General features: G+C 40.9%; 1 protein-coding gene and 1 pseudogene across 2 annotated transcripts; both read right to left on the bottom strand.

The window, feature by feature from the left end:
* Positions 1-21702: 21702 nt before the first annotated feature.
* rnf43.S (ring finger protein 43 S homeolog) lies at positions 21703-92057 on the bottom strand. 2 transcript variants are annotated; one of them, XM_018249060.2, is made up of 10 exons: positions 91102-92056; positions 50657-50779; positions 42007-42081; positions 35346-35477; positions 35138-35239; positions 32014-32184; positions 30506-30608; positions 27779-28810; positions 25599-25835; positions 21703-22315 (listed from the first exon to the last, which is right to left on the bottom strand). In XM_018249060.2, the coding sequence occupies exons 1-9, from the start codon at positions 91312-91314 to the stop codon at positions 25792-25794; spliced, it is 1995 nt and encodes a 664-aa protein (XP_018104549.1). In that variant the 5' UTR covers positions 91315-92056; the 3' UTR covers positions 21703-22315; positions 25599-25791. The 2 variants fall into 2 exon arrangements, with proteins under 2 accessions (XP_018104549.1, XP_018104550.1); XM_018249061.2 differs by lacking the exon at positions 35346-35477 and having other exon boundaries at positions 91102-92057.
* A 25449-nt stretch (positions 92058-117506) lies between these two features.
* Positions 117507-136989, bottom strand: part of LOC108708884 — a 23600-nt pseudogene continuing 4117 nt past the window's right edge.

Here is a 136989-nt window from a genome sequence, read left to right as displayed (position 1 = left end):
TTGCTGGGTCATGACCAGGTTTGGGTTGAACTCTTCTTTGTACTCACCCCTCCTGCGGAAAGGCTACTGCGCTGTCAGCCTCTATTTATACATGTGTTCTTGCCCACCCCTGTTCATAGCGTCAGAGATGGGCAGGTCGAACGCAGAACTATAAATAAAGCGGCCTTACCTGTTGGGTTGGATTTTGGGTTACTAATATATATGTTACTAATATATATTTATTAGGTATGTATTAGCCCCCCCCGACCAGTAGCAGCAGGGGGGGCTGCTACTGGTTGGGAGCAGCAGGGGGCCCTGATACTGGGGGGGGCATCGGGTCCCTGATGTGTCAGCCCCGGTGGGCCCTGACCCCCCCCCCCCAGTCTGACCCTGGGGGCATGCATGTGGACAAAAATGGGCTTCCCTTAAAGGGGATTGTCACCTTTGAGTTAACTTCTAGTATGATGTAGAGAGTGATATTCTGAGACAATTTGCAATAGGTTTTCGTTTTTTATTATTTGTGGTTTTTGAGTTATTTCGCTTTTTATTCCGTAGCTCTTCAGTTTGCAATTTTTAGCCATCTGGTTGCTAGCTTCCAAATTACCCTAGCAACCATGCATTGATTTGAATAAGAGACTGGGATATGAATAGGAGAGGACTGAATAGAAAGATGTGTAATAAAAAGTAGCAGTAACAATAACGTTCATGCCTTACAGAGCATTTGTTTTGTTTTTTTAGATGAGGTCAGTGACCCTTATTTGAAAATTGGAAAGAGTCAGAAAAAGAAGGCAAACAATTCAAAAACTATTAAAAAGAAAAAATGAAGACCAATGGAAAAGTTGCTTAGAATTAGCAATTCTACAACATAATAAAAGTTAACTTGGAGGTGAACCACCCCTTTAATTGGTGGGCATAACTTGCCACTGCTTGCTGTGGATTCACTACTAGCCATAAATAAATGCATCTGACAGTAACAGGTGCAATTATGCTGGAATGATAGGAAAAAAAAGTGCATTGCAAGAAACCAATAGTAGACTGCAATGATTTTGGCGCAAAAGATAATGTCAACCTCTAACTCTTGCCCTCGGTGACTAGAGATATTGTTGACCACAAAGATGGTAAAAAGGAACTTGTTTCAGCCTACTGACAGGAGTTTATCTTATGGAAATCTGTTATTTTTTCCAATTAGAGAATATGAGGTTATTCTTTTAACCAGGAACCAGACTAGAGGCAGAGGCAGTGTTTACTTGGGATGCAGGGGATCCACCAGAACCTTAGACCACAGACTCACTCTCTGAACTGTTTTGTTCTCCCCTCACTCAGCCTCTTTATTCTCATAGTTTCTTTTCTATAATCTAATAATATATATATATATATATATATATATATATATATATATATATATATATATATATATATATATATATATATATATATCTATTATATATTACATAATATAATCTTTCCGTGTGTTTATTCTCATACAAAGGTAGGTAACGACCATGATGGCCAAATGGTTAGGAGCAGGAGGTCCCAGTGGCACCTGAGGAATTCGACTCTGATTAGAGGTAATTTAAAGATCGCACATAACTCTAGGCAGATGATTTAGAATAGAATTAGTGGTTCAGACACAAGTTCAGACACTGTGATGAGAAGCATTGGCTCATTTACTATTCTCTGGCTGGAGTGCTGCCATTCCCTGGAATGCCATCAAAACCACACATTACTGCCTAAGGATCATTGTCCTGCACCACAGAAACAAGCTGCCGCCCAGACATTCCCTAAACATATCTATGTACTTCTACACTATTATAAAGTACTTTTTGTTATGCTGATATGGCAGCTGCAAAAAAACAGTTGTAGCAGAATGAAAACTACCTTGGTGGGAGTCTGCCTGCTAAGATGGAACCTCAAACTCTTATTTTGAGGAGGCTGGAAGTATCCCGGCCTCTCATCCACAGAGGTTTACTGTACACTTCAGTCAGTGTCCAACAAGTGTGCAATGATTTGTGCTAAATCGGCTTGGCTGATCAACATCTGGAGATTGTACTGAAGATAATCGGCTTAAACGAAAAACTACCCAACTGGTGATCTAGATCTGCTTTTGCATCCCTGTACTTCTGAGTAATGGATTCATGTGTATGGGCAACTTGCACTAATGCAGGGGTCCCCAAACTTTTTTACTCGTGAGCCAAATTTAAATGTAAAACAGAGTTGGAGAGCAACACAAGCATGTAAAAGTCCATGGGGATGTCAAATAAGGGCTGTGATTGGCTGTTTGGTAACCCTTATATGGACTGGCAGCCTACAAGAGGCTCTGTTTGGCAGTGCACCTGTTTTTTATGCAACCAAAACTTACCTCCAAGCCTGGAATTCAAAAATAAGCACCTGTTTTGAGGCCACTGGGAGCAACATACAAGGGGTTGGTGAGCAACATGTTGCTTGTGAGTTACTGGTTGGGGATCACTGCACTAATGTATCAACTTAGACATCAGGAAATTTAACCTTTACTTGATTTAAAAGTAGAGATTAGTCCAGGGTGGATTGGTTGATTGGGGCAGCAAACACAGCCTTGATAACCCATTTTCACTGCCTGACTTTAGTTGACTTCAATGTAGTTCAACCATCTTTCCACAGTACAACTGATCCATTTCTGCAAAGATTTGATCACTTTCTAGTGTTGTGTAAAGGTCAGCCCACAGAACAAAATAAATTATGCTTTTTTATAGGTCCCTGGTGAGGCCTCATCTGGAGTATGCAGTGCAGTTTTGGACTCCAGTATTTAAGAGGGATATAAATGAGCTGGAGAGAGTGCAGAGACTAAGTGCAACTAAATTGGTTAGAGGGACGGAAGACTTAAATTATGAGACCGTCAAGGTTGGGGTTGTTTTCTCTGGAAAAAAGGCACTTGCGAGGGGACATGATTACACTTTACAAGTACATTAGAGGACATTATAGACAAATAGCAGGGGACCTTTTTACCCATAAAGTGGATCACCGTACCAGAGGCCTCCCCTTCAGACTAGAAGAAAAGAACTTTCATTTGAAGCAACGTAGGGGGTTCTTCACAATCAGGACAGTGAGGTTGTGGAATGCACTGCCGGGTGATGTTGTGATGCTGATTCAGTTAATGCCTTTAAGAATGGCTTGGATGATTTTTTGGACAGACATAATATCAAAGGCTATTGTGATACTAAGCTCTATAGTTAGTATAGGTATGGGTATATAGAATTTAATTAAAAGTAGGGAGGGGTGTGTGTGTGGATGCTGGGTTTTCATTTGGAGGGGTTGGACTTGATGGACTTTGTCTTTTTTCAACCCAATTTAACTATGTAACTATGTAAATAGTCCTGCTATCGTTAAAGGAATGCTGCTATCACATAATCACCCCTTCTTATGATACCAATACATTTGGTAAAGAGCTCTAGGACCTATCACATAGCATAGACTTAGACATAATATATTTATTTTGCCTCCTTATCTCTTTTACTCTCATATCTTTGGGTCACATGACATTTTGACCGCCATGGTCCTGTAGTGATCAAAATGCTACTTCTTACCATAGTAAAGCATGGGATATGATGTACCTATGGCAGACACTGATGTTGACAGTTAGGTCTAGAATGCTAGCTACAAAGCCAGCGAGGAAACAGAAATAGTCAAGATTAGCAGAAAATGAATTCCTCCATGCACGCATAAAAAAAAAGGAACACTTGGTGCTCAGAAAAGGCAATCTCAGTTTAAAGGAACAATAACACCAAAAGGTGAAAGTGTTTTAAAGGAATGAAAATATAATGTACTGTTACCCTGCACTGATAAAACTGTTGTGTATGCTTCAGAAACACATCTATAGTTTATATAAAAACCTGCTGTGAAGCCATGGGGCCAGCCATTCAAATCTGAAAAAGGAGAAAAGGCACAGGATACACAGCAGATAACAGATTAGCTCTATAGTATATAATGGGATTCTTCAGCACTTATCTGTTATCTACTGTGTATCCTGTGCTTAAATGGATGTCTTAGGTCTGACATGTACCCTTACCTCTTGGTGCACGTTACCCTGTCTTCTCAGCTGAAATGTAAAGACCCCTTTTGCTACTAATCCTTGCCTAAACTGTCTCTATGTTTACTGTGCAAGCATTGTTACTGTATTGTATCTGTGGTTTTTGACCCTTTGGTCTATTTGTTGACCTGCCTCAACTTCTTGACTGACTCTGTGTCTCTGTTTAACTCTTCAGTAATATGTGTTCCTACCGCACACACTGCGTTGGTGGTGCTGGTTCTCCTGATGAAGGGAGGTTTATCCCCCCGAAACGTTGATCACGAGGTGATATAATAAAGAGGGGTGTCCCCCCAACTGCTGATCATAGCGTGTGTGCGGATCCGTTTCTTGTTTTCTGTTTAACTCTTGCCTGTACCTCCCTATTGGTTATGCTCTTTAGTGTCCAAGTTTTACCTATCTGCTGCAGAAAGTTTTGTGGTTCCAAAATGGGGTTGGTGAAAACTGGTTCTGGCAGGGTTCCCCTGTTCACTAAAATAGTATAATCTCCTTAGAAGTCTCAGGGTTCCTACTGTACATCACAGTTGTCATATGATTCCAGTAATGGCTCTATCTGCAAGGAGTTGCATAGTCCTGTAATGGGCCATATACCTGTAGAATGCCTGCAACATGGTCAGAATCTGGGTAGTCTGTGGGTTCTCATTGGAGATAGTTGGTAGACTGTGGATGGCTTTAAAATGTCAAAAAAGTACCCGAGCTCTCTAGTGATCTTGCATATTAGTGATGTCAGTTCTGGTTCCAGTTCTCTGGCAGGGGCTGTTCCGGTATGGAAAGGAACTATTTCTGACAGGTTAGGATAGGGAAAGCCATTAGGAGCAATGCAGGTGAGCGGGTCAGGGTCGGATCATGGGTGTGCCGGTTGGCGTGGTTCAGCTAAAATAGACTCGGGCAGGACTCTATTCCACACCCCAAAAACATAACGGCAGGTTAATTGGTTACTGATAAAACTGATTATTACATAATTGGCCATAATGTGACAGGGACCTTAACTCCACTGGGGCAGGAACCAATGTTCAATCTCTTTATAGTGCTGCAGAATGTTTTCATGGTATATATATTGGAAGCACCCTTCCTGAATGTTGGAATTAGCTAATGAAAGCCAAACACACTACATGTATGCTGTAGTTTCTAGTTTCTATGTCACAGTTTGTGCATGTGGGAATGCCTTTACTGTCACATGTGAGAAAGTTGCAAAGAACGCCCTTCTATGAGCAGCCTGTATCTTGACTCGCTTCCTTTTAAAGATAATCTCTGGTTGAAAGTCCCAAGTTATAGCGCAATAAACAGAGATAGGAAAACAGCAAATCATAGGCATTTATCTGCTATGATAAGAGAAGGAATAGCAGTAAAAATATTCTTCAAGTTCAGGCACAGTTTTATTGGCAGTTATTACAATTTAATAATGTTCTGTGCCATGCCATTACAACACTGTTTTCAACTGTAAAGAACGGTAACACAGGATTCAAAGTTATTTTGTATGAGTGATCCATTAGTTGAAATTGCACATTTGAATATTGTTTGCAAACACTTGGATTAAAGCTAATGGTAGACAGGGTGTCCTGGCTATCTGACTTTCACCACTTCCCATAGAGAACTAGTTAAAGCACATGCAGTGGTAGGTGTACACTGGGGCTCAGTATAGGCCCTGGCATTTCAAGTACACAGAGGCTAGGGTTGCCATCTGGCTGGTATTTTACCAGCCTGGCCAGTAAAAATTATGCCAATGTTATTAATAAGAAAAAAAGGCAAGAATATAGGAAGGCCGGTATTTTTCCCCCAGAAAAGGTGGCTTGAGAATTGAGTGGAGGCTTACCTGACAGAGCTGGAACTAGTGGTAGGCTGAAGAAGCATTTGTCTTGGACACAATGGGGGGGGGGAAATACAAAAGGGGGGTTGTGGGAGCACCCGCATTGCTAAGTAAAAATATATAGAAGTATAAGGGAAGTGCTACTGGCATATCCAAATGGGTCAGTGCACATTCCCTGGGCCCCTGTCTAAGTAATTCAGTAGATATGCAAATGCATGTGTTAACAAAGACAGGGGTTTTTAGTTGCAAAGTTATGATCATAAAGTTGAAAAGCCACCATACCATGTCAAGGTAAACCCCATATGGCAGTCCCTAACTTGTTTACCTACCAGTCATAGTATTGAGGATCCTGTGTCTCTCTGCATAATAGCATTAGTATAGTAAAAAGTAAAAGTCTGCTGAACCTTGGTTTCTGTCTGAGGGCTAAATCCTCCCCCGCTGCTGAATTGCAGCTTTTAAGAGAGAGTGATTGCCCAAACCAGCCACAAGAAGCTTAGCCAAAGCTCCAGGCTGTAAGAGCAAATACAATGGTGGGGGGCACAAGGAACCTAAGACATTTTCTCTCCCACCTCCTCTAACTCCGTTATGACCATGCACAGAAAAGAGAAAGAGGAGTTCCTAAGCAGAAAAAGTGTTTTTGGGGAAGGGTGGCAGATTATGGCAGTGACTTGCTGTAAGAGTACCTGGTGGTCTAGTGGGACGGTGGGAACACACGTTGCGATCACTGCGGGGACGCCCGCCGCCTGGTCTGTGTCCGTGCTGCTCCTGACAGTGCTACTTATGGGTTGGCATGGGCTCAGGTATTTTCAGCCTTATTCAGCTAGCCGCAAGACATCATCGCGGCTGGCGCGCAAATTCCATTCTCATTGCCCAACATAAAGGTATATTCCTATAGTTCCTGGGTGCTCTTTCTAGTCTGATTCGTGTTCCTGGCACTTGCCTGTTCCTGACCTTGCCATTCTTTCGCCTGTACTGACCTAAGCCTGTATTTGACATTTCCTTGGATTCTGATTTTTTACCTTGCTCAGTTTGATTTAACCCTGGCCAGTGACCCTGACCTTGCTCCTGTTATCTGATTTGGTACTGTGTTGCCCGTATGGTATTGCCTGTTCATTCTTAGCTGACTGCTCCCACGTCCTATCCACTTACGTTGGGTTCCCGTGTTTGTCCAGAACTCTCTCCCTGGTTCTCCCACAATAAGACTTGGTGTCATCTGAGTAACGGAGGGCTCCACCCAAAGCCAAAGGTGGCTTCTATAGGCAGCAGAGTGGGCCAAGACTGGAACCTTGGAGTTAGCTCTGGGTTTGGGATAGCTTACGTTACACTTGCCTTTGATGCTTGTCACTACTGTGAGTACTTTTGGTACTATGGTTTGCACTCATTACTATTGTACTCACTGAAAGGCACTGTGGTGTAGTGTCCAAGGGTGACATGATATATAAGGTACACTGCGCAATTTGAGCACAATTACTCTATCTCACACTAATAAAGCTGAATTTCCGGTTAAAAAAACTGAAGTTCAGGTTTTAAATGTACCAGGAGCGGCAGTTTGCTACCCTATTTGGCACTGCCGCCTGAGACGAGTTTTTCAACTCGCCTCATTGGTGGAGCACCCCCTGAAGGTACAACATTTGCTACAGCCAGGGTCGGACTGGGGGGACCGGGGCCCACCGGGACTGTTGCCGAGGGCCCCCCTCCGGCCACCCGTCCTCCCACTGTGACGCGCCGGGGACGAGCAAGGAAGCCGCTCGGTGCGCATGCGCAACAGCGCCGCTTGGCGCGCATGCGCAGGCGGCGCTGCTCAGCGCCGATAATTTTTTTTTTTTTTTTTAAATATAAATATTTAGAGAGGGGTTCTGGCCCGGCGGGGGCCCATGAGGGTCGGGGCCCACCGGGTATTTTCCCGGTGTCCCGCCGGGCCAGTCCGACACTGGCTACAGCTCTTATCATCTATAGCAATAATGAGCAGCTACAATTTATTGGCCAACTGTTTCTGTACCTGGGCAAACCTTTTAATAATGTGAGATGTTTTGAGTGCCTTAGGACTATGCCAGATGGGGTGCTTTGCATTTAAAAAAAAAATACTCAATATTGCCAAAAGTATGCAGATACCCCTAAAAAAATTAGTGAAATTCGAGAAACTGTGAATAATTTGGCCAAATGCATTAAAGTCAATGGGCGTCCGAATAATTTTGACGTGTGACAATGTTTATGTGCGTGACTATTCTGACGGGCACCTGAAGCAAATCCGGGTTCCAACAAGTAGTGGAAAGCCTTCCTAGGAGAGAAATATTTTTCTTTATTTATATAGAACCAACATATTCCACAGCACTTTTCAGATGCTATACAGTAGTACTAACCTTTGCACCACCATGCTGCACATAGAGGGTGTTTTAGCACCAAACAGTGGGCCAACATTATATAAATACACATGAGCTGTACAAGGAGGAGCCCACGAACTTGTGCCCATTTTTTATTCTTCTATTTTACTTCTGTTTTGTGTTGGTCAGTTTCCTGTAGCCATATTCATTCTAATTTCTTAACATTACTTATTTTTAAACTGTTGTTGAGTTCTCTTTGCCTTAATGGCTGCATTCACTTTCCTAATTAATCCCTGTCAGTGACTGAAAACCTTGACTGAGGCAACAATGGCACACAAATTTGTAGCATGAGCACTCTGGCTCCTGGGCCCCTTGTGACTGCTCCCTTATAAAGAGATACTCGAATCAGCAGAACAAAACTTCTTTTTTTCGAGAGAGGAAGAAGAAGAAGAAGATAACTGATGGGTGGTAGGCAAGCAACTATGACTTTTATAGCTTTTAAATGCATACATTTTTTTCAAAAGAACTGTACTTTTTAAAACCTTACATAAAAGTAAATTGTATTCTTGCACAACACAATTGCTAAAATATTTTTGTTTCCATTGTTGTAGTTCCAGTGGTTCGTAGCAGTGATCCCCAACCAGTAGCTCATGAGCAACATGTTCCTCTCCAACCCCTTGGATGTTGCTCTCAGGGTCCTTGAAGCAGGTGCTTATTTTTGAATTCCAGGCTTGAAAGCATAAAAACTAAGTATAGTGCCAAGTAGAGCCTCTTGTAGGCTGCCAGTCCACATAGGGGCTACCAAATAACCAATCACAACCATTATTTGGCACCCAAAGGCACTTTTTCATGCTTGTGTTGCTCCCCAACATTTGAATGTGGCTCACAGATAAAAAAGGTTGGGGACCCCTGGGTTCATAGTGTGCACAAAACATGAAGTCAGAGCTTAAGTATTGGGAAAGTTGGTATAGTTAGAAAGTTGGCAAGAAGCAGGCAAATACAAACCAGAAAATAGGTTAACACAATACTGGAATCACAGGACTTTCTGAAGAGACCTTAGTGATCATGTGATACATTCCATGCAGGGTGACCTGTGGTGCTTCCCATTCAATAGTAAGGCATCCATGGTAACTAGTGGGTGTTTTGACAGCTGCAAATTAGCAGAGATCAAAATGGTCAATGCAAAAGGGGATTATAGAACAATAGGAGGTTCATGGGACACAATAAAGCAGATTATGGCACATGGATCTGAGTTTCAGAATTAGGCTCTGAGCTGGGCCAGGAATACCTTTATAAAAACTAGGAGAAAAACACCAAGACAAAAGGAAGATTCCTTTGTACATTTCAAGGTAAAATAAAATAAAAAAGTATTGTCCTTTCAAGGTAGGCGGCAAATTTTAATCAAAATGATTAATGATTATGAATATATAACTGAGCAACAGACTATCCACAAATCTTCTCTATGTTTTATATTATGTTGGTATCAGAAAGAGAGAGAGACATTAAGGAACATCATGTCTGGAGAACTGGTTGAGGATTAGCAGCCATTACACCGTTAGAGTATCTGTGTCTGGGTATTAAATCTAAAATAGTCCATTGTATTTTCTTTGCAGTAATGACTTCATTTGTAGCCATCGATGCCAACTATAAGACATAACTAGTCGGTTACCTTTTTATGTGTGTGTTATCCTCTCATTTTTTTGAAAATGTTTGAGAGGCCTGAAGAAGCCGGCCACAATCTCTAACTCCTTAAATCTTGAGATTTAAGATCCTCTGCTCCTTGGCCAGAGCACAGAAACAAGTCTAGCACAGCTGAACAGCTCACAAAAATAACTTTGTCTACATTAAATATAATGGCCTATATGGATTAAAATATTGCCGTGTCCTAAACACTAGCAGCTGATATGGCAGGATTAAGAATTATTTTAATGTGCACTCAGTAAAGCAGATATGTTTATGCTGCAACTGTTTTAAAAATGACATATAAATTATTTCACAATCCTGTTCAGTTTCTGAATTTAGGGGCAGATTTATCAAGGGTGGAAGTGAATTAGAGGGAATTTTCGAAGTAATTTTTTCGATACTTGACCATTGAATAGGATACTATGACTTCAAATTTACTTAGAATTCGATTCAAAGTAAAAATCGTTCGACTGTTCGACCATTTGATAATCGAAATACTGTCTCTTTAAAAAAACGTCAACTTCAATACTTCGCCAACTTAAACCTGCCGAATTGCTGTTTAGCCTATGGGGGACCTCTGGTGTGTTTTGCTAAGTTTTTTTAAGTCGAAGGATTTTTTGGGAAAATCACACGATCGTACGATAAAATCGTTAGAATCGTTCAATTCGAAGTACGATCATAGTACGATTCTACGATCGTACTACAATCACAATACGATCGTACGATGTATAAAATCCTCAGACTTCGAATCTTCGAGGTTTCTATTCGATGGTTGAATTTCGAATTTTTTCTACTTCGAAACTTCGATTTTCGAATGGTTTTTTTTTGGCTACTTTGACCATGGAATTGGCTACTTCAACCTTCGACTAAAACCTTCAACTTCGAATCGAATGTTTCAAACTAAAAATCGTCCATTCGATAATTGAAGTACTGTCTCTTTAAAAAAAACTTTGACCCCCTAGTTCGCCACCTAAAACCTACCAAGGCCAATGTTAGCCTATGGGGAAGGTCCCCATAGGCTTTGCAAGGTTTTTCTGATCGAAGGATAATCGTTTGATCGATGGATTAAAATCCTTCGAATCGTTTGATTCGAAGGATTTAATTGTTCGGTTGAACGATTATTCCTTTGATCGCTCGATCGAACGAATTGCGCTAAATCCTTCGACTTCGATATTCGAAGTCGAAGGATTTCAATTCGGCAGTCGAATATCGAGGGTTAATTAACCCTCGATATTCGACCCTAGGTAAATGTGCCCCAGGGAGTAGTCTGTGCCCAGTAACATCAAAAAATGAAAGTGTTTTAAAGTAATAAAAATATAATGCAGTGTTGCCCTGCACTGGTAGAACTGCAGTGTTTGCTTCAGAAACACTACTATTGTTTATATAAATAAACTGCTGTGTAGCCATGGGGAGAAAGGAGAAAAGGCTCAGATTACACAGCAGATAAGCTCTGTAGAACATAATGGTGTTATCCACTATTTAACATGTGCCATATAGCATTACTTCCGCCATTGCTACACAAGTAAACTTTGGGTGACTTCAGAAAACAAAGCAATCCGAGTACCATCCCAGGGGGAGAGTTAGTGGAGATTAGTCACCCCGAAAAAGAGGAGATTTGTCGCCCGGGCGACTAATCTCCCCGAATCTGAGCGTGTCCCCTGACCCTAAGTGGGAGCTGTTTGGGCCTCTGTGCCAATTAAAATGTTGCACAGACTTGCCCGTTCTATAACACTAACTAAAAGTTATAGGTGAGCTACATTCACTTCTATACATTACCAGTTTCGAGTACAGGTAGGGGATCCGTTCTCTGGAAACCCGTTATCCAGAAATTACTGAAAGGCCATCTCCCATAGACTCCATTTTATTCAAACAATCCACATTTTAAAAAATGATTTCCTTTTTCTCTGTAATAATAAAACAGTACCTTGCACTTGATCCCAACTAAGATATAATTAATCCTTATTGGAAGCAAAACCAGCCTATTGGGTTTATTTAATATTTAGAGGATTTTATATATAACATAGGGTATAACATAGGGTATGGAGATCCAAATTATGGGATGATCCCTTATCTGGAAAACTGCAGGTCTCGAGAATTCTGGATAACAGGTTTCATACCTGTATTGCAATAACCATATTTTTATGGGAAAAAACAACTTATTCCCTTTTTCTGCTTATTTTTCAACAGTCCAAGAACCTGATTTGTGAGCTTTTACCTTTTGAGAACATTCAATTAGAGTGCATGCTCTTGTAGCCTATTCTCTCAAGTGATGCCTCAATCCTTCTCAATGAAGAAGCCCGAGCACCGGAATACTCTGATGTTTTCCTTTGCATATTTATCTTTCTATCCATGTGTATTCTTCCATCTACTCTGTCAATAGGATTAGCAAAAACAAATCTAAATATTGACTGACTCCTCATAGTCAGTACGGTTGGTCTGGCAAGAATTTCTTTTTATTTATAAAACCATCTTGATATTACTGCAGTTTTAAATGTATTCCAATATTTAAGTGTTTTACTGTGATTTTTTTACTCATCACGGCACGTTTAGGGGCATATTTATCAAGGGTCGAAATTCGAATTCAGAAACAACAACCGAAATTAAGTTTATTTATTTTTTTTGGTCAAATAGGTCCGTTTTCGATTGAATAGGCCCGTATTCGGGCAAATTCGAATCTTAAGAATCCACGGAATAGCGCATTCGAAAAAACTTCGAAATTCAAATTCAAAAAGACCAACCGAAATTAAGTCAAAGTTTTGTTTGGGTCGAATAGGTCAGTTTTCGATAAAATAGGTTCGTATTCGGCCAAATTCGAATCGATTGAATCAAAGGAATAGTGCATTTGATCGAATTCGATTCAAAGTTTTTCCCCCAGTACCAATTGACTCCAAATGGGTTCTAGGAGGTCCCCCCATAGGCTAAAACAGCAATTCGGCAGGTTTTAGATGGCGAATTTATTAGTCGAATTTTTAATGGAAGAAAAAAGTATAGTAAGTAGATATAAAAGACTAGGAGAATAAAGAGGTTAAGTGAGGAGAGGAGGAATAATAGTTTGCAAAGTGAGCCCACCGTCTAAGGTCTTTCTGGTGGGCCCCTGGCATCCCAGTCTGACACTGCTTTGAGAGAAAAGACAAGGAATTTGGGCACAATTTTAGTAAATGTCGCACCAGAGAAGTGAGTCATGCATGGCAGCCAACAAAGCCCATTCTGCTCACATTCTTACACTCAGCATAGCCGCCCACATATTGACTTTGAAGGTGGAAAATGTAAGTGCGCTCTGTATACTTTTATCCTTTGCATTTCTAAAAGAGCATGAGTGCAGAATAAACCACTTGTTTCCAAAGTTATTAAAGGCACACGGGAGCAGGATTTACACAGGTGCAACAAGACAATGCACACGAATGGTCTCATAGGCGTCCTCAAGGTTTCATTCATAAGCCATATATATGTGTGTGTGTGTCTTTGTTGTCTTTGCGTTTTTTTGGTTTATACCTGAAAAAGAATCAGATACTGGTTCAGGAGGCAGAATCTAAAGGAAAAAAGAAAACAGGATTAAAGAATCAAAATCGAATTCATTAGGGGAAGTGTCACCAGTCCTATATGGATGGGGTTTTCAGGAAATTGCCGAGGGAGCTGCCAAGGAAGATATCCTGAGCCCAGACTTGCAATCTGTAGATTTTGGCAAATGCCAGAGGTACTGCTTTAAGAAGACGCCACAGGTGTGGTTTGCATACTTGACATGCGTGCTTAAAGGGGTTGTTCACCTTTAAATGAACTTTTAGGGGCATATTTATCAAGGGTCGAGTTTCTAATTGAAAAAACTTCGAAATTCAAATTCAAAAAGACCAACCGAAATGAAATCTAAGGTTTTTTTGGTCGAATAGGTAAGTTTTCGATCGAATAGGACCATATTCGGCAGAATTCAGATTGTACGAATCGACGGAATAGCGCATTCGACCGAATTCGATTTTTCAAAGTCCACCAATTGACTCTAAATGGGTTCTAGTAGGTCCCCCATAGAGATAACATTAACCCCCCGGCAGGGCCGCCATTAGAAATCACAGGACCCCGTACAACAACATTTTCGGGGCCCCCAGGGCCCCACCCACCCTGGGACCCAAGCCCCGCCCCAGACCCCGCCCACTCCACATCACAGTTAAAAGACCACACAGACATCAGCACTAAAAAGTAACCCCCCCCCACACACAAGTTATAAAAAGCTATTGATGGTTAAAAAAAACATTGGTGGCAGGGGCCTATAGAATATTAAAATAATACATTGGTGGCCTCGGGATTAAAAAACAAAACCACACATTGGTGTTCAGTAGAATTGAGCTCATGACTTCAGGACTTCAACTTCGCCTCCTTTCGTGACTTCGGGTCTTTTCGCCGCTTCGGGACTTCGGCTGTTCAGCACTTCCGCATTTTCGGCTGTTCGGCTGGCCGCAAATCTTCGGCGCTGGCAAGGGGGAATGGGCCATACACGTTGTACCAGGGGGCAGGGCCGCCATCAGGGGGGGGAAGTGCCCCGAGCATGAAGGGGGGCCCGGCAATGCTGCAGTTTAGAAAGAGCCGGCCCCCCTTCATGCCAGGGACACTTGTCCCCCCTGCCCCCCAGTACAACGTGTATGGCCCATTCTCTGAGAAACCAGCATATTAAAACAGAATGAAAGTAAAGAGCTTACCTCTAGGGTCTCAATAACTATGATTTTTTAGGGGCAGCTGACAACTTGAGAAAGGACCACCTAGGTCCAAAACGTTTCTGTGTTATGTGAAATAAAGGTGGTTTTACTACGTAATTGGAGTGCTGTAAATAATCCTTCTGAATCTGAAGTGGGTCTAGAGCAGCTTGAATTGAAAAGACTTTTGATTTTTAAATGTTGGGAGATATGTATTTTTATCTGCCCTTTTTGAAGATTCTGTAAATTTTATACACCAAGGGGCAGATTTATCAAGGGTCGAATTTCGAGGCGATGGGAGTTTTTTTAAACTCCCATCACCTGGAAATGTGAATAAAAAAAAGACTCACCTAAATCTATTAAAAATTTTTAACTTTGGGTGAATAGGCTGTATTCGATCGTTCAATTTGAATTCGGATGGTATTCGATCAAAGTATTTTTCAACAAAAAACTAAAGAAGCAATTCGGCAGGTTTTAGAAGGCAAATCGAATTGACAGTACATGATAAATTTCGATATTTGAATTTTTTTCAAATTCGATTCGAATTTGGACTATTACCTAGTCGAAGTACACTTGGGGGCATATTTATCAATGGTCGAATTTCGAATTGAAAAAACTTCGAAATTCAAATTCAAAAAGACCAACCGAAATTAATTTGAAGTTTATTTTGGCCGAATAGGTCCGCATTCGATCGAATTTCGAACGATTTTTCAAAGTCCACCAATTGACTCCAAATAGATTCTAGGAGGTCCCCCATAGGCTAAAACTAGGGATGCACCGAATCCAGGATTCGGTTCGGGATTCGGCCAGGATTCGGCCTTTTTCAGCAGGATTCGGATTCGGCCGAATCCTTCTGCCCGGCCGAACCGAATCCTAATTTGCATATGCAAATTAGGGGCAGGGAGGGGAATTGCGTGACTTTTTGTCAGAAAACAAGGAAGTAAAAAATGTTTTTCCCTTCCCACCCCTAATTTGCATATGCAAATTAGGGGGTTCGGCCGAATCCTTCGTGAAGGATTCAGGGGTTCGGCCGAATCCAAAAAAGTGGATTCGGTGCATCCCTTGCTAAAACAGCAATACAGCGGTTTTTAGATGGTTTTAGAATGGTCGAAGTTGAATTTTTAAAGAGACAGTACATGATTAATTTCGATATTTACATTTTTTTCAAATTCGAATCGAATTTGGACCTAGTCGAAGTACACCAAAAATAGCTCGAAATTCGATTTTTTTTATTCGAAAATTCACCTCGACCTTTCAATAAATCTGCTCCTAAAATTACCTCGAAATTCGAATTTAAAAATTCGAATTTTAAACCCTTGATAAATCTGCCCCTTATTGTATCAAGCCTTGCATCAAGCCCCCTGTCACTGCACTAATCCTCTAACTAACTATATGTAAACCTTAGTGCAGTTACCCTTTAAAATTCCCCACAGGTGGCTATTGGATGGGTACTTACGAACGTTTAAATTTAAGAAGTGCACATCACGATTGTTGGAGAATAAAAAGTTGCAAGGTATTTCTTCTAGGCTGGAAGAGGTTAAAAATGCGCAAAAATAGTGTAAAACCCTTTTTATTAAATATCTAAAAAACCAATTGGTTACACTCACATTTTAGTAGTTAAAACCAGGCATATAGTCACTTATCCGTGCAAATCCGTACTGCTGCAAGTCTTTTCCAGCAATTGCTGTTGGGGTCCCGACCAGCGTTTCCTCCACGATCAGCTTGCTGCTTGGTTGCTTTCTGGACACTTGGATGTGACGTCTGCCAGCGCATTTTTAACCTCTTCCAGCCTAGAAGAAATACCTTGCAACTTTTTATTCTCCAACAATCGTGATGTGCACTTGTTAAATTTAAACGTTCGTAAGTACCCATCCAATAGCCACCTGTGGTGAATTTTAAAGGGTAACTGCACCAAATAGTCTTTTTTGGTTGTGGAACTAAAACTCCCAGTAAAATACTACACTATAAAAAATTCATCGTTTTTTTCCCATCATACTCTTTCCCTTGAGCTTTTAATTAGCCCTCACCTTTAAAGAAAATTTTGGACTGTTGTTTTGCACTCGAGGAGAAATGAGGATCGTTGGGTCGGACAACCAAGGGGAAGACTCAGAGACTTTGGTCATTTAACTTTTTTATAAGTTTATATTTTCTTTATATGTAAACCTTGGATGGGGCCCACATTCCTGTGCGTGTGGCCAGATGTATATAGAAATATAATAAACAGTGAAATCTAAAGCCATCTTGTAAATAGGGTGTGAAGGACAATGGCCCAATCCTGGGTGCTTTGCCAGTCACCCGATTTCCAGAATTGCCCGTCGTTTATTTCAGTGACGACTTCTGGGCCTGCGGGTGCACTCACTACAATGAACTTGAAAATAGATTTCACTTTTCATATTCTTTTACAGCAGATTTACTAAAGGGTAAAGTGACTAACGATGGCGATGATTCGCCAGCGTTACCGTTTTCAGGGACTACGCTGATTTACGCAGGCGTAACTTCACTAGCGAAAGAGACTAGCGCTCATTCGCACTCTATTGCTTTGGCGAATGGACGTTACTCCGCAAATTCACAAAGATGCGGATTTTACTGAACGTTACCTCTTTCGCCAGACTTGCCTTCGCCACCTCAGACCAGGGAAGTGCATTGAAGTGCATAGATCTTCCTCAATCTTCTGTTACTTACATCATATTTTTTAGTGGAAAAAGTTTCTAAGTCCAAAAAACGCTGTCGTCTTTTCCTTTTTTCAGAGTTATAGGCTGCAAAAGTTCATAAATTTTTTTTTGGGTAACCGGGTTCCCCCCCTACATTTCTTAACATATGGCACATAAACTATACACTGGGCTCATGTGTAGGGCAATATAACAACTCTATTTTCTTTATTAAGGTTCCCTGGGCTTGTGTAGTGTAATGTATTTGCTGCAACATATACGTCCATTCAACTTTAACTTCCCGTCGTATGCAAATTAGCCTGAGCGAAGACCTCTAATGAAGTCGCACTAGGCAGAATTGAACGCTAGCGTATCTTCGCTTTGATTGCCGAAGTAACGCTAGAGGAAAAATCGCCAGCGTTTGGCGTCCTTGACGCAACTTCGTATTTTAGTACATTAGCACTGTCCGAGCGAATTTTCAGTGTAGCGATGGGTGTGAAGCCGTCGCTGGCGAATTTTCGCAGGTTAGTAAATTTCCCCCCTAGTCCTCTAATGAATCTCAAGATCCATTAGAAATAGGAGGCTAAGCCAATTGTTTACCACCAGGCCCTTGATCTTTGGCTTGAATCCTGTAATGCTTTGAATATTTCAGATATTTCAGTTTGAGTATGGAAAGCTGCCTGCGCAATGAGCCTGTGTAAGAAGAATTATTTCACTACAGTGTTTGGAATTTGCAACCCCCCCAATATAAGCAGCTCTGCTTAAAGGAACAGTAACACCAAAAAATTAAAAGTGTTTTAATAATATTGCCCTGCACTGGTAAAACTGATCTGTTTGTTTCAGAAACACTACTATAGTTCATATAAACAAGCTGCTGTGTAGCAATGGTGGAAAGTCTATATGGCACAGGTTAAATAATGGATAACAGATAACATTATGTTCTACAGAGCTTATCTGTTATCTGCTTTGTAACCTGAGCCTTTTCTCCTTTGAATGGCTGCCCCCATTGCTATACAGCAATTTATTTATATAAATTATAGTAGAGTTTCTGAAGCAAACAAACCACTTTTACCGGTGCAGGGCAACACTACATTGTATTTTCATTACTTTAAAACAGTTTTATTTTTTGATGCAACTGGTCCTTTAATATGCTGGAGTTCTGTACATAATGCGAAATCTGTACAACTACATGGCCAGGCTGCTAGCGGGGAGTATGAGACGGGATCACATATAATAATTAGGCAGAAATGGTTAGATATCTTGAGGCCTCGTCTCATGTATTATTTCCGGTTACTGTGAAAGGCTTCGGCGACTGTCCTAATCCAGGAGAAATGCAATTAGATCATTTCTGGAAAAGATCTTTCCAAGAGGAATCGTTTATTTCAACACACACATGTAGAGCTGAATGGTCAGATATACAGCACTAACGATTCAGCAGTAACGATTCAGCACTAACGATTCACCACTAACAGATGCCGATGCTCAAAATTTTCCGGCCAGCCCAATCGATGAGCCAACCAATATCCAAGTCTTTTGTCCATATAGGTTGGTTTGTCTTCAGCCATATACGCACCAAATATTGTATGAAAATTTGTTTTGTACGATATTATCGGTGCGTCTATGGCCACCTTAATTCTGCCTTCTAACCAGATTGCTCCATTCTATAGTATTGCACAACTACTTAGCTGGACACTGTGGCTCATTTTTAATCAGATAACACAACTCCAGAGCACTACTCAACATCACACTGTCGCAAATGATGATGTACCTAGAGCACTGATCCCCAACCAGTAGCTCGCGAGCAACATGTTCCTCTCCAACCCCTTGGATGTTGCTCCCAGTGGCCTCAAAGCAGGTGCTTATTTTGGAATTCCAGGCTTGGAGGCAAGTTTTGGTTGTATAAAAACCAGGTGCCCTGCCAAACAGAGTCTCAATGTAGGTTGACAATCCACAAACGGGCTACCAAATGGCCAATCACAATTACTTATTTGGCACCCCAAGAACATTTTTAATGCTTGTCTTGCTTCCCAACTCCTTTTTCTGCTGAATGTTGCTCACGGGTTCAAAAGGTTGAGTCTGCCATGTACCCAGCTGCATAACTATAGAGACAGCAGACCCCACGGTGGCCCAGAGGACAGGGGGCCCAGACTGGTCTTCTGCACAGTAACCCCCCAGCGACCCTCTAATCGGTAATGTTCTTGTCTACCACATCGTGTAGGCACCAGCAGACAGTGAGGAAGGAATAAGACAAAATGGTGAGTGATGAGCACCATGCGCAGGGCCCCTCTCATGATTTTTTTTGCAGGGTGGCCCAGCAACGGCTAGTTACGCCACTGCATTTACCCCAATATAACATGCCTGTAATATCACATTTCCTGGGCAATGTCGGGCACAGCAGCTATTTAAATATATCTCCAAAAATTCTGTGTAATGTATCATTCTTTACTGAAACGCATCAGGCCTTGATTCTTCATTATGGAAAATTAAATGTAAGTTTTTAACCTTTTACAATCTGACTTCGGCTCTACTACTTTGTGGGTCCAGGCTTGTGCCGGCCTCTTCTGATGTCTCCTGGTGTTTGCAACCTCATTTTTTTTCTTGATAATTAGTGACGAGCCCTAAGCTTAGCTTCTCAACAGCTGCTCAGAGCCCACTGAGCATGTGAGTGTCACAGACACTTTCCAAGATGGTGACCCCCTGTGACAAGTTTGAAGTCCTGGATCATTGCTGCTATTGACAAGCTGAAACTTTAGGCTGGTGCAATAAGTTCAGTATATAAAATATGGCATTTGTAGCCATTTTTAGGGTTTAGTTCTCCTCTCTAGGGACGAGCACATGCTAGATGTGGTGGTGCAGCCAATGTTTCCGTTATTAACTTGAATGACCACAAAACACAGTTCCATAGGAAAACTGACTTCATTGGTTCTTCATAGAACTTTGTTATGCATAAATATAATACCTTTACAAATATACAAAAATATATATTTTATACAAATTTCTACAAGGAAGAACAGAGGCACAAATAGTTTAAAATCGTAAGCTGGTATGTGAGGCACAGGAAAGGTCATTTGTAAAAAACAAAAAGCGATTCACGGCCTTCGTCTCCCTGGCTGGTGATGGACTACAAAACCCAGCCTGTTAGAAACACTTAATTTTTGGTGGAGGATGCTGGGAAAAGTAGTCCACCAACAGCTTTAGAAACAAAGGCTGGCAAACACTGTAAAGGCTTCACAGTTTTGTAGGCGTAGCACCTATAAATAAAGGCACCTGGAATAGGTTTTTTTTTAGTGAACTTGAGCTTAAACATTTGATTCAGGCATATCAAGGCTGTACCAGGTTAGTCAGTAAGGGAGGGGTGCCCAAATGTGCTGCCTTTCAGCTGAGCAGAACCCCAACTCCCAGCAGCCCTCTAAATGCGGTAACTTTCCTATTATAAACTGTCACCCCTGTACTGATACTGATTCTAGTCATTTTCAGGCAGTAACGTCTCGTTATCATTGGAATAACCTTTGGGGTGCAAAGTCGAAGGGCCAGTAACAACCACAACTGTCTTAATGCAAAGTCAAATGACTTATGTTATCAGTAGGAAACAGCAGCCATCTTCCAGGTCTTCTTATCTTCTTTCTGCAATTTCCGTCTATTTCGGCACATGTGCAGTTGTCGTGAACCGGGAAATTGCTCTAACTGCGCATGCGCCAATTTGCCGGTCTCAGATTACTGAAGACTCGGAAGATGGCTGCAGTGAACTGCAATCCCGGAATCTGCGTGGAGGGGTAAGTAAAAAGTTAGGGGCATCTCCCTGGGGTAGCAGCTGGGGGGGGGGGGGAGGGGGTCTACATAGGGTAGGGTTTTTTTTAGTTAAGGGTTGATTTTTAATAAATAACCCCCTATGACAGAGCACATGCCATTTTGGACTGAGTATTTGGAAACTTGTAGCCATGTAGTGTATAAGGACTTTTCAACCAAACAATATCTCATTCACATACCTATTTAAAGGGCATGTAAAGGCAAAAAAAATAAAATCCCATTTTTACTTTCTTTAATGAAAAAGAAACCTATCTCCAATATACTTTAATTAAAAAATATGTACCCTTTTTATAAGAAACCTGACTGTATGCATGAAATTCTCCCTTCATTTACTGCTGTGGATAGGAATTGTCAGATGGTCCCTAACTGCTGAGCAGGGAAACAATCATACTTATGAACAGCAGGGGGAGCCCCCGCTTACTTCCCAGCCATGCAGAATTCAAGCAGCTTTGTTTATGACGATCCCTAAGCAGCCCAGACCACACTGAGCATGTGCACAGTCTTAGTCTTGCAAAGATGTTTAACAAAATTACAAGATGGTGACCCCCTGTAGCCAACTTTGAAAGCATAAATCATTTGTTTGATTAGGCTTGTGGTGCAGTAAGATCATGTTTATATTTAGTATACAAAATACAGCATTTCTAGCCTTATTCTATTTTAGACTTTACATGCCCTTTAAAGGGATTTATTTTTGATGTTACTGGCCCTTTAACGCATCTTCTAACTAGGATCTAACTGTGCTCCATAGGGAAGCCATGCTCTTGTTCTTTACACTACACATACCAGACCATTCTGGACAGAGGCAGCATCATAAGTTAAGATCACAACGGCATTCAACGTGACTTTCCTAAAAGGACGGTGTCCAAAAGTGAATTATTAAGAAGTGCAAATTACAGGTAGAAAAAAAACAGCAATGTACAAAGTGTTGTGTGGAATTGTAAAGAACAAGGACCATCAGACTGGCAATTTAGCTGAACAAAATAAACCCAATGAGAACTGTAACAAGTGAACAACCAATTGGGTGACTCCCTTGCTTGAAGCATCGCTTTGTCTTGTTGTTTGCTGGTGATGCCTATGGTGGGGGAGTCTATCCTGGATTCATTGTTTGAGCGAAGACATTCGTGTAAGGTTTAGGAATAGATTCCAGCTGTCGTTTCTCAGTCGTATGCTTAAAGCTCTATGCTCTGCTGGTGTAGAAAGAACTGCTTGCAGAGGTCCTACAGATCGTGGACAGCAATGCTCTTGAGATGCTCCACAGAGATTCTACAGCCACTTTTCTGGGGCCAGGAAAAGTGCTGTGAAGGATGAGGTCCCATTACAGGTAAGGCTCCCTGAAGAGATAAAGAGAAAACCGTCTCAGATTTGACAATGTGACGCAAACATTGACATTCCTTAAATATTCTACGGCTTGTGGTCACAGGAAACCATGCCTGTAATAAAATCTCTATGATGGGAACGTGCCATGGCATAACATGCATTTTTCTTCTTTTCTTTAAAATGAAAGACTGTATGCGCACAATGGATCCCAGTCACTTAGTAGTTTTAAAGGAGAAGTAAAGTATGATAAAGGGGAAGTAAAGTATGATTGTTTCCCTGCTCAGCAGTTAGGGACCATCTGACAATTCCCATCCACAGCAGTAAATTAAGGGAGAATTTTACTGCATACAGTCAGGTTTCTTATAAAAACGGTACATATTTTTTCATTAAAGTAAATTGGAGATAGGTTTCTTTTTCCTTTAAAGAAAGTAAAAATGGGATTTTATTTTGCCTTTACATGCCCTTTAATTATGGTGCACAATACTGCTCTAGCTGCCCAAGTCATTCAACAGTATTTCTCATTTATAATGGTTTACCGGCCTTGGTGCACTAACCTGGGTACAAACCGGCACCAGTGCAGTAACCCATAGCAACCAAACAGATACTTCCTTTCATTTTTCTAATTGTACCAGAAAATAATAGCTACTTGCTAATGTGATGCCACTTTGGCACAAAATGCACCTATTTAAATAAATATGGATAACAGTATATTAAAATGAACAAATACTATACTAATACTATACTAGCATATAAACCATTCAGCAGCCAGTAAATTCACTACTATACAGCAGACCCTGGGGGAGACAGGGGGCTAAGACCATGAGGTCTGATGTATAGTAATTACCCTCCTCAGGTCCTTCTGCTGCTTCAACTTGGCCTTGAACTGTGTGGCCTTCCTCAAGCTTTTGTTTGGGGGAGTGCAGTTTAAAGGAAAACTATACCCCCCAAACAATGTAGGTCTCTATAAAAATATATTGCCTAAAACAGCTCATATGTAAAACCCTGCTTCATGTAAATAAACCATTTTCCTAATAATATACTTTTTTAGTAGTATGCATCATTGGGTAACCATAAATAGAAAATTGCCATTTTAAAAAATAAGAGGCCGCCCCTGGGATCCTAGGATTCACGGTGCACACAAACAAACCAAACATGTTAGGTCACATGAGCCAATTAAAAGTCAGAGTTGTGTCTTTTGCTTCCACACTTCTTCCTGTTACAGTTAGAGTTGTAGTATTTCTGGTCAGGTGATCTCTGAGGCAGCACACAGACCATCACAAAATGGGGGTTCAAAAGCAAGCCAATATTCACTAAAATATATATTCCAGTTTGGTAAGATGATTTAATATGCCACTTAATATGATGTAAACTATCTGTTGCTTAAATATTCATTTTGGGGGTATAGTTTTCCTTTAAGTTATGCCATTTGACAGCAGCCAAAATAAAGACCCCATAGCCTTACAAACTAAGCATTAGCAAACTTGAGGCCAACATTCAGTAGAGTTGCATGAATAATGGCAGATGTTAAATCTTGCCTATCAGCGAGTGAATACTATGTTATAAGCAGCTGCTATTAAAAAATCCCATTAGGAATATGCAATGCCTGTTTAGACCAGAAGTATTCTTCCAAAATGCTTTTCACTCTGTCAAGTCTGACAACGAGCAGCACCCAGGCTGTTTTGGAAGGGTTAATCTGATCTGCTGCTGGCTTCAAAGGTGCACAGAATGCTCTGTATCCACTGAGCTACTTTGCACAATAAAGTGGGTTCTGATGGTTTCCTCGTAAGGCAATTTAGGAAAACAAAGTGATCTGAGTGCTATCCAGCCGGCAATTTACATTCTAGCTGGCGGGAGGCAGTTTGGGAGATTAGTCGTCCTGAAGAAGAGGCGATTTGTCGCCGGGGCGACTAATCTCCCCGAATCTGAGCGTGTGCCCTGACCCTAAATAGAAAAATGTATTAGCCTTTAGGAGACTTCCTTCTGCCAATTAAGGGCAGAAACACATGCTGCTATTTTGGGAAATTAGTCGCCCAGCGGCAAATCGCTTCTTCTTTGGGACAACTAATCTCCCCAAACTGCCTCCCGCCAGCTAGAATGTAAATCGCCAGCGAGATAGCACACAGAGCGCTTCGTTTTCTGAAGTTGCCTCACGAGGAAACCATCAGAACCCACTTTATTGTGCAAAGTAGCTCAGTGGATACAAATGAGGAAACTTCAGGCCACTCGGAAAGCCGAAGCGATCCGAGTGCCATCGTGCCGGCGATTTACATTCTAGGAAGGCAGTTCAGGGAGATAAGTCGCCCCTATAGTGGCCATACACGGGCAGATAAAGCGCCGATATCAGTCGTTAGGACCGATTTGACCGCTTATCTGCCCGTGTATGGGGGCTTCCGACGGGTCTTCCCGACGATATCGATCGGGAAGGTTGGATTTTTAACCGACCGACACGTCGGAGCCCCTTGGCGCATCGTAATTCGATCGTTCGGCCATACGGCCGAACGTTCCAATTACCCCCGATATAGCCATGCTGTTTAGTGGCATATCAGGGAAAGATCCGCTCGTTTGGCGATGTCGCCAAACGAGTGGATCTTTGAGTCTATGGCCACCTAAAGAAGAATCGATTAGTCGCTGGTCGACTAATCTCCCGAAATAGCATCGTGTGTCTCTGCCCTAGGAGTGCCATTAATTAGGAATGTCAAACATAGAACTAGAGAGCGACTCTGCCTATAATTCTTAGCCAGTAAGAGGGGCATGGCTCTAACACAAAGCAGAAGGACAGAGGGACACAAACAAAACGAAAGAGAACCAGGGAAGAAATAAAGAGAAAGATGGGGGAATCACAGAACAGCAGACAGATTTAGTCATAGGAAAGGGTTCAAAAAGAGTTGAGAGTGGTACAAAGAATGAGAAAAAACAGCTGGTGACAGAGGTACAGTATAGAACAGACAAGATTCCAGTTGAGACAGTGAGAAAGACAGACGCAAAGACATTGACTCAGCAGGGAATAAAGTGAGACAGCTGTGGGGTCAGATCCAGAGAGGGGCAGGCATGGAAACTGACAGCTGGGGGAAGGGGAGTGAAACAAAATGATGGGGAATATGCTAAACAAGGATATACAGTAGTGAGGCAGTGCCAGCACCCACTACCCACGAAACTGGCAGCCGTGTAACAGAATGTAATGGGATTACTGTTCATTAGTATGGGCATATAGCAGAGGGGAAAACATGCATGAAAAAGATACTAGATATCAACATTCTAGTAGATGGGGAGGTATTAATGGAACAACCCCAAACTTACATGCCAAAGCTTCGATTAGATGTTTGGGGACCTTTTAACAGGTGCATATTCTGCCAGGAACCAAGTCTGATCTAATCTGGGAGGTCATGGTGGGGCCTGGAAATTTGGGGAAGGAGACAAAACACTGAGAGCTCTGTGGCCCATGCTCCTGCATCCAGTACTGTTGGGTCACGGCACACAGACTTGTATGTAGTTACACTGCATGCTCACACACAGCTTCCATCTCCTCCCTGGCACCTACAATAAAAGAAATATTAGTCACTTGGGAGCCAGAACATTAGACAGCAACAAGCACTGAAGAATTGCTCCCAATATGGAGAGCTGCAGTTTCTAATGTAATCATTATGTATGTCCTAGCTCAGTAAATTTGCCCAAATGTATTACAGGTCACTAACAAAGTAAGAATAAGGCTTAACGCACGAAGATGTTGTTTGTTATCTACTATACTATACTATGATTATGCTACGCAAAGTTCTCTTGGGGAGCCTGACAATATCTTATCCATTGATACTATCCCAACCAGCCAAATAAGCTTTGAATTGGGAAACTCTGACCTAAAATTTAACCTAGGGCTGGATGTGGCCAAGCAAGTGATAATTATGAACTAATGGGCTCCACTGACATCTTAGTATGGCATACGGTTGTCTAATCCGGCCATCATATATACTGAATAACAGTCTCCCCAATATGCCCTACTACAAGGATGGCCATTTCCAGGCCTTTGTTAGGATCTCAGTTACTTCCCTTGCCCTACAAGACGATTAGAAATAATGATATGATACTAAGTACCGGTATGTGTTTATGGAACTATGGAATGCACATATTTTGGCCACATATATAGACTCACTTTTTGTTCCTATTAATGATCACCTTTAAATGCACAAAATATTACGGGGCCACTTACAATTGCAAGTGTATTTGCAGGCCTGCATATTTCAGTTGCGCAAAAAACCCTATTCATAAAGGAGAAGGAAAGCTACCAAAGCAGTTTATTGCCAATAGATTAGCCAAAATAGTGCAAGATATAACACTATATTTACTCTGTAGAACCACACCTGAGTAAACAGCTCTACAAGCTCTCTGTTTGTTTAGGATAGCAACTGCCATATTAGCTTGGTGTGACATCACTTCCTGCCTGAGTCTCTCCCTGCTCACTCATAGCTCTGGGCTCAGATTACAACAGGAGGGGAGGAGGGAAAAGGGAGGGGGGAAGAGGAAGAAACTGAGCATGCTCAAGCCCTAGCACTGGAGGATTAAGTTGAAGGCAGGAAGTCTGATACAGAAGCCCATGTGTACACAATAAAAGGAAAGAAATGCTGTGTTTCTTTTGATAGAGGACTCAGAGCAGCATTACTTTGAGGGTTTACTGGTGTATTTATATAGACCTTTCTGATAAAGCTTACTTAATTTTAGCCTTTCCTTCTCCTTTAATGGTACTGTACTTGCATCAGTATGCGCTCCTTGCACTTCTGTTTATTGTGCCCAGAGCTAGGGATGGGATACGGAAATGACGCCCATAGACTTGTATGGATTTGTGCGTAATAAAAAAATTACGTGCGTCAAAAAAATTTCACCACGCGTCAAAATAATTTTGAGGCCCATATACTTTAATAGCCTTTGCGACATTTCACCGGCGGCAAATGTTTGGCACAACGAAACGGGTCAAATTTGCCCAAGCCTACTCAGCGCCATTCCCTGCCTCCTGTTTTGAATCAAATTCTTCTACTGAGGCATGGGAACCCTTGCACTACCACCATCTCTAAACTAAGTGGTCGCTCCTGGTTCTCCCTGCATCAGTAGGAGCAGCGCAGAAGTGTCACAATAATTAGGTTCATACATCAATCTCAACTCTAGAAATGATGCCAACAGTCTAATTGTGACTGCTTTGTGGCATCTGCGTCAGTTTTGAAGCCACAACTGCATCAGGTGCAACATTTCAACGCAAACTGCAATATTGGCAGAGTTGCTACGGAAAAATTGCTAGCTTGTAAAAAATGTGGCAATGGTGTGTGTAAGGGCACTTTGCATATGTTGTCTGCAGTATGTAAATGACCCTATTGTGTGAAAAACACACAATTCATGACTCATGACTGGCCAATGTCTCTGCACACACAGCTTTTTTAGATGTGTACATGAAAGGTAATAATTGTGTGGTTTACATGCAAACACTTATTGCTTACCTTGGTTGTGATGTGGTGGATGATATAGGTGCATCATTGCTGTATTTTCTCGATGGGAGTTCACCCTGGAATGTAGAAGTCTAACTTCTTCTGCCCATCGCGGTTGGGCGCTTTCACACACCTGGACACTGTTAGCTGGGTGGAAGTGTCGGGGGCTGTGCAACAATGGAAGGTGTGAAGGGGCAGAGGATTTTTTCTTTCTATAAGTCCTACTTGGTGGGTCGGTTCTTGAGGGCCTAAGGGAGGTGTCTACATCAGGTTCACTTGAGCCCTGCACTACTGAAGCGGCCTGTGGCATGGACTGATGGTGCCTGATGTGCTCCCTATTAGTTCTAGGGTCAAAACAAGTTCTTGAACATGAAGGTCTGGGCTCTCTGCGAATCATAAGTGATCTTGACTCGCCATTAGTTCCAGTTATATGTCTTTGTTCCCTGTAATAACCAGGATCTGCCCTAGAAACCTTGGTCCTCCTCTTGGATCTGTGAGAGTTTCGCCGATAGTGATGATGACGATGCTGATGAAAATGAACATGGTTGGCATAGGAAGCCTGGGGAGACAGAAGAGGGTTCAGTGCTGGGAGTTCACTCTGAGGTAGTAGATACGAGGCAAGTGCTGGTGGGGAAGAATCCTCCTGGTTGCTCTGAGAGCTGTGAACAGAGGAAGAAGAGGTGCCATGCAAACAATGCAGGCTTATATCTGTACAGTTCTCACTGGAAGAGCCATGGCACGGTCCTGAGCTACTATCACTGCCCGGGTCGTCAGGCAAATAGCCCGACTCTCTTGGACATTCTGCTCCTCGACGATGAGTCCGGATTTGCATTGGCATTTGCTCTGGTGTTTGCCAGTGATGGGTTTGGTCCAGGTAATATGGAGCTCTTGACAAGAATATACTGTTATCTGGGGTAGGGAAAACCATTGGTAAGCCATTGGGGGGCAGGTGAGACATGAGACGAGCAGAGCCTGGGTACCTTCCCCACAGCGGTGTCTGTGAAGCTGTTCTGTGAGCCGGAGGCTGTGCTGAGGTCCCACTGTCTGGAAAAAGGACCAAAATGTTATTAGAATCGATGAACTGCAAAGGATCTGCTGCAGAGTTGGCTAACCTCCCTAATATTAGAGACCCACTAGTGTCTTTCTAAATCAACGGAAAGCATAACGAAGATTATACTATTCTAAACCATTAACAAAAAAGTGGCACCGGTTATGCGAGAATATGAAAAGCATCACAGAGGTCACCTTGAGGATCCATTACAAAGGCAGCAGTACAACGAAAAAGGTACAGGGCCCCACAACCGTGGAGTCAAAATCAGAAGCAATTGTGGGTATCTGGAGTCGGAGTTGCCAAAAATGTGTTGACTCCCACTCCTAATAACTTTAAACACAAGAAAATAATCAAATCGAATTTAAGTGCTTCTATGAAGGAGGGTCTGGCAGAAGCAATTCTGTTTCTAAGAACAATACTTCGTTTTGGATTGTATTTAAAGGGGTATTTTTTCAGTTCAGTTGGTTTCAGATAGATCATCCGACATAAATTACTTTCTGTGTTCTATTTGTGGCTGTTCTGCTAATATTGAAGTGAAAACTTTTTAACCTTCTAAGGGCAGAGACACACGCTCAGATTCGGGGAGATAAGTCGCCCATCGTCAAATCTCCTCTTCTTCGGGGCGACTAATCTCCCGAACCGCCTTCCTCCGGCTAGAATGTAAATTGCCTGTGGGATGGCAATCGGTGCCATTTGTTTCCCAAAGTCGCCTGAAGTTGCCTCACAAGTAGGGTTGGGTGAATTTGATCCATTTTGTTTCGGTAATAATTTGCTGCCGGCGAAATGATGCAGACGGCCATTAAAGTTTATGGGCGTCCAAATTTTTTTTTCCCGTGGCTAAACTTATTTGACGCAAGTCATTTTTTTTTTGACGCGCAAAGCCATACAAGTATATGGGCGTCATTTCTGCGGCGAAACAATTCGCCCATCCCTACTCACGAAGAAACAAGGATCTTCGGAAAACGAATTGCTCCAGGTGCCATCCTGCCGGCGATTTACATTCTAGCTGGCGGGAGGCAGTTTGTGGAGATTAGTCGCCCCAAAGAAGAGGCGATTTATCGCCGGGCGACTATATCTCCCCGAATCTACCTCTGTCTCTGTTAAGCGGGTCTGGGAGGTCGCCGACTCTTTAACTGTTTTAAATTGATACATTTGTTATCTTTGTACATGTATGTGTACATAAATCCTTTGTGCGCCCCTGCCCTTAGGGCTTTATGTTGGACATTCCTGAAGATGTTCACAATAACAGGTTTCATGGTAAGAAGTACAAAAAACATGGTAGACATTTTTCCATAACTTATTTTAAGTAGTTTTTTGGTTTTACAGATAAGTAAAAGCAGAAGATAGGATGGTCTATTTTTTCTGTATGCCACATTTGGGTTTTAAAGTACAGTCCAAGGCCTGACTTCTGTCCAATCACCATGAGGATTAGATAGCCAAAATCAGTCATGTTTTAAGAGCCCATATCACTCACATGGTGTAGTAGGAGGGATTGACTTCTAATTGGCTGTTATGGGTTTCTGCATAGGACAAACTTAGTCCATAGTACAACATAACATCCTTGTTTCAGACATTTTCTATCAGTTTCAGCAAGTTCCAATTCAGAAGAATAAACATCATACATATCGCCCTGCAGTAATTCCCAGGCACATTGATTAGTGAGCAGTGCACACGCAACAGTCACTTACCTAGTATATCATACATGCAGAGGGGACACGTGTGATTCTGTCTCAGCCAAGGATCCACACAAATCAGATGGTACTCATGGCAGCACGGCAATATGCGCAACTCCTACAAAATACAAAGATCAAGAATGCTACAGTGCTGAAAAGCTTTGCATTACCTGGATAAAAGGTGTTAAAACACATCAATTAATAGTGCTGCTCCAGCAGAATTCTGCACTGAAATCTGACATATTGCCAGTTTCCCAGCTGGTCCCAGTCATGTGACTTGTGCTCTGATAAACTTCAGTCACTCTTTACTGCTGTACTGCAAGTTGGAGTGATATCACCCCCCTCCCCCCAGCAGCCTAACAACAGAACAACGGGAAGGTAACCAGATAGCAGCTCCCTAACACAACACTCAATAGTAAAATCCAGGTCCCACTGAGGTACATTCAGTGACAATGAGTAGGAGAAACAACAGCCAGAAGGCAGTTGGTTCTTTCTGAAAGCACATGACCAGGCAAAAGGACCAGAGATGTTGCCTACACACCAATATTACAACAAAAAAAAATACACTTGCTGGTTCAGGAATGACATTTTATATTGTAGAGTGAATTATTTGTAGTAGGGATGCACCGAATCCACTATTTTGGATTCGGCCGAATCCCCGAACCCATCTTGGAAGATTCGGCCGAATACCAAACCAAATCCTAATTTGCATATGCAAATATGCAAATTAGGGCTAGGAAAGGAAAAAGTGGGGAAAAATTGGGTTACTTCCTTGTTTTGTAACAAAAAGTCACCTGAAATCCCGCCCTCCCCACAATTTGCATATGCAAATTAGGATTCGGGTCGGCCAGGCACAAGGATTCAGCTGAATCCGAACCCTGCTGAAAAAGGCCGAATCCCGAACCGAATCCTGGATTCGGTGCATCCCTAATTTGTAGGGATGCACAGAATCCACTATTTTGGATTCGGACAAACCCCCTATTTTGGATTCGGCCGAACTCCCGAATCCTTTGCGAAAGATTCGGCCGAATATGAACCGAATCCTAATTTTCATATGCAAATTAGGGGTGGGAAAACATTTTTACTTCCTTGTTTTGTGACAAAAAGTCACGCTATTTCCCTCCCGCCTCTAATTTGCATATGCAAATTAGGATTTGGTTCGGCCCGGCAGAAGGATTCGGCCAGGCCGAACCCCAAACCAAATCCTGGATTCGGTGCATCCCTAATAGTTGGCAGTGTAATTTAGAAATAAAAAATACATCATAAAAATCAGGACAGTTAATAATCTTATATGTCATTCTGGAAAAACAGAAAATGAAAAACAAGCAATGCCCACTGCTCTCCAAAACATTTCTCAGCCACAGGCTTGGCAAGCTGGGAGATAAAGGCCAGATGGGAGAGGTTGTGCTTGTCTTTATGAATTCGTTTCTCACACACAAGCAAAAGGAAACGTGATACTTGAGCAGCGGCTGGGGCTCACTTTCCCACACTTTCTCTGATATAAAATGGTTATTAGCAGTTACCTGCCCATCTGTGAACTCTTCCAGGCAGATGGCACAAACTGGCACAGAACTGCTAGTGCTGGCTGTATCTACCCGACCACCGCTTGCACGCTGTTCTTTTAACACCCGCTGTTGGTACCTTCTAGTAGCCAGACAGCTAATAGCCACAAGAGTCTGTTGCTGTATGGAGTCCTGCAGAGAAAAGTACAGGCAACATCCAAAGTCAGTTTTAAAGGCTTTACAGCTTGTTGTCAGAGATGCAGATTTTATTATTTAAAAAAAAAAAAAAAAAAGTTCAATTATACAGATATGGGACCCATTATCCAAACTGCTCGGGACCTGGGGTTTTTACGGATAATCTTTCTGTAATTTGGATTTTCCCACCTTAAAACTCCTATTGGGTGGGGTCTTTTATTACCGAAAAGAGAAGGGAACATTTATACTGCCATCCTAAACTAGGAACTTTGTACAGGTATGGGACCTGTTATCCAGAAAACTCGGGACCTGGGGTTGTCTGGATAACGGATGTTTCCATAATTTGGATCTTCATACCTTAAGTCTACAAGAAAATCATCACCCAACAGGCTGGTTTTGCTTCCAATAAGGATTAATTATATCTTAGTTGGGATCAAGTACAAGCTACTGTTTTATTATTACAGAGAAAAAAGGGAAATCATTTTTCAAAATTTGGATTATTTGATTATAATGGAGTCTATGGGAGACGGCCACTCTATTATTCTTAGCTTCCTGGATAATGGGTTTCCGGACAATGGATCCCACACCTGTACTGCTTTTTATTACAGTTTGGTCAGTAGAGTTCATGTACAGGTGGGTTTCATATATCTCTGCACCAATTCCTATACAACTGCCTCCTGGTACAGGTATGGGACCTGTTATCCAGAATGCTGAGGACCTGGGGTTTTCCGGATAATTTGAATTTCGAATTGAAAAAACTTCGAAATTCGAATTCAAAAAGATCAACCGAAATGAAGTTGAAGTTTTTTTTTTTTGGGTCGATTAGGTCCATATTTGGCTGAATTTCGAATCGTACCAATCCAAGTAATAGAGCATTCGATCAAGTCCACCAATTGACTCCAAATAGGTTCTAGGAGGTCCCCCATAGGCTAAAACAGCAATTCGGCAGGTTTTAGATGGCGAATGGTCGAAGTTGATTTTTTAAAGAGAGACAGTACATGATACATTTCGATATTCAATTTTTTTTCAAATTCGAATCAAATTTGGACTATTCCCTAGCCGAAGTACACAAAAAATAGCTTGAAATTCGATTTTTTTTCATTGGAAATTTTACCTCGACCTTTGATAAATCTGCCCCTTAAAGTTGCATATAATGGGAGCTCATAGACATATCCCTAGATTAAACTATACATGATGTGAACTCATCTAAGCCTGTCTGCTGTACAGAACTCTAGTGGGAAGACTTCTGCACCAGGACACAGGAGTCACAGGAGGCTGTTGTCCTGAAAAAGCACAAAACTAACCACGCAATAAAGTATAGAAACAAATCACACTTGACAAGGGCCAAGGCCGAGTTATGTAAAGTGACTATGCAGGGGGAAAAAAAAGCTTTGGGCTGCGCATGTTTTAAAAAGGTATCCTTGGAACTGAGAATGTCTGCAGGCAATTTATTTATAATGCACAGCAGACTGGCAAGTGCCAGGCAGAGGATCCTTAGCCACGGAATACCCCTCAAGCTGGCACTTCATTGGTGAAAAAGCACCCAAACCCAGCTGGATAATAACCCATACAGAATGGATTTGCTGAGATGGGAACTCCTTCATTATTATTACAGATGTTGTACTCCCAGCCAGTGGCCTTGTGCTTTATATGGTCAGGGAACTTCTTGGTAGTGGTGGGCGAATTTGGGGCGTTCTGCTTTACCGAAAAATTTGCAAATTTCCCGCGAAATACGTCCGTTTTTGGCGAAATTGCGCCAGCGTCCAAAAAAACGGACGACAGCGTCCATCTTTTTGACGCCGGCGAATTTTCGCAGCGGATTCACGAATTTATGCTCCGGCGGCGAATCGCGGGAATAAATTTGCCCATCATTACTTCTTGGTGACTTTTAATATCAGTATATTTTTCAATATGGGGCGCATCAGTCTCTGTATAAAACAAGATACAGGTATGGGAACTGTTATCCGGAATGTTTGGGACTCCGGATAATGGATCTTTCTGTAATTTGGATCTTCATACTTTAAGGGGCCCATTTACTTAGCTCGAGTGAAGGAATAGAGTAAAATATTTTTTGGCTACTTCGAACCTTCAAATGGGCTACTTCGACCATAGAATGGGCTACTTCGACCTTCGAATCGAACAATTCGAACTAAAAATCATTCGACTATTCAACCATTCAATAGTCGAAGTACTGTCTCTTTAAGAAAAAACTTTGACCCCCTAGTTCGCCACCTAAAAGCTACCGAAGTCAATGTTAGCCTATGGGGAAGAAAAATCGTTTGATCGATGGATTAAAATCCTTCGAAACGAACGATTCGAAGGATTTAATCGTTCGATCGAACGAATATCGCTAAATCTTTCGACTTCTATATTCAAAGTCGAAGGATTTAACTTTGACAGTCGAATATTGAGGGTTAATTAACCCTCGATATTCGACCTTAAGTAAATTTGCCCCTAAGTCTACTAGAAAATCATGTAAACATTAAATAAACCCAATAGACTAGTTTTGCTTCCAATAAGGATTAATTCTATTTTAGTTGGGATCAAGTACAAGGCACTGTTTTATTATTACAGAGAAAAGGAAATCATTCTTAAAAATTTGCATTATTTGGATAAATTGGGATACGGCCTTTCCGTAATTCAGAGCTTTCTGTATAACGTGTTTCCGTAGAACGGATCCCATATCCTTCTCGCTCTATATAGGGACGCTACTTCATTTATCTGGCAGTAACGTGTTATCAGGTGGAGCGGTTATGATGTAAGAAATGAATTGAGGCAATGAGTATGTGCTGAGCAATATGGCACCCTACTTACTTGTCATTATTTTATCCTCATCTCTGGGCTCTAGTAATACATCCTGTTATGTACATCCCTTATTACTCCAATAGATGTTTTATTATAGCATCTATTGGAGCTTTATTATAGCTTTCTTAAGGAATGTAACTGTTACCTGTGGTGGGGGCTGCCTGCAGCGAAGCCGGGCAACTGCGCACAAGATAATGAACAAGACGGTGGCAGACAAAGTGAGCAGGATCCAGACGTCATGATGAAGCTGCGAGTGAGAAGCAGATTAACGTCACCACTTTGCAAACACAGAGATACAGTTATGTCCCACAGTTCCCCTCTCCCTCCAAGTACAGCTTGAAACCCTGCCTCACCCACTTGGGCTGCTCCTGCACCTCGATCTTCACCAGAGCCTCTTTGTTTTTGTTCACAACCTCCATCAGCTTCTCAGCATCAGGGCCCCAGATCAGGACCACGGGCTGGTTAATGCCAGCTGGCTGCTGCAGCTGATGTGGGAGAGGAGGAGGCAAGCGATATACAAGTCAGTATACTGCAGGTTCAAAACATGCATCCGCTGCATACAGTATTATAGTGTGTGTTCACAACGACTGCTTAGTTATCGTTAAAGGAGAACTAAAGCTTAAATAAAGAAGTAGCTAGAAATGTTGTACGCTATGTTTTGGGCTTCTGTACTAGCCCAAGGCACCCACATCCCTTTAGCAGTAAAGATCTGTGTCTCCAAAGATGCCCCAGTAGCTTCCCATCTTCTGCACATGCTCTGTGCTGCTGTCATTTACTGAGCTTAGGGACCCACTCACAATATACAGTACACATAGAATAGAAATGTCACAATATAAGGCTGATTAGTAATTAATACAGATAATTACTACATGGCAGCACAGAAACCAGTGCAATTAGCATCAGAATTTAATAATTAGCCCTGTAGCATCAGCTTATATTACAGACCAACCTCATTTTCTGCTTAATAATTTGGGACAACCCTAAAAGGACAAGTAACATCAAAAATGTTTTTTAAAATAATTTGTTTATATGAAAAAAAACAACTAGACATATTTAACTTTAAAATCGCAAAGTCTTTATTAATAAATAACTTACCGTTACTCCGCTTGCGCTCTTCTCCAGAAAAGGCAACAGGGCGAAGATCCATCGTGCGTCGCTCGATTTCTCCTCCCTGCCTTTTATAGGAGATAGCCAGGGAGGAGAAATTGAGCGTTGCGCTATGGATCGTCGCCCTGTCACCGTTTATGAGATGGAGCACAAGCGGAGTTTAGGTAAGTTATTTCTAAATAAAGACTGCGATTTTAAAGTAAAATATGTCTTGGTGGTTTTTTTCGTTATATACACATTTTTTAAAAAAACATTTTTGATGCTACTTGTCCTTTTAACTTTGCTTTTTAACAGCTGCTCAGAGCCCACTGAGCATGTGAGTGTCACAGACACTTTCCAAGATGGTGACCCCCTGTGACAAGTTTGAAGTCCTGGATCATTGCTGCTATTGACAAGCTGAAACTTTAGCCTGTGCAATAAGTTCACTATATAAAATATGACATTTGTAGCCAAATTCAATATTAGAGTTTAGTTCTCCTTTAAGCCTTAAAGTGAAATAACAATATCCTGTATTATAAGAGCACATATTGATTCATTTCACATTTAACAGCTTATCCTATAATGGCTTTCAGTTCTAAAATTCATATAAATATATTAAATGTAGTGTAAGTGAGTGGACAAATTTCTTTGGCTACACTTCATCTGGGCCAATTGCCTGAACGATGGAAACAGCAAAGAGGTGAAGAGAAGACGCAGAGTTGCTGCTCTTCTACATTTGTGGCCGACTGTCAGAAATATTCCGTTACGACCGATAATCCTCGACCCACCCAGATTATAGGATTATCTATATTGCCCTCCAGCTGCCAACCTATAACCAGATAGTTGGGCCATACTGCTGAAATCAGCCACACGTCCAGCCAAATCTAGGCACCTGGCAGCTTTATTATAAAGCTTCAGTCAAAACCATTTTTTAAATAAGCATTCCTCCAGCTATACGGGCAAGAATAACCTTCAGAACACTATCCTCTTAAGGGTTAGTCCACGCGAGGAGATTGGGGAGATTTAGTCGTCTGGCGACTAATCGCTTCTTCTTCTTGCGTGTCTTCCCATCCGCTATAATGAAAAGTCGCCTGCGCTAAAGCACACACGGCGCTTCAAGAGGCAACTTCGGAAAATGAAGAGCCGCATGTGCTTTAGTGCAGGCAACTTTTCATTATAGCAGATGGGAAGACACGCAAAAGCAGTTCGGGGAGATTGTCGCCCAGAAGAAGAGGCGATTAGTCGCCAGGCGACTAAATCTCCCCGAATCACCTCTTGTGGACTAACCCTTAAGAGGTTGTTCACCTTCCAAACCCTTTTTTCAGTTCAGTTATTTACAGAAATAAATACTTTTTTCCATTACTTTCCATTATTTATTTTTTTTCAGTTTTTTCTAAAATCTAAAGGGCGATTTATCAAAGGTCGAGGTGAATTTTCGAATGGAAAAAATTAGAATTTCCAGCTATTTTTTGTGTACTTCGACTAAGGAATAGTCCAAATTCGATTCGAAAAAAAATTAGAATATCGAAATTTATGATGTACTGTCTCTTTTAAAAATTCGAGTTCGACCATTCACCATCTAAAACCTGCCGAATTGCTGTTTTAGCCTATGGGGGACCTCCTAGAACCTACTTGGGAGTCAATTAGTGGACTTCCAAAAATCCAAGGTTTTTTTGGAAAAAACTTCAACTTCAGCCGAATATGGACCTATTTGATCGAATACGGACCTATTCTACCAAAAAAAAACTATGACTTAATTTCGGTTGATCTTTTTGAATTCGAATTTCGAAGTTTTTTCAATTCGAAATTCGACCCTTAATAAATATGCCCCAAAGTGTAAAGTTGAATGTTCGTGTCTCTGGTGTTTGAGTCTGGCAGCTCAGTAATTGTAATGTAGACTCTAAACTGTTTTGCAACATTTAGTTGGTACATTTCTCAGCAGCATCTCTGGAGTATTAGCCACTATTGTATCAATTCTAACAGCTGCCTGTAATGAAACCCAGAGATTCTGCTCAGCAGGGACAAAGATAAGAAATGTATCAACTAAATGTATCCATTAAGGGTAGGGACACACTGGGCGATTTGGGGAGATTTAGTCGCCTGGCGACTAATCGCCGCGACTTTCCACGACCAATCTTCCCCGAATGCCTCCCCTCGCTCTGCGCCTGGATAAAATGAAAAGTCGCCGGCACTAATCATACACGGCGATTCGTTTTCCGAAATCGCCCGAAGTTGCCTCACGAGGAAACTTCGGGCGACTTCAGAAAACGAATCGCCGCGTGTGATTAGCGCAGGCGATTTTTCATTTTAGCCAGGCGCAGAGCGAGGGGAGGCATTCGGGGAAGATTGGCCGTGGAAAGTCGCGGCGATTAGTCGCCAGGCGACTAAATCTCCCCAAATCGCCCAGTGTGTCCCTACCCTTATAACAGTTTACAGGGTCGGCGACCCCCCTCCCAAAGCTGCTTTAGAAGGTGAAAAAAGACACTTCAATTTCAATATTAGAAAAACGGTAACACAGAAAATAGAAAGTAAAATGAAAAAGTCGTTATTTCTGGTGATCTATTGGAAAACAACTAGTTGTTTGAAGGAGAACAACCCCTTTAACTAAACCTGCAATCTGCAATTTAGAGGCCTACAATGCACAGAGTATTTCTCTCATCGAATCAAAGGGAACGTATGATCCAAAAATCAAGCTACGCTTCATTAATTTAACATAATGTTCTGTGTTTCTTGGGTGCTTCCTTTGTTGTATGGCACTTCCGTGTACTATTCGTTGGGAACTGGCTGAAATACAGGAGCTGTTTAGTGTAATTGCTGCATCATCACTGAGGCAAGTCGGCAACAGAACCGAGGCTTCTAGTATTAATGTTGCAGCGAATTACAGGGAAGGCAGAGAGCAGCCCGAATGCAATTCTAGTGGGAGATGTAAAAAACAGTGTTAAGGAAACTGCTCTTTTGCATTTAATCTCAGCCTAGGCTTTTGGGTATTCCCAATCTGAGCTCTGACTTGGCTCATGCACAATACATACATCTATGGAAAAGTTCTGTACTGTGTATATAGCAGGTCTGAGCTCATGCAGAGGATTCTTTGGAGCAGGGGGCAAGATGGCTGTGAATGGGGTTAAAGATTCGTTATTTGGGAGTAATTAACAAACACTGTCACTTCTCCTTTAAAGGAGAATTAAACCCTAAAGTTAAAAAACCCCTTACCCTACATAAACACCCTCCCCCCAGCCTAAGTGTTACCCCAGGCAAACGTCCCTAATGTTTTACTTACCCCTCGGTGCAGATTCAGGCATCGGAGTTCACGGGCGCCATCTTCAGATGATTTGTAATCTTTGGAATGAGACCAGCGCTTTGGCAATTTTCGCGAGTTTCGTCGCATGCACAGTTGTCGCAAAAACAGAAAGTTGCTCCAACTGCGCATGCGCCGACATGCCGGTCTCATTCCAAAGATTTCAGAAGAGAAGAAGATGGCGCCCGTGAACTCCAATGCCTGAATCTGCACCAAGGGGTAAGTAAAACTTTAGGGGCATTTGCCCGGAGTAACACTTAGGCTGGGAGGAGGAGGGTCTATGTAGGGTAGGGGAGTAGGGCTTTTTTAAGTTTAGGGTTGAATTCTCCTTTAAGGTAAAACATTGCAGATATTACAGGCTCAATATAACAGATACTAAGAAGCTTTTTCCCATATTTTATATGGATTTCCCATGTCAAAATCCTTATCTGTTATTCAGTCCACTGCCTGGTACCCGTTAGTTAAATCAAGAGTTGCAGAACAGAAAATAATCCCAAAGCCAACTACATGTTCTCTCTATCCATACTAAGATTTAATGAGGAGATGATCTGCTCCTTGAGCTAAACTTGCCTTGCCATTCTAACTAATGATATCTGTCTTTAAGGGTAGGACTTCACGGACGATTTCCTCGCGATCCGACGCAATGCGCAAAAACGCAGTCACGTTGGATGTGACAGAAATAAGGTAAGTAATAGAAATGTCGGATGAAGTCGCAGCATTGATCCGACGCGACATGACTGTCGGATGCAGACGCTGCGTTGCAACACCATCAGACAATGCATTCACTTACCTTATTTCCGTCACATTTGATTTGACGCCTGCGTGTCTGCGTGGAAATCGTCCGTGAAGTCCTACCCTTAGTGTAGAACTACACAGACGACTTGCAAGCGTTTTCTGCGCCATAACGCAGGCGTTAAGTAGAATGCGATGGAAAATAAGGTAAGCACTACAAATGTCGGATGGTGTCTCAGCGTTCATCCGATATGACACGACTGTCTGATGCACATGCTGCGTCTGCATCTGACAGCCATGTCGCGTTGGATGAAGGCTGCGACACAATCCGGCATTGCTATAGCTTTCCTTATTTTCCGTCGCATCCGACTTGACGAATGCATTTTGGCGCATGGCGCGTTGGATCCGCCGAAATCGCTTGCAAGTCATCCATGAATTTCTACACTAAATCAAAAAGGATCTAAGACATGAGCCGTATTGTCTGTTATAATTTCACCTGACAGAGAAGTTCACTAAACTACCACCGCTGCTTCCCATTAGTTTAAATGTGAAATATATGACAGTTCTTTTACATCATTTTTAAGCAAGTCCAATGGCACACAGGTGTATCCTGCTCCCTGAATGTGTGTGCTGAAAGGTGTGGGATCAGCCCATCAGAGCACACACAGCAGATTTTGGCACGAAAATACATACTTTAGTGTTTCCATGATGAATGGAATCTGCTTTGTTTGTGCCCTGATGGGCTGATTCCATACCTATGAGCGCACACACATTCAGGGGAGCTGAATCTCTATATTATTAAACTTCAAAGGACTTGCAAATCTCCATATACTGTAATTTAGGCCAAAGGCCAGAGCTTCTGTTCTGCTACCCAATTAAGCTGTTTTGTGCAACGTAAAATATCCTGCTAGTCCGTTACCTCCCGGGAAAAAACTCTATGCAGGTGTTTGGTCCTGGGTGGAAGTGAGGAGAAAGCACAGTAGTATCTACTGTAGATATACTAAATGTTTGTATAGAGCTGCTGTACATGGGTATATCAGTGATAGAGGATCTGTGTTGGTAAAGGACCTTGTTAATGTGGCCACATAAATTGTCAAACAGTGCATTACTATTCCTTATACATGGTTAAAGGGGTAGTAACACCAAAAAATAAATGTGTATTAAAGGAAAACTTTACCCCCCAAACAATGTAGGTCTCTATAAAAAGATATTGCATAAAGCAGCTCCTGTGTAAAACCCTGCTTCATGTAAATAAACCATTTTCATAATAATCAACTTTTTAAGTAGTATGTGCCATTGGGTGACCATAAATAGAAAATTGCCATTTTGAAAAAATAAGGGTAGTAAGACCAAAAAAATGAAAGTGTATTAAAGGAAAAAATATACTCCCCAAACAATATTGGTCTCTATAAAAAGATATTGCATAGAACAGCTCATTTGTAAAATTGCCATTTTGAAAAATAAGGCCAGCCCCCTGGGATCGTAGGATTCACTGTGCACACAAACAAACCATACATGTTAGGTCACATAAGCCAATTAACAGACAGAGTTGTGTCTTTTGCTTCCACACTTCTTCCTGTTACAGTTAGAGCTGCAGTATTTCTGGTCAGGTGATCTCTGAGGCAGCACACAGACCATCACGAAATAGTGGTTCAAGGCAAGAGATGTAAAAGGGCAATATTTACTTAAATATATATACCAGTTTGGTAAGATTCTTTAATATGCCACTTAATTTGATATAAATTATCTGTTGCTTTAGCATTTGTTTTGGGGGTATAGTTTTCCTTTAAAACACTTTAAATTTTTTGGGGTTATGGTTCCTTTTAAAGAAGTGGTTCTATAAAGTTCACTTTGATGAAAAGTAACAACCATGGAAATACATAAGTGCTGAAGATACCCACCTGCTGTAAGGCTCCCCTGTCATTGCTAATATCAAAGAGTATAGCATGGGCTCCTCTCTCCCCGGCCAGCCGAGCCTGAAACAAATACACAAGGATTTATTAGACAGAGATCTGTATTGTGCCCCATGGAGCAGTCACACTTTTTTGGATTCGACAGAACCCCCGAATCCTTCGCGAGAGATTCGGACGATTTAATGAAAAACAGTCAGACGAATAATAACGCAGGGTTGGACAGCCATGCATTTAGTCTGCATTAAGCTGATCTCACTATAGAAAGATGTGGATGATTTTTAATATCTGTAATGAGGAATTTGTCGGTGCTATATACTGTTTATAGGGATGCACAGAATACAGGATTCCTTTTCGGGATTCGGCTAGGATTCAGCCTTTTTCAGCAGGATTCAGATTTGGCCGAACGGAAAGCTAATTTGCATATGCAAATTAGGGGCGGAGAGGGAAATTGCGGGACTTTTTGTCACAAAAAAAGGAAGTAAAAAATGTTTTCTCCTTCCCACCCATAATTTGCATATGCAAATTCGGATTCGGTTTGGTATTTGGCCGAATCTTTCGCGAAAGGATTCGGGGGTACGGGTGAATCCAAAATAGTAGATTCGGTGCATCCCTAATATATTATAATGTATATTCATTTACATATTCAGATAATTAATGGTCTGTGAACACATTTATGGTCGCTTTAGGCCTATTTAAAACCAAAACTATATTTGAATAAGGGATGCACCCAATCCAGGATTTGGTTCGGGATTTGGCCAGGATTCGGGCTTTTTCAGCAGGATTCGGCCGAATCCTTCTGCCCAGCCTGAACCGGATTCTAATTTGCGTATGCAAATTAGGGGTGGGGAAATCACTGAACTTTTTGTCACAAATCAAGGAAGTATAAAATGTTTTCCCCTTGCATATGCAAATTAGGATTGGGATTAAGTTCGGTATTCGGGCGAATCTTTCGTGAAGGATTCGGCCAAATCCAAAATAGTGGATTTGGTGCATCCCTACTAATATATATTATAATGTATATTCCTTTACATATTCAGAGAATTAATGGTCTGTGAACACATTTATGGTCACTTTAGGCCCCTTTAAAACCAAAACTATATTTGAATTAGGGATGCACCAAATCCAGGGTTCAGCCTTTTTCAGCAGAATCCAGATTCGGCCGAATCCAGGCAGGGAGGGAAATTGCGTGACTTTTTATCACAAAACAAGGAAGTAAAAAATGTTTTCCCCTACCCACCCCTGATTTGCATATGCAAATTCAGATTCGGTATTTGGCTGAATCTTTCGCGAAAGGATTTGGGGGTTCGGCCGAATCCAAAATAGTGGATTCGGTGCATCCTTAATATATTATAATGTATATTCATTTACATATTCAGATAATTAATGGCCTGTGAACACATTTAGGGCTCTTACACACGGCCGTTCCGACCTGCGCTCCCCTGCGTTCCGTTTTTTGGCGTTCAGCAGCAGGGGAGCGCAGGAATAGACGCAAGTCATTATTTGAAATGAGGCTGTACTCACTCAGGCGCATGTAGGCGCCGAACGCAGGAAAAATGCAGCATGTTGCGTCTGAACCTGCGTTCGGCGCCTACACGCGCCTGAGTGAGTACAGCCCCATTTCAAATAATGACTTGCGTCTATCCCTGCGCTCCCCTGCGGCTGAACGCCAAAAAACGGAACGCAAGGGAGCGCAGGTCGGAACGGCCGTGTGTAAGAGCCCTTATGGTCGCTTTAGGCCCCTTTTAAACCAAAACTATATTTGAATTAGGGATGCACCGAATCCAAGATTCTGCCTTTTTCAGCAGGATTCGGATTCAGCCGAATCCTTCTGCCTGGCCAAAACCAAATCCTAATTTGTATATGCAAATTAGGGGTGGGGAGGGAAATTGCGTGACTTTTTATCACATAACAAGGAAATAAAAAATGTTTTCCCCTACCCACCCCTGATTTGCAAATTCGGATTCAGTATTTGGCTGAATCTTTCGCGAAAGGATTTGGGGGTTCGGCCAAATAAGCAAATTAGGATTCGGTTTGGTATTCGCCAAATCTTTTGCGAAAGGATTCGGGAGTTCGTCCGAAACCAAAATAGTGGATTTGGGGCATCCCTAATATATATGCACTCCTAGCAGCCCTCTACAGATTTCATGCCTGATGTAACCTGAAAAAAAAATTTGCTTTTGACTCTCTTTCTCTTAAATTTACATTCTAATGTTTGGCTTGTGTGGTCAGAGATCCGGGGATGTCCGAGCGATGGCCTGGGGCAAGGTTCATTTAAATAATCTGATGTGGTTTGCAAAGTAATTATCCAGATTCGGAGCAATGCAGAAATCATTTACTAGGGACAAAACATAAATCCATTCAAGCGCTTGAAAGGCCCTCCAGTCATAACTTCTCTACCAAATCTACTCCTATCCAGGCCATGAGATTAGGCAACAGTGCTTGGATACTTTATGTCACTTAAGAAAACATTTTGATTTTCTAACCCCCATCCCTGATGTGAAATGCACAGCGCTGGGCGTGAAGTAGAATACAGGCCCTATATATAAATAAGAGAAAACATTAAAGGGGTTATTCACCTTTCAGTTATAGTATGATGTAGAGAGTGATATTCTGAGACAATTTGCACTTGGTTTCCATTTTTTAATACTTGTGGTTTCTGAGTTATTTAGCTTTTTATTCAGCGATGCAGCAATCTGGTTGCTAGGGTCCAATTTACCGTAGCAACCATCTATTGAGACTGGAATATATATAGGAAAGACCTTGAATAGAAATATGAGTAGGCGAGGCCTTGAATAGAAATATGAGAAGGAGAGGCCTTGAATAGAAACATGCGTTACAAAAAGTACCGTAACAATAACAATAAATGTGTAGCCTTGAAGAGTATTTGTTTTTTAGATGGGGGAAAGTGACCCCCCCCATTTGAAAACTGGAAATGGTTAGAAGAAGAAGGCATATAATTCAAAACCTATTAAAAAATAAAGACCAATTGAATAGTTGCTTAGAAGTTGTTGCTAGCAACCAGACATTTTTGGCTGGCAGATAAAAAATTGAAGAAATGTGATTTTAAAGGTGAACTTCCTCTTTAAGCCATAGGTCAAAGTAGTCATTGAGGCTGACACTTATGAATGCTTGGCCTGGAGCTACAATCAGTTACCCAACAAGCCATTCAGCTGCTGACCTCACGGGACCTATGGGTACACAGTATTTTATCTGTTTCTACATGATTTGTCCCTGCTTACTGCTAATTATAATATCACTCAACAGGTCAGCTGAGAATGCTGGGATTACAAGAATATCAGGAGTCGTGCCTCGCCCTTGTGAAACCAAATGGCAGCTGTGCATGAAACTGGGCTGTGGTTAGATGACAGTCAGGGAGAAATGTGCACATTGTATTTATGGGGAAACCCACACAGGTGTGCATAGTAGTGATGGGCGAATTTATTTGGCAGGCGCAAATTAGCGGCGAATTTCCACGTTTCGTTTATTGACGCCGCAGACAATTCTGACGTCAGCAACAATTCCGACGCCAGCAACAATTCTAGGCGCCCATTGACTTTAATGGGCGTCAGGACTGTTGCCAGCATCGGAATTGTCGCTGGTGTCAAAATTCGTGTTTCCCAAATTTTTCGCTGTTTCGCGAATTTCGCAAATTTTTCGGCAAAGCGAAACAGGACAAATTTGCCCATCTCTAGTGAATATGCACTCCCATGTTATACATCACACTCTGCGTTGCTGCATAGGAACTATAGTGTTTATGTACTGAGCAAGTGATGCAATTCACCTGCCAAAGCACATCACCTTTAAAGAAACAAAGAGATAATGTGTCGGGTAAATAAACGTACGTACACATAAACATCACTCGGACGGATACGTGTGTTTGCATATCGTATTCTAGCCACGTGTTTGTGCCCACTCCCTCTGTTACTGATATCTTTGTATGGGAATTTAATGGCTGCTTATAGTCTCTTATCCTTGGGTGTGTTTAACCTACAGGTACTTTGTCTATCCACTTGCTGTTTAAAGGAACAGTAACACCAATAAATGAAAGTGTTTTAAAGTAATGAAAATATAATGTAGTGTTGCCCTGCACTGGTAAAACTGATGTGTTTGCTTCGGAAACACTACTATAGTTCATATAAACAAGCTGCTGTGTAGCAATGGCAGTAATTGAAAAAAGTCTACATGGCACAGGATAAATAGTGGATAACAGATAACATTATGTTCTACAGAGCTTATCTGCAGTGTAACCTGAGCCTTTGAATGGCTGTCCCCAGGCTACACAGCAGCTTATTTATATAAACAATAGTAGTGTTTCTGAAGCAAACCCAACAGTTTTACCAGCGCAGAGAACCACTGCATTATATTTTTATTACTTTAAAACACTTTGATATTTTAATATTACTGTTCCTTTAAATCCTGGAACCAGCGCAGTAAAACAGATATGGATAGTACAATGATTTATATAGTGAATAAAGTACCGCCTCTTGTAAAATATAAGGATATTATAAGTTACCGAGGAGTTTCGTGACCATATAAAAACATGAGGCCGAAGGCCGAGTGTTTTTATACAGGTCATGGAACTCCGAGGTAACTTCTAATATCCTCATATTTTGCAACTGGGGGTACTTTATTTATTATAATACACAAATTTCAGTGAGTCATGTGACAGAAATTACATCAGAACTCACCGTTTATAACTGACGACATAAGAACTCACCGTTTATAAGGATATAATTTACAAGCTATTTGTGTATTATATAGATTTATATAGTCTTAGTGACACATTTCTCTTAGAACCCAACTAGTGCCTGCTAAAGGCCGCATTCTCTACTGACACCCTCTAGTCACTGGGACAACACCAAGGCACCTACAGTGCTCGAGAGTCACATCACATTATTTTCATTTTTTGCAGAACCTCATATGTCCTTTCAAACACACTCGTGAGTGAGTATTTTTCTCATTCCGCTTAAGTACCAGTCCATTTGCAACGTGGCAAAATGGAGCTGCTGTACAATACCGTACCCAACCTCTGTGCGGTTTAGGATAATAAGATTTCAATCCATTAAAACATAGGCTTAAATGGGTTGTTCACCTTCAAACACTTTTTTCAGTTCAGTTGGTTTCAGATAGTTGACCAGAAATAAACACTTTTTCCATTTCCATTTGTCACTGTTTTTCTAATATTGAAGTGTAAAGTTTAATCTAAAGCAGCTCTGGGGGGAGGGGGGTCGCCGACTCTTTAACTGAGCTAAATTAATACGTTTAGTTGAAACATTTGTTATCTTTGTTCCTGCTGAGCAGAATCCCTGAGTTAGAGTCCTGCGTGGAACCAATTTCTAAGACCCGGATCCGACCCGGCAACTGCCGTATCGCAACCCGCCGACCACTAACAGGTGGTGATGGTTCTGCAAACCGGAAGTGACATCATAAAAAGTGAACGGAACAGAAACAAGTTTCATAAAACCTTAAATGGAGTAAAATATAAACAATATTACATAAGATAAGAAATTTAGATGAGACCCGCATCTGAAAATCCTCCCCTCATTCCGCAGGGTGCCCACTTTTTTGGGGGGTAACCCACGGGTTCCCGACCCGCTGCAGGACTCTACCCTGAGCTCCATTAAAGGCAACTGTTAGAATTGATAAAATAGTTGCTAATATCCCACAGATACTGCTGAGAAATGTATCAACTAACGCTAGAGACATGAACATTAAATTTTAAGTTACAATTTTGGGAAAAAAATGAAAAGATGGAAATCAATTGAAAAAGGTCTTTGTTTATGGTGAACACAACTCAACTGTAAAAAGTGTTTGAGGTCCTTTAAAGGACAGTATGATGCCTTTTTTAACATAGGTTTAATACATAGGGCTTGTGCAGAACATTCTATTTGCCGATTCTTTTAACTAAAAGCTATGGTTTTTGTTATTTCATGCTCTAAACAGGGTAAAATCTGAAAATGAAACTAAAGCCACATTCTACTTCCTGTTCCCAAAGAGCAAAGTCAAACAAACTAGAAGCTCACTGAGAAACCTCTGTATGATGAGCTGCTTTTTATCTAAGGCTAATGGCACATATAGCAGAGTCTCCGCAGAGAATAAAAAAACTGGATGTGCCCCGGTTCTTGTGGGCCCCTCCAACCCAGACCCGATCCTGCCCAAACCTTGTGCTTTGCCCCCAGACCTCCCAACCAACCCTGACTGTGGCCATGGGAAAAGGGCACAAAGTACCAGTTTGGGGGAAGTGCTTGCGGGAAGGGTTGTGATAGGGCAGGGGGTCCAACAAGTATGCATTTCAGCACAGAGATCAGCCTCATTTGCCTGCTCTTATAGCATGCGCTGGTTATCACCCTGTGTTTTTTCTGCAGGCCAAGAATCAGCCCAGTGGAAATTACCCTAATAAGTAGGGATGCACCGAATCCAGGATTCGGTGTGGGATTCGGCCTTTGTCAGCAGGATTCGGGCGAATCCTTTTGCCCGGCCGAACCAAATCGGAATCCTAATTTGCATATGCAAATTAGGGGTGGGAAGGGAAATTGTGTGACTTTTTGTCACAAAACAAGGATGTAAAAAATGTTTTCCCCTTCCCACCCCTAATTTGCATATGCAAATTAGGATGTGGTTCGGTATTCGGCCAAATCTTTCGCAAAGGATTCGGCCGAATCCAAAATAGTGGATTCGGTGCATCCCTATTAATAAGATAACAGACTGCAGGCTGGGGGAAGGGAAGGGGTTTTCTCAGTGGACTGCTGGTTTTTTGACTTTGTTCTTTGGAATCAGGAAACAGAATATTACATAAACAAAAGAATATAATCATTTACCAGTTTACTAATGTATTTTCATTAATGACAAATTAGTAAGTTATTTTTCTTTGAGGTATATGAGGGCTGTTACCATTTAGTAGAAGGGATCAATCAACAGATACTAATTAGGAACACGACTGTAGGGTTAGAACTACACGGGAGATTCAATGGATTTCCTCGCACTGACAGATCTTTTCTTTACAATTTGGAGGAATTTGCATGTCTACAATCAATGCTGCTGCTTCAGGGAAGTCTATCCGACCAGTCTGCCCTGTAGTTGTGCCCTAAAGCAAATGCAAGTGCAATATTGGTGTTAAGTCTGTGTGCACAGCTGATGTTTGTGAGTGTGTATGGGGTGGGCAAATGGATTTTTCGGCCTCCTTCAATTACTTCTCAGTGCCTCAGGTGCAGGGTGAAAGGTCAGAAGGCAGTTGCCTGATCTGATGCATTTGGAAAGCGCCCGGGAGATGAAAGCAAACAGCGTTAGGTAAAATTTCACAGATATACAGAAGGGCAAGTTTCAGTATGTGGGCCATGCCATTTTTTGATGCCCTAAGTGATCAAAATTTAGCCCTGTCAATTATTGTTTATTTATATAGCGCCAGCCAGTTATACAGCTTTTTAAATAAATTTATATTGATATAAATTATATTTTAAATATATACTTATAATAATTTAACTTGAGGTTTATGGAATAAAAGTGGGATCAGAGGCCCCTGGATCTAAAGGTCTAGTAAACCAAGACCCAAATGGTATAGGATGCAAAGGGTTATAGAGGAAATGTGCATATAAACCACATTGTGGAACACTGAATATGTTTAATATCGCAAAGCTCTGTGTTAATTAGAAGTAAAAAAGGAGGCAGAATAGAAATAAGAGAATTTTTGTGAGATATGAGAATCCAAAGACCAACTGTAACTTCTTTCAGAATATCATTATCATTCTCCAAGTTAAGGGGGAACTATCGCGGAAATTAATATTAAATATAAGCTTCAGCATACTGAAACTTTCTAAATATTATCAATTAAAAATTCTGTACCATTCCTGAAATAATCACGTTTATCTTCACAATTCTTCTCTCAGCATCTGTTTCTCCTCATTCTGTCTTCATGCAGGAGTTGGGTGTCAGATATTCATTGACAGTTACATCCAATATATCTAATAGGGCGGCTCCTTTTGCCTAGAAGATGTATTAGAACTCACTCTATTAAAACCACCAGACATCATGTCTCTCTACATGCAGAATCTGTGCAAAAGGCAGTTATTTTGTTAGATTTTGTTTATACTGGAATCAGTTATTTGAGTGAGCTCTAATTCATGTACTAGCAAAGGAAGTCCCCCCTATAAGATATAGGCATGCACCGAATCGGGATTCTGACTTTTTCATCAGGATTCGGCCGAACCGAATCCTAATTTACATATGTAAATTAGGGATGGGTGGGAAATTGTGCGAATTTTTATCACAAAACAAGGAAGAAAAAAATGTTTCCCAGTCCCACCCCTAATTTGCATATGCAAATTAGGAATAGAAATTGGTTCGATATTCTGCCAAATCTTTCGCGAAGGATTCAGGGGTTCGGCCGAATCCAAAATAGTGGATTTGGTGCATATTGGATCATTCATCTGACACCCAACTGCTGCATGAAGAGAGAATGAAGAGAAACACATGCTGAGAGAGGAATAGTGAAGATAAACTTAATTGTTTCAGAAACTATGCAGAATTTTTAATTGATTGTATTTAGAAAGTTTCTTATTTCAGTATGAGGAAGCTTATACTAAATTTTCTTTTTCAGGCAGAGGAGCCTGCTCCTCTGCCTGTTCTTTAAGGACATAATTACCTTGTTGGCCAGGGACAGGCATGGCTGGGTATCACTATCAGGAGTTTCCAGTTTGACAATGGAAATGAAACCAGGCTTAGTCTGATCATCTTCACTGGTGTTGCACAGAGACAGGGGGTGAAACTGCAGAGACACAAACACAACATATTAGGAAAAACTTGGTTTCCTAGACATTTGAAAGGCAATATACAGTATCTATTAACTAATAATCTCTAATCTAACACATGCTTCTAACCGCACTGCCCATGAAATGCAGATCTGAACTAATTAGCACATGTGAAACACGTGAATTTTGTTCCCAAAGCATAACATTTAATTGATACGTCTACACAGTGTCTAGGAGAAATTCTGATCACGTTACAAATGTAGAAATCCATTATGTTTTATATATATAAAAAAATGCATCCAACTCATTTACAGTACATAGATATTGTAGGGTACATTAAAGGAGAAGGAAAGCCCCAGGGCGCAAAACCCCTCCCCCCCTCCCCTGTGATGCCCCCCTCCCTCCTCCCCCCTGGCCTACCTGTCCCCCTGGGCAAATGCCCCTAACTTGTTACTCACCCCTCTGCGCAGGTCCTGTCCACGGAGTTCGCAGTCGCCATCTTCTCCCACGCGCGTCTTCTTGCCGAATGTCACGAAGTGAAATCGGAAAACTTCGTGACATTCGGCGCATGCGCAATAGAGCTGTACCGGTACCTGTTCCTACTGCGCATGCGCCAGAAGACGCCGGTCAGAGCAGGAAGAAGATGCGAGTGGGAGAAGATGGCGACTGCGAACTCCGTGGACAGGACCTGCGCAGAGGGGTGAGTAACAAGTTAGGGGCATTTGCCCAGGGGGACAGGTAGGCCAGGGGGGAGGAGGGAGGGGGGGGCAACACAGGGGAGGGGGGGAGGGGTTTTGCGCCCTGGGGCTTTCCTTCTCCTTTAAGGCTTAATTTACAAGTTTTATGGGCAGATTGATCATAAATCGGATTTAGAATTTATGTGAATACGCAGAACTCGCATGGGAGGTTATTTAAAGGAGAAGGAAAGCTCCAAGACAGTTTATTGCCAACAGATTAGCCACAATAGTGCAAGCTATATTTTTTTTGCAGAATGCTTTACCATGCTTGAGTAAACAGCTCTAGACACTGTCTCTGTTTGTTTAGGATAGAAGCTGCCATTTAAGCTTGGTGTGACATCACTTCCTGCCTGAATCTCTCCCTGCTCACATACAGCTCTGAGCTCAGATTACAGCAGGGATTGGAGGGAGGGAGGGGGAGAGGAGCAAACTGAGCATGCTCAAGCCCTGTTCTGGAGGTTTAAGCTGAAAACAGGAAGTCTGGTACAGAAGCCCATGTGTACACAATAAAAGGAAAGAAATGCAGTGTTTCTTTTGACAGAGGACTCAGAGCAGGATTACTTTGAGGGTTTACTGGTGTATTTATATAGACCTTTCTGATAAAGCTTACTTACTTTTAACCTCTACTTCTCCTTTAAGAAAAAAATGTAACATCTCATATTTGACCGAATAGTCCCGACCAAAAAATTAGATTAGAATTGAATCGAAAATTGAATTTCAGAAGGCAATTAACATATTCAAATTGCTCAACGGCCCTCTACCATTGACTTGTAAATGAACTCGGCAGGTTTTAGGTGGCGAATATATCAGAACTAGGGATGTACCGAATCCAGGATTCGGTTTGGGATTTGGGCAGGATTCAGCCTTTTTCAGCAGGATTCAGATTCAGCCGAATCCTTCTGCTCGGCCGAACCGAATCCGAATATGCATATGCAAATTAGGGGCGGGGAGGGAAACCGAGTGACTTTTTGTCACAAAACAAGAAGTAAAAAAATTTTTCCCCTTCCCACCCCTAATTTGCATTTGAAAATTAGGATTCGGTTCGGCATTTGGCCAAATCTTTAGTGAAGGATTCGGGGGGTTTGGCCGAATCCAGAATAGTGGATTTGGTGCATCCCTAATCAGAACTGTGTCCATGTCCACATTCAAATTTACATTCCAATCCGGGGATTAAAATTCGATAGTATGAATTTTGACACCAAAAATAAAAAAAAAAAAAAAGGAAAGTTTGAATTTACTATTCAATCCTTAATAAATCTGCCCCTTAAAGGGGTTTTTTGTCGCACAGCGAATTTTTTTGATGCGCATCTTTGTTTTTTGACGGCGATGCCATACAAGTCTATGGCCGTCATTTTCGCGGCGAAAAAATGCACCAATCCGTATTCAGGGGAATAGTTTACCTTAAAAGGGGACCTGTCACCCAGACACAGAAAGCTGTATAATAAAACTCCTTTTCAAATTAAACATGAAATCCAATTTAAATTTTTTATTAAACCATTCATAGCTGTTGTAAACTCATTTAAAAATCTTAGCTGTCAATCAAATATAGCCTGACCCTGCCTCCGCATAGAGGTGGGGCAGACAATTACTTTTACTTTCCATCCAGCACTTCCTAGATGTCACTGCTTTCCCCACATACCCTCGTTCTCTTCACCATTTAATTGTGTAGTCAGTGCATGGGGATGGACATCAGGTCCCCCATTCTGGTGCACAAACAAGATTCTGAGATGATACAAGGCTTGTCTTAATAACAGTGTCCACAAAATGGCTCCTGCCTGCTTGTTATAATTATGAATTCCCAGATGGAAGGAAACAAGATTCAAATCATTTATATAGTGTAATTAAAGTTCATTTTGCTTTACTAATGTGATAAAATAGGATTATTTTTTTGGGTGATGGGTCCCCTTTAAGTACATGGCTGCCTTGTACACTTTGAGCTGAATCTAGTGCTAGGTGCACAGGGCAGTATTACCCAAGATGCAAGTGGTGTGTATATAAGTACAAAAGGGGGCACGAAGGGGCTCATGTCTGAGGCATAGGTAATGGACCCCCTTATGTGTAAGATTAGGGATTCAAAATAGGCCCTGGCATTTCAAGTACACAAAAAGCTCCGACAGGCCCACTAAATAGTGACTGTCTGGGCATCTTACAGTAGTCCCTCTGGCATTTGCCAGAATGCACATATTGCCAGTGCGGAAGTCACCCTTTGATCTTTTCCCGAATTGGGAACAACTACTCTCTACAATCTTTGTGCCCAAGAACAAGACACAATGTACCGGTGCCGCTGAAGAGACTGTAAAAACTTTATTGCAGAAACTCGCTGAGCCCAAAATAATTCCATGTTCAACTCTGGCTACAAATATAACAACATCCAGTTTCCTTTGCTCCGCAGTGAGTCAGACGTGTTTTACAGGATAGCACATGAAATGATACAATAATTACAGAAAGCTGTTTGAGTAATTTTATACATATGCATTGTATAGATGTGACTGGCACCTGCTGTTTGGCATTGTTGGAATAAAGCCAAGTTGTAGCTCAGTTATATTCTTATATGTGCTCATTGCACGCACGACTATACTCCTGTACAAAGCAGGACATATGCAGGCCTAAGGCTCATACTGCAGCTTAAAGGACAAGGAAAGTTAAATTAAAGAAGTAGCTAGAAATGTTGTACGTTATGTTTTGGGCTTCTGTACCAGCCCAAGGCAACCACAGCCCTTTAGCAGTAAAGATCTGTGTCTCTAAAGATGCCCCAGTAGCTCCCCATCTTCTTTTCTGTTATCTCACTGAATATGCTCTGTGCTGCTGTCATTTACTGAGTTTAGGGACCGGCTCACAATATACAGTACACATAGAATAGAAATGTCACAATATACAGTGCATATAGAATAGAAATGTCACAGTATAAGGCTGATTAGTAATTAATATGGATGATTACTACATGGCAACACAGAAACCAGTGCAACTAGTATCAGAATTTAATAATCAGCCTTGTAGCATCAGCTTATATTACAGACCAACCTTATTTTCTGCTTGATAATTTGCAATGACCCCTAAGCTTAGCTTCTCAACAGCTGCTCAGAGCCCACTGAGCATGAGTGTCACAGACACTTTCCAAGATGGTGATCCCCTGTGACAAGTTTGAAGTCCTGGATCATTGCTGCTATTGACAAGCTGAAACTTTAGGCTGGTGCAAGAAGTTCAGTATATAAAACATGTCATTTTTAGCCCCATTCATTTTTAGGGTTTAGTTCTCCTTTAAAGGGATTGATTCCCATTCAATCACCCTAGAAAATAACAATGCATTACAGAGTTACACTTTTAAGGAATATAATTATAGGACAAACTTATTGGTTTGGCCTGCATATCAATAGGGGGGTTGGGCATTTTCTTTATTAGCTTTCATTCATAGTGGGGGGTCAGTGCAAGTGGCCCTTTTAGATCAGGTACAATAGCAATAGGTCAGGGTACGTCTGCACAGTTGGGCCCATGCCAGGCAAGTGGGTGGATATAGTTTATTTTTAGTTCACATTTAGGCACATTTCCGGTATCTGTCAAAATGATTATTCTATTTTAATACAGTGATAAGAAGTAGAAGGGGTCTCCATAAAGTAGAATATTTACTCACCACATTAGGGAAGTGGCCCAGATGCACCGCCCTGAGCCCTCAAGCATGGGGAGCGAACAACCGTGAATAAATCTGGAGCAGGCACTCAAATAAAGGCAAACTTCCATCAAATTGTTGAAATCGATTAAAAGAGATTTGTGTCCTCTGCCTTACGCGTTTTGTGTTACAAACACTTAATCATAGGCTCTAAAGGTCCCCATACATGGAGAGATCCGCTCGTTTGGCGATGTCGCCAAACAAGTGGATCTCCCTCCGATATGCCCACCTTGAGGTGGGCAATATCGGGCTGATCCGATCGTGGGCCCTAGGGCCCAATGATCGGATCCTAGCGTTTGCAAACGGGCGGTCAGATCGCGGGACCGCATCAACGAACAGATGCGGCCGCGATCCGACGGGATTTTTAATCCCATCCGATCGAGATCTGGCCGACTTTCGAGCAGATCTCGATAGGGGAAGCCCGTCGGGGGCCCCCATACACGGGCCAATAAGCTGCCGACTCGGTCTGTCGGCAGCTTTTATCGGCCCGTGTATGGCCACCTTAACTCTCTTTTACTGGATTTCAACAATTTGATGGAGGTTTGCCTTTATTTTAATACAGTGCCAAAAAATAACACATTGGGAATACGTTATCATTAGGACGACCCGGTTATCAGAAGGTCTATGGAAAACTGGGCAGAAGCTCCCATATTTAGATGGAGAGCAGCCAATCACTGATCACCAAGTCATATCCCCACCCCATGATTATTATCAATCTGCCTGCAACGTCAATAGCCGCTCCTCTGATACCATGACCCTGCCTGGACATTAGGCCACAGAAAGTTTCAACCCTAGTTATTATCCCCATCACTCCCTGCTCAAGTGGGGCTTACTATTAGGGCTCTTACAGACCAGCGGTTTTACCTGGGCTCCCCAGCGTTGCACTTTTTTCTGTTCAGCCACAGGGGATCGCAGGAGTAGACACACTGAATTATTGTCAATAGGGCTGTACTCACACAGACGCATATAATCGACAAATGTGGGTAAAATGCAACATGCTGCATCCCTACCTGCGTTTGGCGCATACATGCGTATGTGTCAGTACAGCCCCATTGACAATAATTCAGTGCGTCTACTCCTGCGCTTTTTTTTTTGACAGTGGGAAGCTACCAACTAGGCAGAGCAGTAAAAACAAGGCTATATTTTTAATTCATTAACTAATTATGTTTCTATTGAGGTATTTCCCTATTTCTCCCCAAGTTTCAGCAGCTTTATGTGGCGGTTTTACTCTTTGAGAAACAAGAAAGATTTCACAGCCGTGGGGGCCTTCAGATTAGCTGTAACGGAAACCAATTTTTTAATTGAAACAGCGATGATATTTGGGTGTAAACACTGTCCTACAGGACCGTCACAATAAAGTGTGTGTTTTTCGGCTCTTCCAAACACCAGCAGATGGGGGGGGGGGTTAGTAGTGAAAAGCCTGAAAGAGGGGACAAAGTCAGGCGGAGAAAACCAAAGAAGAAAAGGAGAGGGGGGAGGAAACTAGATGAAAGGAGAGCAAAATGCTGAGATTTTGGCTTTCCCTCGCCAGTGACCTGCCTGCCTCCCTCCCTCTCTCCCCTTCCATCTTGTATTAACTGTCGGTTGCTTTAATGCTGTTTGAACTCTTTGCAGAGCAGAGTTAACGATTACAGGCTCTGTGTGTCTTGGCCGGGAGCCTAAATTCTTACACACCCGTGGCACATTCTCACAGAAGCCAACATGCTGATGAAAGGAGTGTTCATGGGTAGCCACAGAACCAAGGCACAGGGCCCTCCCCCTTTTTCTTCCCAAGCCATCATTTTACTCTTTTTTTTTATTTTTCCATGGTCTTCCATTTGGCCTGGCCAGGTACACTCACATAATAGCAGCCGCAGCAGAAGCAATATCATGTACCTTGCTCTGTTGGAAAGGCTAGATCTGTTAATCACAAGCAAGGCCTTGTACATTCAATCTTTCACTCATTAATGCGTAAGCCAGGCAAATGCCACCGCTCTGCCCTCTGCAATTCTGACAGTTGCACTCTTCCTGTCTCTCTCCTTCCCACAACTTTAAAAGGAGCGCCGCACACAAAGTCTACTCATCTATGGAGTGGCATGTTTTAACATTTACAAATGTATGTAAATATTGCTACTAGAAAGGAATTCAGATATGTACAACTCTGTGTGACGTTTCTCAGAAGGCTAAGGGCTATGGCACATGGGCTACGGTTGAGCTTTTAATGGCATGTGGATATTACAGGTAAAATATACTTAATTTTTTCACATGAGCTCATTTAGTTGGTTTATGTGGAAAAGATATATAAACATTATATGAACTTCCAGGAATAGACAAATACCTGATTCCACAACTGTGTTAAGATGGCCATACATTGGTTACGTCACCAAAGAGCATCTCTTTCCCCTGATGTTTCCACCTTTGAGGTGAGAGATATTGGGCTGATCAGATATGCAGGTGGAAACAAAAGTATTGTATTTCTATCTGACGATTCAGTATTAGTTTTTTTTTTATTATACCCAACAGAATACACTCATATCAAAAAGGGGGTTATAATTTCCCTCTAAGAACTAGAGAGGCAGGGACAAAACACTTAGGGGCAGATTTATTAAGGTTTGAATTGTAAATTTGAATGTTCAAGTTGGATTTTTGGTCAAAACTCACAAATTTGAATTGAGAATAATCCAAACTCTTCAAATTCGAGATTTATCATACCTCGACCCTGGGAACAACTCGTATTCGAGTTCATGTAGACGTGACTAGCAGAGGTCCAGTGGCCCATTTGAAGATGTTAATTGTCTTCCTGACATTCAAGTTTTTTTTGGAGAAAAAATTCAATTTGTGTTTAGTTGAATTCATTCAAGTCGGTAATATTCGTTCACGTTTAGACATTTGAGCTTTTTCTTAAATAAGATACTATTAGATTTTCGAAGATACTATTAGATTTTCGAAGGTCATTCGATGAAAAAAAAAAAAAACTTTGATAAATCAGCCCCTTAAAATCATGCTGCATTTATTCCTATGGCAATTTCCTGCAAGCTAAGGTCCACTTAGGAAACTGCCACATAGAGATGTGGCAGTCAGTCAATGTTTCCAGCTGATGCCGGTCAGGCAAGCAAACCAATAAACTACAATAGAAATGGAACGACTTTGATAGTTTTGACACTACCTCCTGACCTGCCGTTAATTGCCATGGCTGACAAAATCTCCAAAATCATTTTTTCTGCTACTGCCCTTGTTTTGCCCAAATTATACCATAGTAAAATGCTGCCTAATGAACAGGAAGTGAGGAGTGCTAAAGGAAACTGCCTTCCCAATGTCTACTGTGCCATGGCATAAGCATGTCCTATGCTATAAATGAACAAGTTGCTTCTTGCCCTCAGAAAAATGATGATAATACTGCTGTGGTTTCTGCTTTGCGGTATAATAAACATTTTAAGTGGGACCATGATCCAAGTACAACATTTCTAAGCCAAACACAAAAGCTGGCGCCACTCTTTTCAGAAGGTCAAACATGATATGGAAACCTTTGTGTGAGGAAGCTTAGAGAAAAATCTTGTTTGAGCTTTTGTGTACGAGTGATTTACTGTTCCTTTAAAGAGTTCTACAATTCTATGGGTTTTATGCTTGTCCCAGTATCATATTCTACTGAAACACACCATGGAGGGGCTCCCTATCCTTTTAAACACTCAAACTTACAGTTCTACATAAAACACAGTAGAACATCTTTTTCTCCTGACTTCATGCAGGCATTCACTAATGGTCAATGGTGGCCTTCTTAAAATGTCCTATAATATGGGCCAGTTACCTGCTAATTGGGGTCTGGTTAATAATAATAATAATAATCATAATCATAATAACAAAAATATACTGTAATATATATACTTATATGGATGGCAACCATATTCCTTGTCCTTTTGTCTGGATGCTTGAAGTGGTAGTTGTAACTCTCTCTAGGGCCACACATTAGTAGGGTTGTCATCTTTTCTGGAAAAAATACCGGCCTTCCTATATATTTATCTTTTTTCCCTATTAACAACATTGGTATCAACCATAATTTTTCCTGGCCAGGCCTGTAAAATACCGGCCAGGTGGCAACCCTGCACATTAGTAATCTCCTGAAGGATCGCCTCCAGCTAAGGGCCTCCAGTTGGCCAGCCCTGGTCACACACAAGAGGTCACCAAACAAGCAGGTCTTTCACCGATATGCCCACCAACAGCAGGGCGATGTCGAGTTAATCTGAACGATCGTATTACAAAGAAGAATATGGGCGCCGACGGGTTGTAGGAACACATCAACTTGCCGATGTGGTCCTCGATTGAAGCAAAAATCAAAACTGCCCGATCGATATCAGGCCGATTATTGGCCTGATATCCTTCGGGGAGACCCGTCAGAAGCCCCCACACATCAGATAAGCTGTCCAATCGGTCTAAAAGAACAATATTGGCAGCTTTAATCTGCCTGTGTATGGCCACCTTTCCTGGCATCTGCCACCACTATGTAAACATAGCCTCATTAGCTTAACGGTTTCAATCTAACATTTAAATGACAAGGTTGTTGGTACAAGCTGGAAATTGTAGTCCAAGGTCTGTTGGGTTGCAAGTTGTGCTGCTGGTTGCTATATATTATTTGGCTATAATAATAACCCTGGCACATGGATAGTTATGTTCATGCATTCCCTCATTTTCCATACATCAGCCATTAGATGACAGAGCAGCCATCAGATGATACAGATGATAGAGCAGCCATCAGATGATACAGATGATAAAGCAGCCGTCAGATGATAAAGCAGCCATCAGATGATACAGATGATAGAGCAGCCATCAGATGATACAGATGATAGAGCAGCCACCAGATGATTCAGATGATAGAGCAGCCACCAGATGATAGAGCAGCCATTAGATGATACAGATGATAAAGCAGCCGTCAGATGATACAGATGATAGAGCAGCCATCAGATAATAGAGCAGCCATCAGATGAAAGAGCAACCATCAGATGATAGAACAGCCATCAAATGATAGAGCAGCCATCAAATGATAGAGCAGCCATCAAATGATAGAGCAGCCATCAAATGATAGAGCAGCCATCAGGTGGCAAGCGTACAGCATACATCTTCTACAGTCTCAAGTTAGGGGCGATTACACTGAACTCTGGGTGTTACACTTTCCGTGTTGACTCATTTAGAAAGTTTCCAGGTATGAAATGAAGTTTTCAGGGCAGCCTTTGATCATCGGAGATAGCAGGCAATCATGGTTGAGATATTGTACCTCTAAGGTAGGGCTGTGTTATTCCTTCCCCGGGCAGAACTGCTACAACTCTGAGGAATGCTATGTTGTTTAGCTGGACTTTACATTTACAGCAGCAAAGAACAGCAATTTAAAAGGGCTTGACAGATAATTAAAGACATACTAACAGTACACAATAAATATTGCTCCTCTACAAGCAGAACTTATTCATTTGCCAGGAGCTGCATGAGCAACCCTAGGTATTTACAAACGGTTGCTATCTACTCATGAGTGTTAAATTGTTCTTGCATAGATCTTAGAAGCTTGCAGCTTTCTCTAATGTTATTGAGCTATTTTACTTTCTCTTACATACCATACCTCCCAATATTTAAAAAACGAAAAGAGGGAAAAAGTTTTAGTGCAATGTTTTAGGTGTTATAACAAGTTTGCTAATGAAAATTAATTGCCTGCTTATCTTAATAGTTGCAATTGTATCTTTGCTTATCTTAAATTGTTACAAAAGTATCCAAGTGCAGCTGCTGACTGTTCTGAGCTCTCTGCCAAAAAGCTTCTTTATATCTTTTTCTGGACTGTGGGCTGAGCTGTCAAAATTGGGGCTGTCCCTCAGAAAATGGGACTGTTGGGATTTACAGATTCAGTACATGGGCTGCAAAAAGTTGCTGGCCCGGTCCCTTCAGACTACATCAGCAACTTATTGGCCAGTACATGGGGTCCAACTGGCCAACATCTGCCTAAAAATTAACCATATGTCCATCAGACAGGTTTGAAAATTCCGTTAGCCAAATCAGGCCCAGATCCGTTTGTTTGGTGACCTTGCCACATGTGGATTTTGGGGCTGGCTGTAAACACATGACTTATAGCAAAAGCCACCAATTAAAACTCAACTCACTAGGGGGCCCATTTAGAATGATGTGTAAAATTGAAGCACAATCAAAAATATATTGTAAAAAGATGTGCCACATAAATGGCAAATTTATAGAGCAGTTACCATAATCAAGGACATGCGTGTTGCTGTATTTATAAAAGTGTGAAGTGTCACGATTATTTACCAACCCATCTCAGATCTGGGGTTATTATTAAAATCAACGGGGAAAAAAAAATCAGATGCCAGGAAAGCAACAGCTGCTTTTTTTTGGGACAAAAGAGACCCAAACGTTGGTACACTAAATAAAAGCCGAGTGAGTGCCTTGCTTTCTTTTCTGTATAAATGTATTCTTGCTTTGTGCACCCTGGAATTCTAAAAGGGGTCGTTCACCTTCAAAACAATTTTTTTCAATTCAGTTGTTTTTAGACCGTTCCCCAGAAATAAAGACTTTTTTCAATTACTTTACATTATTTTTTTTTTTTACTGTTTTCCAAAATCTAAGGGGCATATTTATCAAGGGTTGAATAGGTCAGTTTTTAATCGAATAGGTCTGTATTCGAATTCGAATCGTACGAATCGAAGGAATATCACATTCAATTGAATTCCCCAAAAAAACTTTGATTTTTCAAAGTCCAACAATTGACTCAAATAGGTTCTAGGAGGTCCCCCATAGGCTAAAACAGCAATTCGGCAGGTTTTAGATGACGAATACATTCAAGTTTTCTAATTTTTTTCAAATTTGAATCCAATTTGGACTATTCCCTAGTCGAAGTACACAAAGAATAGCTTGAGATTTGAATTTTATTCATTGAAAATTCACCTCGACCTTTGATAAATCTGCCCCAAGTGTAAAGTTGAATGTTCCTGTCTCATGCGGCTCAGTAATTCAGCCACAGTCTCTAAAATATTACAATTTTGTAACATTTACTTGAAACATTTCTCAGCAGCATCCTTAGAGTATTAGCAACTATTGTATCAATTCTAACAGCTGCCTGTAATGAAACCTAAAGATTCTGCTCAGCAGGGACAAAGATAAGAAATGTATCAACTAAATGTATCCATTTAGAACAGTTTACAGGGTCGGCGACCCCCCCCCCCGGCTGATTCAGAAGGTGAAAAATGCCACTTTATACTTCAAAATTAGAAAAACGGTCACACATAGAAAATGGAAAGTCATTGGAATACGTCGTTATTTCTGGTGATCTATCTGAAACCAACTAGTTGATTGAAGGTGAACAACCCCTTTAATAGAAAAGTGAATGCAGCTATTTTTTATATATAATACAAGAATATTGGAATTTCTTTTGCTTGTTTATTAATATCAGTTACTCTAACTGAGCCTGTTGAGTGTGGTACTTACTACTACTATATATATATATATATATATATATATATATATATATATATATATATATATATATATATATATATATTAGTTGCTTCCTATAGTATAGTGCAGCAGTTCCCGAGGGCATGTTAGCAGGTGATAAACATTTGTTAAACAATCATTTCCCAGCGATTTTTACTCTCTTTGAAGTTCCCTTCCCTCCTAGCAGCCAGGGAGCTGAGTGTGCAAAAGGCCATATATTACTGAGCATCTCCATGTCTACAGGGCAAATCACCACTCACAGCACAAAAGAATTCATTTGCTTGAACAAGCCCAGCTATTCTTTTGGGGGGGAGAAGGGAACGGGATCATATTTCCTGCTAGTTGTACTCTGGCAATGCAGTATTCCAAACTTGATTATCTTCATCTTATCATCACACTTCCTATGGCAGTGAGTGGGGAGACCTCTGAGAAATGCTTGCTTTTCTAAGACAAGGAAAGTCTAAAATAGAATAAAGCTAGAAATGCTGTATTTTGTATACTAAACATAAACTTACTGCACCACAAGCCTAATCAAACAAATGATTTATGCTTTCAAAGTTGGCCACAGTGGGTCACTATCTTGTAAATTTGTTAGACATCTTTGCAAGACCAAGACTGTGCACATGCTCAGTGTGGTCTGGGCTGTTTAGGGATCGTCATAAATTATCAAAACAGCACAAGTCAAATAATATCTGCCAGAAGCCGATACAGCAAGACTGATCCGAATATACAGACTGCACTGGGTCCTGTGTTGTCATGTAATCTAATGTGGATTTTATAGTTAGGGCATGTAAACCCCCCCATAAAAATGTAATCAGTGAACAGCATCTTTGAAATCTTTAGATAACTGCCACTCTGGTTGCTAAAAGTTTAACAGTAAGGATGTATGATCCCACTCACTCATGCATAATCCCACTCATTCATAATCCTGCTTACTTATGCATAATCCTGCTCACTTGTGAATAATACCACTCACTCATGCATAATCCCACTCATTCATGCATAATCCTGCTCACTCATACATAATCCAACTCACTCATGCATAATCCCACTCACTCCTGCATAATCCCACTCACTCCTGCATAATCCCACTCACTCATGCATAATACATGTATTAGTGAGTGGGATTGCATGTATGAGTGGAACTATGCATATGAGTCAATGGGATTATGAGTATGAGTGGGATTATGCATATGAGTGAGTGGGAGTGGGAGTATGAGTGGGATTAAGCATATGATTATGCATACTAATGAGTATGAGTGGAATTATGCATATGAGTGAGTGGGATTACATGTACACATGAGTGGGATTACAAGTATGATTGGGATTATGCAGATGAGTGATCAGGATTATGCATGAGTGAGTGGGATTATGCATATGAGTGAGTGGGATTACATGTAGGAGTGAGTAGGATTACACATACTTGCTAATAAAGTTACATTACCAAAAAAAACGTCTGAGCAAGGTCATCAGGCGTGACTGGATATGCAAATATAAATAATGATGTAGCCAATAAAAAATGTTTGTCTGGTTAAAGCACATCTTGCATTCAGGGAAACACTACAGTGCAGCTAAAGGAGGGGATACAGATACTACCTGACCCATATGTGCCCAACCTAAAGACATGGTAAGGGTTTATCAGGTTTACATGTCCTTTAATACAAACTTTCTCCAACTGTTTTAGGGGTCCGTTTACTAAACTGTGATAAAAATATGCGCAGAAAATACAGACAAATTTGTTGCCAAATATGTTTTCAGTTTACTAACCTGCGGTAAATATAAATTTGCACATTTTCTTGCGCAAAAATATATTTTTGCAAGTTATCGCATTCACTGAAAATAACGCTACGTACATGTTAACGCCTGGTTTTCTAAACAGCGAAATGTGCAAAAGAGAAAATTTACGTGAAAATATTCGCAAATTTTACCGCCACCTATGTAGTGACGTAAAAGTATTTTTTCGCCAGAAAATTCTCAAGGGGCAGGAAATATCCCATAATACTTTTTTTTTACCCATCATTCTTTGCTGACAAGAGAGAGCTTCTATCTGCTACAACAGCAGTTTCAGCTCAGAGGCGTATTATTGGCAGCGGCATCACAGTCAAGGATTCGTCAGCCTCTGCGCTTTTTTGGTTTCATTGTGATTGGCTACATTAAACTGTGCATTTCTATGAAGCAAAGAGATTGACTGGTATGATTTCTTGTTCAAATGATTCTATTGGCAGAAAGGTTTATATGATGCATAAATGTTTGATTGGTGTTAATCTGGTAATGTTGTTGGATGGTATAATCATCAGTCAATATCCATTTCTGGCCATAAATGACACAGTAAAAATTGCCATAATAACCGTCATAAAACAAGACTATTTTATAGCAGAAATATTCGCAAAAAACGTAATTTTTCCGCTAAATTCGCAACTCGCTAAAATTACCGCTAACGTAAGATGGTTCGTTAACTTAGTTACCGCAAGTGATCGCAATGACTTCTGAGCACATCGCTGTTTAGTAAACTTCTGCAAATATTCTTAATTATTTTAAAAATAAAATCCAGTACAAATCTCTAGTCCAGGGAAACAGTAAGCTGGGGCTCCCCCTGCTGTTCATAAGTATAATTGTTTCCCTGCCCATCAGTTAGGGACCGTCTGACAATTCCTTTCCACAGCAGTAAATGAAGGGGGAATTTCACTGCATACAGTCAGGTTTCTAATAAAAACAGTACATATTTTTTAATTAAAGTATATTGGAAATAGATTTCTTTTTCATTAAAGAAAGTAAAAATGGGATTTTATTTTTTTGCCTATCCTTGTCCTTTAAAGGAGAAAGAAAGTCATCCTGCACTTGGGAGTGCCAAATGAGTGCCCCAAGTGATTGTACTGACTTACCGGAAACCCCAGGCCGGTGCTCCTATCAGCAGAAAACTGCAACGGCCCGGGGTTATTTTTATCTTTTTTAAAAATTCGTTAGTATACATTAAAAAAGGACCAAGACAAATTAAAAACTTTAAAAGCCTTTATTAAGAATTAACTTACTAAAACTCAGTTCCCGCTCCTCTTCAGAAAAGGCGACAGGGAGATGATCCATCACGCGGTGCTCGATTTCTCCTCCCTGGCTATCTCCGATAAGGAAGGCAGGGAGGAGATATCAAGCACCGCACGATGGATCGCCCGATCACTTTCTGAAGAGGAGTGCAAGTGGAGTTTCGGTGAGTTATTTCTTAATAAAGACTTTGTGATTTTAGTTTGATTTGTCTTGGTGGGTGTTTTTCAATTTATACTAACAATTTTTTGACATTTTTCTTTTTGATGTTACTGGTCCTTTAACTAAAAACATAGGCTAGAAATGTTGTACATGTGTTTTGGGCTTCTGTACCAGCCCAAGGCAACCACGGCCCTTTAGCAGTAAAGATCTGTCTCCAAAGATGCCCCAGTAGCTCCTCATTTTCTTTTTTGCTGATTCACTGCACATGCTCTGTGCTGCTGTCACTAACTGAGCTTAGGGACCCCCACACAATATATAGAACACAGAATATTAATGTCACACTATAAGACTGATTAGTAATTAATACGGATAATTACTAGATGGCAGCACAGAAACCAGTGCAATTAGCATCAGAATTTAATAATCAGCCCTGTAGCATCAGCTTATATTACAGACCAACCTCATTTTCTGCTGGATAATAAGCAATGATCCCTAAGCTTAGCTTCTCAACAGCTGCTCAGAGCCCACTGAGCATGTGAGTGTCACAGACACTTTCCAAGATGGTGACCCCCTGGGACAAGTTTGAAGTCCTGGATCATTGCTGCTATTGACAAGCTGAAACTTTAGGCTGGTGCAATAAGTTCAGTATATAAAATATGGCATTATTAGCCATATCCATTTTTAGGGTTTAATTCTCCTTTAAAGTTTTAGTGGCTGATGTGTGCCCAGTGCAGAGGAGATCTGCTTGTGCCGGCTGCTGCTCCATGGGAGGAGTGATCCTAGAAGGTACTCAGCTTGGTATACAACCCTGAAAATGATCTTAATCAGACATAAAAAAATCATTCCCAGCCATCAAATATTTCAGATAATAGAAGGGCTCATTTCCGACCGCAAGTGAAGTGCACAAAGAATAATTTCAAGTGCAAGTTGCCATGTATTATAAATCACAACGCAGCTTTTCCCTCCAGCAATTCCCAGGCCCGGATTTGTGGCTATGCCACAAAGGCCCAGGCTTAGGACGGAGCATCTTTAGGGGCGGCATGCCGCACAGTCGCATTAGGAGCGCAGCGTCATCAGAAATGTCTGACAAAGAGGCTTGCCCCAAATGTTAAATCACTTGCAATCAATAAACATGCAGGCTTTATCCCAGTTTTAACAGCCTTGTTGTGCCGGTTTCCAATCTACTCACTACAAATTGGAGGGTGCAGATTCCACAGGAGACATTGAGCACCAGGTGGAAGTATAATTCTAAGGGCTCTTACAGACGAGCGTTTTAGCTGCACTCCCCTGCGTTCCGGTTTCATGCCTTCAGCCACAGGGAAGTGCAGGAGTAGACACACCGAATTCTTTTCAATGGGGCTGTACTCACACAGACGCATGTAAGCGCCAAACGCATGTAAAATGCAACATGCCGCGTCCCAACCGCTTACTCTCATCTGTAAGAGCCCTAAGGGTCAGGTTGTGCTGGTGAATATCTTGACTTTACATACAAATACCCAAATGATAACATGAATAATAAATGGTGTATATTCGTGAAATGACTGTGGCCATCTTTCAGTGGTAAAGCTACCAGGGATACACCCTCTCAAAAACTTAAGTTTGGTATGTCCTGGGTACGGACCCAGGAACTACAAGTTTCGTTATTGCCATCTTTGATGACGGTAACTGTGTTTGCACTTTGTAAATGAACCCTGTGGGCTTACATTTATTCTGGTAACCCAATAAAGCCCCCTATAACCATGCCATTCTGTACTGCTGGTACTGTCTCTTTAAACAAAGTAGCATAAAACAAACTTGCATGCACCTTTACAGGCCTGTTAATCAACTAGTTACAAGTCAAACCCCCCAGTGCAGAGAATAGAAAAGTACAGCCACACTGCAGTTATATCTTCATCTAACCATCGAAAATTTGGACTGGAACGTTGCTTCGAATTACAATTTCTTTCATTAGGCAAAATGTGATTTTTTGGGTTTACATTACTTTTAAATCTGAACGGCAAATCACAACAAAAATCAGTGTATCAAACTTCTATTTAGATATAAAGCACAACATATTTCGAATGAAAAATGACAAAGGATCCGGGTAACTGCCCGAGTGCAAATTTGCCCAGAGTTTATAAATGACCCCCACTGTCACATACTAATAGCAGTAATTACAAGGAACTTGCTGGGCTTACCTGGGATGCAGGCCCGGATTTGTGGAATGGCCACCTAGGCCCGGGCCTAGGCCGGCAGGATTTTAGGGGGGTGGCATGATGCCCAACCACACCCACTTTGGTTCAAAAACACTGGGGATGCGCTGAAGATACAATATTTTTTTAAATTTCCCCATTGATGATGAAAATTTGCACGAATAAAGGGGAGGCAACGAACGGCAGTGGGCCTAGGGGTGCCCTCTATGTAAATCCGGCCCTGCTGGGATGGCACCACACAATGTCCAAGCATACATCTAAGGGCAGAGACACATGTAGAGATTTGGGGAGATTAGTCACCCGGCGACAATTTGCATCTTCTTTGGGCAACTAATCTCCCCAAACTGCCTTTCCACCGGCTAGAAATCACCGGCGGGATGGCACTCGGGGTGTTTTGTTTTCCAAAGTTGCCCGGTTTCCTCGTGAGGCAATTTTGGGCGACTTCGGAAACGAAGTGCTCCGAGTGCCATCCCGTCGGCAATTTACATTCTAGCCGACGGGAAGGCAGTTCGGGGAGATTAGTTGACCGAAGAATAGGCTATTTGTCGCCGGGCAACTAAATCTCCCTGAATCCCCACATGTGTCTCTGCCCTAAATTTGCACATAAAATGGTCGGGATTGGGGTGGGGATACTTAGCCAACTTCCAGCCCCAAAGTCTCGAGCAACCTCATGTATATCCACAAAACCTGTTATACATTTGGAAAATACAGCTAGGGCTTGGGCTGTTGCTAGGAGCTGAAAAGCAATGTTTTTGCACCAAAGAACATCTGAGACATCAAAAGTTCCCATAATTGTCTACCGACTGATCACTAGGCAGGGCAAAAGTGCAAGTTTACATTTACAATATCTTATCTACTAGAAGCCCTTTCTTGCTTGTAAACCGGATTGTTACATTTTGTTTGATCCCTGCAGAGCAGGTATGTCAAACTCAAATACACGTTGGGCCAAAATTTAAAAAATTCTCTAAATCGAGGGCCGGACAGGTTCAGTGTTTATTGAAAACAAATTGAAATGACCTTATTGTATATATTGAACCTGGAACTAACACAGCTCAGAAGTTGTTTCATATAAAACAACAGAAATCTTTATGCAGTGTTACACAGAGTAATTTAAACTTTAAAGCATTTCCCGGAGGAACCTTCCTGAGGGCTTAATAAAGTACTATCTATCTCCAGACACTTGGGGGCAAATTTACTAAAGGGCAAAGTGACTAACGCTGGCGAAAATTCGCCACGTGATTTCGGGACTTTGCCAATTTACTAATGGGCACTGGCGTAACTTCACTAGTGAAGGAGATAGATTCTAGCGCTACTTCACACTCTAACGCCTGGCGAATTTTCGCTCTGGCGAATGGACGTAACTACGCAAATTCAAGATGCGGATTTTAATGAACGTTACCTTGTTATTTCTGGTGATCTACCTGAAAACAACTAGTTGTTTGAAGGTGAACAACCCTTTTAAGGTTCCCTGGACTTGAGTAGTGTAATGTATTTGCTACAACGTATACGTCAATTGAATTTAAAGTTACCGGTGTATGCAAATTAGCCAACGCTAGCGCAACTTCGCTTTGCTTGCCGAATTAATGCTAGCGAAACTTCACCCTGGACGCAACTTCGCATTTTTGTGAATTAGCATTGTCCTGGCGAATTTTCGCCTGGCTAGTGTGGCGATGTGAGCGAAGCAGTCGCTGGTGAATTTCCGGAGATTAGTGAGGCGATGTGAGCGAAGCAGTCGCTGGTGAATTTCCGGAGATTAGTGAATTTGCCCCTTGGTGTCTCACCTTGGATACAAGTTCATCTATGTCTGGGGCCAGGCTCTGAGCTTTCAGGGAGAGGGGTAACGCTAGCTCCACAGGTCAGCTGCTGATTCACAAGCCACAGAAAAGGGACTCAAGCTCCTTTGATTGACATTGCGTCGCACTAGCAGTGCATTGTGGGACTTGTAGTTCTAATAGTGTGGACTCCCTGTTCCGCTTGTCACAAGCGGTTTACACTGTAAGGCAATATACCAGCGGGCCAGATCTAATAATTATAAATTATCATGCGGGCCAAAGATAATCCCTTCAAGGCCCGGTCCTGGCCCGCGGGCCTTGAGTTTGTGCTGGTGAGATTCCCAGTGATCAGAAACCTGCTAGGGCAGTGGCATTTGTACTCTAGTATAAGGGCACACGGTCAGATTCGGGGAGATTAGTCGCCCAGCAACAAATCTCCTCTTCTTTGGGGCGACTAATCTCTCCGAACTGCCTTTCCCTATCGTCCCGCCGTCTAGAATGAAAATCGGCGGAGGGGTGGTACTCGGAATGTTTCATTTTCTGAAGTCGCCCGAACTTTCCTCGTTTTTCATTCTAGCCGGCAGGAAGGCAGGGAAAGGTACGGGATTCACCCAGGATTCGGCCTTTTTCAGCAGGATTCAGATTTGGCCGAATCCTTGTGCCTGGCCGAACCAAATCCGAATTTGTATATGTAAATTAGGGGCAGGTGACTTTTCATTGCAAAAGAATAATTTTTTCCACTTTTTCAGTCCTTTGCGGACCAAAACAAGTTGGTATGTGGTTGGAATAAAGGCTATTGTTCTTTTACGAAATATGATGCCGTGAGTGCTTTCTACGAGTGGAATTTAACTATATTTGTGAGCACCCCGGCTGGTGACGAGCTGAGTGGTGAGTGCTGATAAATGAGAAGTATATATATATATATATATATATATATATATATATATATATATATATATATATATATATATATATATGTATATAGACATCTAAAGAGAAATAAATAAAAATATTAAGTTATTGGTGAGAAATGTCTATTTATGAAACAATTCGTATGATATGTTGAATTGTTATAACAGTGATGGTTCCCCTTTAACTGTAAACTCACAGAATCCTTCTGTTTGAATAAATAGCCAGTATTTGTACTTTGCTATGGTAGAGCTGGGAATGTTCTGCGGTTCTCCCCTTACATGTTGCTTCTAATCATTCCTGCCAGCAGCTGCACGTAGCCCAGCTATAAAACAATTTCTTTTGTCTCTTGCGGTAATAAAAAGAAAAGGCAAACGGAGCCGAGCCTGTGATGTATCCCTTCTCTACCCACTTTTATTAGGGAAGCGATAAGCTCTGAAAGGTCGTGTCCTGCTTTGCTGTTTTCTTTGCCAAACTCATTTACCCGCACTTCCTGGGTGTCAGAGGGGAACAAAGAATAACTGATTGCAAATGCACACAAACGGCATGGAAAAATGTCAATAAACTTTAGAGTGCAAGCTCATGTTGGCAGGTCTGTCTAATAAGAATGTTTCATTCTGTAAACCGTGCTGGTTAGTTAATTGCATGTGCACAATTTGTTCTAATACTGCTGTAAAGTGATGTGTAATCTCCTGGCACTATAGAAATAAATGAGCCGTCAGCAATCTCCAGTGGCGGGAACAAGGACGTCATCTTCAAGGTGCATCCCAGGACCTGACCCCAAGCACGACTACTTAAGGGAACAGTAACATCAAAAAATTAAAGTGTTTTAAAGTAATAAAAATATAATGCAGTGTTGCCTTGCACTGGTAAAACTGCTTCTGTTTATATAAATAAGCTGCTGTGTAGCAACGCAGGCAGCCACTCAAAGGATAAAAGGTTACACAGCAGATAAGCTCTGTAGAACATAATGGTGTTATCGTTATCCACTATTAAAGCGGACCCATCACCCCAAAAAAAATATTACAAATCCTATATTATCACGTTAGTCAAGCAAAATTAACTTTAATTACACGGTTTAAATCATTTGAATCTGGTTTCCTTCGGTCTGGGAATTCATAATGATAGCAAACAGACAGGAGCCATTTTGTGGACACTGTTATTAAGGCAAACCTTGCATCATCTCAGAATCTTGTTTGTGCACCAGAATGAGGGACCTGATATCCATCACCATGCCCTGGCTACACAATTAAACAGTGAAGAGAACTGGGGGAATGTAGGGAGAGCCGCGACATCTTGGAACTGCTAAATGGAAAGTGGAAGTAATTGTCTGCCCCACCTCTAAGGCATAAAGGAGGGGCAGGCAATATTTGATTGACAGCTGAGATTTTTAAATGAGTTTACAACAGCTATGAATGCTTTAATAAAAAAAAGAATTTGGATTTCAAGTTTAATTTGAAAAGGACTTTTATTGTACAGCTTTTTATGTCTGGGTAACAGGTCCACTTTAACCTGTGCCATATAGCCTTTTTTCAGTTTCCGCCACTGCTACACAGCAGCTTGTTTATATGAACTAGAGCAGTGTTTCTGAAGCAAACACATCCGTTTCACCAGTGCAGGGCAACATGACATGATATTTTCATTACTTTAAAGCACTTTCATCTTTTGGGGCTACTGTCCCTTTAACACCCAGACCCCTGTGTTTATACTGACAGCTGAATGCCAACCTGACCAGTTGCGAGCTTCTGCCTGCAAGCATTCCCTGGACCACACAAACCAAATAATATTGTTCAGTGTTCAGAGGCTGAAATGGCAACTTCTATCAGTGGGATATAGTTAACAATTTGCCTGCCCCTTCCCATGCTTAGGCTTCCTGCTACCAGACTTTCTAATACACAGGACAATGTTGTATGCTGTGCCACCAATAAGCCCAGGGCTGAACAAATGGAGAGTGTATGAGGAGCCAGACATGGTATGTGCACCTATTGTTCCAATCATTCATGCAAATAGTACAACTGATTGGAACAGAAAGGGAAGAGGAGCTCATCAGCTGATATACCATGCACGGGCTGAAACGGTTCATCTGCAGACTTTTCAAACCTGCCTGACCCCCAAGCCAACTGATTCTTGCATATTGGTAGGGATTGGCAGGACCCCATACACATAATCATATACAGGTATGGGATCCGTTATCTGGAAACCCATTAACCAGAAAGCTCCAAATTACGGAAAGGCTGTCTCCTATAGACTCCATTTTATCCAAATTATCCACATTTTTAAAAATGATTTCCTTTTTTTCTGTTGTAATAAAACAGTAGCTCGTACTTGATCCCAACTAAGATAGAATTAATCCTTATTGGAGGCAAAACCAGCCTATTGGGTTTATTTTAGTGATGTACCGAATCCTTCTGACTGGCCGAACTGAATCCTAATTTGCATATGCAAATTAGGGGCGGACGGGGAGGGAAATCGCGTGATGTTTTCCCCTTCCCACCTCTAATGCCAAATCCTGCTGAAACAAGCCGAATCCTGAACCGAATCCTGGATTCGGTACATTCCTAAAATAAACCCAATAGAGTGGTTTGCTAATTTGTATTCGGTTCGGTATTTAGCTGAATTTTTCGTGAAGGATAAGGGGGTTCGGCCAAATCCAAAATAGTGGATTCGGTTCATCCCTAATTTATTTAATGTTTACATGATTTTCTAGTAGAATTTAGGAATGAAGATTCAGTTCCTGTGACTAGAAACATGTTGTTGGTATACACCTATCGGGGAGATTTAGTCGCCCCGTGACAAATCACCTCTTCTTCTGGCGATTAATCTCCCCAAAAAGCCTTCCTGCTGGCTAGAATCTAAATCACCGGTGGGATGGCGCTCGGATCGATTCGTTAGGAAACTTCGGACGACTTTGGAAAACGAATCGCTCCAAGTGCCATCCCGCCGGCGATTAAGATTCTAGCCAGCAGGAAGGCTTTTTGGGGAGATTAGTAGTCCGAAGAAGAAGTGATTTGTCGCTGGGCGACTAATCTCCCCCAAATAGCATTGTGTTCCTCTACCCTTACCTTATGCTGGTGGGACTGTGTTCTTGGTGCTCAAATACTAAGGCAAAAACAACAGCAGGCATTTAAATGCAGGTTGAGATAAAGCATATCTGATCCCATCTCCTCTGTGGCGTGCACTGACAGGCTTGATGTCAACCTGCGTGCACACACATGGAGCACCCAAAATGCATAATTTTACATTTTTAATTACACTCCTTTTGAAACACATAATTCTAATTTTTTAAAAATGATTCCCCCTTTCTCTTTAATAATAAAACAGTACTTTTTACTTCCTAATTAAAGGAACAGTAACACCAAAAAATAAAAATGTTTTTAAATAATGTAAATATAATGTAGTGTTAGGGCTTTAGCAGATTCGGGGAGATTTAGTCGCTTGCAACTAATCGCCTTTTCTTCGGGGCAACAGTCTCCCCGAACTGCCTTCCCCCTGCTTAAATGAAAAATCACCTGCGGCAATGCACTCGCGGCGCTTCGATTTCCGAAGTTGCCCGAAGTTTCCTCGTGAGGCAACTTTGGAAATTGAAGCGCCGTGAGTGCATTTCAGCAGGTGATTTTTAATTTTAGCAGGCGGAAGGCAGTTCAGGAAGATTGTCGCCCCCAAGAAGAGGCGATTAGTTGCCAGGCGACTAAATCTCCCCGAATCTGGCCGTGTGCTAAAGCCCTTATGCTGCACTGCTGGTGTGTTTGCTTTAGAAACCCAACTATAGTTTATATAAACAAGCTGCTGTGTAGCCATGGGGGCAGCCATTCAAAAAGGCACAGGATAAACAGCTGATAACAGATAAGCTCTGTAGTATACAATGGGATTCTTCAGAACTTATCTGTTATCTACTGTGTATCCCGTGACTACACAGCAGCTTGTTTATATAAACTATAGTAGAGTTTCTGAAGCAAACACACCAGTTTTACCAGTTCCGGGCAACAGTGCATTATATTGTCATTCGTTTAAAGCATTTTAATTTTTTGGTGTGACAGGTTATCCATAATGCTGGGGACCTGGGGTTTTGTGGATAATGGATCTTTCTGTATTTTGGATCTTCATACCCTAAGTCTACTAGAAAATCAAGTAAACATTAAATAAACCCAACAGGCTGGTTCTGCTTCCAATAAGGATTAACTTTATCGTAATTGGGATCAAGTACAAGGCACTGTTTTATTATTACAGGGAAAAATAGTATAACCTCCTCCAGTCACTCCTGATCTGGGGCATGCTGGTTGGAGACAGTTCTGCAAATATTACTGACCCAACTGCAGATTTTAGAATGTAAGCTCTTTTGGGCAGGGCTCTTCTTACCTCACCTAAAGGTTATTTGGTTTAGTATGTAACCTATTATGTTCAGTGTAAGCACTCATATATTGTATTGCGCTACAGAATATATTGGAGCTTTAAAAATACATGTTAATATTGATCATTTCAAATGTTTATCAAACAGTGAGTCAAGCGGTGATGTATATGAAAGCAGGAAGCTGTGTGTGTCTCCTCTGGGACACCGTAGCACACATGTAGTGAGTGAGTCAGAGACAGTTCTGTACATTCCCGGTTTTAACTCACACACACACACTTTACATCTTTCCTTGCAAATCAACTTTCCATGACAACTGCGATAACACTATCAGTTCTTTGTTTTCAAAGAAAAAACGAGAGGTATAAAAAGATGACCTTTTTGTTAACGGGGAATGATGACACGCTACAAACAGGCTATTACTCTATAGGAGCCTTTATTATGCTTCTATCTAAACAGCACCTGCCCAGCTTAATAAACTCTTTTGCTGCTCCGATAATCTGCCTCTTGGTGCCTTGATGGACTGGTTTCTCCACCTCCATCTTCATACATGTCTACATCCCAAAAATAAATTCTTTTCTGTGACAGCTGGGTTCCAGTGACACCAACATACACCTATATGGTTTTCCAGCCAAATTGGGCTACTAATTTAAAGCCCAGGCGGGTTTTGAAATTACTAACTAGTCAAGGATTTGGGCTACTTTTTGGGCCTTTGGCTGGTTTGTACTTTGGAAACCAGCCAACGTTTTTTCTTGTCTAATGTGCCAAGCCTGTTGGGTAATGTCGTTTTTATTCAACAATTTGCCAGCTGCCAAGTTTAATGCAAGACTACAATACCCAGCATGCAATGGGACTGAGTTGTGTAGAAGTTGGGAGTTACCAGATTTTGGGCTCTGTACCCCAATCTCCCGTCACTCTTAAGCATTATTGCATTTTCCAGTTACTTTCCTCAATTTCAGACAATTTTGGGGCAAAAAATCTGCTGGCCACCAAAATGTCTACAGATTGACCTGTTTAACCAATATGTATTGAAATTGTATATGTATTAGGGCCTTATGGGACCCCTATACCTCCTGGGCCTCCTCTGTAATTACGCCCCTAATGACGGGCAAATAGTGAAAATTTGAAAAGGCATATTTTCACATATATTCATTTATTTTTTAGACTTTTTATTCACTGCACATATTTTGCTATTTTTGGGCTACTTTTAAAGTGCCTCTTGGCTAGTTTTGGGCTGGTTTTGAAAATTAGACCTGGCAACCCTGATTATTATTATCACTAGCTGCTGCAAAGCGTCTGACAGGTATGTCTGTATGTAGAGGCCAACTGTTGGTGTCATCATGTCACTACAAATTTAATGCCTGAGACCTTCAGGATTGGCTTCTTTTAAACTGAATAACAGCGGCCTGTCCCTCTTGTGTCCCACCTGCATATATACAACTTTAATGTACTCATCCAAGAGGCTGCAACACAGTGGCAGGTTAGTCCCAATTACTAATATTTATTAGAGTTTGCTGGCTTCTGGGGGTAGAGAAGACTTTTAGACTCTATGGGGCAAATTCACTAAAGAGCGACGCGGCTAATGCTAGCGCAAATTCACCAGCTTGAAGTCCCAAAAAAACGCTGGCATCTTTTCCTTTTTTAAGGGTGATAGGCTGAAAAAGATCGTAAATTTTTTGGGGGGTACCCTCCTTCCCCCTACATTTCCTAACATATGGCACCTAAACTATACAGTGGGCACATGTAAAGGGCAAAATAACAACTATTTTCTTTTATGAAGCTTTCCCAGGCTTGTGTAGTGTAATGTATCTGCTGCTACATATACGTCCATTGTACTTTAACTTTGCGCCGTATGCAAATTAGGCATCGCTAGCATAACTTCGCTTTGCTTGACAAATTAACGCTAGTGCAACTACGCTACCTTTTTGTCTCCCTGAGTGCAACTTCGGATTTTAGTGAATTAGCGGCGCCCTGGCGAAACTTCACCTGTCGAAGTGCAGCGAAGCCTGCTTTAGCGCAACTCCACAGGTTAGTGAATTTGCCCCAATGCTCTATAGGAATGGATCCTTTAAGCTGATGCCACTTTATGTATCTGTATGCAGTGTGTATATTATTTTATTACAACAGTAAAGCCTTGACTCTATTATAAATAATAGGTTTGAATAAGTGATTAATGAGCGCAATATGATTTATGTACTAAATGACTGATTATTTATTTATAAGTTGATTTATAAGTTGGGTAAAGACCCAAGGGGCAGAATGAAGTAGGAATACATAAAACTAAATGTTCAGCAATCACGTGTTCAAAATACAAGGAAACTTGATGTATAAAGCCCATGTCACATTAAGGGGGCTATGTATTAAAACTCAATTTTTTCCCATTATATTAAAAATTAAACTTCGACCTAATGCCCAACCAAGATCTAGCTTAATTTCCAAAAATTCAGATCAAAAATCATACGCGTGGGAAAATACTTGACAAAATCATGTGACGTGTACCGGAAAGCTCAAAAAACGACAAATTTTTTGGATTATCAAACAAAAAACAGCGTGAAACAGCAATCGTGAAGCCAAAAAACATGTTCAATTGTAAAAGGGACCATCTGCCATTTAGCAGCTTTTTTTCCCTCTAAAAATTAAATTTTATCCCTTGAAAAGTCAACCAGAAAAATTTGAGGCTTTATAAATATGCCCCTAAGTGTGTGTGTGTCTGTATGTGTGTATATACAGACATGGGACCTGTTATGGATCTCCTTACATTACTGTATGTCTACTAAAAATTAAACATTAAATAATCCCAACAGAATTGTTTTGTCACCAATAAGGATTATTATATTTTAGTTGGGATCAAAATATCTATACTGTAAATGATATCCTTATATACAGTATGACATATTAGAGACTAATCGCCTCTTCTGCAGGGCGACAACCTCTCCGAACTGCCTTCCCCCTGCTATAATGAGAAAATGCCTGCGCCAATGCACTTGCGGTGCTTCGATTTCTGAAGTCGATGGAAGTTGTCACACGAGGAAAGTTCAGAAATCGAAGTGCCGCGAGTGCATTGGCGCAGGCGTTTTCTCATTATAGCAGGAGGAAGGCAAAGGGAGATTGTCGCTCCGCAGAAGAGGCGACTAAATCTGCCTGTGTGCCCCTGTCCTCAATAGCAGAAAAGAGGGCATCCATAAGTGTCCATGAGTCACATTCACAGCTAGCACGGCAGCTCCCATATCTCGTCAAGCTGTTCCAACCCCACTACTGATAAGGTGACCCTTGCAATACTTGTGCTTGCAAACAGTTGTATTCTGTCCCTCTCTGCATTGCTGCTTCTGACTCTTGAAATGGTGTAGTATAACTCAGCCCTGCTCGAGCCAATACATCATTTATCAAAATTACTTGCATGCTTCTTCGCAGGGTTGATTTTGTTTACAACCACTTTAAATGGTTTATTCAAGCGTGCAATGCACATGATTAGTGAAGGGCGAATCTGACCTGTTTCACTTTGCTGAAAATTCGCTAAATGGAGAAAAAAAATTTACCCATTAGAATCTATGGGAGTCATTTTCACAGCAAAACTTCACGAAAAATGTCTGTCATCGTCGCTACATACAACAATCAATTGAGCAGCATGTATTGTGTAGAGGTGTCAAATCCCTATTTAATGCACACAGAGGAAAATTTTTTTAGTTTCTGCTGCCAAATAATATTCTTGATGCATCTAGTAAAATTCTATGTATAGTTAGCTTTGCAAGCCTGCAGAAATGAAGCAGTCAGTACAGCCTGATCATCATATTTTCACTATTACAGTTATGGGATCAGCTATCCAGAAACCCCTTATCCAGAGAGTAAAGAATTACGGATAGGTCATCTTCCATAGACTCCATTATAATCACTTAAAGGGCATGTAAAGTCTAAAATAGAATAAGGCTAGAAATGCTGTATTTTGTATACTAAATATAAACATGAACTTACTGCACCACAAGCCTAATCAAACAAATAATTTATGCTTTCAAAGTTGGCTACACGGGGCTGTCATCTTGTAACTTTGTTAAACATCTTTGCCAGAAGACTGTGCACATGCTCAGTGTGGTCCGGGCTGCTTAGGGATCGTCAAGTTCTGCATGGCTGGGAAGTAAGTCGGGGGCTCCCCCTGCTGTTCATAAGTATGATTGTTTCCCTGCTCAGCAGTTAGAGACCATCTGACAATTCCTATCCACAGCAGTAAATGAAGGGAGAATTTCACTGCATACAGTCAGGTTTCTTATAAAAACGGTACACATTTTTTAATTAAAGTGTATCGGAGATAGGTTTCTTTTTCATTAATGAATGTAAAAATGGGATTTTATTTTTTTGCCTTTACATGCCCTTTAATCCAAATTTTTAAAAATGATTTCCTTTTTGTCTAGTAAAAGAGTAGCTAGTACTTGATCCAAACTAAGATTTAATTAATCCTTATTGGAAGCAAAGCCCGCTTATTGGGTTTATTTAATGTTGACATGATTTTCTAGTAGTCTTAAGGTATAAAGATCCAAATTACGGAAAGACCTGTTATCCGGAAAAAAACCCAGGTCCCGAGCATTCTGGATAAAAAGTCCAATGCCTGTATTCCCAAACCTCTACCCCCTCTCTGTCCCCGTTCACCGTAACCATATTTATTCTCTCTCTGCGTATCTGAAGCGTTTAATACACTCACATCCCAACCATTTCCGATGTTCCACCACAAATTCAATGTAAACACCAAACTTCAGCTCCGGCAATGATGTTTATCCTAGCAGGGCATCCATGTGGACACTATATAAAGAGCTGTAAGGAATGCTTACAAGGTCCCCTAAATATTTACAAAATATCGGACAGAAGGTATGTGTAGTCCTGATTTAGTAGAAGCTCTTATGGGACGTGTGTAGTCAGACAAACGCATAAAATAAGTGGCTTTTGTGAATCCTGTGGCTGCACGCGAGACGCTGCTTTGGCACAACGGCTTTCACCCACATGCTAAAAGTGCCACAAATGACTTCATCAAACAGAATGAATCATAATGATATGTGTGAAGGCATTTCAGAAACCAGCATCATTTGCCCTGTTGCTGTCCAGGATTATTGTCTGCAGTTTAACCACCGCATTACGCAACCGCGGAATAAATGATGTTCGTAGAGGGATCTAACATATACTTTCATGAGAACGCCTCAGCAGATTTCTCTAAAAAGCCAGCTCGACCATGTAGGAGGACGGGCATAGAGAGAATGGAAAATAAATCATATGTTTATTTGTGCATTGAGATACAACACAAAAACAGCACTAAGAAAAAGCAAAATGGAAAAAGGGGCAGAGGTAGAAAATCGTTCAACCCTCCGAAGTACAGTTACCATCTTTCTGGTTCTCAACTAGAGACCTGCAGTGGGTTGGGTACACACAGATTATCCTCAAAAAAGCGGGTAACCTGAGATTGGAGGTAGAACTTTCAGTTGGCAGATTGGCAGGTCTAAACTATAGCAAGTTTTACATTTTTTTTAACTTTTTTTCAGTCCACCTTTGATGATGTCACTTCTGGTATGCAGCAACCGCACTTCCTGCTTAATGGCGGTCAGCGGGTCACTGATCAGGTTGTGGATAAGGACGTTGTGGGTCAGGCAGCGGGTCCAAATGCGGGCTGTGGGTCCAGGTTTTAGGAATTGGACCTGCGCAGTACTCTATTCTGAATCAGAGAGCTTGGTCTTTGCTTGACAACGGTCTGCTGCTGGAACCCCTAATGTCAAGGCCAGATCCATAGAACTCAACCCCAGACTCAATGTCATAGCACTGCCCCCAACCTAGTTTCATGTCAATATTCTTAAAGAGGTGGTTCACCTTTAAGTTAACTTTTATTGTTATAGAATGACCAATTCTAAGCAACTTTTCAAATGGTCACCATTATTTATTTTTATAGTTTATTAATTATTTGTCTTACTCTTTCCAGCTTTCAAATGGTGGTCACTGACCCCATTTAAAAAACAAATGCTCTGTAAGGTTACAAATGTGTTGTTTTTATTACTCTTCTTTCTATTCAGGCCCTCTCCTATTCATATTCCAGGCCCTCTTTCAATCAATTCATGGTTGCTAGGGTAATTTAGACTCTAGCAACTCGATTGCCGAAACTGAAGAGCTGCTGAATAAAACGTTAAATAACTCAAAAACGAAAATAATAAAAAAAATTAAAACAAATTGCAAATTGTCTCAGAATATCGCTCTTTAGAATCATACTTAAAGGGATACTGTCATGGGAAAACATGTTTCAAAATGCACCAGTTAATAGTGCTGCTCCGGCAGAATTCTGCGCTGAAATCCATTTCTCAAAAGAGCAAACAGATTTTGTTATATTCAGTTTTGAAATCTGACATGGGGCTAGACATATTGTCAATTTCCCAGCTGCCTCCAGTCATGTGACTTGTGCTCTGATAAACTTCAATCACTCTTTACTGCTGTACTGCAAGTTGGAGTGTTACCACCCCCCCCAGCAGCCTCCCCCCTCCAGCAGCCAAACAAAAGAACAATGGTAAGGTAACCAGATAGCAGCTCCCTAACAAAGATAACAGCTCCCTGGTAAATCTAAAAACAACACTCAATAGTAAAAGCCAAGTCCCAATGAAATAACAGCCTGCCAGAAAGTAATTCCATCCTAAAGTGCAGGCACAAGTCACATGACTGGGGCAGCTGGGAAACTGACAAAAAATGGATTGCAGTGCAGAATTCTGCTGGAGCAGCACTATTAACTGATGCATTTAAAAAAAAAAAAAAAACATGTTTTCCCATGACAGTTTTCCTTTAAGCATTTATTCAATATAAAGAGTACTAGCCACTTATTCTTTATTTGTTTAAAGGAGGCATATAGTTTCTTTCAAAATTAGCCTTAATACGTACCCCATAATATATGGTGCCTCGTTAAAATCCAGGCTGAAAACAAGTGTTACCTTTAAAAACTACAACTATATCAGAGCACCCCATGGATTTTCTCATGTTGAAGTCTGTGTTTCTAATGAGTGGAGGGTGTGTTGTTATGATCTTTGCCCAGATGTACATTAGGATGTGGACATTTTGACCTTTAGTCGATCACAGCTCTTACCCCCCCCCCCACAGGAAACAATACACTGGGATTTCTCCATAGCTCCTCTGAGCAACTGGTGGGCTGATGAACAGAGTAGCAGGGCCACCAAGATAACGATTGGTGGGCATCCTACAAATCAGTCTGCCATTTCCGTGCACATAGAGGAGCCCACCAAACGTCAGTATGTATGATTTGTTTAAAGAGCAAGCCTGGAAAACACCTGCACCTTCTCATAAGCCGAAATCTCATGTTAATGTCACATGTTACATTTAGTTTTGCCAAGGAGTCTTGGTGAAAAATAGCAGAGAGTCCAGTGGCAATCCATCAACAATTAATGTTAACCTCTCTTCCATAGGTAGAATAAGCTGTGGGTTCTCACACTGGGGAACAATTGGTTATGAATGAGATCTAATAGCCACTCAAGTAATGGACCTTTTTTTAAATATAAACACTTTCATCTCTAAATACCTTCAGTCCTCCCTGCTCCATGGTTCCCAGGATTGTCCATGCTGCATACTGGTGGCTTGGGGAGACTTGCAAGTTTCTGATCAGTTTTAGTACCAAAGTTGTATCTCCAACCTTTGAGAAGCCCAGCTGTAGCTTTAGTTCCGCACCCATGAGGCACAGGGGACAAATACTGACACAATCCCTCATATGTAATAAAAGCCACAAACTTTGCCCAGGTGCAGAAACCCATAGCAACCAATAAGATGCTTGCTTTTAAAAGGTGATGAGTAAATACTGCCTACAGATGATGGTTGATAGCGGTTACTGCACCTTAGTATATTAAATGTCTTTTATTATGTTACACAAAATGAGAATAATCTGTGTCCATGTCATATAACAAAAGAATCGGTTTAATAAACAGTACAGGCTACAGCACAGTTTCATGATTTGCTGTTTAATATGTAACTCATGTCCAATTTCAGATGTCAACATGCTTTTGGCCCCCTCTCCTAAAGTAAAAACATGAGCACTGCTGAATGCTGTGATATCTGAGCCAGTGAGAATAGTTGTTTTCCAGAAGACAAAACGTTGCCTCCCTACCCCTTGGCATCACACAAGCTTCTAAAGCATTTACTAAAATGTGTCTGGTAGCGCTCACTAAACTATAAGGACTCGTATCTGCAGGTGTCCAGGCACACAGACCAAGCTGAGGTTCAATATGGGGTTCTAACCCACAGGGAGAAAGTTGTTACTGGTGGGAACTTGTTAGTTGCTTCTAGGGGATGTAGATGCTCATACGATGTAAGCTGGCCATACACAGGCCGATAAAAGCTGCCGACAGACCCAGTCGGCAGCTTATTGGCCTATGTGTGGGGCCTTCCGATGGGCTTCCCCGATCAATATCTGTCTGAAAGTCAGCCAGAAGTAAATCGGGCAGGGTTAAAAATCCTGTCGGATCGCGACCACATCTGGTCATTGATGCGGCCCTGCAATCTGACCGCCCGTAATGCATACATGGGGGCAAATATATTATACTACATAAGCCTGGGAAAGCTTCATAGAATAAAATAGAGTTGTTATTTTGCCCTATACATGTGCCCACTGTATAGTTTAGGTGCCATATGTTAGGAAATGTAGGGGGGAAGGAAGGTATCCCACAAAAAAAATGTGATCTTTTCCAGCCTATCACCCTTAAAAAAGTAAAAGACGCCAGCGTTTTTTGGCAAGCAAGCCCTATCTACTCTATTGCACTTCGCCTAGTCTGAGGTGGCGAAGGCAAGTCTGGCGCAAGAGGTAACGTTCAGTAAAATGTGCAAGTTAGTGAATTAGCATAGTTACGTCCCTTCGCTATATCGCAACTTCGCCTGGCGTAAGGGTGCGAAGTAGGGCTAGTGTAGGTCCACTTCACTACCGAATTTACGCCAGCACCCGTTAGTAAATCGGGCAACTAACGAAATTACGTCACACAGGTGAATTTGCGCTAGCGTTAGCCGCCTCACGCTTTAGTGAATTTGCCCCATTGTGATCAGATCATTGGGCTCTAGGGCCCAAGATCGGATCAGCCCGATATCGCCACCTCAACGTGGGCATATCAGGGAGAGATCCGCACGTTTGCCAAAATCGCCAAACGAGTGGATCTCTTCATGTATGGCCACCTTAAGGTGTGCTTCTCAAATTCTTTGGCATGTGTAACAACTTTCTGTCAAAATTATGAACACCGTAGGTTAGGTGTCAGAAGGCATGTGTTAGCACCCTAAAGGTATTTGTGATACAAGTATGTGTGTCTCAACAAAATTCTGCAGGTGAATGGTCTGTAGCTTTCTCTTTAAGGACTGAACTACACATGAGATTTTGTCTGATGGACTATCCCTACTATCCCTGGCCATACAAGCTACAATTACGATCTTCCTACAACCAATGGTCATACGAAAGATCTTTTGTCCACTCTACTAACATTAAGTTAAGAGCTGAATTGCCAGAAATGCAGGTAAAAACAAAAATAATTCTTTTGTTTCATCTGATGATTCAGCATTAAAGTAAGATGTTCGGTAACCTAAAAAGGTGTTTTTTTACCAATATCGGTCACCTTGTCTCCTACCACACACACAACGATTATTGTACGAAAGAGCTTTTGTATGAAAATCAGTGCATCTATGGCCACTTTAAAGGGGTTGTCCACCTTTGCATTAACTTTAAAGGGATACTGTCATGGAAAAGCATGTTTTTTCCAAAGCGCATCAGTTAATAGTGCTGCTCTAGCAAACAGATTTTTTTATATTAAATTTTGAAATCTGACATGGGGCTAGACATATTGTCAGTTTCCCAGCTGCCCCCAGTGATGTGACTTGGTCTGATAAACTTTAGTCACTCTTTACTGCTGTACTGCAAGATGGAGTGATATCACCCCCCTCCCTTTCCCTCCAGCAGCCTAACAACAAAACAATGGGAAGGTTACCAGATAGCAGCTCCCTAACAAAGAAAACAGCTCCCTGGTAACAACACTCAATAGTAAAACCCATGTCCCACTGAGACACATTTAGTTACATAGAGATGGAAAAACAGCAGCCTGCCAGAAAGCACAAGTCACATGACCAGGGGCAGCTGGGAAATTGACAAAATGTCTAGCCCCATGTCAGATTTCAAAATTGAATATAAAAAAAATCTGTTTGCTCTTTTGAGAAATGGATTTCAGTGCAGAAGTCTGCTGGAGTAGCACTATTAACTGGTGGGTTATGAAAAAAACATGTTTTCCATGACAGTATCCCTTTAAACATTAATTAAACTAGGGATGCACTGAATCCACTATTTTGGAAACATTCGGCCGAATACCGAACCAAATCCTAATTTGCATATGCAAATTAGGGGTGGGAGCAGAAAAACATTTTTTTTCTCCCTTGTTTTGTCACATGATTTCCCTCCCCGCCCCTAATTTGTATATGCAAATTCGGATTCGGTTTGGACGGGCAGAAGGATTCCGCCGAATCCTGCTGAAAAAGGCTGAATCCTGGATTCGGTCCATCCCTAAATTAAACCCAATGAGATTGATTAGCCTCCAATAAGGATTAATTAGATCTTAGTTTGGATCATATGCAAGATACTGTTTTATTATTACACAGAAAAAGGATATAATTTTTTAAAAATACAAATTATTTGATTATAAAGGAGCCTATGGGAGATGGCCTTTCTGTAACTGAGAGCTTTCTGGATAATGGGTTTCCAGATAACATAGCCTATACTTGTACCTACATAAAAATATATCTATATCTATTAGGGATGCACCGAATTCACTATTTTGCATTTGGCCGAACCCCCGAATCCTTCTTGAAAGATTCGGCCAAATACCGAACCAAATCCTAATTTGCATATGCAAATTAGGGGTGGGAAGGGGAAAACATTTTTTTATTTTCTTGTTTTGTGACAAAAAGTCACGTGATTTCCCTCCCCGCCCCTAATTTGCATATGCAAATTAGGATTTGGATTTGGTTCGGCCGGGCAGAATCCGAATCCTGCTGAAAAAGGCAGAATCCCGAACCAAATCCTGGATTTGGCGCATCCCTAATATCTATCTATACACAGTATTATATTGGTTTCACATTAAAAGGGATATTAACAAGTTCAGACTTATCATTCCCCTGATATCCCTACAAAAAAACAAAAACATTTATGGCTGTACAGTCATCTGAACTTCCAGTTCAAAATCCCTTTGGCATTTGGGCAGGACAGAAGAAATGATATGTCTAAACATGTCAGTTTCCCTTTATTAGCCTGGGGAATGTTATTCAACCTTTGATCAATAGTATCTGATTGGAGCCAGGTACAACTTAACACGCTCACTCAACTGATGCTCCCCCCATGGTTGGCTTATACAGGGTCGGACTGGCCCACTGGAACAAATATTATGAGTAACGGATAGCACACCCAATTTAGAAAAACTAAATAAATTTATTACAAAAAAAGAAAATATCATAACAGAAAATAGCAAAATACATACAAAATAATATTGGTGAGCCCAACGAGTTTCGAACTTATGGGTCTTCCTCAGGGGCACAAATAATCAAAAAAATCAAAAATGACAAAATATTTTTTTGATTATTTGTGCCCCTGAGGAAGACCCTTAAGGTCGAAACGCGTTGGGCTCACCAATATTATTTTGTATGTTTTTTGCTATTTTCTGTTATGATTTTTTTCTTTTTTTGTAATAAATGTAATTATTTTTTCTAAATTGGGTGTGCTATCCGTTACTCATAACATTTGTAGCTAGACTTGCAGACCCGTATGGGGAGTCCCCTATGGATTAGCACCCCTCAGTTTGATTTTTAGGCTGTGCGCCTTCTCTCTTCATTGTGTACATGTCTGGCCCACTGGAACAGCAGAAAAAAGTCTAAATGCCGTTTGATGGCAACTATATGTCATACAGAATGAACAATGCCCAGTGCTCTTCTTGATTTTACACTGTCACAACTTTGTTGGGCCAATGGAGAGGTGCAACCCCTGGTACTTACCCCACAGATTATGCCCCTCATTGTAATAACAATTGTTTATGAATACATCTTACCATATTAAAATGGATCACCATTGTATGGAAACCCTAAATAAGAATCATTGGTTTAAGCTTTTGCCTCACATAGATCAATGGTGCCAGCTGTAAAGAACCCAACTGCCAGCATAGGTCTTTAGTTTCTGGTTTCCCTTTGGTCTGTGCCATGCAGCATATTTACTGGCAACACACTTTGCGGCAACATCAAAGGGCCATGTTAGTCAATGAGTTAATGACATGCTTGATGTTGTAACTCCCCCCCCCCCAATATGGCTGGAAATCCTCCAGGAAATGATTACGGTTTTAAAGCCCCCTAAAAAAAGTGGGAGGATTTAATTAATTTTTTATATCTGATATTTCTGCTAATTATGCCCCTCAATCTTTTATTGAAGTGACCCCCTCCACTTCTATCATGTATAGTGCACCAGGGAAAACACATTGAGGTGCCTGAACTCCCATGAACGGGAAACTATAACTGCACAACAGTTCCCAAAACTGCCCTTAGGGCTTTAACAGAAGATATAACATCCCCAATATGTAGGACAATACAGATGAGTGATATTTTAAAAAGGTTTTCAATAGCGACTTTTCAGCCATTGTGCTTTTAGAGCCAGATTTACCCCATGGTTAGAAGCTTTAATTCTGTGCTTGAATGGGTTTAGGATTCTCCAAAGCTTACCATAGTGATGTAAATATAGTCAATTCTACTCCTAAATTCTAACACATCTGCTGCTTCTCCCTCTCCAACTTGCTAACGTGCCACGACCTGAACTGTCCCAACTAAACATTTCTCATTGGCAGGAAAATAAACTGAAAGAAATATATATATATATATATATATATATATATATATATATATATATATATATATATATATATATATATATATATATATATATATATATATATAAATATAATACACAAAAGCCATGAATATCTTGTAAATTATATCCTTATAAACGGTGAGTTCTGATGTCATCAGTTATAAACGGTGAGTAGTGATGTCATTTCTGTCACATGACTCACTAAAACTTGTGTATTATAATAAATAAAGTACCCCCTGTTGCAAAATATGAGGATATTAGAAGTAACCTCGGAGTTTCATGCCCTGTATAAAAACACTCGGCCTTCGGCCTCGTGTTTTTATATGGTCATGAAACTCCTCGGTAACTTATAATATCCTTATATTTTACAAAAGGGGGTACTTTATTCCCTATATATTACATTTTTTAGGGAATAAATAGTGTCCCCTGTAATGTAAAATATAAGGAAGGACATTAAGGGGCAGATTCACTAAGGGTCGAATTTCGAAGTTAAAAATACTTCGAAATTAGACCCTCGAATTGAAATCCTTCGACTTCGAATATCGATCGAAGGATTTTTCGTTCGATCGAACGATTAAATCCTTCGAATCGAACGATTTTAATCCAACGATCGAAGGAAAATCCTTCGATCAAAAAAAGGTTAGCAAGCCTATGGGGACCTTCCCCATAGGCTAACATTGACTTCGGTAGGTTTTATCTGCCGAAGTAGGGGGTCGAAGTTTTTTTTAAAGGGAAAGTACTTAGACTATCGAATGGTCGAATAGTCGAACGATTTTTCGTTCGAATCGTTCGATTTCGTTCGAATTCGAACGAATTTAACCAATTCGATGGTCGAAGTACCCAAAAAATACTTCGAAATTATAATTTTTTTCATTCGAATCCTTCACTCGAAGTTAGTGAATCGGCCCCTAATAGTATCGGAAGGATCATGGAACTCCAAGGTGACTTCTAATACCCTCATATTTTACAACAGCGGGTACACGATTTGTTATAATACAAACATTTCAGCAAGTCACATGACACATTCCATCACTATTCACTGAATATAACGGATGAGGAGGACCTCACATTTTACAACAGGGGGGACATTATTATAAACGGTCAGTAGTGATGTCATTTCTGTCACATGACTCACTGAAACGTGTGTATTATAATAAATAAAGTACCCCCTCTTGTAAAATATGAGGATATTAGAAGTTACCTCGGAGTTCCATGACCTGTATAAAAGCACTCGTGTTTTAATATGGTCATGAAACTCCTTGGTAACTTTTTTACAAGAGGGGGTACTTTATTCAGTATATAACCTTCATTATACCCGATGCTTCAAACTAGGCCATAGACTAAAATAGCACTGATATGTTTACCACCTAATTAAAATATACTGTATACTAGTTAAATATCACTACTAGGAGTAAAGCCATCTGATACACAGTAAACAAATATCAACGTACTTTCCATAGAATTTCACCCAGCAAACCTGTACATTATACACAGGATTTTACAGCTGCTTTGATAAATAAAAGCAGAATTTCTGCACATATTTTTTTTGGAATTTATTCCAGTTTGTTTTGGTTTTGAGTTCCTCGAGTCAACTCTATAATTATCCAGTGGAGACCAACCAACACATTTTATCACAGAGGAGTACATTATATAGTTTTATACCGTTGCTGCATGTCTCTCTCTCTGCAATCAAGGTTGACTGGATACCGAAAAGTCTTTAAATAGTATTGCCCAGTCTTCTTGTGAGGCACCTCCGCCATAGGTGCAAATAAGTAATCCACCAAAAAATAGAACACAAGAAGATAGGCGCTGAGGCAGGATTAACTGCTAAATCATCAGTGTTTATTTGCCAACACTTTTAGCAGTTAATCCTGCCTCAGCGCCTATCTTCTTGTGTTCTATTTTTTGGTGGATGTCTCTCTCTCTCTCTCTATACATATAATACACAAAAGCCATGAATATCTTGTAAATTATATCCTTATAAACGGTGAGTTCTGATGTCATCAGTTAGAAACGGTGAGTTCTGATGTCATTTCTGTCACATGACTCACTGAAACTTGTGTATTATAATAAATAAAGTACCCCCAGTTGCAAAATATGAGGATATTAGAAGTTACCTCGGAGTTCCATGACCTGTATAAAAGCACTCGGCCTCGTGCTTTTATAGTGTCATGAAACTCCTCGGTAACTTATAATATCCTTAAATTTTAACAAGAGGGGTACTTTATTCACTATATAATACACAAAAGCCATGAATATTCCATGACCTGTATAAAAACACTTTATACTTTATATAGTCATGAAACTCCTTGGTAACTTATAATATCCTTATATTTTACAATAGGGGGTACTTTATTCACTAAATATGGGCATGGAACACACGTGACCTCTTTAATGTCGCCCCTTAGACCTCAAGCACCCACCTTTCCAGCTCCTGTTCCATTCTCTATTCTACAGTATATGGAACATTCGCATGCCAATATACTGACCAATATATTATCCCAAATAGCAATGCACATATTGAAGGGACATTTGTTTCTGCCCCTGATGGGTACCCGGCACATTACAAGGCAACAAATAAATCTACACACAGGAGGACAATTAGACACAATATAGGACAATGCGGAAAGAAGAACCCAGTACCTCTACCTATGTAATAATAATATTTAAATCAATACAGAGACATAATCAAGCCAACAAGTTAAATAAAAAGGTATTTGTCTTGTCTATCTCTGTTCTCTGGTTCCAGCAATGTACAGCAGCCAGTTCTAGATCAATGTGCTGAGCCTACATTGGTTCAGTGGTGACAACCAGCAGTACAGATGCATTAAAACAGACACTGCTTTTAATGGATATTACAAATAAACTTTATATATGGGAAAGTTGCTTAGTGGGATATTTCCTTTCTTTAAATAGATTGTGGGTGTTGTTAATCTAAATGAAGGAAGAGTATAAGAGAAAACGAGTGCAGATTTGAGTCTAGACCCCTAATAATCAGGCTCCGTGCAGAACCTTTACTAGTAAGTGAAGGGACCAGTAACAATCTCTATAAATGAGGCAGCTGAGAACTGTAACCCCCACAAAGCCCGAAGCCTGCTGGGAGTAGTAGTCGAAGAAGATGTGAAGAGGAAGCCCCGGTTGGGGGTATGAGAGGTGTTATTGTAGGTGCCCTGGCACTCACCTGGAGTAGTTTTCCTTCCGCCGGGCTAATCTCTGCCACCCTGGCAAATAGTCCTTCCAAGGTCAGGTTTCCTTGCGCCGCTCTCACCCGAATCAGCGCCTTCACATCCATGTCTCGTTCCGTGGTGCCCAAGGCAGAAGCCGCCACTGCCTGGAGACGAGTCACCGCGAGCAGCAGCCAGAGGGATGCCAGCTGCAGCCGGGCTCTATTCATACTGCAGCCAGCAGCGGACACCCATAGTGCGGCTTGTTAGTCCCGGAAAGCCATGGGCTGCTGAGCTCCCGCGGGACGGGCTCACCCCCAGGGGAGGGGAGCACACGAACCCCCTTCCATGACAGCAGGGCCTCTCCGGCCTCAGGCAATTGAGTGCTCCCCCTCACACACACTACTTAGTTTATTCCGTTCCCCCTCCTGAAGATTCAGTGCAGCTTCTTCTCCCCGTGCCCATTCATTTGTTCCCTACTGTGATTGCTCCGCGGTCCTAACACCAGGGCGGCTCGCTCCCAGCTCTGCGCGTCTCTATCGACATCCTTCAGAAAGCGATCCCTCCCACCTTGTGGCCCCGACTGTTCCCAGGGCACGGAGCCTCCCCAGGGACTGCTGCTGCTGTGCTCTACCTGCTGCTGCTGCTGCTGACACAAAGTGAGGGTGGAGCAGCTGCGGGCAACCCCCCTCCCCCAGTGGAGAATGCGGCTCTTCTTGCTCCCACACTCCCTCTGCAGCCCGCCTGACAGATGGCAAGTGGAGCCTCCTGCGCGGCTTCTGTTTGATCTCCACATGTGGCATGTTCTGAGGCGAGTCTGTGCCTGTACCTCACGCTGCACTCATTTGCTCTTTGCGCCGCCGTCTCACCGCCTAATGCTCTCACACTTATTCCCACGGGATTGTTTGGTGCCTGTGTGTAACCTGAATACATTGTTACCTGTAGAATAAACCCACGTGGGCTACTGTCTGCCCCCTCTATAACCCCCTCACTGTCACATATACATATAGAGTGAATAAAGTACCCCTGTAAATTATAAGGATATTATAAGTTACCCAGGAATTTCATGACCATTTTCGGCCTCCTGTTTTTATACAGGTCATGGAACTCCAAGGTAACTTCCAGCGCCGATTCGCGCCTTTATGCCGCCTGAGGCGGCCTTCCGTTGCCGCCCCGACCCCTCCTCACGGCTCTCACATTTTCTGCGCAGGAGGGGGTCGGGGCGCTGCACGACGCTAGTGCAGAGAGCGCAATTGCGCTCTCTGCACTAGAAGAGCCGAATTTCCGGGATGAAAACCGGAAATTCGGCTCTTAGTTACCAGGAGCGGCATTTTTGCCGCCCCTGGTAACCAGGGGGGGGCGCTGCCGCCTGAGGCGAGTGTCTCAACTCGCCTCATTGGTGGAGCGCCCCTGGTAACTTCTAACATCCTCATATTTGCCAACAGGGGGTACTTTATTTCTTATAATACACACGTTTTAGTGAGTCATGTGACCAAAATTACATCACTACTCATCGTTTATATGGATATCATTTACAAAATATTTATGGCTTTTGTGTAATATATGTGTATATATATATATATATATATATATATATATATATATATATATAAAATATATATAGTGAATAAAGTACCCCCTCTTGTAAAATATAAGGATATTATAAGTTACTGAGGAGTTTCATGACCTTATAAAACACGAGGTCGAAGGCCGAGTGTTTTTATACAGGTCATGGAACTCCGAGGTAACTTCTGATATCCTAATATATTGCAACTGGCCTGGGGGTACTTTATTTATTATAATACACAAATTTCAATGAGTCATGTGACAGAAATGACATCAGAACTCACCATTTTTAACGGATGACATCAGAACTCACCGTTTATAAGGATATAATTTACAAGATATTCATGGCTTTTGTGTATTATATATATATATTATATATATATATATATATATATATATATATATATATATATATATATATATATATATATATATATATATATATATATATATATATAACCCCTGCACTGTGCTACACATGGGCATGCATATTGTCACCTATATCAATAACTTTGGCAACAAGCAATATTTTTACAGTAAAATACCATCCAGGTGGCAACCCAACTTCCTGGGCATTCTGGAGTAAAAGGACCTGTACCCACAGTTACTGCTGGGGGGGGGGTTGTGCCCTTTTTTTGCACTTTGCACCCTGCCCCACCTGACAGGAATGAGCCTTCTTGGCATTTATTATTGTTAGTCAAGGTCCTACTGTTGCCTGGCCTTTATTTCAGTGCTGGTGCATAACTTCAACACCCAACATCCTATGAGAGATTAAAGCTGTCAGTGGGGCTTGCAGGGAGTTGTAGGTCCACAGGTTGGACAACTTTAATTTAGTTCAAAGACAAATATGACTTCCTGCATTGCTAGCGGGGCTTTATTTCTTGCACTGTGTGACATGCAGAGGCAAGCTAGAATACACTAATTCTTCAATTCTTCAAGCTCTCCCTGTGTGCATCTGCCTACTACTACACTGCTTACAATATAATTCTAATCAATCAATTTCTAATCAACTTTTCAATTGGTCTTCATTTTTTATTTTTTCATAGTTTTTGAGCTATTTGCCTACTTTTTATTTTATTATTAACATGTATTTATATAGCGCCAACATATTTTGTAGCACTGTAAAGTAAATGTGATTATACAACTAAATCACATGAATTCTATACATAGAACATATGGAGTTACATACATCACAATCAATACAGGTACAAAGGGTGAGGAAGGCCCTATACAAAGGAGCATACACTCTAAAGGGAAGGGAGTAATACACAAGGTGTGGGAGTGGGCAAGATCGAATTAAGTGGGTGAGAAATGTGGTACTGTATGTGGTGTAGCATTTGGTAGTTAAGAAGAGTGGGGGTAGGTTTTCTCGAAAGAAGTGCGTTTTAAGAGATTTCTTTAAAGCAGAAAAGTTGGGAGAAAGTCGGACAGACCGTGGGAGAGAGTTCCAAAGGAGGGGTGCAGCCCTTGCAAAGTCTTGAATGTGAGCATGTGAGGAGGTAATGAGAGAAGAGTTGAGTAGCAGGTCAGTAGAGGAGCGTAGTAAGGGGTTGGGTGAGTATATAGAGATGAGTTCAGAGATGTAGGGTGGGGCAGAGTTATGAAGTGCTTTAAATGTCAGGGTCATTAATTTGAATTTGATTCTGAAAGGTAACGGAAGCTAGTGCAGGGATTGACAGAATGGCGTGACAGAGGAGGAGCGGTTGCTGAGGTATATGAGCCTCGCAGCAGTGTTCATTATGGACTGGAGAGGTGACAGTCTCTGGAGGGGAAGGCCAATTAAAAGAGAGTTACAGTAGTCTAGACTTGATATGAAGAGAGAGTGAATAAGAATTCTGGCTGAATCTTGGGTGATAAATGATCGTATTTTGGATATGTTCCTTAGGTGGAAGTGACATGATTTAATAAGTGACTGGATATGAGGAGTGAATGACAGGGCAGAATCTAGGATAACGCCAAGGCACCGGGCCTGGGGAGAGGGTGTGAAAGTGGAATTGTTAGCTATGATGGATTCTTCCGGGATGTTACTGGTGTTAGTTGGAGGAAAGAGAACCATTTTAGTTTACTTCAGACTATTCCCAGCTTTGAAATGGGGGTCAGTGACCACAGCAGCCAAAAATGTGGCTCTGTGAGGCTACAATTTAATTTTTGTTGTTACTTAGCTTTCTGTTCGGGCTATTTATTTACAATTCTTTCATTCAAACCACTCTATTGATGCTAAGGTAATTTGGACCCTAGCAACCTGATAGCTAATGAAATTGCAAACCGGAGAGCTGCAGAACAAAAAGTAAAATAATTAAAAGACCACAATTAATGAAACATGAAGACCAGTTGCAAATTGTATCAGAATATCAATCAAACATCATACTAAAAGTTGACAACCCCTTGTAAAACAAAGCAAACTAAATTAAAGGGCATCTCCACTGAAAAAAAAATTTCAATTTCCCTGCACATGTTTGTGTGAGTGCCTGCTCTAGTAGATTACGGTTCTAATCCTGTCCCTTAGCTGAAGGTTCAGGGCGCTGCACCTGGAACTCTTCCTATACTCGGCGAGTCAATACTCTGAGACCTTGTTTGTAGTATGTTTTTAATCATAAATCACAATAATGGAAGCTACTCCATGGTTCCATCCTTTCAACGTATTACTAGTGTATAACCCAACTTGCTTGTTGTGACTGTTTGTATAGCAGGGAGTCCATTTTGGAGGGTAATGATGGGTGCACTGGGAATTTATATGCCTCGCAAAGACCAAAAATGGAGTAGCTTCAGTGTCCCTTTTTACCCCGTTTAGCTCAAGAAATAACAATGGTTCCATCCTTTTAACATATAACCCCCTCGCTTGTTGTGACTGTATAGCAGGAGTCCATTATGCAGGGTAATCGTGGGTGCACTGGGAATTTATCTGCCTCGCAAGGACCAAATATTGAGTAGCTTCAGTGTCCCTTTTTAGCTCACTAATAACAAAAAAAAACCATAGATTTTTCATTATATAAAAAATAGGCAAAACGTATGTTTAATAGAATACGACAAGGGGGATATTGCCACTTTAAACTCTAGGCCAACTCCTCCTCCTCTGCTATAATACAGTACTAATAATAATCTTGTACAAACAACCCATATATATAATTTGCAAAAGGCTTTCTTATCTCACGGTTCTTATTGAAAGCGCTCAAGGGGCACTTCTGAATGATTTCCTAAAGAAATGGCTTGCTAAGTGCTTACAGGTCACACGCTAGTTATAAGCAAGTTGTTATATTACGATATAATACTCATGTTAAACAAATATAGAGAAAGAAACTGTTGTTCTCATACCTAGTACTGCGTGGCTGAAGTGAATAAACCATTCTCAATAATAGGAGCAATGCTGCCAATAAATATGCTAATGTAATACTTGTGTCTTAAAGAAGAGTGTCATGTGGAAAGTCACATTTTGCTCACAGTGTTTAAGGGCCCATTTCCAAATGCAGTAGTAGAGTGTGGTCTTGCTGAAATGATTGCAATTCTTTGGCTCACTCGCCTCATGGCAGCAATGCCCCTGCATTGGGGTTATATCAACAGGTGCTGCAGACTTACACAAAAAGAATCACAAGTCATTTAAGTGTGAAAATGTTGAATTTTGGATAAAAAAAAACTCCATTATGAGTAATAAAACATGGTTTGTGTCAGAAATTGCAATTGCAGTGATTATTGACCCCCTTAAGTGTTTTCTTAGTAGAAATATAACTGTAGAGACTTCCTTCTTATCAAAAACTGTAGTCATGCAAGAATGTCATCTGGGTGATGTATGAACCTCTGCAGCGTCTAATTGGAGGGTCCTAGGCCCACTGGGGCTTCCGCCAAAGGGCCTCCCACCGCTCCCTGCCCCAGCTAGAACCCCCTCCAAGCCCCTGCTCCAGCAGCAACTGCCCGCCTGTAAGGCCCAAAGGCTTCAGGAGTAGTGAGGACCAGAGGAGGAGGTAACAATGTCCAAGTTCGCAGTACAGATTAGGATGAGACGAGAGAATGGTCAAACAGGCAACAAGATCAGTCCAGGCAGAAGAGGTTCAAGGTCGAGGAATTCAGGCAAAAGGTCGGTACACAATAGCAAAGTTTCACAAGATCACACCCAGGAGTAGCAAGCTAAAACCTATAATTGGGCACTGATGGATTTCCAGAGCTCCTTAATATAGGCCTAGATTTGGCGCCAATTTTGGACGCATCGGCATCATGACGTATGTGCGGACGCGCTGGCGTCAGCGACCGACGCGCTGGCGTGTGCGACCGACGACGGCGCAAATTATTGACGCCGACGTCCGTTCCGTCGCCGGCGACCAATCAGGGTGCGGGAAGAGGCCGGCATCATCCAGCTGCGTCCGTGAGGAACCAGGGAGCCACCATCCTGGACGCCATCTTGGCCACCATTTTGGAAACTGATCTCGGACTCCATTACACCGCCGGGCCCTCCTGCTCCAGCCGCAACCCCCTACAAGCTCCCACCCCAGCTGCAACCCCCTTCCAGGCCCCCACACATACCTGTCAAGTTTTGCCCGCAATTGGGATTGAAAAGACAGTTGTTACTCAGCTACTGCAGTCTACACAGGCCTGTCAAAAAAGGGCCAAAAATGCTGGAATATAGCCCCCAACTCCAAAGGGCACCCAAATCAAAAGTCCAAAAATATATATGCAATTTACTCAAAATGCAATATCCTGCAATTGGGATTGGGCAGGATAGATCTGGGGGCAGCATAGGCCCATTCTGGCAGTAGATGGGTGCAGGTCTGGGTCAGCTGGGCCCATGAGGTCCAGGGCCCACCAAGTTTTTACCTGGTGTCCTGCCAGCCTAGTCCGACCCTGAACTTATAAACACAACTAATAAGTTATTTACCAATGTTTCTGTAAATTAGCATGCAAAATGTGAACACAGTTCTGGTAAATAATGCATTTTGAGTAAATTGCAGGCAGATTCTACACTTGCTGCATTTTTATCTTGTAGGGATTTTTAAACCCCAGCAGAGAATTGAAGGATAATCTAATATATCTGACAGACGTTAGGGCAAAGATACACAGGGCTCTCTAACACTGGCAGGAAAGTGCCTCTCTCAAAAATTCCTTCTGCTCAGTGCTGGTCTGATTTGAATTTAAATCAGGCAAAACGTATTTTGGGCACGTGAAAATTGCGTCTCCTGTGAGTAACACAGCACCCTAGGGATGGACTGGGCTGGTGAGATACAGGATAAAACACGGTGGGCCCAGCCTCTTTGGGCTCCAACAACCCAGACCCATTCCCTGCCAGATACTTTAGGCCCCCCTTCCTACCCACAATCATGGCTTCAGTGGAAAAATTCAAGGTACACATGTGAGAGGGGGGTTTTCAGTGTTGGCAAGTAGAGGACCTTACAACTGGGGCAGCACCAGGTCTGGACTGGGAATCAAAATAAGCCCTCGCATTTCAAGTACACAGAGGCCCAAATAGTCCTCCACCAACCCACTAAATAGTGACTGTCTATGGGACCTTACAGCAGCATTTGCCAGAACTCACAGATTGCCAGTCCGGGCCTGGGCAGCACTAGTGGAAGCCCCAGTCTGACTCTTTATGCTCTTGCTTACAGGTATTTTATTGTACATCTATTAAAATGCATAAAAATGTATGTATAACTTAATTTATAAAGCGCCACAAGGATACACAATGCTGTGCATGTTTATGCATTTACCGGTATATACTTTTTTTTTAACTGTAATTATGCTGTGTTAGAAATAAAAGTTTCTAAAATGTGAAACTGAACTGAACCAGATGATTCGAACTCATGAACAAAAGCCCACAAGGATTTCTGAATCACAATCTCCTGGGTCTGTTTTGGTTTTATGTTTTGCACCGACAGACCTATATTTCTGATTGGTTGTGGTTGGCAGCTGCACAATGTCACATGTATACTCCACACTGTAGGGCTGATATACTAAGTTGGATGCGAAATTGCACCAAAGCAATTTACTTTAATTTTAGCAAACTTCTAAAATAATTGCTGACTGGTTACTTTTGGGGAGTGCAGTGTTGCAATTTAGCACATCATTTAATTGTTAATATTGGTTCCGAACTCCATTATATCTTGAAGTGTCAGCTCCCTTTGCAGTCTAACCTGCAGGGCAGCCATCAGGGGGGGACAGGGAGGAGAGTTGTAGGGGGCCCCGAGGGTAAGGGGGCCCCGGCCACGCCACACTTACTTGATTAGACGGGCCCCCGATCTTTCTGAGAGCTGCTGACTTCGGGAAGGCATGGACGTTTAAGGGGCCCTGGCAGCCAATTTTCCTATAATGTGGGTGGGGTCCTAGCCACCAATATTTTTTAATGGGGGGGGGCCCTGGCCACCAATATCTTTTTATTTTTTATTAACATGTGGGAACCCTAGCCACCAATATTTTTTTGTTTTTTTACTGTGTGGTGGGGAGGACGGACCTGTAGGTGGAGCTTGAGGTGGGCGAAGCCCAGGGGGCCCAGGAAATTTTGTCGTACGGGGCCCTGCGATTTCTGATGCGGTCCTGCTAACCTGGTAGCAGTATTCATGCATTTTGCACAGGATTCAGTTCGGGATTCTGCCTCTTTCAGCAGGATTCGGATATGGCGTAATCCAAATTACTGGCCAAACCAAATACTTACATGCAAATTAGGGTCCGGATTCAGTTCAGCTTTCATGAAGTAGTGGATTTGGTGCATCCCTAATGCATTTTCATGTTCATGTATAATGCAGACAAGTTGCAACCTTGCTGTAGATTCAGTTAAGATACATTTTAAACCACACATCTCAATGCATTTCTCTGCTGCTTATCACAGGTTAAGTTTACTGCAATAGTATGGGGGGGATGTACAGGGTAGAAAAAGTCCAGGATTTTTAAAGCTGTGGGAAGGATTTAATAGACATGACCTCTCCCATGATAAAGCTCATCAGTGATACGACAAGTCACCAGAGGGTGCTCCTCTTTCCCATGCTTTATTGAATCTTGGAATAAATGATATATCTCTTCTTTTGCTCTCTTCTCATTTATAATCAGGTTAGAGATCAGGCTGATGTCAGAGGTCAGGAATTCAGCTTTTCTCACTCCCTGGCATTATGGGGCTAATGTTTGCCCATGGCCTCTGACCTCACAGTAAGCCACCAGAGATCAATGTTTGTCTTCAGTAGCACAAGGAACAACTTCTAACAACAAGGGCACTCTCCCTTTTTACCTGAACAAATAAAAGCACCAACACCCCCCACGACAGAGTGTTAAAAAAAAACACACACACACAGGAATGGAACACTGAAAGCCATATGATCCAATCCTTTTAGTCAACTGCATTCAACCTCACTTATCCTTGTCATTGATTCAGACTGGAATTAAAGGTTTGCAGAGATTCTGCTGGAGTTCTCCTTCCTTTATTACTTTGATTTACGGGCACAGTAGAGTTGTTGGCACAGAGCAACATAACTGTAAGCAAGTAAACCTTGGGATTCAGACTGGATGTAAGCAGCAGTTGCAATACTGCCAGGGTCAGACTGGGCCGGTCTAGATGGCACAGATCTGCGATTTGCAGGCTCCTTTCAGCCGCACCAGCCCAAAAAATATAGTTTGCAAGCTCGCTGTGCATGGTGCAGCAGCGCAGCAGGGGGGTCCGCAGGGGGGCCCTGGAGAGCAGCCCTGATGGGCCCTGGGCCCCCAATCCGACCCTGATTACTGCAGTATTGTAGCATAAATGAATAAATGAATCTTCAAACTCAGAAAACTACAGGAATATAAAGCCATTATTTACACATACAAGCACAAGTGCATAGCTCTAATTTAATGGACTGAGTCAATTTGGATGGGTACTTGCAAACTGCAGTAAGCAGCAATGAACCCCCTCAGAAATGAATTATGCACACTTGACTCAAGATGACCCTGCAGTTACCAGCAGTCTGGACCTGCTGGGAGAAAGTAATTTGCTGGTAGTATATAAATACATGATGATACCAACACAAATGCATGGGGGAAATTTTTACATCATGCACATGAATTACAAAAAAGAATGCTAGTTTGCATACGTATTGTTGCATTGTGAGCACACTGCAGTGGTTCAAGCTAGCATGCACCCACAATAATGTTTGAATCCTAAGGAAAAACTGGATAAAAAAGCATGGCAATTTTTCCTCAGGGGAATAACTATAAGAGTACTGGCCCAGGAGTATAGAGGACCCGTATGGCCCTAAATAGTTACCAATTTCAATATGCCTTTATAGAATTGTTCAACTTGGAGATGTTAAAATATGTCCAGTAACCATAGACATTAATATTTAAATTGCTGTTTAGAATTTTATTGACCTAGATTTCAATTACAAGATGGTTATAAAGCACAGGTTCCAAAAATTGCAGGGCTGGTCAACCTAGGGCGACCCCAAGAACTGTAAGGCTGGCTCAGCCTAAAGACAAATTATTGTGACATTTATGGGGACTGCATTTTGCAGCCCAAGATATTCTTGTAACTATGATAAAAAGACAGATGTTTCTGGTATATGTAATAGTGATATATATAATAAAATAGAATAAGGCTAGAAATGCTGTATTTTGAATACTCAATATAAACATGAACTTACTGCACCACAAGCCTAATCAAACAAATAATTTATGCTTTCAAAGTTGGCAACAGGGGGTTACCATCTTGTAACTTTGTTAAACATCTTTGCAAGACTAAGGGTAAGGCCACACTAAGCGATAGCGCGGCGATTTGACTCGCCGCGACTATTCGCCGCGACTTTTAATCCCCAATCGCTGGCGAACCTGTGGCGCTGGCGTCTATGGGGAATCGCTGCGTAAAAACACACGCAGCGATCTTTTTTCTATTGTCGCTCGAAATCGCCTAGCGAGGCGATTTCGAGCGACAATAGAAAAAAGATCGCCGCGTGTGTTTTTACGCAGCGATTCCCCATAGACGCCAGCGCCAAAGTTTCGCCAGCGATTGAGGATTAAAAGTCGCGGCGAATAGTCGCGGCGAGTCAAATCGCCGCGCTATCGCTTAGTGTGGCCTTACCCTAAGACTGTGCACATGCTCAGTGTGGTCTGAGCTGCTTAGGGATTTTCATAAACAAAGCTGCTTGAGTTCTGCATGGCTGGGAAGTAAGGCGGGGGCTCCCCCTGCTGTTCATAAGTATGATTGTTTCCCTGCTCAGCAGTTAGGTACCATCTGACAATTCCTATCCACAGCAGTAAATGAAGGGAGAATTTCACTGCATACAGTCAGGTTTCCTATAAAAATGGTACACATTTTTAAATTAAATTATACTGGACATAGGTTTCTTTTTTATAAAAAAAAGTAAAAATGGGATTTTATTTTTTTGCCTTTACATGCCCTTTAAATTGCAGAAATGATGATGCCACTATGAAAAGTGCTCTTTGAAAGTACCTCAGTCACTATCAAGGCAACATCAGCTTAGTTTGGCACTAGCACAAGCACTTGTTATGCAGTGAGGCCTGTAACCAATTGGGGCAGAGATTGTATCACACAAGTTAAGGGAAAGACAGCTCTCAAATAGGTCAGTGAGAAATGTACCTCTCCGTGAGTTACATGCTAACATTAAGGCTCGGGGCACACGGGCAGATTCGGGGAGATTAGTCGCCAGGGGACTAATCTTCTCTTCGTTACGGCAACTAACCTCCCCGATCTGCCTTTCCCTGCCTTCCGCCGCCTAAAATGAAAATTGCATGGGGCAGGCACTTGGAGCGCTTTGTTTTCCACAGACGCCTGTAATTACCTCCCGAGGAAACTTCAGGCAACTTCGGAAAACGAAGCGCTCCGAGTGCCTGCCCCTAGACGATTTTCATTTTAGCCGGCGGAAGGCAGATCGGGGAGATTAGTCGCCGCAAAGAATCTGTCCATGTAAATTGTTAATAAAGTGACCTTGACATTCTTGCCATCTGTATTCTTATTTCATTGGTTAATATTCCAATTCTCAATGAATGTTAATATGTCAATGAACATGTCAGTTATAATTGGGGGAGATATTGGTTTCCCTTTCATATCCCCCGCTAGAGTCACTAGCAAACAGATTCAATAAATATGTCAAAGTACAAAAATGAACTATCCATGCCCACCATAATTACATGTTCAAGACAATCTGATGATCCCACCAAAATAGGTCCCTTTATTAAGATCAAGCTTGAAAGAAATGTTAGTCAATGTACGGAAATATGAGATCATTTACTTACACTGACTCCACTGAGTCTCTCAAAGAAGCAGCTTGTTATTCAAAATCATAAGTGGAATTACATTTATCCTCCTGTTAACAACTGAGACACTAGAGCCTTTCACAAAAACAGCAACTTGGCAAAACACACCAACCCCTCCAACTACTTAGAATAGTATTCAGAATACAGTGTTAGTAATATATTATCATTGGCCTATCAGAACACACAGAAATCACTCCCAAAAATGGTTGCTGTTGATAAACTAAAATATACTTTGTTACCCCCAACCCAAAAACTTTTCTCCAGCCTTTGTAGAACCCTACAAGGTTTTTTTGCCCCATTGCCCATATGACAAATCTCTTAACAAGTGGCAGCGGGTTCTCCCAAAACTCAAATATAAACAATGGGATATTGCCACAGATTTGGTTTATAATTTCTAGTCTCCACTAGGGACAGATTGGTCAATTTTAAAATCCCCACTTGTCTCAGTACAATATATCCCAACATATCATCTGTCAGACAGCCCTTTCTGCCAACAACCTCAAGCCAACTTCTTATGTTACCTAGTTTTGCCCTTGAATAGATCACTTTTGGCACAATATCATGAGATGTCTCAGTGATAACCTGGCTCTACTTTTTGTTATATCCCCTGAGGTCTACATATTTGGAATTATAGACAAGTTTCTTCCTCAATCCAAAAACAAGATCCTGTTTGTAAAGTTAATTTACCAATTCTTCTATGTCGGGGGGAAATTTCATTTTTGGTTCACTTTCAACTTTAAGTAAACTTGTATGATGTAGTCAGTTGTATAGTTAATCTCAGACATTTTTCAATGACTTGCAGTGACTTTGGTTCTGCAGCTCTCCAGTTTAGAATTGCAGAGGTTATTAGGGTGAACTTTACCTTAGTGACCATCCAGAGTTTTGAAGGAAAGACTGAAATATAAATAGGAAAGATCTGAATAGAAAGATAAATAGTAAAAATAGCAGTTCTATACCCACCCCTCTCTGACATCACTGGAGGGGGCAAGTGGGGCAGGGGCAAGTATATAAATAAGAGACTGTCATCAGATGGAGGAGGAATCAGAGGGAGCTGAAGTCATGGGCAAGATGGGACCAAGGGGCAAGGGCAAAGTGTGGCCCACCACCTGCCTGCACCCTGCTTGAAGAGAATTGTGCCAGCTTGAACCCTCCTGGTCCATAGGTAAACCCATGGGATAGCTCCAAGTTTGTGTCATACTAGCATAGCTTTTCTGCAGGCAACCCCAGGATTAGATTTAATTAAATGAGAAAAAAACCTCTCTTGATACAGTTCCAGATTTCCACAAAGACTTCTACTGACTTGATATGGGATAAACCACGGGATACGTTTTTCATCTGGAATTGAATCTGGCCTTAAATGTTTAATTGAGGACACTACCTTTACACCGTATAGCACAGGGATCCCCAACTTTTTTTTTTACCAGTGAGCCTCATTCAAATGTGAAAAGAGTTGGGGAACAACACAAACATTAAAAAAGTCCATGGGGGTGCCAAATAAGGGCTGTGATTTGTTATTTGGTAGCCCCTATATGGACTGGCAGCCAACGGTAAGGTACTGTTTGTCAGTACATATGATTTTTCTTTTCAATAGTTTTTATTTGAGTTTTAACATATCAAGAGAGATAAGTAGTTATAACATTTATGTAGTAGCATGAAATATTTGCATAAAGAAAAGGAAATGGGAGAGGGAGAAGAGAGATAGAATCGGTAACGTCTCGCTCAGACCGGGGGGACCGATTAAGGAAAAAAGAAGGGGTCCCTATAGTCGGAAAGGAATATCTATACCATGGTTCCCATATTTCCTTGGATTTCTCATTTTTAGTAGTAGTTTATTAACCATTTATTATAGTGGGAAATCGGAATCCAGGGTGATTTCCATTGTGTAGCAATTGTAATTTATGCTGCCAAAAACATAAAAGTTATGAAAATTCTTGTGTTGGTATTGGTCAGTACATATGATTTTTATGCAACCAAAACTTTCCTCTAGGTCAAAAATTCAAAAATAAGCCTCTGCTTTGAGGCTACTGGGAGCAACATCCAAGGAGTCAGAGAGCAACATGTTGCTCACGAGCCACTGATTGGGGATCAATACAAAAGCAGTAAAGATTAATAAAAATAGGCTAACATATCAGTGGAGTATTTGCATTGTTTGCTCAAAGTGCAACTATATGGCATTGCAAGTACCTTGAATCAATATTGTCAATCCAAGAATAGTGATGGGCGAATTTATGCGCCAGGTGTGAATTCGGGGCAAATTCCCACGATTCGCCACTGGTGAATATATTCGCCGGCGTCTAAAAAAAAATGGAAGCCGGCGCATTTTCGTCAGTGAATTTGCGCCGGCGTCAAAACGGAGACTCTGGCACCATTTTTAGAATTTTTCGGCGAATCGAAACGCCCCAAATTCACCCATCACTATCCATGAAATATTTCCATCCTTTTTAGCATGGCCACACTTGCAGCTGTGTTTGTAAATGGAGCTTCTTGATTCCATGTCAGCTCTGTATAAATTCCAGTGCATAGGCGCTTGAAAAAGGGTCGTCATGTATAATTTTGTAGATTCCCATTATATGCAAAAACGAAATGTTTAGTAGAAATTATTCATTTCATATACCACTTTCTATAACATGGAATATCCAAGAGATATTGCTTTACTGCTATAAATAAATTTTTTTAAACAATAATTTATCTGGTTTGACCATACATATTAAAAATGAAAAGCCCTTTACAAATAGCTTATAATGACTTGAAAAGAAAAAAAGAAAATTATATGTTATAAAGAAAATCAAATAGGGTTTTGAATGCTTTTTACAGCCAGACTTCCATTGCTTTCTCAAAAAGCCATTTGACTGCCTGTGTATATCACACAAAATAATGATTTTTCTATTGCAGAAATTAAAGTTCTTTTCCTCTAGTCTGAAGTGGTGGCCTCTGGTGCAGTGATCCTTTTTATGGGTAAAAAGTTCCCCTGCTATTTGTCTATAATTACATAGTTACATAGTTACATAGTTAAATTGGGTTGAAAAAAGACAAAGTCCATCAAGTTCAACCCCTCCAAATGAAAACCCAGCATCCATACACACACCCCTCCCTACTTTTAATTAAAATTCTATATACCCATACCTATATTAACTATGTAACTATGTAACTATGTAACTATTATCTGGCCACCTTTACTTACCTCATCATAAACAGGACAAATGTCATTTACTAGGACAACATTTTGAATGTGATCCCTTCACAAGCCTTTGAATAGTTTGCCCACCACAGACGTTAAACTTACTGGCCTATAATTGCCATGTGGCCTATGAACCAAATTTTGGCACATCATGGGTACATTCAGGCCCGGATTTCCTTATTTGGTGCCCCTAGGTCTCCAGGTCCTAACGCCCTCTAATACCTTAATTATTAATAATTCCATGATACCTCACTCACCAGGTGCCACTTCCTGGTTCAATAGTCTTTTTCTCCCTTTGTTTTGATTATAAGGGACAATTTACCAATTCTTGATTTGAACTGATAGCAATGTATCCGTATTATCTGGCTGTTTATTGCAAAATTAAAAAAATGGCTGATGTCACACTTTGCAAAAGGCACGCTTTTGTGTCAAATCAGGCAAATGCTGTGCTTGTCAGGGCATACTAAAGACATGGTGAAAGGCAGTGGGTTGGCATGTGCTATACTAGCCTAAAGCAAATGTCATCTTTACTAATCATACTGTACAATTTAAGCAGAGAAGATAAATCACATTTTATTTCTGGTAAATGATTACTAATGAAAATGTTGGTGCTGGTAAGGTAATGGCACAAGTGAGAGAGGTTGAGGAGCTGTGCTGATCCTATTGGACCATTTTGTAGTCATTTGGACCTGTAGAGGTTTTCAGAATTTTTTTTCTTATCTTTCAGTGTATCATTCAGCAATTTTTAAAGATTTTAAAGAAATAGAGTTTAGCCAAAGTTTTTTTTAAAAAATGACTCTAAAACCACAAAAATTTAGGGATGCACCAAATCCAGGATTCGGATCTGGAATCCAGCCAGGATTCTGCCTTTTACAGCAAGATTAGGATTTGGCTAAATCCTTGTGTCTGGCTGAATCCGAATCCTCATTCTAATCTGCATATGCAAATTGTGGGTGGGAAGGGAAATCACTTGACTTCTTGTCACAAAATAAGGAAGCAAAAATAATTTTCCCACGTTTAATCCTTCCTGCCCCTAATTTGTATATGTAAATTAGGATTTGGATTCGGTTCAGTATGCGGCCAAATCTTTCACGAAGGATTCAGGAATTCGCCGGAAATCCCAAATAGTGGATTCGGTGCATCCCTACTAAAATTTGAATATTGATAAATGGGCTTCTTAGTCACACACACAAGCATACTCATTTATTTTAATTTCAGATCCAAAACTCACCTTTATTTTCTTGCAGTTGCCAGGATTTGACTCAGGCTTTTTTTGGGGACAAAAGATCCACTGGCATTGGAGACTGCATTAATGGGTTCTGAACAGGTATGATAATAGGCTTGTAAGAATGAAACACATAGTAACATACAAACATTTTGATGGAAAATATTGTCTTAGTAAAATTATTATTCTTTTATTTATATTGCACTGATACACTATATTAAGCAGCACTTTAGAGAGATTATGGGTCACTGGTGAAGCTTAACATAATGTGAAAATTAAATTACTCTTGGGCTCCTTGGGGGTAGCATAACTCGAAACATTTTGGAAATAAAAAGAGGGACAAAAAGTTTGACCTTGCCTATTTTTGTGGTCACACCCCCTAATTACCGTGTACATTTAATAAAATTTGGCAGGTTATGAAAGTTTGAACATATTTCTGTGTTTTTTTTTCCAGTTATTACCGTTTTGCTAATGAAGGTGACTTGCCTTTTAAGCTGTGAGTCAAAGGGGGTTATTTATCAAGGTCCGAATTTATCTCAATATCGGCTGCTACAAACTCCGATCTAACCCGCTTTTTAACGCTTATTTATTATTAAATTTTCCCGAAAATTTGCTTTGCGGGAAAATCTCCGATTATCACGTTTTTTTTCGTGAATTTTCCTCCGAAAACTCAGAGGGGGTCATTTATCAACACTGGGCAAATTTGCCCAAGGGCAGTAACCCATGGCAACCAGTCAAATTGCTGCATTCATTGTTCTACATGCAGCTGGCTTCAAAAAGCTCATCACTTATTGGTTGCTATAGGTAACTGCCCATGTGCAAATTTGCCCAGTGTTGATAAATGAGCCCCAGAGTTTTCACCAGAAAGCTCCAAAAACATAGTGAAATTGCCCAAAACCCACAACACAACCAAAAATCAATGGGACTGTTCCCATTGACTTTTATGCAACCTCGACAGGTTTGAGATGCAGTGTTTTTATATTCAGTTATATTTTAGCCCTCGGGTTTAATAAATTCCAAAAAATTTGTGATTATCGGGGAATTTCGGGTATTTGGAGATTACCAAATAACCCCCTAAGGGTCTGACCATATGGGCAGATTTCGGGAGATTAGTCTACAGACGACAAACCTCCTCTTCTTTGCGGGGACTAATCTCCCTGATCTGCCTTTCCCTGCCTTCCGCCGGCTAAAATGTAAATCGCCTAGGGGCAGGCACACGGATCGCTTTGTTTTCCGAAGTCGCCTGTAATTGCCTCACGAGGAAACTTCTGGCAACTTCGGAAAACGAAGCGCTCCGTGTGCCTGCCCCCAGACGATTTACATTTTAGCCAGCGGAAGGCAAAATGGGGAGATTAGTCGCCGCAAAGAAAATTTTTGTCATCTGGCGACTAATCTCCCCCAATCTGCCCGTGTGGCCAGACCCTAACTTCTCCCAAGGGACCTGTTATCTAAATTGTTACAATTACTTATTTGCTTATCTCAAAATTGTTACAAAAGTATCTTATGTGAACATCGTGGCTGTTCTGGGCTCTCTGCCAAAAGCCAATTAAGTTAGAAACATTGTTTTTTCTTTTAGCTGTTCAGTGCAGAGAAAACCGTGACTTGCCAGTACAAACACAGGGTTTGCGGGTTGAGCTGTCAAAAGCGGGACTGTCCTCCTGAAAACGGGACAGTTGGGAGGTATGAGGTAGAGATATACTTTGCCTAAACCAATTTCCCTACCTACCTGTCTGTAGTAAGAACACAGCTCAGCAGTGCAGCAATTGTTCTTCACTTTTCGATTTCTTTATGAATAAATGCCTATTGAGTTTGGATTCACTATTATGTTTAGGATTTAAGTGCATTTACAGTATCAAAAATAGTTTCTAGGTTCACCTCATCTCCTGTGGGGTCACTTGAATTCTGATCAAACCTTTTTGGGGACAGGGTATTCACAGAGTTTGGCGACTGCAGAGGAGCGGTCTGTAAAACATTTATGAAATGTAATTACAATTACTCATATTGGATATCAGGCTGGTTCTATTAGTGTTAATATATACAGAATTTATAAAACGAAAAAGGACATATGCCAAATATTACAACAGTGATACAAAATAATACATTTATATAGCTATTATCAGACACCACATTTTTTACTCAAGCCCCTAATTTCTCCCTATGTGAATTGTTAGCTAATGGTTTTCTCCTCATTTCTAGCTGTGAAAGTGATGGGCGAATCTGTGCCGTTTCACTTCACCGAAAAATTAGCGAACGCGCGTCAATTTTTATACGTGCAAATATTTGTTCCAAATGCATTAAAGTCACCTGGGGCATCCGAATAATTTTGTCAATTTTTTTTTGATGCGGCAGATTTTTCACTGGCGAATTTTCGCCGCAGTTTCACAATTTAATTTGCTTGCTTGCTCGAATTTGCTTCTGGCAAATTTATTCGCCCATCACTAAGCTCTCCTGTAATATTGAGTGACAGAGCTCTTGCCTATCTATAACTTTAGCTTTTGGTGTTTTCACCAACTGGCCACCCGGAACAGCAGGGGGCGCTCCTGTTACAAATTCATGATATTAGCAGTGTAAAATCACTAAAATTATGAAAACTAAAAGAAAAAGTTCATAAAATTAACAATTTTATTTTAATTTGTTTAGGTGAGTGTACAGTATGTTCCCCTTTCCTACTCATCTTTTATTTAGCTGGCTGAAGGATAACATCATAAAGCAGACTTTTAATAATTAATTGCATAATTAGTTGTTATAGGAGTCCCCCTTGGTCTGAGCAGATGCATAGTTTAGTGGCAAATACCATAGTAGTTCAGCAGCAGAGCAAAGGCAGAGCCCATACTGGTGCCCCAGCTGCACAAGAGACTTGTCTTGTACATAGTGCCTTGCATAGAGATTGGTGAATTTGTCTGGCTTCGCTTCACTAAAACGACAAAAAATACGCTTAACGCATTGAAGTCAATGGCCATCAAAATTATTTTGACGTGCATCAATTACAGCGTCTGTGACAATTTTTATGTGCGTGCCTATTTTGTCCAAATGTATTAAAGTCAATGGGCGTCCGAATAATTTTGATGCGCAACAATTTCAAGTTTTTTCGCCATTCGTCACAAGTACGTACCTGGTGAATTTATTCGCCCATCACTAGCCTTGCAATCTGTGCTTGTCAGTTACGGCATGCTACATATAATTCTACACATATTTATATATCTATTCATCCCATAACAGTGTGTATGTGGCTAATTTATACTGACTGACATGATAGGACCCCTGAGATGCCTTGCTGAAAAACAAAAATAGGGCTGCAGTGCGGGGAGAGCAGTTTCCCAAAAGAGACACAGCTCCCCCTGTGCCATCATCCTTAAGGGCTAGTCCACACGGGGAGATAGCGACGCGTTTGCGGTCGCGGCGACAAAGCGCCGCGACAGTCGCCGCGACCAGCGCAGGCGACAGTTTTGTATGGGCGCCTATGTAAAAACGCCTGTGCTAACCACACGAGGCGATGCGCTTTTCAACAGTCGCCTGAAAAAGCCTGGCGAGGCTTTGTCGCCGCGACCGCAAACGCGTCGCTATCTCCCCGTGTGGAATAGCCCTAAAGTTGTGTGACTAAAGCTCTGGATCAGGGCAATAGCATCAGGAGATTAATTTCCAGCAATAAATCTCTACATCTGTCAGCTTTGAAGTTGCTATTATGTATACTTTCAGGAAACAGTTTTGTGTAACGTGAGATAACATGATATTGCAGCAGCTAGGACTGGGACTGCTCTCACACTGCAAAACATTGTTGATCACTAAACTGGAGTCACACCTTGTGGTGCAAATGATGATATGATTTATACTAGCTGCCATACAACTAAACACCATTGAGAAAATACTGTGTTGTCTACAGACTTTTTTTCCCAGTACAACAAAAGATACAGGTATGGGATCTGTTATCTGGAAACCTATTATCCAGAATGCTATGTATTATGGAAAGGCCATCTCTCATAGACTCCATTTTATCCAAATAATCCAAATGTTTAAAAATGATTTCCTTTTCCCTCGTGATAATAAAACAGTACCTTGTACTTGATCCAAACTTAAGATATACTGTAATTAATTCTTATTGGAAGCAAAACCTGCCTATTGGGCTTATTTAATGTTTAAACTACAAAAATAAATGGTGCACCCAGCCTTTATTTAATGTTTACATGATTTTCTAGAAGACTTTAGGCATAAAAATCCAAATTGCAGACAGATCTGTTATCTGGAAAACCCCAGGTCCTGAGCATTCTGGATAACAGATCCCATACCTGTACTATCTCATCTCAATGACTTTTAAGTCATTCCCCAAATAGAGTCTGATGACTAATAAACCCAACTGGTAATTACTAGAGGATTATATAACAGTGATGGAACTATGTATAAAAAAACAGACATTTGTATGCTGGCATGAGGCTAAACTATTTGCTGCCTTAAACTGAAGAGCAAAGATTTGCACCTTACGATGAATGCAGCACTGCATTGTGATTGGGCAGAGGATGGGCAGCCCATGAGCATCAGGCACACTAGTTAACGGTGTTGTTCATCTTTAAATTAATTTTTAATATGATGTAGAGAGCTATTTGCAATTATTTTAGCTTTTTATTCAGCAGCTCTCCAGTTTGCCGGTTTGGCTATCTGGTTGCTAGGGACCAAATGACCTTAGCAACCAGGCATTGATTTGAATAAGGGACTGGAATATGAATAGGAGCCTAAATAGTGATGGGCGAATTTATTCCCCAGGCGCGAATTCGCGGCGAATTTGCGCGATTCGCACCAGCGAATAAATTCGCGAAACTCCTGCGGAAATTCGCTGGCAAAAATTCGCCGGCGTCACAAATTTTCACAAATTTCGCGCGATTTTTTCGGCGAAGTGAAACGGTGCAAATTCGCCCATCACTAAGCCTAAATAGAAAGATGAGTAATAAAAAGTAGCAATAACAATAATTTGTAGCCTTACAGATCATTTATTTTTAGATGGGGTCAGTGACCCCCATTTGAAAGCTGGAAAGAGTTAGAAGAAGAAGGCAAATAATTCCAAAAGTATAAAAAAAATTAAAAATGAAGACCAATTGAAAAGTTGCTTAGAATTAGCCATTCTATAACATACTAAAAGTTAACTTAACGATGAACCACCCCTTTAAGGGGTGCCAAAGGCTAAAGTCTGCCTAGGGTACAGGGCATTAAACAGTGTTGGATTTAGGTGGCATGGGGCTGCTGCCCAGGGGCCCATATCCCAGTCAGAAGCTCCAGCTATAAATTTCATCCCCCGCCATGTACAGATTACCTTGTTTACCTCTTGCAGCTGCAATCAGGGGCGGGAGCCACTGTGCCCACAGTTTTTGGTGGGGGGGAGCAGCACTCACCAGCTTTTTTCCCAGTCTCCCTGCCATCCCAGTCCGACGCTGGCATTACAGGCCTCGCTTGTGCCTGACTGTGCTTTATGTTCCAGGATGAGTAAAGATTCCTTATGTGCTCTATAGACTTTAGTATTGAAGAGACTGTGATCTACACTATCTGCAATGGTTAATACAGAGCTGGTGCAACAAGAATGTTAGTTACAGTATGTTTATTTCCCCTACTAAGAAGTATTCTGCAGGGACTGAACTAGGGGTAGGCAGAAGAGGCACCTGACTAGGACGCATCAATAGGGGGGCTCTGGGCAGGGTCTTCTGCCAACCCCTATTTTGTTTTACTCTCCCTTCCCCTCCTCTCTCTTGCTCTGCTCTCCCCTTCGTCAGTACCCCTTTGTTACTACTGCCCCTTGTGATGCAAAAACGGACATAATTAGGTGGCTGTACACAATGTTGAACTGGGGTACCAGGGGCCCACCAGAGAACCTCACCACAGGGCCCACCAAACACAAAATCACACCATCTGTCCACTGTCCTCTACCACGTACCATCCCACCATATACCATCTGCCACCCCTTACTATGTACATGGATGAGCAGGGTTGCCTCAATCAGATATAAGGTGAAAGGTGAAAGAGAAGCTCGGGCTGCAAAAAATGCACTGCACGGTGGTGAAAATCGTTGGCCACAGTTGCATAAACAGAACACAGAAAATGTTCTTCTCTCCTTCTGCTTATATGAAAATGCATGGACTTTTCCTCCCCATTTATCAATAAAGTTTCACAAATTTTGCTTGTGTGGAAAAAGTCATGATAAAATCATAAAAAATCGTAAAAAAATCCAAATCCTACTATTTTTTTGGAATTTGGGCTCCAAACTACCATTTTTTTTGGTAAAATCGCCCAAAAACTATGATTTATTTCAGAAACCCAGCGCAACTCAATTGTTAAAGGAGAACTGAAGCCTAACTAAAGAAGTAGCTAGAAATGTTGTACATGTTTTGTGCTTCTGTACCAGCCCAAGGCAACCACAGCCCTTTAGCAGTAAAGATCTGTGTCTCCAAAGATGCCCCAGTAGCTCTCCATTTTCTTTTCTGCTGATTCACTGCACATGCTCTGTGCTGCTGTCACTTACTGAGCTTAGGGACCCACTCACAATATACAGTACACATAGAATAGAAATGTCACAATATAAGGCTGATTAGTAATTAATACAGATAATTACTACATGACAGCACAGGAACCAGTGCAATTAGCATCAGAATTTAATAATCAGCCTTGTAGCATCAGATTATATTACAGACAAACCTCATTTTCTGCTTGATAATTTGCAACAAACCCCAAAGTTTAGCTTCTCAACAGCTGCTCAGAGCCCACTGAGCATGTGAGTATCAAAGACACTTTCCAAGATGGTGACCCCCTGTGACAAGTTTGAAGTCCTGGATCATTGCTGCTATTGACAAGCTGAAACTTTAGGCTGGTGCAATACATTCAGTATTTAAAATATGGCATTTTTAGCCATATTAATTATTAAGGTTAAGTTCTCCTTTAAAGGGACATCTGCCATTGAGTTTTACATGTTCTCGGTAGGTCTGAATTGGAGTACTTTTTTCATTGGACTTTTAACACTATCCGACTTAATAAATCTCCAAAAAAAAAAATGTTTTTTTCCCTCTGAAAAAATTGTATTTCCCCTTTAAAATAACGACAATAACTATTCTGAGCTTAATAAATAACCCCCTTAGAGTCAACAGTTGGCCGGCCCACCAAGTTTTGTTGTGGTATCCCATTAGGCCAGTCTGACCCTGGCTGTACATATAATAAACAGACAATTTTTGCTTTTATACAGCTCAGGCTTTTAAAAGTAATATATAGAAAATAGCTCAGAATTACAGTGGTGTAATATGGGGTGCAGATAATTCTAAAATTAAGTTTGCTATTCCAGAAATGTGAATAATATTTATATAGCACTGCTATCCAAAGTCCAAGGTTGCAATGGGAAGACGCTCAGCTTATTATCTATTATTTTTATTGTGAGGACAAATTTACCCAGGGTTTTACAGATTGTTCAGCAATTAAAGGGATACTGTCATGGGAAAAAACATTTTTCAAAATGAATCAGTTAATAGTGCTGCTCCAGCAGAATTCTGCACGGAAATCCATTTCTCAAAAGAGCAAATAGATTTTTTTATATTCAATTTTGAAATCTGACATGGGGCTAGACATTTTGTCAATTTCCCAGCTGCCCCCAGTCATGTGATTTGTGCCTGCACTTTAGGAGAGAAATGCTTTCTGGCAGGCTGCTGTTTTTCCTTCTCAATGTAACTCAATGTGTCTCAGTGGGACATGGGTTTTTACTATTGAGTGCTGTTCTTAGATCACCAGACAGCTGTTATCTTGTGTTAGGGAGCTGCTATCTGGTTACCTTCCCATTGTTCTTTTGTTTGGCTGCTGGGGTGAAAAAGGGAGTGGGTGATATCACTCTAACTTGCAGTACAGCAGCAAAGAGTGATTGAAGTTTATCAGAGCACATGACTTGGGGCAGCTGGGAAATTGACAAAATGTCTAGCCCCATGTGGGATTTCAAAATTGAATATAAAAAAATCTGTTTGCTCTTTTGAGAAATGGATTTCCGTGCAGAATTCTGCTGGAGCAGCACTATTAACTGATTCATTTTGAAAAATGTTTTTTTCCCATGACACTATCCCTTTAATGTTCCCTGGGCTTGTGTAGTGTAATGTATTTGATGCAACATATAAGTGCATTGTACTTTCACTTACTGCCGTATGCAAATTAGCCAATGCTAGTGCAATTTCGCTTCGCTTGCCGCAGTAACACTAGCGCAACTTTGTCAACTTTCGGTGCCCTGGACGCAACTTCGGATTTTAGTGAATTAGTGTTGTCCTGGCAAATCTACGCCTAGGGAAGTGTTGCGAAGCCGTCACTAGCGAATTTAAAGAGGTTAGTGAATTTGCCCCAAACTATGAAGTTTTTAGTGCTCTGTGCTATTTAAACCTTGGGTATATACAAAAACCTATTCAGCTGCTGTTATTGCATGTCTTGTGGCTTTCCAATGTTTATTTTACTGTGGGACATATGATAGGAATGAGTGGCATATATAAAATAACGGCAGTTAACATTTTAGAAATACAGGTATGGGACATAATATCCATAATGCTCTGGGGTTTTCCGGATAACAGATTTTTCTGTAATTTGGATCTTCATACCTCAAGTCTACTAGAAATCATATAAACATTAAATAAACCCAATAGGCTGATTTTACCTCCTATAAGAATTAGGAAATCATTTTTAAAATTTTGGATTATTTGGATAAAATGGAGTCTATGGGAGACAGCCTTTCTGTAATTTGGAGCCCTCTGGATAACGGGTTTCCGATTTATTGATCACATACCTGTATTTCAAAAAATATATAGAGCTGCTATAGAGAGGAATCATTAATCAGATCTGCTGCAACCTCTGAAAGCCCCACTGGGTACCAAAGCTGGGGGAGGGAGAAACCCGATAGCTGATGCTGTTTTTAATACCCACTCTGAGCCACTTCTGATAAGGTGCAAACTCTTCTAGAATCCTTTGTGCTATTTAATTGGCATATGGTCAGTATGTCAAGTGACAGTGAAGAAATCACCTGAATAATGTTATTATGGTTATGGTTATTATGTATGATTCAGTTGGCCATCCAGGTTTTAGGAAGGAACTCAGAAGAAACCTACAGTGTTAAAATCTTGGAGATTTTTTTAACAATAATAAAATCTCTTAAATCCCTACAATCCATTAAGTATAATGGAGGAACTCCACGGTGTGGCTCGAGCCGACACATCGCCATGCGATGAAACGCATGTGATGTGTCGGACGTTCTGTAGATACAGGAAGTGAAGGAGAAATTGCAGGTAAGAACTACATTTATCCGACTGTCAGATGAAAACGATGCACGCTGCATTTTCATCCGACAGTCGGATAAATGTAGTTCTTACCTGCGATTTCTCTTTCACTTCCTGTATCTACAGAACGTCCGACACATCACATGCGTTTCATCGCATGGCGACGTGTCGGCTCGAGCCGCACCGTGGAGTTCCTCCATTATACTCAATGGGTTTTAGGGATTTAAGAGATTTTATTATTGTTAAAAAAAATCTCCAAGATTTTAACACTGTAGGTTTGTTTCCATGTGATCAAGGTGTAGAAAATCAATACAACACATCTTTTTTTAAATATTACTATTTTTATTAACTATTTTACATGGAAAGCTGTCCTGCCAACATGCCTTATGTTACCTAGAACATCCTTTGTCCTTTTCACATGATTCATCTCAAGTGATCTTGGTTCATTCAGCCCCACTTCTATATCTAAATTATTAATACCATCATTATCACTGGCGTAACAACTGAGAAAGCAGACCCTGCGAGATGCCTGGGAGTACAAGGGGCCCGGTGGGGGCCTGCTTCCTCAGCAGTATGTGCAACCAGCAGGGACCATTTCAAGGGATGGTTCTGGCAATCCGGATCGGTACAGGTCTTATGCTTTTTTTACCCTGAGTGCCTTTACTAATAAAAACAGTAGCGGACTGAGGGGGTGGGGGTTCAAGCGACTGCGCTCCACTTACGTGCCCTGTGTGACCAATGGAAGGCAGGGAAAAGGTCACCTGTATAAGTTGAACTGTCCAGGACTCTGCAGTCAAGCAGGATGGATGGTCATTCCCTACTCTACTCTGCAGATTTCCCCCCTCCTCCCTCCCCTACAAGACTATCAGCATAGAAAAAATCCACTATAGTTCTGGGGTATTTATACATGGAATTACCACTGTACCAGCCTTCTAGGAGTTCTGGGATATTTATACAAGAAATTGCCACTGTGCCATCCTTCTATGAGTTCAGAGGGTAGTTATACATGTAGTTAAATGAACGAAAATGATGCGGATCGCATCGGAGCTCACCCGGTAATGCTGTGTCTTCCCAGCCGCTGCCTATGCGAGACGCCAGCTACTCCATGCCGGTAATCAATGCAGAACAAACGATACTCTCGCATACTAGGCGCTGATCCAGGACACCATGTGAGGATACCAGCGTTCGTGTTAAATTGTCGGCTTTATTGAAACAAACACACAAGGGGGAATCTAGTGGTAGGTATGCTGGGCTGACTTACGCGTTTCTTGCCGGGTCTCCCAGCACTTCCTCAGAGTCAGTAAAAATCATGTGACTCAAGATTTAAATAGCAAATGTGACTGACATCAGTGCTTAAAATACAGGTGAGTTATACATGGAATTGCCACTGTACCAGCCTTCTAGGAGTTCTGGGATATTTATATAAGAAATTGCCACTGTGCCATCCTTCTAGGAGTTCAGAGGGTATTTATACATGCAATTGCCACTGTACCAGCCTTCTAGGAGTTCTGGGGATATTATACATGAAATTCTCCCACTATTGTGCAGCGGACCCTGGCATCCGAAGTTACGCCACTGATCATTATAAAGCTTGATGTTCATTATTGTCCTCTGGCTTCTTGATCGGCCTCAATGGCCTCAAACAATGACTTGAAATTACCAGCTCCGAAACCCTTAAAGATAAACATTTTATTTGTTTTAAAAATACTTTTTTTTTGATTATGAAAAGTGCTGTAGAGTGGTGGCACAGGGAATACTTTTTTGACAGCTCAAAAGTGCTCAGTTTGAGGCCAGTATACGATTTCATTTTGTACATTAAAGGTTTTGTTCACCTTTGAGATAACTTTTAGTATGATGTATGAGAGTGATATTCTGACATCATTTGCAATTTGTTTTCATTTGTTATTATTGATTTTTGTGTTATTTAGCTCTTTATTCAGCAGCTTGTCAATTTGCATTTTAAGCAATCTGGTAACTAGGGCCCACATTACCCTAGTGACCATGCATTGTTTTGAATAAGAGACTGGAATATGATTAGGAGAGACCTGAATAGAAGGGTCAGTAATAAAAAGTAACAAATACAATACATTTGTAGCCTTACTGAGCATTTGTTTTTTAGAAGGGGAGAGCGGTGCCCTTTTGAAAGCTGAAAAGAATCAGATAAAACTGATTAACTATAAAAAATATATAATGAAAACCAATTGAAAAGATGCCTAGAATTGGCTGTTCTATAACATAATATAAAGGGAAGGCGACAGGAAAGTGATTTTAAAAAGTCTGTTTCTGATGAGCAGTCTGAATACCTTAAAGGTGAACCACCCCTTTTAACGGTAAAAGGTAAAAATGGAAAGTGATTTTAAAAAGTCTGTTTCCGATGAGCAGTCTGAATACAAATCAACTGAGAAAAGTGTTTGGAAGGTGAACAACCCCTTTAATAATAAGTTACTGAAAGGAGCCAAGAATTAAATAGTGGGTCTGACTCGGTGCTGTTTCTGCAGACGTTTCATTCCTTTGATCCAGGGCAGGAACTAACGTACGATTGGACTTTCCCATCTCCCGACCTGCCACTAACCATTCAGATCAAAGTCTTACCATTCAGATCAAATAAAGTAGTTAAACAGATCAGCCGATGTTCTACCTCTGACAGCAATCGTACGAAAGTTATGTCCGAAAAATGTCGGGACACTCCACACACAGTCCGAAAATTGTATGAATCCTCGATTCGTACGATCGTATCTTTGCATCTATGGCCATCTTAAAGGGCATGTAAAGGCAAAAAAATAATGAAAAAGAAACCTATCTCCAATTTACTTTAATTAAAAAATATGTACCGTTTTTATAAGAAACCTGAAAAATACAGCATTTCTAGCCTTATGCTATTTTAAGGTGGTCATACACTGAGAGATCCGCTCGTTTGGCGATGTTGCCAAACGAGCGGATCTCTCCCCGATATGCCCACCTTGAGGTGGGCAATATTGGGCTGATCCGATCGTGGGCCCTAGGATCCTTAAGAATAGTAATGGACGGTCGGATTGCGGGACCGCATCAACGAATAGATGCGGCCGCAATCCGGCTGGATTTTTCGTCCCATCCGATCGAGATCTGCCCGACTTTCGGCCAGATCTCGATCGGTGAAGCCCGTCGGGGGGCCCCATACATGGGCCAATAAGCTGCCGCCACAGCTTTTATCGGCCCGTGTATGGCCACCTTTAGACTTTACATGCCCTTTAAGGTTGCCACTTATTTAACATATTGACACGTTTATCTCATATACCTGTGTCAGTTGAACGTGTTGTACTAAACACCTGTTCTGAGCTTTAAAGTCACACCATGAATGGGAAAAAGTTAGAGTTCATCATTTGATAAATACACTTCTAAAAAATCCCATAGGGATGAATAGAAGGTGAATTTGTTTTTCTATGGTGAGCTCTAGTCTCACATTTTCATAATTCAGTCCACTTACATTTCTAACTGAACTGTTAACGTTCCTTGGTTTGAAAACAAGTGGCAGTCATTTTATTGTCACCAAATCACACAGAGTAGGATGCAATACAATAATTCTACTGAACTTGGACAAAATAACTTACAAAGTGATTGTATCAATCTCTGAATTACCTCCAGGAAAAGGGTGGGCCAGTCCTGCGTTGGTTTGGTGAAGATCTGGAGGAGGTAGCCCTTACCGCCGTAATCAACCAGGATTTTTAGTTCCTACAAGTAATGCATACACATATATATCAAGAATATTCATAACATCTTGAAGGTACAATTTTCCAATTTGAAACTAATATTTACCTGTAAAACATTGAGATCATTGAGGTTTTCAGTTTTTTCCTCAGTTCTTCATAATAAGCATCAGGCGCAGAAAAAAAACTCTATGCCACAAGATTTCAGATTTTTCAACTGTTAGACACAAACACTGCCAAACTTGGAATTTGTTCAATGATATATAAGTTTATTTATGGATTGAACCTGGAAGGTCTTTTTGATATAAACTGACATTACGGACACTAAGAGCTTTTCTGTAACTGTAGAATTGTTGGGCTAGGCTGTTAAAATACTACAGCAATGTCCCGTAACCAATTACTGAGCACAGGGGTGGAGTTATACATTTAAATATGCTGTTGAGGTGCATTGTGGATAACACTGGAAAAATGGAAGAAGCTCAGAACGTGTGAATAAAGTCTTTGGGGTTAAAGGGTGGTTCACCTTCAGGTTAAGCTTTAGGGCATAGACAGACGAGAAGATTCGGGGAGATTAGTCGCCCGGCGACAAATCGTCTCTTCTTTGGGCGACTAATCTTCCCAAACTGCCTCCCCACCAGCTAGAATCTAAATCGCCGGCGGGATGGCACTCGGAGCGATTCATTTTCCGAAGTCACCTGAAGTTTCCTAGTGAGGCAACTTCGGAAAATAAAGTGTTCAGAGTGCCATCCCGCCGGAAATTTAGTTTCTAGCCGGAGGAGAGGAAGTTCAGGGAGATTAGTCGCCCAAAGAAGAAATGATTTGTCGTGGGCGACTAAATCTCCCCGAATCTTCTCCTCTGTCTATGCCCATAGTATGTTATAGAATGGCCGATGCAACTTTTATTATTGTGTTAATTTTTTATTTGTCCGTTATTTGCTTTCCTCTTTTAACTCCAGCTTTCAAATGGGGATCACTGACTCCAGCTAAAAAGTTATTGCTCGGTGATGTACGATTTTATTGTTATTGTTTTTATTACTTTTTATTTCTTTTTATTACTGGTGGTTCTTTTTAAGCCTGTCTTTCTTTCAAACCACTGCTTGGTTGTACCTTAGCAACCAGATAGCGGCTGGAGCTGCTGCACAAAAAGTTAAATAATTCAAGCACCGCAAATAATAAAAAAAATCAAGACAAATTGCAGATTGTCTCCGAACAGCATTTTCGAACGAAAATCATCATCTTTCACTGATTCTAGTGCATAGGTTACCATATGCCGAAATGTACGCTATATTATTTGCAAGTCTACATATGATTGGTACCTGGCATATTGCCTGACAGTTTTTTGGAAGATTTTTTAAAATGTTTTATTATGATTACCAAGTGTTGTTTAGCCAGAGGCAACAGAAGCTACATTTGCCAAAACTAGCTGTATGGCAACTCTCAGCAATCCCCTAAGGATGCCATAAGGTATGCATTCACAGTTTAATGTCTATAGGACTTGAAACAGATGCTCAAAACAGCCATTGTGCTTTTATGTTCTGTTTAAGTAAGAGGATTCTAGTTCTCTTTTTAAAACATAAAAGAGGCAAAAGAGTTAAGGAAGATGAGTGATCCTATTTCTGAAAGACTTAAAGCTACAATGCCATCAGAATGCAAGGACACAAATAGACTTATGAATTCAGGAATTAATCTCTTCTGTGGCTGCAGCTTTTTGAATGGAACATCAATCACTTTTCAAGACCTAATTAACTAAACATATATTATTTTTAGGCACAACAAAGACCTTCCCTTAAAAAAAAAATCTAAACAAGCTACATTTGTATTTATTATAAATATTAAATAGGAGACATGAGAATCAGATGTATGCAAAAGGCATAAGGGTTTATTTTGCCTTTGCATGGATACAAATAAGAAGTGCTTCTTAAAAAAATATATAATGCTGTGGAGGTTTGAGAATAAATATCTATATAAGCCAACTTGCACAGACTCGCCCAGCAGGGAGATCAAAACCTCCGCGACCGTGGAACCTGCCCTAACCCCTGGCTGCTCTGCCTTTGTACCTAGCTGTCTGCATTACTCACTGCTTTAATGATGTTGGAAGTGTTTAGAGCAATGTGCTGTACTCCAGCGCTGCCGTAATAATCAACATATTCCTCAAAATGGTAGAGAAGGACAGAATCAGACATTACTCATTATTTCGAGCACAGCATGTTCACATCTGCCTAGTGGGGTGTGATGCTTTACAATTATGTTTAAAAAAAGAACTTGCAGGGACCTTATCCCAACTGTGTAAACACCTGGCACTTAAGTATTGATTCTTATTAGGGATGCATCAAATCCAGGATTCGGTTTTTAATTCAGCCAGGATTCAGCCTTTTTCACCAGGTTCACCAGAAATCCTTCTGCCTGGCCGAACCGATTCTGAATCCTAATTTGCATATGCAAATTAGGGGCAGGAGGGTAGTCACGTGACTTTTTGTCACAAAACAAGGAAATGCAAAATGTTTCCCCCTTCCCACCACTAATTTGCATATGTAAATTAGGATTTGGTTCGGTATTCGGCCAAATCTTTCGCGAAGGATTCAGGGTTCGGCCGAATCCAAAATTCGGTGCATCCCTAATTCTTATTGTCTGATTTATATTATTTGCAGCCCTGTTTGTTAGATAAATACTTAGGGGGTTATTCATTAAAGTCAGAATGGCAAAAATGTGAAAAATTAAAGTTTTTTTTTTTACTATAAAATTTTCGATTTTTTCAGGATTTATTATACCCCGAGGATGGAAACAGCCTGAATCTGAAAATCCGGGCATCTCAGACCTGCCGAGGTTGATTATAAGTCAATGGGAGAGGTCCCTATCCTATTTGGAAGTTTTTGTGGTCTGATCTTTTTTTTTTTATATCCATCATTGAATACAATTTATAATTTTGCCATAAAAGCATTCACCTGATGCTTTTTCATTACCTTTCTTGCCCCCATGGTTCTCTATGAGGGGGCTGCCATATTTGTGTAGCAGTAGTTGGTTAACATTAGAATCTCTAACTGACAGGTTGAGAAGGGACAGTCAGGTTGGCAAAACAGTCAGGTTTAGGAACTTCAACTATCAGCAAAAAATGATCAACGTGACCTATAGGTAACTGTTAGGGGCATATTTATCAAGGGTCAAATTTTGAATTGAAAAAACGTTGAAATTCAAAAAGACCAACCAAAATTAAGTCTAAAGTTTTTTTTGGTTGAATAGGTCCGTTTTCGATCGAATAGGTCCGTATTCAGGCGAATCGTATGAATCGAAGGAATAGCGTATTCGATCGAATTCGATTCAAAGTTTTCCCCCCAAAAAAACTTTGATTTTTCAAAGTCCACCAATTGACTCCAAATAGGCTCTAGGAGGTCCCCCATAGGCTAAAACAGCAATTCGGCAGGTTTTAGATGGCAAATGGTCAAAGTCGAATTTTTAAAGAGACAGTACACATTGAATCAAATTTGGACTATTCCCTATTCGAAGTACACAAAAAATTGCTCGAAATTCAAATTTTTTCCATTCGAAATTTCACCTCGACCTTTGATAAATCTGTCAAGTAATATATTTTGTCAAGTTGTTTAGAGTTCCGCTGTTTCATTAGGGTTTACACCCCTTTAAACCAAGCTAAGTGTGCCATTAAAATGTATATATCCTTCCCTGTCAGTTGGAGAACATGTCTTCAAAGCCTCCACTGTTATTAGTCATAGGCTGCACAAACAGGTTCATATAGGACTGCTAGAAGCTTGTGCCAGGAAGTGACTGCGGTTACATGATATCACTTGTATCTCAACATCTAAGGGCCTTTTTATCAAGCTGTGTAAAATGACTAATGGCGGAAAAACGGTGTAAAAAGTGGTGTAAAATAAACGGCATATTTATCAAGCTGTGTATTTTAATAATGCCTAATTTTACACTGAGCATTGTGCTTCCTAGTCGTGGTAATTATACCGTTAAATCATCGTTTGCTATTATGCCACCCAGTCTCTGTAATTGACACCATTATTTTACATCAATTCAGATGTGTAAGAACTCAATCAATTTCAATGGGAAAAATTCAGGCAGCAAGAAAATGACAGTGTTATGAAGCGTGTGATAAATGTAGTAAGAAGGAATGCTGACGGCAGCTTTTATTTTATAATCAATATAAGAGCAATGTACAGCATGATGCCTGCCATTCAGACAATTATATGTGGTGTATTTAATCACTGTTTTTTGCACAGTGTATACTGTTTGCAGGTATGGGATCCGCTATCCAAAAAACTCAGTATTACAGGAAGGCCATCTCCATACCTCCCAACATTTTGGAAATAAAAAGAGGGACAAAAAAGTTGCAGCGTGTAGCGTTTGCAAAATTTTTCACCACTCCCATTTTTGTGGCCACCCCCCTAATTACCATGTTCATTTTACAAAATTTCACAGGTTATAAAACTTTAAACATATTTCTGTGTTTTTTTTGAATTGCCCTTTAAGCTGTGAGTTTAACTTTTCCCAAGGGACCAGTTATCTTATATTGTTACAATTACCTATTTGCTTATCTAGATACATTTGAATTGTTACAAATGTATCTAATCTTCTGTTGTGGCTGTTCTGGGCCAATTAAGTTAGAAACTTTGTTTCTTTTTCTGGCTGTTCAGTGCAGAGAAAAATGGGACTTTCCAGTACAAATGAGGGACTGCAGGTTGAGCTATCAAAGAGGGACTGTCCCTCTAAAAACAGGACAGTTGGGAGGTATGCGGATCTCCCATAGACTCTATTTTAAGCAAATTATTCTTGTTATGATTTCTTTTTCTCTGTATTTTAATAAAATAGTACATTGTACTTGATCTTAACTAAGATAAATTAATCTTTACTGGAGGCAAAAAAATATTTATTTTATTTTTAAATTCTTTTTTTTTAGTATACTTAAAGTATGGAGATCCAAATTATGGAAAGATCCCTTCTCTGGAAACCCCTGTAGATCAATGGCATGCATAGGCAGGAGCCAAATGGGCCAGACTTCCCGTGGCCCCGGGGCCTCCTGAACCTTTGAGCTCCCAGGTAAGCCGTGGCAGATACGTGCTAGCGGGGTAGGAGGGGGGCTCATGTAAGTAGTGGGGCATTGGGGGCCCAGGGGGGTGTCAGCCCCAGTCCAACTGTGTATATGGGTACCTGAATTCTCAGAATTTTTAAATATTATCTTTAAAAATAGCCCCTTTATTAGAGCTCCCTATTGATGTTCACTGGTCCCTGTCCATGTTTCAAATGAGGGGTGGGCGTGTCCTAATGGTCCCTGCCAGAAGCACAGTAGGAGGGGGACAGCCAATCACAGCCCTCCAGTCACACAAGCAAATATAGGCTTCAGTTCCCTATCAGGTCCTGTTAACTGCTGATTGGTTCCTGTCCTTACAGTGCAGTGAGCTGAGTGCCACCGGCTCCCCAGTACAGCCTGGGAATTCAGGGAGCAGGAAGTGGAAGGGAGGGATTATTAGGATTTATATTTCAATTTTCAATAAATCAGCCTCAACACTACTTTTTAAAGCACAATTCTTCTATATCTAAATGAGTATAACTCACTGGTACGTTCTTATTTTTTACACAAAATGTCTCCTTTAATGTGTGCATGATTTTCTGGTAGACTTAAGGTATGAAGATTCAAATATAGGAAAGATCCATTATCCGGAAAGCACCAGGTCCTGAGCATTCTGGATAACAGGTCCCACACCTGTACTTTATTTCCTGTGTCATTGTGAATGTGTAATTATATTGATATATTGCTTCTAAAAATACCTTCATTGCATCTGATATAAAAGTTAGTCACTGATTTCCCTTGTCAGTCCTGCTAATACAGTAGGAAACGACTTGAGCTTGTTTATATTTAAAATATAAATATATTCTCATTGATGTTGAAGTTACTATAATACTAATGCGGATGTTGATATTGGATTATTATTGTTCTTATTGCATATATCTTTATTGTCTGTAGCAACATTATTTGCTACTGTTGCTGTAACTTATCAATATAATTCTAAGTTTTATGTAAATAATATTACTAATTTCACTATAATACACCTTTCTTTTTGAAATGTTTAAAAATTATCTTTGAAAAATCCAATAAAAACTATTGAAACAAAAATATAAAAATATTCTATTTTTTATTGGATTTTGAACATGCTTTACATGTGAGATATATATATAAACTTGGAACCTTTGTGTGGTCTCGTTTTATCGCTTTTGAACCAGGTTGTATTCCAAAAGACAAGTGAGAACATTCTATTTCTTAAATTTATTAGTCTCTTGATCGTTCCTAATACACTGTAATGGAATCATGTACAGACATATCTTTGTGGTTTACCACTTGGCATGCTTCTAGTGTGATGAATAGGAAGGGCACAGGAAGCATAGCAGAATAATCACAGAAAAAGAAAGTGTCTTCCTCCTGGTGGGCTCAAACCATAGTGGTCCCTACTGTAATTTTCATCCACCATTTTTACTTCCCATTGTGTAACCATGAAAAACTAATGGTTATCAGAATGTATCCTATATATATCAAGTTCTCTGGTTTTACTTCCAATAAGGATTAATTAGATCTTAGTTTGGATCAAGTACAAGCTACTGTTTTACTATTGCAGAGAAAATGGGTTTCCAGATAAATGATCTCATACCTGTATTATCCATATAAATTTGTGTTTTTGGTCTCAATATCCTCCTGCCACACAAGATCACATAACCCCTTAAAGGGCATGTAAAGTCTAAAATTGAACAAGGCTAGAAATGCTGTATTTTGAATACTAAATATAAACATGAACTTACTGCACCACAAGCCTAATCAAACAAATAATTTATGCTTTCAAAGTTGGCTACTGGGGGTCACCGTCTTGTAACTTAGTTAAACATCTTTGCAAGATTAAGACTGTGCACATGCTCAGTGTGGTCTGGGCTGCTTAGGGATCGTTGTAAACAAAGCTTCTTGAGTTCTGCATGGCTGGGAAGTAAGGCGGGGGCTCCCCCTGCTGTTCATAAGTATGATTGTTTCCCTGCTCAGCAGTTAGGGACCATCTGAGAATTCCTATCCACAGCAGTAAATGAAGGGAGAATTTCACTGCATACAGTCAGGTTTCTTATAAAAACAGTACATATTTTTTTATTAAAGTATAATGGAGATAGGTTTCTTTTTCATTAAAGAAAGAAAAATGGGATTTTATTTTTTTGACCGGATGCCCGAGGCAACCCAGCCAGCCAGTCATGCCACGTCCTAACCCATGGCGCATGCAAACAGGCACATGTGCAAGTAGGCCCAATATGTAATGCATATTTTTTGATTGTATCAACAACTTGTTGCAGTGCTGTACAGATAGTAACGACAGAGACACACGCTCAGATTCGGGGAGATTAGTCACCCGGCGACAAATCTCCTTTTCTTCGAGGCGACTAATCTCACCAAACTGCCTCCAACTGGCTAGAATGGCAATCGAAGCTGGGATAGCACTCGGAGCGCTTTGTTTTCCGAAGCCGCCCGAAGTTTCCTCCTGAGGCAACTTCAGGCGACTTCGTAAGATGAAGCGCACCGATTTCCAGCCCAACGGCAATTTACATTCTAGCTGGCGGGAGGCAGTTCAGGAAGATTAGTCGCCCTGAAGAAGAGGAGATTTGTTGCCGGACGACTAATCTCCCCGAATCTGACCGTATGTCTCTGCCCTAAGAGGTGAAAAATAGACAGGTATAATAAAGAAAAAAAAGAAAGAGGTCTCCTGTTCTTGTCAAAAACATGTAATTGGTAGCATTTCTTTTATTATTTCCTCACTGAACTGTTGGGTGAAACAAATTAAACAATATCAAGCAAAGATTGCCTTCTAGAAACTATGAATGAACTATGAATGTTTGGTGGCTGAATAAAAAGGGATATTCCCGACTGCATTAATCAGCGTGTGTGTGGATCCGTTTCTTATACACATTGGCTTCTAGAAACTATAACATAGGACCTGTGTGCATCAATGCAGCTGATAGAACCCGGTAACATTCCTGTGCCCTAACCCTGACAAACCCCTTTTATTTCTATAAGTTCTGATTGGAGCAAGGCAAGGGCAGCATCATTACTCTGCTCTCTGTACTAAAAGAGACACATTTCAATACTTTTGGACAAAGTGAATAGAATATTTATGTGTAATGTGAGCCTAAGACTTAAGGGGCAAGTCAACCCCAAAAAAAAAATGTATGTATTGTATCAACAGTCTGAGCCATAAGGGCAGAGAATAGTGAGGGACAAACACTGTTTTCAATAGCAATATACAAAATATACAAAATACACAAATAACATAAAAACCATTTAAAAATAGTAGTGAATGTATATTGCAAAGTTGCTTAGAATTATGCTTTCTTTTCATTAGGCAAACAATTATTTTCAGGTTGACATTCCCTTTAAAGGGGACCCGTCACCCAATTTTTTTTTTTAAATTTTATAACATTAGTCAAGCAAAAATGAACTTTAATTACACAATATAAATTATTTGAGTCTTGTTTCCTTCAATCTGGGAATTCATAATTATAGCAAACAGGCAGGAGCCATTTTGTGGACACTGTTATTAAGACAAGCCTTGTGTCATCTCAGAATCTTGTTTGTGCACCAGAATGTCCATCCCCATGCCCTGGCTACACAATAAAACGGTAAAGAGAACGGGGTAATGTGTGGAGAGCAGTGATATCTAGGAAGTGCTGAATGGAAAGTGAAAGTAATTGTCTGCCTAAGGCAGACAATATTTGATTGACAGCTGATATTTTGAATGCTTTAATACAAAATTTAAATTGGATTTCATGTTTAATTTGAAAAGGACTTTTATCATACAGATTTTTGTGTCTGGGTGACAGGTCCACTTTAAGATAAATTAGCTAGTTGCTCTCTGGCATTGTATTCCTCCAGTGTCACCAATCGGCACCCTAAATCCAGAACCCAAGCTAAGCTCCCTGGTCTCGGCTCTCACTTCTGCCTATAACCGCCACCTTTCACCTAGGGGAGGAGCCCTCAGCTAATTCGATGCCGCCAGGTCTTATTTGAGAGAGGAGCAAAGCTAACGGTTCTGGACGGGCAAAGGGACACGATCGTCTCACCAGGATACTGGAATGGAAGAACACCTCAGGAGGGCAGGCCAGACAACACAGCGTGGAACAGGCAGGCCGGACCAGCACAAGCAGATTAGAATAGTCAGACAGGCCAGAATCAGGATTGGAGAGCGTAGAATAGTCGGAGGACAGGCAAAGGTCAGATTGGAGAGTTTGGAGTTAAACAGGCAGGCTATGGTCAGGAATCAAGATAACAGAGTAGTCAGGCAGGCAGAGGTCAGGACCGGAGAGATCAGAGAAGTCATGAAGGCAGACAAGGTCAAACACAGAATATCAATCAGGATCCACGAGGAATAAACACCCAGGAACTTGCTAATAGAACCTAACAACGGGTAGTGCTTTGAAAACTGAATTCCCCTTTTAAACTTTTGAATTTCGCGGCAATGCGCGATGACGAAATCACACCGGCACATAAACCCGGAAGTGCACCGGCGCGTGCGTCATAAGGGAGCCTGCACCAGAAGGGACAGGACGCATGCGGCGGGCGTCCTCACTGAAGGCATGGCAGGCGCCCCCCGACACCACTGGACCACCAGGGTAAGCGCAAGTTATTACATCCAGCTGGAGCTGATCTCCTGGCATTTTCCTGACTATAGGTTATACATCTCCATCTGCCATACAGCCATATAGAGTATATTGTTGTTGGGAGTACACTATTTAAAGTAATCTACTGTACAGCGCTGCAAAATATGTTTGCACTATATGAATACATGCAGGGCCAGATCTCCTCTTTTGCAACCCCTATGCCACCTAAGTCCTAGTGCCTGCTCACCCGTGCACACCCAAATTAGTGCCTGCTGGCGAACGCGGTAACATCCCTTCCCAACGAGCTGCGGGCACACGAGCGCCAGAGGCTCCCGATGCCACTGTAGATGTGGCTGGGCGGAATGCTGCCCCTCAAATTTTGCCGCCCTAGGCCTCGCCACAAATCCAGGCCTGAATACATGTTAATGATAATAACATACAAGTGAATGGTAGGAGCTATAGTCCAGTCACACCTGGCAGTGATATCAACTGTGTACACAAGTGACTCACACAACTATCTCACAACTGTGAATGTTACAGGGTAACGTAATGCAGTCCAGCTGCAGGACTGGATATTCCTGTTAAAGGAACAGTAACAACAGAAAATAAAAGTGTTTACAAAGAATGACAATATAATGTAGCGTTGCCCTGCACTGGTAAAACCGTTGTGTTTGCTTCAGAAACACTACTATAATTTATATAAACAAGCTGCTGTGTAGCCATGGGGCAGCCATTCAAGCACAAGATACACAGTAGATAACTTTTTATTCATAATTATAGATACTTGTAGATAATTTTATTTCCATGGTATCAGCAGTCAAAAACTGCCAGTATCATACCAGTACACCCTACTATGCAGGTGCAAGGTAGACAGAATTTCAGAAGCTTATACAGGAAGGTTCTCTTGACAATTCTCAGCTCTGGTTTATCTCTCAGTGGGACATGGTATTTTTACAATAATTAAATTTTTTTCACCTAGGAATTTATTCATAGGCTCTATGCATGGTTTTTAGGATTACACAATTTAATTTGCTGCTGGAATATCCAGGAATATCACCTTTTAATTTAAAGGATATTCCCACTGATATTTTCAGTATTTTAGGAGAGATTCCTTTGGTTTCTTTTTATATACATGTGACAAATTCAGCGTCAGACCAATCTCAATTGATTCAGTGCCCCTTGTAGTCCTCCAGTACATATATAATATGCAATATATTGAGCACAGAAAGTGCCTTTGTTCTAAAGTACCAAAGAGTAGTGATTGGCGAATCTGTGAAAATTACGAAACGCATTGAAGTCAATGGGCGTCAAAATAATTTTGACCCGAGCGGCGATTTTTATACATGTGACTATTTTGTAAAAATGCATTATAGTCAATGGGTGTCCAAATAATTTGGACACTCGACAATTTTTTTCTGACGTGGTCGGGTTTTTCCGCAGCAGTTTTGCGAATTTATTCGCTGGTGGCGAAACGCTGTTTTACAGAATTGGGTGCAAATACTTATGAAATGTAGACTTTTCAGTTATTTATAAACAATTTAAAAATATAGGAAGATTTTATTTCCACTTTGATTTTATGGACTTTTTTTCGTCTGGATCAGTAACATAAAATCCCACTTAAATCCATTTTTACTTGGAATTTGTAAGACATCAAAATGTGGAAATTTTATGAGGGTAAATACATATGCCAGACTGTATATATAGCATTAAATTATATGGGGCTAAACACAAAGCCAGTCCTGTATTCCTTAACCGGCTGTTTGAATTTTGACTGTAGAGTCTAATTTAATGTCTTCAAAGAACACGGTAACATCAAGATAAGTTATCTCAAGGGCGTTCATTTTAGTCGTAAAAAAAAGAGATTCCAGTAGTTGAATCTCTTTATGAACTATAAGATACCACACCTCCTGTGCTTCCCTATGGAATGCATTGGCCAAAAAAAACTTGACAATACTATTTAGCATCTAATAATATTTAAAAAAATGTTTAGTAATACGTGCAAAATATTTGGGGTTTCTATACTTAGTGAGTCATTTATTTGCAGCATTCAGCATGAGAGCCAGAGACTGGACATGTCTGATATAAATTTTGGCATATTTGCAGTTTCCTGAAGTTTTCTACTTGAGTAAGCAAATAAATCACACCAAAACACAGATGTCTTACCCAACATGCACCTGCTGTTTGTAGAACTAGAGGCTTGCAGGTCCAGGCATATACATAGGAGCGCAGCTGCAGATAGGAGAGCTTTGCTACTGGAGCCTTACAATAGACTTAGCTTAATGTTCAAGTGTCACTTAAAAATGTTATGAAAGAAGCTGTATTTGTTTTCAGATCTGCTACATACCACTCTCTATCAGTAACTGGCTGGTTCCCAACAATGTGGTCAATGAAACTGAGGCTGCCTGGTGGCCTGTAGAAACAAACAGTCTATTTGACACAGCAGAACTACAAATACAAGTGAACATATCCAGTGGTGTAGCTAGATGTTACTGGGCCCCGCAGCAAATTAATTTTATTTTAATTGGTACATATCCAGAGGTTGTCCTGTTTTACCAATATATATTGAAACTGCTCATTAATTAGGGCCTCATGGGCCCCCTTTACCTCTTGGGCCCCCCTGCAGGAACAGGGTCTGCTTCCTCTGTAGTTACACCGCTGAACATATCCTCTAATGTGTGCTTCTAAAACTCATATAGTTCTTCATGAATGGATGAGTGGCTAGAAATCTCAAGGAGTATATCCCCTGGCATTCTCCCTTGTTTTACCCTAGTTGGACAACATTTAGTGCAGCCAGAGTCCCAGTCGACTGCTACAACCCCCTTAGAGGGACCAGTCCTACAGCACTGGTAATCAATGTTCCAACTGATACTTTCCTATAACATAACATGAAGCAAAGCCTACGATACCATTTACACTGTACACACTAAGCACACCCATCTACCTTTACTGCAGGGTGACTCTTTGTACAGTTGCAGCAGTGGGTAAGGGAACGGTGAAATCTGGGGAAGCAGAAGGTGTTTGTTCTGATTTTGGCCCTCTGCTGTCTCACTATGTTAAAGGAGATGGTTTGATTCTACACAGAAGTGCCCATTGGAGGGCCTCTCCCTCCAATGGGAATCTGTAATTGGTATCTGCTGTAGGTAAGTGGGTACAGAGATGGCCAGAATTTCATTTTATTAACATTAAATAACATGGAGTAGTCTTTCTCTACACCACTTCTGTAACCAACTTTAACAGCTCTTGTGTTTACCCAAAATCTCATCCATAATGGCCTTCAGACTGGATACTATCAGTTTATAACAAGGTTACACATATGTAGAAACCGTAAAGGGATTTGGTCATGATTTTTATGATGTCTTTTTCATTTCACTGCAAATAATTCACTCTACAATATAAAATGGCATTCCTGAACCAGCAAGTGTATTTTTTTAGTTGTAATATTGGTGTGTAGGCGTCATCTCAGGTCATTTTGCCTGGTCATGTGCTTTCAGAAAGAGCCAGGACTTCAGGATGGAACTGCTTTCTGGCAGGCTGTTGTTTCTCCTACTCAATGTAGGAGGGAATCCAGTGGGACCTGGATTTTACTATTGAGTGCCTCAGTTATTTAGATTTACCAGGCAGCTGTTATCTTGTGTTAGGGAGCTGCTATCTGGTTACCTTCCCATTGTCCTGTTGTTAGGCTGCTGGGGGGAGGAGGTGATATCACTTTAACTTGCAGTACAGCAGTAAAGAGTGATTGAAGTTTATCAGAGCACAAGTCACATGACTGCGAGCAGCTGGAAAACTGACAATATGTCTAGCCCCATGTCAGATTTCAAAATTAAATATAAAAAAAATCTGTTCGTAATTTCTCCAAAAACGGATGCCGGCGTCCAAAAAACCGAGACACTGGCGCCGTTTTGCGAATTTCGCAGGAAATTCACAAATTTTGCGGCAAAGCTAAACGCCCCAAATTCGCCCATCAATAATTCTGTGTTTTCCAAGCATTCTAGGGCCACATTGGTTGAACTAATATAACTAGTTTCTGATAGGAGTGAACTACTTCACACTTTGCATCATTGGTGACACAGTGATTGGCTGCAAAACAAGATATTGTAGTAAAATTCAATTTATCTCAGTTAGTGAGTGAGTTTCTACATTGTTCTCTACATTGTCACTAAAAAGGAAATCTGTCATGTGGTGTTGTGTAAAAATATTACTTTCTAAACAATGTTTATACAGATATAGGATCTGTTATCCAGAATGATTGGGACCTGGAGTTTTTCCGATAAGGGTTCATAAGGGATGTCCATACCTTAAAGGGGTGGTTCACTTTTAGTATGTTATGGAATGGCTAATTCTAAGCAACTTTTCAATTGGTCTTCATTATTTTATTTTTTTTGCTTTTGAATCAATTGCCTTCTTCTTCTGACTCGTTGCAGCTCTCAAAAACATTCATATTCATATTCCAGTCTCTTATTCAAATCATTGCATGGTTGCTATGGGAATTTGGATCTTAGCAATTAGATTGCTGAACTTGCAAACGGCAATGCTCCTGATTAAAAAGTTAAATAAATAATAATAAAAAAATTAAAACCAATTGCAAATTGTCTCAGCATATCACTCTCTACATCATGCTAAAATTTAACTCAAAGGTAAACAACCCCTTTAAGTATGCTAAAATTAATTTAAACATTAAACAAACCCAATAGGGTTTCAATATGGATTCGTTTAAACTTAGTTTCCATTAAGTACAAGCTACTGTTTTATTATTACAGAGAAAGTGAAAATACTTTTTAAACATTCGAATTATTAGCTTTCAAATAAACTCTATGGATGATGACCTTCCCATAATTCAGAGCTTTCTGGATAACGAGTTCTGGATCCCATATCTAGTATATCTGATTTTTAACAAAATGAATTCACAGGTTAGAAATGTTTTTTTTTTTTTTTAAATTTAGTTCATGCATGTTTATTAGACATGGGGGCCTCCATGATTCTCAGGTTTTACCGAAAGCAGCCCTTCAGGAGACTAACTAATGGTGTAGGTTCTGGGTGCCAACAATAACCCCCTTTATTTTCCCTTTAGGCTTAATAAGATTAATTCAGTTGATCTGTTGAAGAGCTGCAATGATTCAGAGACAGTTCATACCGACTGCCAAGCTTTGGATCTGTTTAGGTGCCTGCAGGGACTTACACAATGCTGTGAATCGCTGATCAGAAAGTCCACCCATAATGTGAATAACTGTCAGGGAGGCGTCCATTTGTATTAAACATACATTTAATAAAATATACACAGGTGCTCAATTAATAATTTTTTTCTGTTAAAATGCATATAATTAGATATATACCTTGATGTTGTAAAAATATTTATATAAAATATAAAATCGGTACATGACAGATCCCCTTTAAGGCTTTATTAATCAAAACGGCTGCTGTCACACCTAAACTGCTGTCGGATTGGCTGCTTCACACTCTATAATATTCTTTCCATGTTCTTGAATGTAAAATCAGATGTGAGTTCCCTCAGGGACACTATGGGGTTATTTACTAAACGCCGAATGCCAAAATCACGAAAAATTTGTGAATATTTTTTATATAAAATCGGAGTTTTAAAGAAATCACGAATTTTTCAGAATTTATTAAACCCCAAGGATGGGAAAAGTCAGAATCTGAAAATCCGGCATCTCAGACCCGTCGAGGTTGCGTATAAGTCACTGCGAGCAGTCCCAATGATTTTTTGATGTGCGCTGGGTTTTTGGCAATACCCCAAAGTTTTCGGGCAAAATTCTGAGTTTTCGGGTGAAAAATCTGAAAAAATTGTGAAGATCGGATGAAAAATCTAAAAAAATCAGATTTTTCCCAATTTTTCTGATTTTTTCCTGAAAACAAAATTTTTGGGAAAGTGTATTAATAAATAAGCCCAAAAAAACCTGTGCGGATTTGGTCAGAGTTTTTCAGAAAATATTGGAATAAATTCGGACTTTGATAAATAACCCCCTAAGCTTTTGTACCCATAGTCTTGCCTTGAGTATGGAAACTCCACAGGTGTGTTGTGTCTACTGCACCAATTATAACATAATAACATATCAATAGTGATGGGCAAATAAATTCGCCTGGTGTGAATTCCAGGCGAATTTCCATTCGTTTTTGTGAAATTTTCAAGAAATTTTGCACGTCCGAAATGTCGCTTGCGTCAAAATCGCCGCACGTCAACACTGTTCAGACACTTTAATGCTGGCATCAAAATTGACGCGGGCATCAATTTTCGAGTTTCGCTAATTTTTTTTCGCATTTTTCGCCGTTTAGCAAATCTTTCGGCGAAGTGAAACGGGTGAAATTCACCCATCACTACATATCAATACTCAGCATGATTTCAAAGCCAGAAAATTGTTTTGCAGGAACAAAGACACCCATTGACTGCAACTTTTCAACAGTTTTGCAAATTATTCAGCAAAACGAAACAGGCCAATTTCATTGATCACTATTGATCATGCTGAAAGTTAATCTGGAGAGATGAACTGTCCCTTTAAAGGGGTGGTTCACCTTTCAGATAACTTTTAGTATGATGTAGAGCAGGGTCCCCAACCTTTTTTACCCGTGAGCCACATTCAAATGTAAAAAGAGTTGGGGAGCAACACAAGCATGAATAAATCCCTTTGGAGACCAAATAAGGACTGTGATAGGCTATTTTGTAGCCCCTATGTGGATTGGCAGCTACAGGAGGCTCTGATTGGCACTATACTTTGTTTTTATGCAATTAAGAATTCAAAAATACGCACCGGTTTAAGGATATTGAGAGCAACATCCAAGGGGTTGGAGAGCATCATGTTGCTCATGAGCTACTGGTTGGGGATCACTGAGATCACTGATCATAGAGAGTGATATTCTGAGACAATTTGTAATTGGTTTTCATTTTTATTATTTAAGGTTTTTGCGTTATTTGGCTTTTTATTCAGCAGCTCTTCAGTTTGCATTTTAAGCAATCTGATAGCTAGGGTCCCAATTACCCTAGCAACCATGCACTGATTTGAATAAGAGACTAGAAAAGGTATAGGAGAAGTCTGAATAGAAAGATGAGTAATAAAAAGTAGCAATAACAATTAATGTGTAGCCTTACAGACCATTTGCTTTTTAGAAGTGGTCAGCGACACCCATTTGAA

This window comes from Xenopus laevis, chromosome 2S (genome assembly GCF_017654675.1).
Source record: "Xenopus laevis strain J_2021 chromosome 2S, Xenopus_laevis_v10.1, whole genome shotgun sequence".
Classification (NCBI taxonomy): Eukaryota; Metazoa; Chordata; class Amphibia; order Anura; family Pipidae; genus Xenopus; species Xenopus laevis.
The sequence above is the reverse complement of the archived record's forward strand: the minus strand, read 5'-3'. Positions and strand labels throughout refer to the sequence as shown.

Bases quoted from the DNA above. Each gene is read 5' to 3' on its own strand.
- rnf43.S (XM_018249060.2), bottom strand. From the start codon at position 91,314: ATGAATAGAGCCCGGCTGCAGCTGGCATCCCTCTGGCTGCTGCTCGCG. The intron at 35,240-35,345 runs GTGAGGCAGGGT...TCTCACTCGCAG, and splicing joins TGCAGGAGCAGCCCAAGTGG to CTTCATCATGACGTCTGGAT. The intron at 30,609-32,013 runs GTAACTGCTAAT...TGTATTTTGTAG, and splicing joins AAGAGTTCACAGATGGGCAG to GAGTTGCGCATATTGCCGTG.